The sequence below is a fragment of the Mesoplodon bidens genome, assembly GCF_964165515.1.
Source record: "Mesoplodon bidens genome assembly, chromosome: 9".
Lineage (NCBI taxonomy): Eukaryota > Metazoa > Chordata > Mammalia > Artiodactyla > Ziphiidae > Mesoplodon > Mesoplodon bidens.
Genome location: NC_138166.1, coordinates 80636210 through 80780388, shown reverse-complemented (window position 1 = coordinate 80780388; position 144179 = coordinate 80636210).

Genomic DNA, 144179 nt, shown 5'->3' with positions numbered 1-144179 from the left:
TATCCTGGTCGATCTAACTTTACCAGTTCAGTTTCCATCATTAAAACAAATAGTTCAAATCTGCATATGCTTTCCCAGGAAGATCTCAGAGAGGCAAAGACATTCAAATTCTAGAACTTTTTTTTTTTTTTAAGAAATCAGTTGATATTCAATAAAGTGTATGGAAATAGTTCTGCCAGACCCAGGAATCTGAGGTTTTAGCTCTAGCCCTGGTACTCACCAAATGTGTGGACATATTTTAAGTCACTTCACATCCTGGTCTCATTCTTATCTATAAAGCATTGAACAACATAAACACTAAGCACTCTTTTTTGCAAGTTATGACTCCAATAGGGTTCTCAAGTTTGCAAGACCAGGATGAAACCCCCATAAGGTTATGAAGTCTGTTCTGTTGCTGCAAAACAAACTACAGTTGACCCTTGAATAACGCAGGTTTGAACTGCACAGGTCCACTTATACATGAATTTTTTTCAATAGTAAACATTACAGTACTACACAATCTGTGGCTGGTTGAATCAGGGATGTAGAAGCACCGATTTGGAGGACCGACTATAAGTTATACAAAAATTTTCGACTACGTTAAGAGTCATTCAAGGGTCAATTCTACTAGTGGCTTTAAATAGTCACTTTGTTTTGCTAACAAATTATGGATCCAGAATTTGGGAGGAGCTTAGCTGGTAGTTCGATCACTGATCTATGTGGCACAAGCTGGAGTGGATGGGGCTGGAACATGCACTTCTGAGATGATTTCTTCTCTTAAATATCAGGCACTTTAAAGATCTTTCCCCTCCCCCATCTCTTTTTCTCCTTCTCTAGCATCACAGTCTCCATTGTCCCTTTCCACATGCCTTGGCTTCTCAAACAAAGTTTTCAGTCTTCTTACATGGTTGCTGGCTTTCTCCAGAACAAATGTTCCAAGAGACTCAGATATAAGGCTTTTTATGATGTAGCCTCAAAAGTCTCAGAACATCACATCATCATTAAGCAAACTAATGTGTGAAACAAAACAGAGACAGATTAACAGATATAGAAAACAAACTAGTGGTTACCAGTGGGGAGAGAGAAGATGGGAGGGGTAAGATATGGGTATGAGATTAAGAGACACAAACTGTTTGATACTATGTATAAAATAAATAAGCAACAAGGATATATTGTACAGCACAAGGAAACACAGCCATTATTTTGTAATAACTTAAATGAAGTATAATCTATAAAAATATTGAACCACTATGTTTAACACCTGAAACTAATATAATATTGTAAATCAAATATATATATATATATGTATATGAAAGAATATCATATCATCACATTGTCTGATTATATTGACCAAGGAAGTTACTAAGGCCAGTTCATAATTAAACTGCACCTCTTATAGGGAGGAATAACAAGGAATGTATGGTCATCATTAACATACTAACAAGGTCAAATTCCAACAGTGCCATTTTTCTACCTCTGTTATATTTTTCAGTACTCTACTTCTCTGAAGTCCGGAATTCCTGATTGGAAAATCACTTATTTTATACTCAAGTAACATGCAAAACAGTTAAAAACAAAACAAGACAAAAAAAAATAGTGGCAAAATAACATGAGATAGAGATGTTCAACAACCATATGAGCTGGGTAATGTGTATTTTGATTATAAATATGACCCTTTTGCTGCCTTCTATAATTTGTAGAGGTATGTGCACACCCACAGTGAGCTACTGATGGTCTCAGCATCAATGAACATCAACTTATCTGTTTATGCATAGTTGCTGAAATTGACAATATTTCAAAGTCACACTTCACTGCATCCCATTGGATTAGAAGCATTGTACATAGCTTTGTTTGGAAATATATGAGGAAAAGCTTACCAAATATTAAAAAGGGTATTCTTCAAAATGTTAATAATTCTTTTAGTCACTGCTTAAGCTTCAAAGATATAGCTGAATTTTCAATGAATTTTATTTTTCATGTACTTCTTCCATGATGACATAACACAATGCAAAATATGCAGTAGGTATTTTCCAGTCATTTGGGTTTGTTCAAGTAATTACAGTTTATGGTTATTAGTGCCCTAGAAGTAACTGCAGAGACTATTGGATACACTGACACCACACTAGGGTTGCAGTTTTGCAAAACCTGGCCGTCTTTTATTTACATTGTGATTATTTACTGCCTGAGTTTGGACACAGAGAAGAAATGGGAGGAGGGAGATGGGAATCTCTGGATGAAGTTGATCTGTTCATCCTCCTGGTAGAGTTTACAGAACTGATTCTACCAACGAAGATTTTAAAGGGATGCAAATACATGAACAGAGTTAAACCAAATAATGGAAAAACCTTGGGAACTTCAGATTGAAAACATTTTGTCATGATCAGCAATATGAATATACTTCATCTGCCACTTCTGTTATTTCATAAGAAAAGTTTGACCTTATAAAATTTATGTTGTTGGAAGGGAAACTGATATGCTGGAAGGGATCAATCATTAAGTTACTTCTGGAACCATCATGTTATTTTCCATTAAAATGGGTAATTGGTCATTGAGAACACAATCTGCGATTCTAATAAACATTTCTATAGAGTTTTCAAAGTCTTGATACTTAAAAAAATACTAGCCATTATAGCACCAGTAAAGGTTTTATGCCTGAAGTCAAGGGCAAGTGTAATCTGATGTAAAGAACACTGAACTTAAAGTAGTAGTGAAATCCAAAAAGAGTTAATAAACCAAGCAGAAATTTCCTTGTTTACAAAATGAGGATGAAAAGACTTCCTAAGACATTTGTGGAAAGAATTTCAAGTTAACAAAACAAAACAAAATATATATACAAAACAAATCAATATACATATTTAGATAGATAGGTGTGTGGGCATGTATAGATAGGTAGATGTTTATATAAAATGCTTATATATATGCATATAAAGGTGAACATATATTTATATTTGTAAATGTAAAAGAGAGAAAAACTAACATAGTATTGATTTATCTTAAGTTTATGGTTTATAGTTTGTGAGTTTATAGTTTGTGGTTCTTGCAACAGACATGAAGAATTATCATCACAGCTAAGGCTTACTATAATTCCATGAGAAATATAATTAAACTATTATGTATTAGGCTCTGATCAGTGGGAGAGATGGAAGAGAAAGATTAAATTGATATTTTATATGAATCCACTTGACAGTTATAAAACTACCAATCATGAAACTATAAACAAAGATTTATATTGTTGGACTTTGTTTTGGGAGCTATTTGATTCATACTTTCAAATGTATTAATTCTACTTCATTACCTCTATACTTCCATCCTGCTGCTTTGGCAATGAGCTACCTGCACAAATTAAAATCAGCTTCAGACAAAAGGGTGGCTTGTGTTTTACTTGTGTTTTCATCATAGACATTGTTTTTCTAAAAATTCCCAACAATTAGAGGAGCAGTCAGTGAAAGAAGGAAAGTGCACAGAATTGATGGAGGGAAGAAAATCCCATAGATATTGAACTTTAAAAGTTATAAAGGTCTCATATTTTGTCTTCATGTTACAGTTGTTTTTCTGCAATAGCTCTGTCTTCCTCTTCATGTTTCTGCTCTACTACTTTTCTGGTTTCCAAGTTTTGGTTTTTAAAAATACTATTTAAATTTGAGTTAAACTTGTCATCCTAGAAAGAGGAAGCCTCCTATGCTATCATTTTCTTCTCCAACTGTTTCCTAGAGAAATTTATTAAACTTATCCAGATCTTGGATTGTGCTTCTTTGAGGGACTTTTTCTGTATTTTATATATAAATAAGCTACATATGTACGTAGATATAAATATTTTATATGTATTTACATATTTATTTAAATTAAATGTAAATATAATTTATATTTTACTTCAAGGTATCTCAAAACCTATTTACAGTCAGAAGGAATTCTTCTTTTGGAAACAGAAAAACTGTAGGCTCACAGGTTTATGAGATACTGCTATCCTCGCATCACACTTTTGAAGCTTCCAATTGCTAAGTACAGTTTACTTTCTATACTGGATACGTGACAACCACCCATTATGATCAAATAACATGTGGCGGCACCCAGCCATGAAGGGCTCACACATGGAAGACTGAAAGCCCAGGCAAAGAGGCCACTTTGGCTCTCTCCAAACAGTTTAAGTATCAGTCTGTTAAAAAGTTTTCTCAAGTATTACATAAGACAATACTTTCCATCATGAAGCACAGCTGCTGCCTTTGGCAGATATTCCACCAATTACCTCCCACTTAAAATGGGTCCCAGTATATTCACAGACACATGGAATTGGGATGTGTGCATAATCTTTGACAGTACTGTAAGGTCTGAAATTGATAAAGTTAACGTTTCTTAGAATGAGAAGTAAAATAACAGCCTTGGTATCTTCTCAAACTATAAATATTCAACTTACTTTAAAAATTCAAACCATTAAAGACAAATTTAAAAACTTGATGTACTTCTCTTTTTGACTTACTTCACTCTGTATGATAGACTCTAGGTCCGTCCATCTCACTACAAATAACTCAATTTTGTTTCTTTTTATGGCTGAGTAATATTCCACTGTATATATATGCCACATCTTCTTTATCCATTTATCTGTCGATGGACACTTAGGTTGCTTCCATGTCCTGGCTATTGTAAATAGTGCTACAGTGAACGTTGTGGTACATGACTTTTTTTGAATTACAGTTTTCTCAGGGTATATGCCCAATAGTGGGATTGCTGGGTCATATGGTAGTTCTATTTTTAGTTTTTTAAGGACCCTCCATACTGTTCTCCATAGTGGCTATATCATAGCACTGACATATATATGCTACCAAATGTAAAATAGATAGCTAGTGGGAAGCAGCTGCATCACACAGGGAGATCAACTCCGTGCTTTGTGACCACTTAGAGAGGTGGGATAGGGAGGGTGGGAGACACAAGAGGGAGAGGATATGGGGATATATGTATACATATAGCTGATTCACTTTGTTGTACAAAGGAAGCTAACAGACATTGTAAAGCAATTATATTCCAATAAAGATGTTTAAAAAAAACCTGATGTATGTGTACAAATATATACAGAAATCCATAAAAAATATGATTTCTGGTCTATACAACTGGGAAGGTCAAAAAACACTCTTGAGTGACACAAGGCAGAAAAAAGTAGCAAGATCCCCATAATAATCAATTATTCAAGCAACTTTTTACAATTGCAACATTTCCCAGAAAAATTCTTTACAATGTGAAATCAAAAGTGCAAACATCAAAATATAAAGATAATGATATTTGTTAAGTGTGATACATTTTTTATGGGACATTCATCTGCATACAAACTAACTCTTAGAGCTTCATTCTAATTTTGATCCAAAACTAAATCTAACATGTTGAAGCTACAATTTGATCTACTAAGGCAATATTGAATAACTTAGGAAATTTGAAATCTCCATGAAATATCTATCACTTATTATAAAACTTTTAGTCTTGTAATCATTTAAAGAAAAAAATGACTTTACTGTTCTTTTTTCATGCTAATATATTTAGCTCTGTGAAAGAGAAGTTTACTAGTCTTTATCTCAACCACTGCTCCCAAGTTGTGCTGACTTAACTTGGCCATGGGCACTGCTATCCTCTAAGCCCTATATGCCTCTTGCCCACTAGTATTGATACTTCTTAGAAGAATTGTGTTGGAGCTGTGGCAGACAAGTTATTTGGAATGACTGATTAGAACTTTTGCTATAGGGACAGGTATAAGTGGAGGGAAAGACCATGTCACTAATAAATATTCAAATGCCTTTAGTCAAATCTGAATTAACATATAAACAGTATATATTTTTCATTATATCTTTTTTGTTCATTTAAGGTAGCTTTTAGTCTTATAGGAAATAGGTAATAAATATTTCTTAGTAATCTTTATAGACAAATGGAGGTCAGAGATAATCACGTTTAGAAAAAGTAATTAATTAAATAAGAAGAAAATTATTTTCTCATATGCTCTTCACACTATAAATGAAGAACATAAAAAAATACATGCTGAGCATTAAATTGATAGGAGTTTACCCAAAATCTAAAACCAAAAAGTTATTTCATAAACAGAATTACCTGAAAATTGGGTTATGTTTAATATTATTTAATTATTATTAATTAGAAAATAATTATTTTTGTGCTCATCTGTATTGGTAAGGATAAAGAATCAAGTTAATAAATATATATTGTTACCAACAATGTTCCCAGCTCTTTTAAGAAAGTTTGAAGACAATAAAAAAAGAAATGATATACTCTTGCCCTGCTTACAATATGTGATGATTTATTTTCAAAAAATTAAATCTAGAAAAATGATGTCAGCAAAATGGCACAGTAAACTGCTTCTTCAAACTACCATCCATCCACAGAAACATGGAAAACTATGCAGAAACTGCCAGAATCAAGTTTTTCAGACCTCTGGAAAGTAGTCGAAGATTTACATCATCCAAGCTAATGCTGAATCAAGAAAAGACAACTTTAAAAATGGCAGGAAAATTTTGTGGGGTTTTTACTTGCCTTTGCTCTGCCCCTTACATGGCTCAGCAGTGGTCTTGAAGACAATGGTCTGCATTCCCAGTGTAGAACCCTGGTCCCTGGTTCTGGAAGTAGCAGAGAAGACCTTATTACAAATTAATGTGTTTATTTGTTCTAACCTATTGGCAGGGATACCTGAAAGATTAATGCAAGGCACTCATCTCTGTCCCACCTAACTACGAATTTACTCACTTTTATAAAGTGGCAGACATTACTTAAAAAAAAGTTTAAGGTAAGTGAAAAACCCACAGCCCCCCCTGGGGCAAAAGATTATGCTTAAGACATACAACAGACCATCTAAAGTCTAGGAGAAAAATCTGGACAGAGAATTTCTTTGGAAAATAAGGACTTTCAAAATGACCCATATATTCTGAGGAATTTAGAAGAACTATGCATGCCCAGGGAAGTACACATGCTTAGAAAATACCTGAGAAGATTCTAAGCTTTCACTTCTGGCTGATCTATAGCCTCAGTGCAAGTATAAGTGAAGGCTAAGCAGAGTTCTAAACAGTCGACCTAAGTGTTAAAGGACTGTCCCAACACAAAGCCATTGTGCAAAGACTGAGAGAGTGTTTGAGTATTTTTTGTTTTTGTTTTTTTGTTTTTTGTGTGTTTGTTTGTTTATATCTCCTGGCATTCATGGAAATCTCTGTAAAAACACAAGCTTACACAAGCTAAAAACACATAGACTTCAGTGACCACACATGATAAAGAATACAGTCTTTTCTGGGGGTGGGGGGATGGGACAATTTGGAATAGTTACTAAATATACAAATGACTTCAGCCTTAAACAATCAAAAACAGCAAATCCTAGGAAAAGGGTAGACTATTATTTCCAGAGTTACCATATATCCACTTTGCAACAACAACAACAAAAACAACCATAGGGTATACACATGAAAAGAAAAGTATGACCTAGGTTCAGAGGAGAAAACAAATTGATAGAAACTATCCCTGAGGAAGCCTGAACACTGTAATTACTAAACAAAGTCTTAAATATACACAAAAAGCTAAAGGATACCATGTATAAAGAACAAAAGGTAACCAGGAAAATAATGTGAGAACATAATAAAGAGATAAAAATTATAAAAGAAGAACTAAATAGAAATTTTGAAGATGAAAATAATAACTGAAAGTTTCTCTTTAGAGGATTCAACAGTAGATTTTAGCAGGCAGAAGACAGAATCAGTAATTTAAAAAATGGGACAGGGCCTCCCTGGTGGCGCAGTGGTTGAGAGTCCGCCTGCCGATGCAGGGGACGCGGGTTCGTGCCCCGGTCTGGGAGGATCCCACATGCCGCGGAGCGGCTGGGCCCGTGAGCCATGGCCGCTGGGCCTGCGCGTCCGGAGCCTGTGCTCCGCAACGGGAGAGGCCACAGCAGTGAGAGGCCCACATACCGCAAAAAGAAAAAAAAAAAAAAAAGGGACAACTGAAATTATTGAATCTAAAGAGCAGAAAGAAAAAAGGATGAAGAAAAATGAACAAACCCAAGGGAACTGTGGGACATTATTAAACCAATCAACATATGCATTATGGAGTCCCAGAAGGAAAAGAGAGAAAATGGCAGAAAGAATATTTAAAGAAATAATGCCAGAAAACTTTCCGAATTTGATGCAATTCATGAATCTACACTTCCAAGAAGCTCAATAAACTCTGACTGGAACATATTCAAAGAGATTACCAGGAAGACACATTATAATTAAACTGTAGAAAGCCAAGGAAAAAAGTCTTGAAAGTAGCAAGTGAGAAGTAATACATCATGTAGAAGGGATCCTCAGTAAGGTTAACAGCTGATTTCTTGTTAGAAACCATGGAGAACGAAAGGCAGTGGGATGACATATTTTAAATGCTGAAAGAAAAAATAACTGACAACTAAGAATTCTATGTTTGGAAAGAATGTCCTACAAAAATCAAGAATAAATTAAGATATTTTCAGATAACTCTGGAAGAGTTTGAAAATAAAATGCTAAAAGGAGTATCTTAGGTTGAAATGAAAGAACACTAGACAGTAACTAGAAGCCAAATGAAGACATAAAAATCTCTAGTAAAGATAACTACACAGGTATATGCAAAATCCAGTATTATTGTATTTTGGTTGTTAACTCCAATTTATATTTCCTACATGATTTAAAAAACAAATGCATGAAAATAATGGTAAATATATGTTATTAGGCATACAGTCTATACAGATATAATCTGTGACAACAGCATAAGGAGGGTACATATCTGTGTAGGAGCAGAGTGGCTTTTACCCTAATATCAGGAACACGAGAATGATGCCCACTTTTACCACTGCTATTCAATATTATACTGGAAGTTCTATCTAGAATGCTTAGAAAATAAAGGCAAAGAAAAGACATCCAATTTGGAAAGGAATCAGTAAAACTGTCTCTAACCACAGAACACATGATTGTCTATATAGAAAGTCCCAAGGAATCCACAAAGATACTAGAGCTAATAAACAAATTCAGCAAAGTTGCAGGGTACAAGATCAACACACAAAAATCACTTGTGTTTCTATATATCAGCAATGGATAATCCAAAAGGAAATTAAAAAAACAATTCAATTTATAATACATCCAAAGAATAAAATATTTACAAATAAATTTACAAGTAGATGAAAGACTTGTACACTGAAAACCACAAAATTTTACTGAAAGAAATTAAAGAAAACCTAAATAAAAGGAAAGCCATTCTCTGTTCACGGACTGCAAGACTTAATATTGTTAAGATATCAATACTACCCAAAGTGATCTAAAATTAATTAAAAACTGATCAAAGACCTCAGTACAAGAATTGAATCCATAAAACTTTCAGAAGAAAATATTGGGGTAAATCTTCATGACCTTGGGTTTGACGATGGATTCTTAGATATGACACCAAAGGCATAAGCAACAAAAGACAAAATAGATACATTAGGCTTAATCAAAATTTAAAAACTTGTGGGCCAAATGACATTATCAAGAAAGCAAAAAGACAATCTACAGAATAGGAGAAAATATCATCAATTCATCTATCTGCTAAGGGACAAATATATTTGACAAAAAAACTCAGAGAATTTAGAACTCAACAAAAAGACAAACTACCTAATTAAAAAATGGGCAAAGTACATTAATAGCCATTTTTCCAAAGAAAATATACAAATGACCAACAATTACCTGAAAGGATCCTCAACATCATTAGTCATTAGGGAAATGCAAATCAAAACCACAATGAGGTATCACATCAGACTCACTAGCATGTGATAATTGTAAAAATAGAAAATGACAACTGTTGATGAGTATGTGGAGAAACTGGAGCCCTTGAACATTGCTGGTGGGAGTGTAAAATGGTTCAGCTGCTTTGGAAAACAGTTCTAAGTTATACATAGAACTACCACTTCACCCTGTAACTCCTAGATAAATAAACAAAATAACTGAAAACAGGTACTCAAAAAAGTAAATGTACATGCATGTTCATAGTAGTCCTGTTCCCAATAGCCAAAAGGTGGAAACAGCCCAGTGTCCATAAACAGCTGAATCGATAAACACTATGTGGTATACAAGTACAACTGAATATAATTCAGCCACGAAAAGACTAAAATTCTGATACATTCTACAATGTGGATGACTCTTGAAAACATTTTACAAAGTGAAGGAAGTTAGACACAAAAAGTCACATGTGGCATGATTCTATTTATATAACTATCCAGACTGGAAAAATCCACACAGATAGAACACATTTGGTGACTGGCAGTGGCTGGAGAGAGGGGAGAATTGGGAGAAATTACATAATGGTTAAGGGGTTTTCCTTTGGAGTGATGGAAATGTTTTGGAACCAGATAGAGGTGGTGGTTGCACAACATTGTGAATATACTAACTACCACTAATTGTCCATTTTAAAGGGGTTAATTTTACGTTATATGAATTTCAAGTCAACAAATTCTTTGAAAAATTAAACTGTAAGAGGGATTAAATAAATGTTGGCACTCATATAATATTTGTTTTCTTTTTTTTTTTGCGGTACGCGGGCCTCTCACTGCTGCGGCCTCTCCCGTTGTGGAGCACAGGCTCCGGACACACAGGCCCAGCGGCCATAGCTCACGGGCCTAGCTGCTCCGCGGCATGTGGGATCCCCCTGAACCGGGGCACGAACCTGTGTCCCCTGCATTGGCAGGCGGACTCTCAACCACTGCCCACCAGGGGAGCCCAACTCATATAATATTTTAATTCAGGAGTGGGAAAACTACAGCTCTTGTGCCAAATCAAGCTTACCAACTGTTTTTGTACAGCCTTTAAGCTAAAATGGTTTTCATATTTTTAAATGGTTGAAAAAAATAATACAAAATTTCATTAAAAATACTAGTCTGATTTCAACTTAATTAAACTTGGAGAACCTTTTCTACTGTCTATTCTTTGGATATTGAAAAAAGATGAAGACAACCTTCCCTTTTTATATGACTCTGTTGCTGCCATCTTCTGAAAAAAATGATGTATTAATTGGACCCAACTGAGGTAACACGGTCAAGTGCAAAGACTAAAGAAAGGCATTTGGAGACCTGGGTTCTAATTATAGCTCTAACACATATTAGGAGTGTGAAATTTGACAACATACCCTATTTAATCCTCAGTTTTTCATCTGTAAAAGGAAATATTAGCAATATTTCAAGGCTTCTGTGAAAGGTAAAAATAAGTTATGAAGAATTCATGTCACATAGTAGACATACAATAAAATGATAATTTTCAGTCATGAAGAGACAGATAACTTTTTCTCTTCTAGATTTTAAAAACAATTTCCTAAGTAGCTTCTCAGATTGATAGATATATTGGCATACTAATTATTACTTTTTTTGCAAAAATAGACTGTATTTTTAGAGCAGTTTTAGGTTCACAGCAAAATTGAAAGTACAGAGTTCCCATATGCCCCCTGCCCCTACATACAACAATTCCTCTTTCAATATAATCAAATATTTTAATAATTATAGAACAATTAATTATAGCTTTCTTTCATGATATAGGCCCCTGTTCTTTCTCTAGCACTCTTCATCTCAATATTGCTTTTCCACTAGTGATTCTAGAATGAGGGTGAGAATCCGTATCCTGTGAGTAAGACTTTAGGACTCAATAGTATTTCCTCTGCCTCTAAAGATCATTGTATTGTGGGAATTCATTGGCTCACTTGTTGGCTCCTTAATCAGCAACAAGGCAAACCAGCTGTGTTTTAATCCCCTTCTGCACAGGTTTGCAGAGGTTTGAGTGGGAAGGTAAAGAAAACTTGGATTCTTTTGTTTGGACTTTACCTGAGTCTCTTGCTTGTGAAATCTGTAGTTACTAATCACTGAGGTCTTAGTCCTTTGGTAAGTGATTAACAACCTTTCCTAGAAGACTACTGGACTTGTTAAAATTTTGATGTAATATTGATCTTGTCATAACCATCTATTTCTCTAGATTGATCCACTCTCTGTATGTTATATCATGCTTTGTTGGCAAGATTTGACTCATTCTTTCTCCTGGTCATCTCTACCCACCTAAGTGTCATAGGGAGACATCATCAACATCATCATCTAAACTTATAATGTCTAATATTTAATGAGTACAAAGAGTAAGATGGACATTATAATGAGTGCCTTTTATACATTATATAATTTAATCCTCAAAACCTTATGAAGTACATAATATTATTAGCATCATTTTACAGATGAGTAAAGTAAGAATTTGACGCACAAAAATAACAGCTAATACTCTTTAATGTTTACAGCCATGGTGAAAATAACTTGCTCTTGATCCAAAGATACATGTAAATCTTTGGATAAGTAATATTAATAGTAACTTAATAATAATAAACTCATACAAGAACCAAACTAGGAGATCCCTACTTTATTTGGAGGGCCAATGACTCTCATATTGCTTACCTCAATTGGTTAGTTTCTAATTTGTTTCTTTTTCCTTTCCATTTCTCCACATACATCCCTCCATATACAATTCAACTTATTTTTCTCATCTCGTCCTCCCACCACCATTTAATCATTGATCTCTCATGACAAAGTATGTATTGAAACCATGCTAAAAAATAGTTGATGGGCAGGGATGGTAGGAATATTTGTTAAATCCAGTTTGATTTAAAAATGAACAGGTGACCTAAATAATTTACATCAATCTAAGCAAAAAAAAAATTTTTTTTCTTGAATAATTGTAGCTGTTTTACCTGGTTGTACCTCTTGATTGACTTTATTACATTACATTGGGTAGAGAGGAAGTTCAACTGTTTTGGGTAGACTGTTTGTTTTACATTAATCTAGTTCATAATTTCTCAACCTTGGCACTATTGATATTTTGGGCTGTTTAATTCTTTACTTTTTGTCAGGGAGAGGCTCTCCTGTGCCCTGTAGAGTGTTTATTAGCAGTACTCCTGGCCTCCTAGATTCCACTAGAGGAATTAGATTCCATTAACATTCTCACTCTGTTATGACACCCCAAAATATCTCAAGGCATTGCTAAATGTCCTTGATGGGGGAAGTAGGGTTAGATAGCCCCAGTTGAGAGCCACTAGTCTAATCTATTGTTCAGTGTGTCTAGTTGATTCCCAGTAACCACCTTCAACAAATTTTGAATTTATGGTTGAATCTGGTAATATTTTTTTACAAAGTTTGCAGATAATTTGTGGCATGGTCATGATTTTTTTTTTTTTTTTTTTTTTTGGCTGTACACGGGCCTCTCACTGTTGTGGCCTCACCCATTGTGGAGCACAGGCTCCGGATGTGCAGGCTCAGCAGCCATGGCTCATGGGCCCAGCGGCTCCGTGGCATGTGGGATCTTCCTGGACCGGGGCACGAACCTGTGTCTCCTGCATCAGCAGGCGGACTCTCAACCACTGCGCCACCAGGGAAGCCAGGTCATGATATTTTTATTTTATTTTTTTCTGATTTTTATTTGTGAATCTTTTTTATTGTATTTTATTTTATTTTTAGTTTTGATTTCTAATATCTGGTAGTTATTTTCTGCTCCATCCTGAAAATAGACTTATTCTAGTTATATCAAATATGAGAAATGAAAGACTACTGCATTCTTCTGTTGCAAAAATAACTCATTCTACTGATGAGGATTTTGAAATCCAAAAAGATTAGTCAATTTGTTTAAGGATTGGTAACTAACTTGAAGCTAGTGCAACAAAAACCTCTCCATCCACATGCTATGAATGAATACATTTTATTCAATGTTGAGACTCTGGATTCCTGTTACCTTGAGTTGATACTTTAAAACATCCATTGCGGGCTTCCCTGGTGGCGCAGTGGTTGAGAGTCCACCTGCCGATGCAGGGGACACGGGTTCGTGCCCCGGTCCGGGAAGATCCCACATGCCGCGGAGCAGCTGGGCCCGTGAGCCATGGCCGCTGAGCCTGCGCATCCAGAGCCTGTGCTCTGCAACGGGAGAGGCCACAACAGTAAGAGGCCCGCGTACCACAAAAAAAAAAAAAAAATCCATTGCATTACTTACTTATAAACCTCTTTTACTTGATAACTTGACTTTGCAAAATCAGTAACCAATTCAAATATTTCCAATGTCTAACTAAGGCAAATCAAATATTTCTTATTTATCTGAAAAATCATGGTATCTGAAATAAACACAGTGTGATTCCATAGCCTATTTTCTGTTGTATAAATAACACAATGCAATTTCAAATTAAATCATGTATAAAACTATATTTTTATAATTTCTTCGTTTGGAAAGAGACTATAATAATTAAAACTAAATCACAAGTAATTGAACATGATGACTTGTTAATGACCTCATGTCATTAATCATTTTGTGTATAAAATACGAACCCCAAATCATTAAGTTATGCATGGAAGCTTTAACTTTTGTTTTAAGCTTTATTTTCAGGGTCACATCAAAACAGGTATCAGGGGGCTTCCCTGGTGGCGCAGTGGTTAAGAATCTGCCTGCCAATGCAGGGGACACGGGTTCGAGCCCTGGTCCGGGAAGATCCCACGTACCACGGAGCAACTGAGCCTGTGCACCACAAATACTGAAGCCTGTGTGCCTAGAGCCCGTGCTCCGCAAGAAGAGAAGCCATCACGATGAGAAGCCCACGCACTGCAACAAAGAGTAGTCCCCACTCACTGCAACTAGAGAAAACCTGCGCAGCAACAAAGACCCAACGCAGCCAAAAATAAATAAATAAATAATAAAATTAAAAAAACAAACAAACAGGTATCAGTACTTGCACTGCATTCATATATTTAGATTTCAGGCTTCCCTCAAAGTGAGTCACTTAAAATATAAGCCAGGTCACTGACACAGATAAAAATCTCTGATAAATGAAACAAAAAGATATGCCTTGAAAAATAGTATAATCTCCTAATCTCTATGCCACAGTAATCCCGTGTGGTCTGCAATCATTGGCTATTATTGCATTTTTACCTTTGTAGAAATGGGACTGAAAACATTTAATTTGAGACAATGTGAGCTGAATACCAAACAACTCCTGTATGCTATTTGAGCTTAACTGGTTTTGAAAGATATATAATTATTTAACATTTAAAACTGTCTTATGCTCTTTCTTTTCAATGGCAGAGATATATTTTCCTATATGTGTCTTCATGGAAGATGATAACTATATAAATCAATGCAGGTATTAATATCAGCATTTATAAAGGGCCTACCATGTGTCAAAACTGTATGAGCAACTCTAATCCTTCCTCAGTTATTCAACGGTGAGGAGCCTATAAATATGACCATTTTGCAGCAGAAGACACCGAGTCTTAGGGCCCAAAACGACTCATAAAAGGTCACAAAGACCAGTAAGGGGTAGAGCTGGAATTCAGGTTTCATTTCTTCTTTCTGGTACACTACACTGAAACACTTCCTTGTATATGTCAATAGTTAAACACAATAAAAAGCATTCACAGCAAGGGACATTTGAGAAAGGTCTTATAAGTATGCTTCTTCTCAGACTAAATCAGTTTAAGGTTATTTGAAGAAGGAATAACAAAGAGAAAAGTAACTTGGTGTACTTGATTAGGGCATATTTAAAGGATGACAAATTATCAAATAATTCAGGAAAGCAGGAGTGCAAAGAAATTGAGTACAAACCTTTGGAAAGTGAAGAAACAAAATCTTCCTTTCTCCCCGCAGAAGATAAAACTCTGTATGCAGGTTAGGTTAGATTGTTTCGAGACAGACGGGAGGCAGGGAAATAATTCTTTCCAGCAGCAGCATAAGTAATTTTCATGATTCCATCTGAGGAGCTATTCAGTTGAAAATCAGCATACTACTCGAAGAGCAACGACAGCAGGTTAGGTGCATCCATCATTAGCAGAGAAGTGACTGAATTCCCAAAGGGACTTTCAGGCTCTATTGCTAAATGAAACATGTGGCTAATTTAAATTAGAATTATTTATGCACCTCCAGTTTCTGACAGGTATTTTGACATAAAGTCTAAAGAAGAGACTTGAGGTGATGGCTTCAAAAACTAGGAGGGATAACGGAAGACTCTAATACAGTTTCCTGCAAGTAATGAACACATGGAACAAATTAATAGTATCTGGAGACATTACAGAAAGTATTGCAAATAAGTTATAAATGAACATCTGAAAATGGGAAGAGAGTTTTCGAATTGATAGTGCCATGTCAAATTTTGGCTCAGAAACAAGCAGAATGGGAACAGAGTTGGAAAATAACTGAGAAACTAATAACAATAATAACAAAATGTGGAACTCGGGGAAACTCAAGAGCGCATAAGACTTTACGATGGCACCCGTTACCCCTTTCTGACAAAGAAGAAAAGAAAAATCAATAGTGTATGCTTGGTTTCAGAGTAGTTTGAACTATCTGATTTAGTGTCTTGAAAATAATCCACAGAGGTCAGGACTGTCAAAGCATTAAAAAAAACAAAAACAAAAACAAAAACTAGAACTTTGAACACTCATACTTTCTATTTACTAGTTTCCTCTTCTTGACCAGAGAGGAAGAATGAAGGGGAGGAACAAAATTGTCAAAACTGGTAGTGATTGGAAGTATCATAAAAGTCAAAATTCACTTTTTAAAAACCTGTTTGTGGACTTCCTTGTGGTGCAGTGGTTAAGAATCCGCCTGCCATTGCAGGGCACACAGGTTCGAACCCTGGTCCGGGAAGATCCCACATGCTGCAGAGCAACTAACTGCTGAGTCCGCATGCCACAACTACCGAAGCCTGCGTGCCTAGAGCCCGTGCTCCGCAACAAGAGAAGCCACCGCAGTGAGAAGCCCCCGCACCACAACAAAGAGTAGCCCCTGATCGCTGCAACTACAGAAAGCCCACGCGCAGCAACGAAGACCCAACACAGCCAAAAATAAATAAAATAAAGTAAATATATTTTTTAAAAAGATTAAAAAATAAAATAAAATCCCACAAGCCATGTGGCACAGCCCAAATTTTTTTTTAAATTAAAAAATAAAATAAAATAAAAACTTGTTTATTCACCAAATATTCATATATAATTATGGCTTCTCACCTGGCAAATCACCCATTTTTGGCCAATAGGTATATTTTGATCTATTTCTATTATTTCTATTTTTTATTATTTCAACTAAACTACTCTTTTTGACTCCTTTTCACATAACTTTTATAAAAGTCATAATATTAAATAAAAGCAGCTAACCAAAAATATTTAAGAAGGGAAGAAACTTAACTTCTCCAACCTGGATGTTAAAAGCAAATGGGAGGGGCTTCCCTGGTGGCGCAGTGGTTGAGAGTCCGCCTGCCGATGCAGGGGACACGGGTTCGTGCCCCTATCCCGGAAGATCCCACATGCCGCGGAGCGGCTGGGCCCGTGAGCCATGGCCGCGGAGCCTGTGTGTCCGGAGCCTGTGCTCCGCAACGGGAGAGGCCACAGCAGTGAGAGGCCCGCGTACAGCAAAAAAAAAAAAAAAAAAAAAAAAAAGCAAATGGGAGGATAAATAGAGAGGTATTTTAAAATCAAAAGTTAAAATTTGTGAAGTTATTTGAACCATTAAATGCAGCCTTCCTTTAGACACATAGTTTAACTTCATAAGACTATGATGATATTATAAATAAAACATTAGTGCTACCACCCTAAGAATTGTAAATATGTCAAGTTGCATTTTCTGTGTCCATTTTTCAACAGAGGAATTACTCAGTTTGGGTACTTTTTCTCCTAGCTACTATTTTTGTGGAGTTCCTTCAAGGCAGCCTTTTCACAATATTATATCAAACACATGTTTTCATTTAAATAACACATATAGCATGAAGTTAAGAGTGATTAGCCACTGTCCAGGTTCTCTAAGTGATTTGCTCTATTCCCCAATCACTGTAGAAGGAAACACAGGACTCTGTGAAGCAAATATTAGAAATCAATAGGGATATAGCTGAAATGTGCCTTAGGCAACATATAATGAATAATAGGAAGGTTTTTGTTTGTTTAGTTCTATTCATTTTTTGCAAATATAATTTTTAAACATAAGAAAACCGGACTTTAATAGGAACTGAAGTAATCGTAGCTATCATGATACTTGATCCCTCACATGACTTATTTTGAAATATATCTAGAACAACATACAACCCTCCTGAGAAAAAGATGAGGCACAATATCAGTGCAAGCACACAAGAAAACATAAATTTTTACATCTTTGCTATTTTGAACTTATATTAACTTTACCATAAAATCAATTTTTTATGTTTTTCTTAAGATTCAACATCACTTAATGGAAAAGTGGTCAACATTTACCTAATATACGTACTATTTATATTCATTTGATCACTGTTAGAACAATTGTAATTGCCGAATTTTTGCAATTTTTGAAGTGTAATTTAATACTTTGTTGCTATTGCACATATGTACAGACATACATATATAGAAAACTTCCCTAGCTCAGTCTGCTTGAGGCTTGGAAATTGCAACACTGCAAAAGCAATACGTATACCTACCACTAGATTTTATTATTATCTCCACTTAAAGGAACCAGGGCTCCTCCATCCTGGGTTGGTACAGGAAAAGGACAAAATGTGCCTGGAGCTCTACTTGTTCCAAAAAGCAAGGAAGCACACATCAGTGAGAGAGACTTGCCCAAAATGTGCCAGGAGATGGCCTCCCCTTCTGGTTGAGATGTAGTAATGGGGGCTGGATTTACTCTCCCACCTGAAATAACTAATAAATGAACAATATAATATGTGAGACAATAGTTTTCAAGACGTTGGGCATCAGACAACAGAGGACAGTGATCCCTGAAACATGGAAAACAAATAAGGTGAACACTATGATTGCCCCTACTTAGAGCTTGGGCAGAGTTTCAGGGTCATGGTGCAGAGAGGGGGAACTCAGGCAGAGCCCCTGGAATCCTTCAGGTGATGAGATGGAGCTCTGCAACTTGGGAGATCCAAGTGTCTGTAGTTCACAGGACAGAGTACTAAAAGCCAAAGAGCTGTGGAAGAGAGAAATCTGGACATCTGGAGGTCCTGCCAATTATTTAGCTAAGTGCTGAGTGAGGAGACTACCTGGGGCTAGAACAGAACCACACACAAGGATTTGTAGTGGAAGAAAGGAGGGGGAGAAAAGGAACAATAAATAAATAAATAAAAGAGCCCCAGTGAGCTGGGGGACAACATGAAGCAGCCTGATACATAAGTAATTGCAATCCCGAAGACAGGGTGGCGGAGCAGCAGAGAAATATTTGAAGAAATAAAGTGCTGAATTTTTTTTTCTGATTTTGTGAAAACAATGAACTCACAGATCCTAGAAACTTATCAAAACCCAAGCACAATAAGCATAAAGAAAACACATCAAGGCACAGTATAACTGCTCAAAACCAGTGATGAAGATAAAATCTTAAAAGCAGTCAGAGGAAAAAAAGAGTCACATTGTTAGGGAGAGACAGAGATAAGGATAATACCAGGCTTCTCAGTGGAAGTAATATGTTAAGAAGATAATTAAACAATATACTTAAAGTAGATTCATTAAAACCTGTCAACCTAGAATTCCATACCAAGTTAAAAAAAATAAGCTCTCAAAAATGAAGACAAAATAAAGACTTGTTCAAAACTACAAAAGCTGAAAGAACGAATCCCCACAGATTCACATTCAGAAATGCTAAAGGAAGTCCTTCAGTCAGAAGGAAAATGATACCAGATAGAAATCTGGATATACACAAAGAAATAAAGACATTGGAAATGGCATTTCAATGGGATTTGTTATTTATTATTATTATTATTATTATTATTATACTAGACTACTGCTTCAGGGGGTCCCAGGAAACACCCTCAGGCTTGATGATTTGTTACAAGTATTCACAGGACTCTGGAGCGTTGCTATACTTATGGCTAGAATTACCTACAGCAAATGATACAGTTTAAAATCAGCAAAGAGGGACTTCCTTCGTGGCGCAGTGGTTAAGAATCCGCCTGCCAATGCAAGGGACACGGGTTCGAGCCCTGGTCCAGGAAGATCCCACATGTCACAAAGCAACTAAGCCCATACGCCACAACTACTGAAGCCCGCACGCCCTAGAGCCCATGCTCCGCAACAAGAGAAGCCACCGCAATGAGAAGTCCACGCACCACAACAAAGAGTAGCCCCCGCTTGCCACAACTAGAGAAAGCCTGCATGCAGCAATGAAGACCCAATGCAGCCAAAAATCAATCAATCAATCAATCAATCAATTAACTAAATCAGCAAAGGGAAAAGGTTAATGGGTGAGGTCCAGGAGAAACCAGGTATAAGCTTCCAGAGGAGTTGTATGGATAAGCTTAATTCTTCCAACAACAGTGTGTGTCAATATTTGTGAAATGTTATCATTCAGGGAAGGTCACCTGAGCCATGACGTCCAGGGTTTTAATTGGTGGTCAATCGTGTAAGGCATTGACTGAGCCACCACTTTTTACAATCAGACATAGCCTGCTGTTTCAGATTTCTATACCAATATGAACTTCTTTCAGGTAGGTTTATGACTGGGTAGCTAGTAATATGTCCATATGTAAAATACACATCTCCCAAAATCCAAACAACCCAGCCAAGTGCTTTGCCTCTTGCTTATTTTCAAGAGTAGGCAACAATAGCAGTTTATTTTTAGTGGCCTGTGGAATGTTACAGGTGGCCCTGCCCAGGAGCTGGCCTCTATTAGTCATGTGTGTCACCACTGCATTCAGTCAGCCTAGCTTACTCTTCAGTTTCTGATACTATCATGCTATCATCAACTTCGTGTAATTTCATACTCAGAATTCTGCATCAAGTTCAAAACCCTTCTACTCACATAATGACAGGAAGCTGGTGAATTCAAATAACCTGTGAATACAGTAAATGCAAATTGAGATCATTCACACCTGAAGGCAAACTGTTGTTGGCTCCTTTCTAAGATTGAGAAAAAAGCATTTGCAAATTCAATCACTGCATACCATTCTCCTTTAGCTTGATGTATATTTTGCACTGGTGAAACCATATCAAGGGCTGCTGATGTTATACATGGTGGTATTTTATTAAAGTCTTGGTGATCTACTGTTGGTCTCCATCAACCATTTTTGTCACGGGCCACTCAGGGCTTTTGTACATATATTGATATCAGCACTCCAACTTCTGACATGCCATTAATTAAAGTGATGTTTTAGTTTTCTAGAGCTGTCATAAAAACAGTACTACAAATTGGGTAGCTTAAGACAACGTTTTTGGTTTTTTTTCTCACTGTTCTGCAAGCTCCAAATCCAAATTTAAGGTATTGAATCTGAGTTTGCTTAAGCCTTCTGATCCAGCTGCCAATTTGCAGGACATACAGATGACAGAGGAACACACTGAACTGTACCATGAGAGTGCAGCCGGCAATATTCAGATTGTGGGGAACTCTACAAGGTAGTGGCTTGGATTAATTAACAGATAGAAGGTAATGAACAAGGTTGGATGGAGAGAGAGATGTACATTTGTGGATTTTTGTTGTTTTTGTTTTATTTTTTAATTCTTTTTAGTGTTTTTTTTTAAGATGTCTTCTATGATTTTTAAAAAGCTGAAAAATGCTGCTGGTGAATACAGAAGTTTTGGCGTATTCTCTGATTTTTCTTGATGTTTAAAATGTTGATAGTGAGTTAAAAAGTAAAACAGAGAAGTGACTACAGAAAGTGTGCAGACTAATAGGACTATGGGCTATCCATCACTACAGTTGGAGTAATCGTGAATATTCTGGAAAATTAGTGCCAATTAAGTACTTTATTCACCAAAAATGGCAGGAAAGAAGTATGCTTTTTAAGACAATAATGTTGATAAATACAATTTAGAGATAGAGGACTCTATAAATTGAGAAGATTGTTAAGAATTCCCTCTTTCTGATTATTGTCAAGGTAAGCCTGAAGAAAGTTAGCTATTTAATGCTAATGAATTATTTACTTGTCAGGTACAATACAAAGGGCAAATTTTGACTCCTGAACCATTCCATCTGTCCACTGATCCCTTTTTGTGTCTTGGAATGGTTGCCTGTTCTGGGTACCATATGCCCTCAGCCTTTCCTATAGCAACAAAGCCACATGATTGAGATTTGTAACTGATGTGAATCCCTATTACAACTTCATGGTAAGAAACATAACCTCAAACACAGGTGAAATAGTCATGTGATATATTCTTTCATTAGCTCATCAAGGGATTAGGTGTGAAAAGGATAATGCTTTGGAAAGAAAAAAGATATGTAAGTTCTTAAGTGAGAAATTAAAAAACAAATAAACAAACAAACAAAAAACCCAAGAAAGCTTCCCAACCGATATTAATGTCACTGCAGTAACTAATGTGATTCCTTTAGAGTCAAGTCACTCTCTACACCCAGGAGCTCTCTTTAGACAAACGGACCCCTGGATGCTGGTCGTACTTTGCATGTGGCTGTCCTCCATCAGTGCTCAGATAAAACAGGCTCTCTTTATAATGTCAGCATTAAGTTGGCTGTAACTGAAATAATTGGTTTTTACTGTTTTTCATCTTTGACCATTACTTTACAAGAATTAAATTCTTATTTTATACTGCTTGTGCCTTATTCTTTGGAACAAGAAATTTCCAGGTGAACTCATGAAATCTGATATTCTAAAGTTATCTTCCTGTTCTTCTTGACAATGATGAACAATGAAAAACTTGATGTTCATAAATGACATTGAACCTAAGATTTGGAGAGTTGCAGAGACATGTTTTGATTTAAAAATTGAGCAGAACATGTCAGATGAGAGAAAATGAGAATATACACATGCCAAAATGTCATTTTCATAAAATATCTGTTTGAAAGGTACTTCATATTAAGCAGAAGATTAAATAAGGCTATAAAGAAATAAGTAGGACCACTTTAAAACACTCAAGATTTGTCTTTCTGTGGATTTACATTGTAGATTCCAAAGGTTAATATCACTCCTGTGCCAGAAAAACTAGGTGTGTGTAAAGGCAGAAAATAGATCGATAAAATGCATCATCAAAAATATCACCATGTTTATCATATAGATTCAAACCTAAGTTAGAAACATGCCCACTTCATAAGCATATCAAGCAGTGGTCATATATTCAGACTGTATTCAAGTTCATATAAGCCTTTAGAACTTCCTAAAACAAAGTAGGGGAAGAGTTCTAAGAGGAAAATAAATATAAACTCTCTCCTAACTTAAGCTGAACTTAACAGAACAATGACCTTTTAGGTCTTTGTTTCATTTCTAATTATTGAGCTAAGTTTGGTAAAATGTTGCCTTTTGGTACATGATTGTTAGATTTAGCTAAAATTACAGGTAATTGACAAGTTACATTATTATCAATTCTCTTTAACACGTATTGGCAAGTTTTGTATCACTTCTAGTCAGCTAATTCTCATAATTTTGTTTCAAATCCGTTAACTTTTCTCCATCTACACTGACACTAATTTAGCACAAACTACCTTTATGTTGCATCTCTATTAATTTAAAAAAAATTATATTACTGCCCTTTCCATCTGCAGTCTTGCCTTTTCTGATCCATACTTTGCACTTAGGCCAAAATGATCTGCCTGGTGTACAAATTTTATCTGAGCAATTCCTGCTTAAAAGCATAATTACCAGTTGCTTTTGGGAGAATATACAGTCCTAAAATTGCCGTAAGCCCCTCATGACTTGGTTCCTTCCTTCTTTGCCTTTTGTAAACCTCATCGCTTACTACTCTCCAACTTTGCCTTTTGTATGACGCAGACATGCTGAACTGTTTGCAAACTGTCTCCTCTCTAGGCCTTTGCATAATCTGTTCATTTGGCCTGCCTGTAACAATCTACACCCAATCATATCTACTCTCCTTCACTAATTCAACAAATATTGACTGATCTCTTCCAGGCTCAGTAGGCAAGACTAACTCCAGCCCATTTAGGGTAAGATCATCCTCCTTTCACCTCTCCAAGGCTCAGTTGGCCAAAAAGACTTACCTTAAGAGATGTGTCTAAGTATGCAACCGTGGGCTTCAGGAATTGATTAGAACAGGACATCCAGGAATAAGAACAGGAGATTGTCTGAGGGAAGTTGAGGCTGTAATAGAATTTAAGCAATCATCAAGCAGAAAGGAATGTCAGGTCATATGGGAATCCTGGTAACAGTTAGTGGTGGAAATTCAGGCAGGCTCCTGTCCATAGGTAGCAGAATCCCTTGCTACCCTTGCTGACATGAGCAAGGCAGATGGTAGGGTCTCAGCCTTGGTTTAGTACAGGGTTCTTATTCTAGATGTGGTCTGGAAGTTTGAAGTGAGGGATGAGTTAGATCTAGGGAGTAGGCCCTTAGCAAAGGAAAAATGAAAAGGAAATTAACATTTTCAATAGTCTACCAAGTGTATACACATCTTTCAAGTGTATGATTTTCTTTGATCTTTATAAAATCACAGCGTGAGGAGCTGAAAAAATGGCCCAAAGCCACTTAAATAGCAAACTAGTAATGCAGGTTTTCATAACAAGGCTGATCCCAAAGGCCAGGCTTTTTCCACCACAAAAGATTGTCTCTCAACAGGAGCCCCATTAGAAGAAAAAAGAATGTCTTCAGACTTAGAAGTAATAGGCAATCTATAACTTGTCCCTAAAGTCAATAGTATTAGAAGCAGCAGATCAATTTTTAGAACAAACCAATGTGAGTAATTGTGTCCACCAGATCACTGTTCTGGTTTTCAATCCTATTCTCCACCAGAGAGCATAGCTGTTTCTTTTATATGCCTTTTGTATATGCCTCATCTCATAAGATAGGTTCAGTTACTGGGTAGGACTGAGCCTAAGGTGGTTAACGTATGTGTTATCAGTCACAGTGAAAAAGTAAAATCAGAAAAAAAAGGAGAACTTGAGTGAGTCTCATTCAGGGCATGTATGTGTGTGTATGTCATATGTATATATGTCTTTGCACGTGTGCTAAAGAAGGGTCTCAAAATGTCCTCTTCATTTATTTCATGTTCCTGTATTGTACAGCACAAGCTGGCCATCTCAGCTAAAAATACTTTTTAGACTTATATTGCTATACTTGAGTTGTTTTCCTCAGACTGTATTCACTGTTTATCTCTCCTTTCTCTCTCTTAGTGCTGTGCTGTATTTTTCTCTCTCTCTTGTGTTTATTTTTCTTATTATAACTATCTCTTTTCCTGTATTTCTTTTCAAGGCTTCCATTTCTCTTTAGTTATCTGGCCTATGACTAGGTTTCAAACTACCTTGTCTTTTAAAGAGAAGATACTCCTGTTTTCCTGGTTTAGACCCAGGGAGTTAATTGTTGTCATCTTCTACATTATGATGACCAGAAGCCTCATGGACCAGAGCATTTCTTGGAGTCGAGTTATTGTGTTAGGCAGAATTATGGCCCCTCAGAGATATCAAGTCTTAATTACTGGAATGTGTAAATATTACCTTATATGTCAAAAGAGTCTTTGTGGTTTTGATTAAATTAAGTATTTTGATATAGGGAGATTATAATGGATTATCCAGATCACAACTGTCATGACAAGAGAGAGGCAGGAAGACATATGACACACGGAGAAGGTGGTGTGAAGATGGAGCAGAGAGAAATTTGAAGATACTGGCCTTGAAAATGGGAATGATTGGACTACAAACCGAAGAATGCCAGCAGCCCCCAGAAACTGGCTGAATCAAGGAACAGATTCTTCCCTAGAGTTTCTGGATAAAGTACAGCCCTGATGACACCTTGATTTCAGCCCAGGGATAACAATTTTGGACTTCTGGCCTCCAGAACTGTGAGAAAATACATTTTTGTTGTTTTAAGCCACCAAGGTTATGGCAATTTGTTACAGCAGCCAAGAAATGCTAATGCATTTATGTAATTAGTTCATTCTTCGCATAACTAAATATGTTATTTAATCATCTGTCTGATTTAGCAAAAACAATACTGCTTAATAGGATTGCTCAACAGCTATTTTCTCTGTAGGAAAGCCTGTGTTCCCCCTGCCCATTTCCTGTAAATTATCCTTCTGCCGCATGTTTGGGTTAAGGCAGTATTCTCATCTCAACATTACAGTTTTTCTTTAAGAATGGACATACTTTCCATTCTTTCTTCAATGTAATATGTTAACATATGAAGTATATTATCCTAAGTTATTTTAAAGATACTATGGTTTTATAGCTAATCTAAAAAAAATCCTTAAGTTTCAAAGAACCCCCTTTCCTTTACATGAATTGTTTAATTTTTAAATCCTAAGCAATTTCATTTATACAATATCTTCACATTATTAAGTGCTCTGAAACAAAAACAGATATGTGAACGCTGAAAAGTAATCTTATATGTGTTTCATTTTTCTTGTTTTTGTTGTGCTGGAGACGGGGAAGTCCATCCTCTGAGAGCTAAAAATAATATAAATTTCCAATCACACCTCACTTTTTCTTTTTTTTTTTCTGTACGCGGGCCTCTCACTGTTGTGGCCTCTCCCATTGCGGAGCACAGGCTCCGAACGCGCAGGCTCAGTAGCCATGGCTCATGGGCCCAGCCGCTCCGCGGCATGTGGGATCTTCCTGGCCCGGGGCACGAACCCATGTTCCCTGCATCGGCAGGCAGACTCTCAACCACTGCGCCACCAGGGAAGCCCCACACCTCACTTTTTAAGTGAAACTCTGAGCTATATAATCCATCCCAGGATGTCATAAGGTCTTAAAGTTATTTTATTTCCCTTTGCATTAGAGCACATGGCAAAAACATTCTATATCTAAACTTGTAAAGCTGAGAATGGCTGATATTAACATGCATTAGAATTACCATTTTCCCCCCTCTCTCCATATTTTTCAATATTAAGCAAAATGGGTAAAATATAATAGGCAAATACTTTGTTCATGCCCTACTGTAGAGGTAAAGGAGATGCTGCTACAACTCAATCACTGTCAGTCACCATATAATAGCACAGAAGAGTCATTAGTACAAATATGATATAAAATAGCTATTCAAGGATATCATTTATTAAGGAATAAAGCGCAGACTATATGAAGCTAAGGATTTTCTCTTCTAAGTTCCAGGCCTCTCAGAATCATAGAATTTTAATCAATAGTTATCCCTTTATCCTACTGCCCTATTATCCTTTCCTATTTTCATATTTCCCCCCTCTGGAAGACTGAAACATTTTGTAAAAGATTCAAAGGCAAACTTGAATAATTTTAAGAATACCTGAAGGTTTATATAATTTATACTCAAAATTAAAATAAAACGTATAACATTCATTTTGTTTAGTCCTGGTTATTAGCTAGATTTTGGAGGTGTTCTTTTAGGTGTCTCTAATTTCCCTTTGACATGCTTTTATTTGGGAAAAAAATCAAATACTATTTCTAATCCTCCCCTCTAATTTTTTTTTCTCTTTTGTTAATTGAAGTATAGTTTAGATACAATAGTATATTAGTTTCAGGTGTACAACATAGTGACTAAACATTTATATACCCTCCCCCTAATTTTAACCAGAACACCCTATTTGAGGGAAGAGGAAAAAATATATACACTATCTGGATAATCACCTCAGGTGTCTGTTTCACTTTGCTTTGGCAAAACTAATTAATATTAACTGACAAGACATAATTTCTTTAAATAGTAGTATTCTAAGGCTTTCAACTGAGGCTTAAGCAGCAGTTACATTTATTAGTCCACATAAATTCTCTGAGTAGTCTGAAGGAAGCATTTGATGCTGTGTTTGATTTGCAGCCAAGCTATTCAGCAAAATTCTGTTTCAACATCCTCTACGGACATGTAAACCAAGTAAAGCAAATGTCTTTTAAGCTTATTATCAACGAAAGTGTCCTCATCCAATGCATTAGCAACAATAATAAAAACAAAGTACACTCAGACCAAAGGCGCAGAGCTGAGCCATGGGCCTCTAGAAGCTCCTGTCATAAATCCATTGATGATGTCTTTACTATGGAGTATCCAATTAACTGTAAATAAAACTTCAGACATGCTTAAAAATTGTTTCTTCCCCCAAGAAATGACAGTTAGAAATAGCTTCCTCATAGCAATCATTACTGGCTTTTATCATTTAGTACAAAAGGCCTGACCATGGTTAAAAGGTTTAATTTTTATGTTTCAGTGGTCACAAAGTCAAAAACATGGATTTATCTACAATAGCAAAGATAGCTATAAATTCTATTACTGGTGACAGCAATTTTCTTCAACTACCTTATGCTGACTGTAACTTTATTGTTACTTCCAGGAGGGACTTGCAGGCAATTTCCATTTTACAGTCACCGTGAGTTAAACTCACAATCCCAAGCAGCAGTCATTCCAGGCTGGTGCATAATTTAAAGGAAGAAGTGTAACATGTAGATTGTATTATCTACCCGCACTTGCCTTGGTGTCCTGGCTGCTTAATCTTCTGCCAGCACCAGCCAATCAATATGTCTGGCCTGTCAGGGTCAGATTGACAAGGTGCTTGCCATGCAATTTTTATATTGCTTTCACTATTATCTTCACAGAGCATTTTTACATCTCCCTGGTAGGGAGACTGTCAAAAGGCAGATGAGGGCTTCCCTGGTGGCGCAGTGGTTGAGAGTCCGCCTGCCGATGCAGGGGACATGGGTTCGTGCCCTGGTCCGGGAGGATCCCACATGCCGCGGAGCGGCTGGGCCCGTGAGCCATGGCCGCTGAGCCTGCGCGTCCGGAGCCTGTGCTCTGCAACGGGAGAGGCCACAACAGTGAGAGGCCCGCATACCACAAAAAAAAAAAAAAAAAAAAAAAAAAAAAAAAGGCAGATGAAGTCAGTAGTTTGCATGGAACTGTTTTGTAAATGAGAGGTCACTAATTAGAGACCCCTCTAGCATAGTTAGTGCACTAATGGCATAATATCCACTCGTTTCCCAGCAATTGTCAAGGTTTTAAAGAGAGTTGATAAGAATTGTTTTTAGATATCAAACTAATAATAGAACAGTGTATTTTGGTCATTTTTTAAAGAACAAAATGTCATCTATATGATAAAGGTTTATAATTTTGTTTATAAATTCACTCATTAGGGTATTAATGTAGAGAACAGAACTACATATTATTCTTTCATTTCAAGCTGGATATGTGACAATATCAGCAGAGTAAATATTCTGACTGGAAGGCTCTGGGGTTGCATGAACGCTTAAACAAGTTTGTTATGATAGTATTACTATTACCAAGAAAATCTCATCCATCCTTTAAAAAAGCATTTGTAGTTATTTCACGGCATAGGATCATCTCAGCATGGAAAAATTTGTAATATATGCCACATTACATAAAACTGTGCCAAAGTGCAGAATATTCAGTAATTTATTCAGGATTACACTCCTATTAAGAGTTTAACCAATAATGTCTTGTATGCTGGTAAATATCAGAACTGGGACCAGAACCCAGAAACAGGTGTCTGATGATACTGAGCCCTCAATAAACAACTGTTGTCTGAGTGAGTGAAGTTTGTTTTAAATACATAATTGAAGTTGCAAAAAAAATTTTCCACTCACAGGTAAACCTAGTTAATTAGTTTCCTTTGATTTTAGCCATTGCATAGTTATGTCAGACAGAAACATTTTGAAAAACACAGATCCCTATTTAAAAAACGACCTAAGGGCTTCCCTGGTGGCGCAGTGCTTGAGAGTCTGCCTGCTAGTGCGGGGGACACGGGTTCGAGCCCTGGTCTGGGAGGATCCCACATGCCGCGGAGCGACTGGGCCCGTGAGCCACAACTACTGAGCCTGCGTGCCTGGACCTGTGCTCTGCAGCGGGAGAGGCCGCGACAGTGAGAGGCCCGTGCACGGCGATGAAGAGTGGCCCCCGCTTGCCGCAACTGGAGAAAGCCCTCGCACAGAAACGAAGACCCGGCACAGCCAAAAATAAATAAATTAATTAATAAACTCCTACCCCCAACACCTAAAAAAAAAAAAAAATTTTTTTTAAAAAAATAAAAAACGACCTAAGATAGTTGGCTTGCCAATTAGGTAAAAGTTGTTTCCCACCCTTATTAATATTTTATTCTAACCAAATATAAAGTTGCAAGGCACATAATTTACTTAATCATTCTTTCACTTCATTTTCCCTGACATTTATTATAAATGACATTTATAAATGTATTATATGTGATCTGCTTCTGTAATTTAATTCAATATTTGTGTCATGTATGGTGTTAAAAGCAGATAAACAGATGTGCAAACATATGAATGATGGAAAAATACTGAGAAAAAGACATGCTCATAAAATCCAAAATTAAAAGCTTTAATTAAAAGTTCAAGATGCCCCAATCTGTTCACATAGTTTTGTTCCTTTCACTTCTCTCAGAATTTTTCAAAATAGTAAATCACTTTTAATCTACGTGAGATTTTTATTTGGGGATAGTTGTAAATTTTCTGTGTAGGTAAAATTTTACATGATGTATTTAGTTACTTCACTCACATTTTCAGATGTCTCCTCATTTTATTAGTTTTTAAGTCTCTAAATTTTGGTCCCAATTTGTTTTTCTAATTTATATTATATCACATCCTCCATGTATTACCCAGTAGATAGTATTCTGTGTTTTATCAACTAGATACTCAGTAAGTGTCTCTGGAATCTGCTAAAATCTCTTCCCACACACCTGAGGCTTTTGTGTCTCTGCATGTTACTTTGCTCCATAGTCTATAATGTTTTCTAAGAATTTCAGCATGCAGATGCTAGAGCCAGATTGCTCAGGTGCGAACCCCATCACCACATCATGTGACCTTAAGCAAATATTTAAATCCCCCTTTGCTAGCCTCTTCATCGAAAAAAACAAAAGGATCTAATGTTTGTAGTTTGCACTTATCTCATTCAATTGCAGAGGCAAGTGAGCTATCCTATGTCATCTGTTTGAAACAGTGCTTGACATTTAGTAGATGCTCCATACTGGTAGTTATTATTATCATCATTTTTATGAATCTGGAATTTACCTTTTATAAACTTTATCAATTTTAAAACATAGGTTTTCCCTCCTTCATTCAATTTCCTATTACAAACTAAACTGCAAATTTATTCTTCTTTTGAACTTCTTTAGAATTTAATTTTTCATTTATTCATTTAACATTTGTATAATGCCTAATGTGTACTAATTTTTCTGCTGGACATTAGCATAGAAATTAATGTTTTCTGTTTCAAGGGCTCACAATCCGGATGAATTAGGGAAATAAAATTATCAATTCTAGTTGAGTTTAGTGGAGACTAAATACAGGAGAAACCTGGAAGTATATAATTTCAAACAGTTTAAAAGGTGACTATGAGAATGTTTTAAATGTAGATTTTGTTAAATCTAAGGACATCTTATGAGCCAAATGCCTGCTATCTATAGTTTATAAAATCAAAATATCATACGTTTGGCACTTAGTATTTTATTCTTAATAACATATATTTCCCACCAGCAAAAATATACCTATGAAAAGCTTCTTTATAGCTATGATTTTATAAGCATCAAAGATTACTTTCTTTTTTTTTTTTTTACGTTACGCGGGCCTCTCACTGTTGTGGCCTCTCCCGTTGCGGAGCACAGGCTCCGGATGCACAGGCTCAGCGGCCATGGCTCCTGGGCCCAGCCGCTCCGCGGCATGTGGGATCCTCCCGGACCAGGGCACGAACCCGTGTCCCCTGCATCGGCAGGTGGACTCTTAACCACTGCGCCATCAGGGAAGCCCAAAGATTACTTTCTTTAGACAAATTTTAAGTGGTATTTCTAGGTACAAGGCTATATTAAGATTGTCGTTTTTTTTCATATCTATATGTAAAATACTTTGATATAACTTTAAATGCAGATTTTTAACAATAATATTTGTGATTATTTCTCTTCTTATATAACAATACTGAAATATTTAAAAATTGTTTTTCCCCTATGTTGGATGAAAAATGGCATATTTTTATTATCTTAATTTGTACTTTAAAACTGTTATTTTTGAATAGATAAAATTTTTACAAGGTTCAACATTTTAACGTTAAAAGAGTACTGTATCAGCTAACTACTACTATGTAATAAAACACCCCAGAATGGAGAGGCTTAAAATAGCAGCCATTTATTTATATTTCACAATTTCCATGATATCTGGGCAGTCTGCTTGGATAGTCACAGATGGACTCACTCATGCATCTGTACTCATTTGGTGGCATCAGCTAACAACTGTCTTGTTGACAATAGCCTTGGCTATGATAAATCAAATTTCTTCTACTTGTTTTTCACTCTAAAGACTTATTTGCGAATTGAATTTTAAAATTCATCGATCTCAGATTTTATCCTTATTAACATTTTCTGTTTCTCTGAACTTTATTGATTTATTCTTTAAATACTTTTGAGTTGGTGCTTTTATTAATGTAATGTATTTATTTGCATTCTTTTATATATATTTATATATTCATATATATACACATATATTTTTATCTCATTGTTGGATTTCATATGTATGTTTTATCATATACTGTCATTATTATTACTTTATAGATATTCTGAAATTAAAACTTGGATTTCATCTGTGCCTCAAATGCTTTTGAGAGCGAGATTTTCTTTTTACCTTACTTTTCCAGATGAGAGAAGCTGTTTATTTTCTGATTTTATAATCTTTTAGTACTTAGAGGTTTTCACTGTCATGTAATAGTTAACTTTGGTAAATGTTCCATGGGTTCTTAAAAATAAGTTGTATGTGTTTTATATATAATCTGCCTTATTCATTATGTATTTGAGTTATAAAACCTTATCTCTTACTCTATCGTGAAATGAGAGAAGAGAAATAAATCCTCCAGTCACCAATATACTTCCATATTTCCTTTAGAAGTCTATACTTATATTTTCTATAGATATTTATTAGAAAAGATTGATATTAACTGTCATATCTTCATTATGAATTACATCATATACAGGCACTTATATTTAATCACATTTCCTGAATTTAGTGTTTTTCTAGGACACAATAATTCATTCCACTATTTCTCATGTGTTGGGCAGGAAAAATTTTCCTTTCTTCCCGTCTAGATTCTTTGGCTGGTTTAAAAACTAAATGGACATTCAGACAGAAAAACAGGAGAAAAATAAATTTCATACGTACAGGAGCCCCTGTGACACTCAAAGGCCATCAGGCATTGAGACTTATATATCATCCTGAGCTAAGGAGAAGGGGCTAGGGATTGGGGCTTCAAAGGGGAGGAAGATAATTCACAGGAAGATGAGAAGAGCAAATGTTTGGTCAACAAGTGTTGGCCATGCAATGCAGGTAAGTCTCTCTGATATAAAAAGTTATCTCTGGTAACAGCTCCCTTCCTGGTTACAGGTCTCCTATCTAAACTCTTTTAGGCAGTTAAGGGAAAGGTAAAAAGCTTTTCCTGAGTCTGCTGGGTCTTCACTGCACAAAACAATACACATGCCAAAGTGGCACCATTTGGGGTAGCATATTCTTCTCCCCCTCACCTGCTGTTTTATCTAGATCTCTCTTTTATAGCACTGAGTTGGTTTTGGTTTATGGTCTACTCTGAAAACTAGCATTTTGTTCAATAAGTGAATTCAGCCCATTTATATATATTAAGTTGAAGGTTATAATTGATATTTTGTTCCATTATGCTAAGATTTTAAATAACACTCTACATATATTTAGTTAATGTTGGTTTTCCTGTCACTTCTCACTTACGGTAATTCCCTAAAACTCTAATATTTATGATAGTTTCTATTAATGTTCTCATATGAACAATAAAATGAGTACAGCTCTGCTTGCCCTCTACTCTCTGACTTCAGGTTTAATTTACGACATTAAATTTGTGTTTACCTCAGTGCTATTCAATAAACTTCTAATTTTGTCACTTAATTTGCCTTCCATAAATATCATTTCAATTCTAGCTGTTATGATAAGGAAATAGACATAATTTCCTTACCTTTAATATTTTCCCACTTTTTGCTGCAATATTTGTGGATATATAATTTAGATATATCAGGACTTATAAACCTTACATTCTTTCCAGGAAGCTTTTTAGTCTTTCCCCCACTGGAAATAAAAAATTATGCTTGCTGTTTATTGTTCATCTTTTTGAAAATTTTCCTCAGTATTTCTTGAGTTTGCTGAAGTTTGTCCTCTAGGTAAATAACCTTCCAGAAGAATTCTTGGGGAAGTTTTCTAAGTTTTTGCATATTCAAAATTGTTTACCTGCTACTGTCATACTTTGAAAAATGCTTTGACTGAGTATAAAACCCTTGGAGTACACTTTAGTTTCTTGTCAACTTTATGGATATTTCAGGGATTGTGTCTGGAGGAAATCTGATGTCAGCGTAATTATTCCACCATTACACCTTTATAATTGACATGACTTTTGGTACAACTCTTAAAAGTATTTTTTGTTTTTAATTTATCTGCAGTAATTTTTTTTGTGTGTGTGTTACGCGGGCCTCTCACTGTTGTGGCCTCTCCCGTTGCGGAGCACAGGCTCCAGACACGCAGGCTCAGCAGCCATGGCTCACGGGCCAGCTACTCCCTAAATGAGAGAGAAGAGCACAGCTTCTGAAAACGGTGGTCAACCTTTAAAACTTCACACTTCATTTTTAAAATATAAATCATCTCCCTTCTCTCTTCATGATGAACTTTTAGTTTATTGAGATAAATACAGAGAGAGAGAAAATTATCCTTTTCTGATGTTGGTAATGTGGACTAAATTCCTTGAAGAATTGCTATTATAAGAAATTATACAAAATAAATTCATCTCCCAACAAGATTCCTAGCACAAACAATAATCATACTAGCAATATCTGTTATAATCCCTTACATTTGCGAGGAACATAACTAATGAGTCAGTTGTGAGGCACATTGTTTTTTCCACATCAGCCATCAGATCATCCCTCATTTATTAAAAATTTCTGTCAGATTTAATAGCTCTCTTTTATTAATGAGTGTATTGCCCTGCTGTCTCATCAGGAGAGCATAGAATGGAGAAAAAATAAATTAAGGTTTATGTTTTTATATTTCTGCATTTTCCAAAATTGATCAACAGAAGCTTAAACAAAGGTGTCTTTGTTATATAACAAAGGTGTCTTCAATATCCATCTTCCTTACTTGCCTGCCCCTACCAATAACACACACATACACATACACACCCAACAAATATACATCCCATATGCACACGCACAACTCTGATCTTTCCATACCCTTACTTCAGTAATTATGTAGCTAATAAGGGATTGACCTAATCTGTCTAGTCCAAATTACAAAATATATTTAAAAACTCATGTGTTAAAATCTATTTTTAAATGCCATAGACACATCAAGACAGAAAAAAGAGAAAAAAATTAACAAAATAGTAGTATGCTGATCAATTTACTAATGTTATAAATCACAGTATGTATAGACAGTAACTTAATAACTAGATACTTTCCAACAAATACTCATCTGGCAAAACCTATAGCTAACAATATACTCTTTCCCTAAGATCAAGGTCAAATACAAGGATATCTTCTTTTATCAGTTTTATATAACATTTAACTTGATGTCCTAGCCAGCGAAATAAAGCAATAAAATAAGAATATATTTTGGAACGGAAATAGTAAAACTACTTATTCACAAATGACACAATTGTTTAATTAAAAAGTCTTAAGGGACATACAAAAGCTTCTAGAATTAATAAGTAAGATTGGCAAGGCACAGAATTTAGGGACAAAAATTAATCACATTCTTCCTATATTAGCATTAAATGATTAGAAAAATGAAAAAAGATACATTAAAATATCATTAAAATAAAATACTTACGACTAATCTTCACAAAGGATATGCAAAATATCTACAATGAAAACCAAAATCAAAATAGAAAAAGCATTCCTAAGGAAAAAATTAAAGTTTTAAATAAATGAAAAAATATATATTCATCATTAAAATAGTTAGCATTGTCAAAATGTCCATTCTTCCCAGTGTGATCTATAGATTCAAGGTAATCCAAATTATAATCCCAAGATGTTTTTGAATAGAAATGGACAAAGTAGCTCTAAAATTCATATAGAAATGCAAAGGATCTAAGATATTCTTTAAAAAGAAGAACAAAATTGGATATCAATTATATAGTAAAGTTACAGTAATCAACATAGTGTAATATGCAATAAGTAAACACATAGAGATAGGACAGGAATACACACACACATACAGTCAGCTGACGTTTTAAAAAAGTGTCAGAGCAATTCAATGGGGGAAATGAAACTTCCTTAGTTAATGGTGCTAGAAAACTCGGATATCCATTTGGAAAAAAAGACATGAGAAATAAACCATACCTTTACCTCATATTATATGTAAGTTAGTTTGAGATGGACCATTAACTTATATGTAAAAGCCAGATATATAAAGCTTCCAGAAGTGAACACACAAGAATAAAGTCATTAACTAGGAGCAGGCAAAGATTTGTTTGAAATAACCTAAAAGACATAATTGATAAGTTAAATTATATTAAATACTTCCTGTCATCAAAATACACTATTACAAAAATAATAAGGCAAGAACTCAGAGAAAAAAATAGTAAAATATATATCTGGTGGAGAACTTTTATCATATACAATCAAACCCTCTCAATTCAATACTTAAATGACAAAAAAAAATCCAATAAGGAAATGATCAAAAGACTTGAACATACACTTCCAAAGCAAGAAAAATGAAGGACCAGTAATCACACTGGTCCTTCTAAATATTCACCCAAGAGAAATAAATATAGATGATCACAAAAACACTTATGAATGAAAGTTCATAACTTTACCTATAATATTATAATATCCCTAAACTTAATATTACACAAATGCCCACCCACAGAAGAATGGATAGCTAATTGTGTTGTATTCATACAATGGACTATTACTCAATAATAAAAATGAGCAAACAACTGATACATAAAACAAAATGGATGATTCTAAAGGCTTTATGATGTGTGAAACAGCTGATAACAAAAGAGAACGTAATGTAGGTTTTCATTCAGATGAATTTATAGAATAGAAAAAATTAATCTGTGGTGAAGAAAAAAAATTAAATGGTCACCTCTAAGGAGATGTTTGGTAGGGACAGGAAACAAGGGAATTTTCTTTGGTGATCAAATACTCTATATTTGGATAGGCCTATTTATGAAAAAAATGAAATCACATGCCAGAGATATGTGTATTTTAATGTACTTAAATTTTATGTCATAGAATATCTGTAAGCAAACACTGAACTTAGTAAGGATGATTTTCACAGTTTTAGTTATGAATTCTGAAGCACTTTCTTTTTATTCTGAGATTGAGAAAATGTATAAATATATTGTGGGTAATGGAAGCCAGATTTACCATTACTCACAAAGAGAGTTATACACAGAGAAAGCCAGAAGACTAGATTGTAACTTGTGTTCTGTGTGCCATGGATCAGAACTGGCGGTACTATTTATGATAGGTTCATAAAAAGACAGATATAGAAATGAATATACATGTGTGAGCTATTTATTTTTTTTGTTCTTATTTTAAAATCCCTAGTTTTGTCTGCCGTATTTGACCAGAAACAATGACCCAGCAGAAACAATGACCACATCTAGCCAAGATCTTGGTTTCTAAATATTATTCTTTAATTACAAGGAATAGGCTCCTTGGAAAAACGGTTGGGACCAGGAACACAAGAGAAGCCTGGAACATCTTGTCATATCAGAAAATAAGTAAGTGCTCCAAGAGTGAGGAATACATTAAAAAAAGGACATAAGAATTACCTTGGTGTGACTCTCCCTGGCCCAAGCTAAGACATTTTGAGCATTAAGATAAATAATGATAATAGCAAATTATAACTCACTGCATAAAATTAGGATCTATGAGCTGAAGCTGTCATGAATAAATGAGTGAATAAACAATTGGAGTAAAAGAGAAAACTCACCAAGGCACTACTTAACATATATAGTTGGAATGATGAAATTATAACGTTGATTAAAGGAAGCTAAAAACTCTTGGATGAAAATTTAATGAAGACAAGATATTTAACATAGTCTTAAAGAATCTCTATAAAAATTATGATTAATTTCAAAGGGGAAAATAGACTTGATTATAAAGATAATTAATGGAAGCCACAGTAACCAGCCAAAGTTAATAAAACTAAATATTCAGAGAAACTTACATCATATGCCTCTTGATATGATGCACTGAGAGTGACATAAACTCAGGTATGTGCTTTCCCTGCCAAAAATGCATAGCTTGAGTTTAATACGAGAGAGAGAGAGAGAGAGAATGAATAAGCAATAAAACAAGGGTAAAATGTTAGCAAGTGGCTAATGTAGATAAAGATCATACAAGAGCTCATCGTTATGTTGCAATTTTTTTGTAAGTGTGAAATCTTATGAAAATAAGTTACAAGATGCATGTTAGCCTTTGTTTTTATGGAACTTAAGTTCTGGAGGGGTAAGACAAAAGAAAAGAGAAATAAGTGAATAAGCTATACAATTTTTTTTTAATTACTTAGTTATTTATTTTTGGCTGTGTTGGGTCTTCATTGCTGCACACGGGCTTTCACTAGTTGCAGTGAACGAGGGCTACTCTTCATTGCGGTGCCCGGGCTTCTCATTGCGGTGGTTTCTCTTGTTGCAAAGCACAGGCTCTAGGCGCGCGGGCTTCAGTAACTGTGGCATGTGGGCTCTAGAGCACAGACTCAGTAGTTGTGGTGCATGGGCTTCGTTGCCCCGCGGCATGTGGGATCTTCCCGGACCAGGGCTCAAACCCGTGTCCCCTTCATTGGCAGGCAGATTCTTAACAAAAGCGCCACGAGGGAAGCTGTCCCAAGCTACACAGTTTTAGATGAGGACACTTGCTATGAGAGGGAGGAAAATGAGAGCGATGTCCTAAAAGAATGATATTGTCCTGAGTTGATATATTTTGCTTTAAGGATAATTTGGTCTCTATACCTGAATGCCAATACATTATGCATAGTTGCTCTTTGATAAAACTTAATTGAATTTAATGACAAAAGCTAGTGTATCCTAATACTCTAGGAAAACATTGAGTTTCGATTGAGCCAGGAGAGCATGTCAGGGTAGCATTATTAAAAAATAAATAAATAAAAAAATTTTAAAAATCCACCTGCACTCAGAATGGGTGCTGTACCATAGGAAACCACTCTTTCCCACCTAATTGACTTCCCTGCATACTGACCTAGAAAAAGCACCTGAAGTTTTATAGAAATCATACATTTTGCATAATAATGAAAAATTATGCAGAAACTTTGAGAAAGAAGACCAGGCCATCCCTAGGTGGTATGGGACCCTACTTAAATCAGATTGCATTGTTTACTTTCACTTATTTTTCTAACTGAATAGTTAAAATAAAATGACCATATAAAAATCTGGTATTGGAAAATATATCATCATCCAGTTTAACTTGCCATCTGTTGGTTAAAATATAATAGAGGGAAATGGGAGCTGATGCTTAGAAAAGATTGCATATAATCACATATATAAATAGATATCTAGGTATGTAATAGAAATAAGTATAGAAATAAAATATGATAAAATCAGGGTCTTTTATGTGCACATGTATTGGATCAATTTTATCTTTCAAATTTCCTACAGTCTAAAAATATCAAAAACTATTGAAGAACTAAAAAGAACAATGTGAAAAGCAAAAACTCTCAAGTCCTATCTCTTGTATGTAAGTGGCATTCCTACTATTCCATTGATGAAATTATTGCCAATAATTTCTTCCCCCTCACTTTGTTTTCCTGCTAGGAAAACAAACAAACAAACCTGTGAAAATTGCAGGGGGTGAGAGAGGGTGTTCTTAGCAGATATTGTATTTTATTTTAATACTTTAAATGATATGGAGGTTAAATTGAGACCCAAGTGTATTAAATGATGAATAAAGTATCATTCGAAAGGTGAAAATGCAGTGTATCACATTTATCAAAACCAGTGACTAGGGTGCTTATTTACTTTATTTTCTACCTATTTAACATCATGAAATAGAAAGCTATGCCAATTTAACATTTTTTATTGATTCTAAATTCCATTGTCTTTCCCTCTATTATTTTTGAGTATTGAAGGATGCAAATATAAATACACATTATGTTATATAAAAAAAGGAAAAGAGGGGCTTCCCTGGTGGCGCAGTGGTTGAGAGTCTGCCTGACGATGCAGGGGACACGGGTTCGTGCCCTGGTCCGGGAAGATCCCACATGCCACGGAGCAGCTGGGCCTGTGAGCCATGGCCGCTGAGCCTGCGCGTCCGGAGCCTGTGCTCCGCAACGGGGGAGGCCACAACAGTGAGAGGCCCGCGTACTTCAAAAAAAAAAAAAAGAAAAAAAAAAAGGAAAAGAAAACTATAAAGGAAAAATCATTTAGTGTTTTGGTTTTAGGCCATTTATTTCTCCATGCATGAGAAGTTGAACAATGCTATCTGAAGAGAATATTATCCTGCAATAAAGCAATCAGATTTTTAAAAAAATCAAGGTATAAATAAATGATAACTGAACCACAGCTACTCTAAAATCCACTTTTTGTAATTCTTTTTTACGTGTATGCTGGTGGAATTATTACAAAGTTTCACCTAAAGTTTCACCTAAAGTATTTAAGATTTGGAAATTGTATTCAATATACAACAGCAAATGCAATTATAGAATATAATTCAGATACTATAAAACTAATGTTGCTTTATAAAACTAATGAAATCCATTGCATTGTTAACTTTAAGAACTTCATTTTTACCTAAAAAAATCTCCTTCTCTACTAAAGGACAGCAGAATGAAAGATTAATCTTAAATCCAGTTAGAGTACAAAAGAATAAATTGCAATATGTTACCAGCATTTCTCAACTTCTTGAGGCTGTTTCCTATAGCCCTTTGTTTACAATTTTTAATTAAAATTTTTTTATTTAATTGCAAATATTTTTACATGGTTTGAAATATAAACTAAACTTCATTTGGAAAAGTAAAATCCTTCTGGTTTTTACATATTAAATTTATTATCATCATAGTAAATGGGATCTGGATATAGATATTGCCAATTAGGGAGAACATTTTGTTAGGCTGGGGATGAGAAATGATGTGGGAACCTCTTCCAGCAAAGATAACTTCAGAGTTCTCCTGGACACAAACAGTGTGCCCAGGTGACCATGTCTTAATAAGTAAAGTGGATTCGATTTGCCGTGCCTGCTAGTTCCATCTTTGCTTTCCTTCAAGGAGCTGTGACAGACAGCACACGGCCTGTGGGGGATTGTTCGTACCTTCCCATTGGTGATATCTGTCATTGCATCTTGTTCGTGTTCCCTGGCTTGACAGGAATCCTGCTTCAGGGTTGAGAATGGTTGGGAACCCAGCCCATTTATGCCTGTCAGTCTTGTTGACAGGTAGACACTGGAGCTGCCCTCTTCAGTGTCATCTAGCTCAGCTTCTAGGCACACCAGAATAGGGGTGTTTTTTTCTCCTTAACAAAGAGGAGCCCATGACACAGAACTGTGACACCTTAACTACTGCCACTCAATTCTGGTTTTTTGCTTCAACAGGTTGTCCCTGCAACCAGTCCTGGCTTAGCTCAGCACTTAACCAGCATGTAAATCTAAATTAATCCTCTTGATTCAATACTGAGCATTTCATCGTACACCAGACAGATACATACCCACAGCTAAAAGAGTCCTCCCAAACTCAACCCACTATTAAACTCCTTTATTAGTCAGTTTGGACTTCTAAGACAAAATAGATTAGACTGGATGGCTTACACAAGAAACACATTTCTCAGGGCTCTGGAGCCTGGGAAGTCTAAGATCAAGGTGATCAAGCCAGCTGATTCGGCTCCTGTTAAGAGTTCTCTTCATGATTTGCAGGTGGCCACATTTTTGCTGTATCCTCACTTGATCAAGAGAGAAAGGCACTAATCTCTTCCTTTTCTTATAAAGACACGAATTCCATCCTCATGACCTCATCTAACCTTAATTACCTTCCAAATTATCATAGTGCAGATTTATGGTTCCAACATATGAATTTGGTGGGGGACATATAAACATTCAGTCCATAAAACCCCATGCCTTATCTTAAACTATTCATCTCTTAAATACTGACCTTAGTGTTTAACATATCTAATATTTTATTTAAGGATATTAATTGTTGGATCATAGCAATTCAATTCACTTCCTGTAAAATGAGCTATTATCTGAGTTCAGTAGCATAAGCAGCATTTTTTAAAAATCCTCAGATATAAATGTTGTGACAGATTTGATTATTCTCTAGTTTTTAATCACCTTTGCAATGTGTATATTATAATACAGCCTTTCTTATAATAAGTTTGCATGTTGTTTACATATCAATTTCCCTATTACACTGGGAGCTACTTGAAAGCAAAAAACAACTTACTAATCTTGGACCACTTCATTTATGATAATTTATGGAACATAGTAGACACCCAGTAAATGTTTTTAGAGTGTTGAATGAATGTACAGATTATCAAATATATAATGTGTGAAAAAGAAAAATATGGAACTTATAATACATTTATCATTTAATTATATAAATGATAATTATGGTTTTGTAAAATTTATATTAACATGTGGACAAAGACTGAAAGGACAGCAGGGAAAACGAGAACAGTGTGATTTGCTGGAGATGGTAAAAATGAGTTTTCCTATGTTTTTATTATTATATTATTTGGGGAATAAGCAATACATAAGAGAAGGGCTATGAGTATTACATGTGATGCAATGAGTTCCATGTCTATATTATATAGCTGTTTCTGTTTCCCCAAGTTCAGCTGGGTGTGATTTTCCCCATGTTTACTCCAGCCAATGAAATTATAACTACCTAAAGGACATATGAATATTCTGTTTATAATAAACATTTACAACGACAGACGGTGGCTTTTAAAACATTATGCTTTTCTGAGTATATACATAATTTTAAAATTAAATTTAGAAGTTCTACAACATTTACCTATAAATATATAGACATTGTATATTTTGCAATGTTGTGGCTTAAAGTTAAGTATCTTTGTGTTTAAAGATATATGTTTGATAGGATTTCACCTTAATGTAATACATGGAAGCATTTATTTTTAAAACTATATACATTTCTTAGAATTATTTTACATAATCATAATATGTAATATTGCATTGCACTGCACTATGTTACGGGTACAAATTCAATAAATCAAATAACTACAAAAAAGCTCTCATTATTGAAAGGTTTTACTTGGCCTACTGAAATTGTGACAACTATTCTATTTTGAGAGCTGCACTGAGGAAGGAGGAGGGTGGGACATAGGAAAAAACCAGGTAACAGATAACAAAATTATAATTCAGCAATGACACGCATACCCATGGTTCCTAACATTACATACATCCTGTGGCAAGCAAGTAAAATTTTTTCTTTCAAGGGTCCTATGTTTTAACTCAATTAGTATTATATTTAAGAAGAATGAAACTATTGATTTGCTTGTAGAGAAGCATATGATTGATAATATATGCTAATATTTTACTATTAAGATCTAGTATAATGACATATGTTATTCTAATCCCTTAGCTCTCCTGTAGGTAAATACAATCCTACATTTATTTTTGAGGTAAGAATTATGTGAACAGAATCTCCTCCAAATAATGTAATTCTGTGAATAAAAGTACAATAGAATGAAGTATTAGACTTTTTAATCCAAACACTCAGGTTTTATAGTAGTATCTTTCTTCCTCACATCTTTTTTTTTTTTTTTTTTTTTTGGCGGTACACGGGCCTCTCACTGTTGTGGCCTCTCCCGTTGCGGAGCACAGGCTCTGGACATGCAGGCTCAGCGGCCATGGCTCACGGGCCCTAGCCTCTCCGTGGCATGTGGGATCCTCCCAGACCTGGGCACGAACCCGTGTCCCCTGCATCAGCAGGTGGACTCTCAACCACTGCGCCACCAGGGAAGCCCCTCTTCCTCACATCTTATAATGACTTTTTATTTGCTATTGCAGGATATGTATTTTAGCATTAAAATTAAAATATGCATATTTTATATATGATATATAATTATATAACATATAACATAGTATCTATTAATATACTATGTACTATATAACAAATGTATATATAGCATTAAAGTTAAATATCTGAGCATTCAAAATTACAGCTAATTGATGTCCATTTATAAATTTTTAGTTCTTTAATAAACAGTGTTAAATAATAATAAATTGTGGCAAAAAAGAATATTGTCTTCTTTACCCTTTTTCAACACCATTGATAATTTCAAAATCCCACTAAGCCACTCTCAAGCTATTATTTCAACAATCAGAAGGGCAATTACAGTTTAATAATAATTTTGATCAATTGCCTGATAAAGTAATAAGGGATTACAATAAATGTGCATGCATGTTGATAAATTTTCTCAGGCTCCTCAGCTCCCACTTCACAGAGATTGGGAAGTATCAACTCTGGCACCACAAGATGTGCTTGGAGTGATTTCATGGCTCTGTCCCAATAGCAGCTATCATATTGCACAGGGATTACCACGTCAGTGAGACTAATAACAAACACTTAAAATGATTGGCGTGTTCAGCCCAGAAAGTAGTGGATGAACGTTCATGATTATTCACTGGAATCCAGAAACAACATAGTATAGAAATTTTAACTTCTTTGTGTGAGAAATATATATATGAGACAAAATAGTGCATAACACATATAAATCTGCTAAAACAAAAAGAAATATTGTCTTAATTTCCTTTTTCTTCTATGATCTTAGCATTGTTTGAATTTCATGTCAATTTCTTGAAATACATACTTATCAGTTAATCAATGACTAAGTAGATATTCAGTATTAGTTCATTCGATTATATTTTATTGAGTACCAAGCACTGTTTTAGCTACTGAACAGTCAGTTGGTAATGAAAATCAAGAAGCAGACAATCCTTTCTCTTATGAACCTTATAATAAACCATAAGTAAATAGAAATAAAAAGAATCCTATAATATATCAGGGTTTGATTAGCCTATGAAGACAATGAAACAACAAAAAAAGGGCAAAAAGAGTGACCCAATGGGGGTGTGCTGTTTTATAAAAGATAATCAGGAAAGACCTCTTTGGTAAGGTGATACAGAGCAGAAACCTGAAGAATATGACATTAGCCAAGTATATATAGAGGGGAAGAAAAATAGCAATAAATCCAGTGTGACTTGAGCAGGATGAGTGGGAATGAGGGAGAAGGGGTAGTAAGGGGCCAAATGACAGGGTTTTGTAGGTCAGGATAAGAACATTGAGTTTTACTTTAAATGAAATGAGAAATCATGGGAGGTTTTAAATTCAAAAACCGGCTTTCATTTTTAAAAGACTGTTCTGGCATTGGTGTGGGGAAATTACAACAGGTAAAATTGCAGCATGGAGACAAGTTAATATTCTATTCTAATAATTCAAGCAAAGTATGATAATGGTTTAATCCAGATTGGTAATAGTGTTTGGCATGCCTATTAGATAGCCCAAAGGGGAGGATGAATAGGCAGTTAGGTTTGTTGCTGGAAATTCTGGAGTTTGCCACAGAGGCCCATTCTGGAGATGTAAGTCTGGAAGATTTTAGAGTAGAGACCATGTCTTAATTTGAGTTGGGACAAAAGCAAATTATTTGCAGCAATTCATTTATGAGGGGTCCTCTGGAAGTAGAGGTAGCAGTAAGAACGCGGGCACAGCGAGACAGAGAAAGAGAAAACTCCAGAGTAAATGTGCATTATTGAGGTTTATGTTGCAAGTATTGGAAGATTGACTCCACAAGAATCTCTGGAGAAGAGATTTTCTTTTTCCTTTTGCCCTACCCAGGTACATGGGGTTTTCTTGCCTTGTGGGGGGTCTGAGGTCTTCTGCCAGCGTTCAGTAGGTGTTCTGTAGGAGTTGTTCCACGTGTAGATGTATTTCTGATGTATTTGTGGGGAGGAAGGTGATCTTCATGTCTTACTCCTCTGCCATCTTGAAGGTCTCCAATAAATCTTGCTAGGTCCTCTGATCTGTATATTCCCCTTTTCTCCAAAAACCTATCACCAACTGGACATTTGTGTAAAGGAACACTGTGCATTCAGTTCTGGAGGCGTGGATTTCACAGCTACCCCACAGGCAGCCCTTTGACCACAGCCGGCTGACCCCACATGCTGAGATGTATTCTACTTGTTGATTTTTTAAAGAGAATAAATTATTCTACACACTATCCCCCTGACTCATCAGGTCTTCACAAGAGGCAATACATCATGACTCTGAGCCACGAATTAATACCTCCACAACATAGATTGATGCACCATTGCAACTTCTCTGAAAGTATGCTAAGTCTCAGATCTGAACTGTCATCAGTCATAAAAATACTGACATGACGATTAAGTTTAACTAGGTAATTCTATCCCAATTTAAGTTTCTGGTAACAAGCCAAATGCAGAACCCATTTATTTATTTAGCTGCAATCATGAATACAAGAACCGTATTAAAAATTTTTATGCTATTGAAATTGTTTCTAACACTCAACTGGTGAGTTCATCAGCTCATGACAAATGATTATATCACTTATTTATATGTTTGTCAAAATCACACATCACCTTTCCCCGGGGAAGCTCACTGTACTTCCTAGTAAACCAAAATTATATTCTACTCTATTATACACACAAAAATTGAAAAGGAGAGAAGGAAAGGCAGATGCATTAGCAGACAATGAAATAGTAAATAGTCATTAAGTCAACTTCTGACCAGAGGACAAGTGACTAAAGAAATATGTCACAGTAGTAGTGTATGTAGCATGTGCTTTCAGAGAAATAAGATATTTATCTAGAAATTTCACAAATGCTTTGTCCTTTGATAGAATATTTTGTTGTGATTGTTTTGCTTTCTACTCAGCATATAGTTTCACAGGACTCTGTTGAATATTTGGTGGTGATGATGATTTCAAGTGAAGGTAGTTAACTTTCTCTCACCCTCAAGAATATTTAACAGGAGCTGTGCCCTAGTCCTCTGAGGAGGGATCTCTTTTTAAATCCTATGTTACTTTGGAGAAAAAGTTGGTGAGTAGGTGTGCTAAATTATGAAACTTTTATTGGCCAGACCCTAGTGAAATCACTTTTGGTTCTTAAAGTAGAATTGTTTTCATTTTTTTAAGGTAACAAAGCTGTTAGAACACTGAAAAAATATCCCTGGGTTCACAAGTACTATATCATAATCAGTGCAAACTATTACATTTAAAAACCTAAGCAAATTCCTAGATTGAATCTAGGCTAACAACCAGAGTAGAGTCAGGGATGAAAAGTGCAAGGATGACTGGACCACGGTGACATTGGCACAGTAAAATGATCATTTGAGGTATATTTTATTGGAGCAGTAACAGGGGCCATTATGTCCAGGATCTGTTAATTCCACTCTATAGATTCTAAAGCAAAGCGAGGGTTAGTACAGACTGGATCTGTGTTGTTCATCTGTGGTTCTGTCCTGATTAGCACAGTGTCTGGCATATCAAAGAATAAACAATTAAATGCATTTTTAGAAATGTCTTCCAAAATAAAATATGAAATGAATTTCTTCATGTCAATAATATGCTTAACTCTTTTATCCATCTGTTTCACTTTTTCTTAAAAGAAATTAGAGATGATATATAATATTTAGTTATTTCTTGAGTATCTCAAGCTAGTACTTCATATGAAAGATTTAAAAGTTTTAGCTCTTCAATAATTCTTTCATATCATCTCAAAGGATTTGAAATTATGAAGAGACTGTGATAAAATGTGTTAATCACCAGTTCTAAAAATTAGGTTTATGTGTTGACTTTATGACAATCCAGTTGAATGGCAATTATAGCTAGCTTTTGAGAACAGATGTGGATAATTATTTTATTATTTATTGTCTTTTTATTATTGGAGTATAGTTGCTTTATAATGTTGTGTTAGTTTCTGCCATACAACGAAGTGAATCAGCTATACGTATACATATATCCCCTCCCTCTTGGACCTCCCTCCCACCCCACCCCCCAGTCCCACCCATCTAAGGTCATCACAGAGCACCAAGCTGATCTCTCTGTGCTATACAGCAGGTTCCCACTAGTTATTTAATGCAATGTTATAAATGGGACAACCCATCAAACTCTTGAATTTTTTTGATTATGCAGAATTTCAGATGGTTGGGTCTGTTTGGTTCCACACATCACTGGGATTATTTTTTTATAATGATTCAGTATGGTCTGATTTACATTTAACTAAGCTTATCTTTTAATTTTAAGAGTCATTATTTTGTTTCTGCTCTTGTGAATCTTCTTTTGGTAGTATTTACAAACTTAGGACTGAAAAAAGAGAGGCAAGATTTTTAAAATATTAGAAAAGCCAGTCATTTAATTTTGTCTCAAAAATGCACTGTATCTTATAAAAATCTGTACAGGTACATAATACCTATTGAAGTGTATAAAATATTAGGTGAGCTTCAAAGTAAAGAAGTATTGTGTCTTATCCTTTAAGTTTAAGAATTTGAAATGTTCAACAATTCTGGTAATATTTCATTAAAATTTATGGTGAAAATATAAGACTAACTTTTATTCAGTAAATTAAAAATTTGTAGAAAGCGGTATCTGTTTACAAATGTACATATTTCCCCCTCATTCCCTATCAATGAATGGTTGTTAGCCTAATTTCTTTTTCTGTAACAACTTCCACTTTTTAAACGTCCTTGTATGCTATTAGAAAAATAATATACATACACACACAAAAAAGTAAAGAACTTATTACCAACTTCATTATGTCATATATAAGGTTCATGCTGAGTCATATACTTGTATGTTTATGACTGTTATGTATAAGTTAGGAAATATCTTTTGTAATTTACAGGATAAATTTTATATTTTTATGTATACTTTTAAAGCATAGATTGCACAACTAAAAACTGCTGAGTGATTATTTGGGCATACGTGTGATTATATTGCTCTTAATTTAAACAGCAACTTATTAAGCTTGTGTAGCATATTAATTAATGAGAATTCTTACTCTGCTTATTTACAGAGACATTGTAGCATATTTCTAATGCCCAATAATGACATTTTTAGCAGTTCCCAATAAAGCAGTCCAATTAAATTTGGCTTCTAGGAACTGAAGTAAGAATTAATTCATTTTATTGTTTACTTGACTCTAAAATCTAATATTACAAAGAAACAATTAGTAACTAAAATTAAAATTTTAAATTTTGTGCAATAGAATACAGAATTGCATTAATTGTATTTTAATACTTATAGGATTACAGTTTATTTATTCCCTGATCTTAAATCAGTTTAAAAAATATTTTCACAGTGTGCTTTCTTCAACATCATCAAAAAATTTAAGAATCAACCAATTATTATTTTAAGAGGGAAAATAAATAGAAGAAATAGAGAAAATGATAACAAGCCTATTAATAGTTTCTCATAGTGTTTAAAATGATCAAAATATCTTCAGTCTCAATTGTTGCCTGAGATAATTAGTTTGGTCAAAGACAAAGCATGAACCATATATAAGACTTAAAGTTTTCTACCATTCTAATTATCTCAATTATTAATACATACTTTTAAATCTCTTTGTGTTTTTATTGGTGATGCATTATAAAAGATGATGTATGTACTAATCACGTCCTATTCACTCCTGAGGAAGGGATCCCTCACCCTAAAATAATTTCTCCAAAGCCAAAGAAGCTTCTGTAAATGATGAGTCTGTAACATACAGTATAGACATAGGAAAAGACAATTATATCAGAAGCTTCCTGAGAGAATATCCATACATATCACTCAAGCATTTCTAATACTTACACACACACTTGAAATAAATAATTATAATCTTGCAAAGACTGGCTAATCGCCAAATAAATTACAAAACATGAGTGCACTACTAATAATGGAAGAGAATGAGAGAATTTGCATCTTCTTTAAAATTTTTCGCAATCATTACGTGCACAATATTCTTTATGGCTAAACTTGATTTGTAATTTATTTTATTCATTTGATAAAATCATTTAACATTGTTTCCAAAGTCTCACTTTATATTTTTTGACAATATACTTGGACATTTTCCTTCCTGTTGATGACCACAATCACTGGAGGCCTGACTGCTACAGAATATCATTTTTGATAGTACTAAGATATTATATAGAAAATGTGGGTGAAAGCAATATTTCTGACCGTGAACTCTGATTATCTGTGAATTGTCTGTTTGAGAGCATGAGATAGATTTTCTAAGCTTTTTCTATTACAGTACATAAGACTCAGACTTTCATCTCAGATACCTGAAGTAAAGAACTGCTATAGACCACATTACTCAAAAGGAAAAAAAAGGTATTTTCCTCACTGAGGTCAAAATATTATTAAAGACACCTACATGAGTACCTATGATTGCTTTTCTGCCTTCTCCCAAGAAACCAAGCAAGATAAATACTTTCTTAATGCCAATGTGTCAAACATCCAGATCTCAGGGTATTTGTTTGTTTGTTTTTGTTTAATACAACATAAGATGGATTTATATCAAATTACATATATGAAGAGTGCTTTGATTAAAGCCAGGATGCAAATTTTTATTGTAAAATAAAAATGTAGCTCTGAATATAATGTTTTGCTTAGAGATAGTAAAAAATTGACAAAATGGCAAATTTCATATTTCTAAAACCATTGCAAATTTATTTGCAGTTTAAAATTTTAGAATAGGTGTTTAATTTCAAAGTACAACTTCAATAATCTGCATTTATCAGATAGATGAATAAATGAATGCTTATTTGGAAATACTACAATCCTATATAAAATGATGTATCTTTAATCTAATTTCCCTGTCTGATCAGAATTTAAATTATATATTGAGTTTTCAACACATTTAAAATATATGTGTATACATTACTATATATGCTAATTTTATATTACTATATGCTAATTATACATATATATTAGTAATAATGATGCAATTCAACCAAGGATATAGAGAAAAATAGGAATAGTATGATATGAAACCATGCCCATGAAAGCATTGACTATACGAATCTTTTCAGTTTAACTTCACAAAATTATTGAAATTCACTATACTTGTTTAATTTTAAACAATATGAGATATTTTTAATACTGTATACTATATTCCCGAAATATGTATTTAATCATTCTGCAACATTTGCAATATTTATTTTCTTTACAAAGCCTGCCATTAAACATGGTTAAATAAGGAAGTCCTATTCTTAATGGATTTAGGATCTTTTGGGTGAGACTGAACACACAATTTAAGAGACTAAAACCTGCCTAAGGAACAGCATATAAACAAGGTACTTCTTTCAAATTAAATACCTTAATGGTGAGTCAATTCCATGGTAATGAGTTTCCTTATTATGGTTTAGTTAATCAGGGTAAATTTAGTTTTTAAATTTGTAATATAACTCCTAACTGCTTATGAAAAGAAATTGTTCATTTTCTACTTAAAACAGACTGTTTTGAAAGGCCATGTCTTAGTCAGCTATTGCCCCAATTATCAAATGTACCAAGCAACTCCAAATCTCAGTAATCTACAACAACCAGGTGGCTTCCAAGACCGCACGTGGCCCGAATGGCTCTGGTTAGGCTGAATTTCATCTTGTATGCAGACTTCTAGTTTGGGGTCCATGTTTCCACAATTTCCTTGGAGCAGCAGATAATAACAGCAGATTCTTCTCTTCACAGATCATAGCAGAACAAGTAGATAAGCAGAAGCACGCAGACACTTTTAATGCCTTGGCCAAACTGACAAAGTGTGCCTTCTGTCCAAATCCCACTGACAAAATGGAAATATGACAAAGTAGAGCCTGCTGCGCCCAGCAGACTGGGAGGGAGCACACTAGACATAGACAGCCTAGGAGTTCAGTTTGTTCCTCAACTTCGCTAGCATGTTGCCGGAATTTCTCGGAAATATTGTAAGGAACTTTTCTGAGGCTAGAGTTTCTGCAAAGAGATCAAGAATCTTGGTAATTAGGATGATGGAAGAAATTGATCGATTGGGAAGAGCCGTTTTATATTTACAGAATTCTACAGTTGCAGGAAAATGTTATGCTATACGTATAGAATTTCATAATTATGTTTTTTAACCTTCTTTTTATTCTGGAACTTTTTTCAGAGTTGAAGCCTCACACACTGTATATGTTCCATTCCAAGAAATGTGAAGGCAGTCACAGAACAAATTGTTAGAGGTTGGGAATTGTGATGGTTAATTTGATGTGTGGGCTTGACTGGCCATAGGATGCCTGGAATAAACATTATTTCTGGGTGTGTCTGTGCAGGTGCTTCTGGATGAGATTAGCATTTGAACCAGTGGATTTAGTAAAGCAGAGTGCCCGCCTCAACGCAGGTGGGCATCATGCAATCCATTGAAAGCCTGAATAGAATAAAAAGCAGAGGGAGGAGAAATTTGCTCCCTTTTTCCCCAAGTACTTGATTTGGGACATCTTCTCTGGCCTCAGACTGGGATTTACACCATTCTTCCCTGCTTCTCAGGCCTTCACACTTGGACTGGATTACATCACTGGCTGTCCTGGGTCTCCAGCTTGCGAACAGCAGATCATGGGACTTCTCAGCCTCTATAATCATATGAGCCTATTCCTAAAAATATATATGTATATTTACATCTACTTGTCAGTCTGTCTATCTATCTATCTATCTATCTACCTATCTTTTATTGGTTCTGTTTCTCTGGAGAACCCTGACTGAAACAGGAATGATTTAAAGTGTCTTCCCTATGACTATGCTAGAAATAATATGCTACTCCTTTACTAAGAGAGACAGTATTTAAGACAAATTCCAATATTTCTAACAGAGAATTTTAACTTTTTTTTTTGTCTCATGTATCAATAGCTGGACACACACAAACATACACCTACATGCACGAACACAAAAGCCTACAATTTTGATAGAAGTTCTAGAGTCAGTTAAATGAAATATTTTACAAGGAAATGACAGAAGACCCCTGCTAGATTAAGCCAAATTAATAATAATTAAAGGTTTGTAATAAAGTTGCCAAGTACTTTATCTAGGATTTAATAATCTCTACATTTTTCAGTATATTTTAATAATTTAAATATAATTACAAGAAAATGTCTTTTTAAACTTTTTTTAAAGCTAGTGTTTTAGTTCTTGATAGGGGAAAAATAATATATAAAGAAATGACTCTGTTTGATTAACCACATCAGTGAGAAATGGATTATTCAAGTTGTAAGCACAGTGTCTAACAGAAAATAGTTTCTGGAGCATTAAAGTGCCATCCATGGACATATATACACTACCAAGTGTAAAATAGACAGCTAGTGGGAAGCAGCCACATAGCACAGAGAGATCAGCTTGGTGCTTTGTGACCACCTAGAGGGGTGGTATAGGGAGGGTGGGAGGGAGGTGCAAGAGGGAGGGGATATGGGGATATATGTATACATGTATACGTATAGCTGATTCACTTGGTTATACAGCAGCAACTAAAACAACAATGTAAAGCAATTATACTCCAATAAAGATGTTAAAAATATAAAGTGCCATCCACTGGCCTTGGTTGTTTAATATTTGTTTCTCTGAAAAGTGGCTACAATATTAACATACATACCATCTACAGATAAGTAAAAGGATACAGAAAATGGAAAAATAACCAAATAGCAAAATTGTTATATGGGCTTTCCAGTGAACAGTCAAGAAATGTTTTGCATTACTTAGCATTATCTACAGACATCTCCTGATTTTGTCCATGCTTTTATCTGAAGAAGAAATTTCTTTACACTCAAGTGAAATGGTCTGATAATGGTCTGATAAATGGCAAACCCACTGTAACACTGTTACCCGCTGTAACTGAAACTTCAGAAAGATTTAATTGCTTGAAAATATCTGATGAAAAATTACAGGACACCAAAAGGTCCAAATGTGAAGTTAAATGGCAGTTACCTAACATTTGGGATTTGAGAGGGCCTCCCCTCTGGGATGTTTGTGCAGCCAAGAAGCTTAGGGATATTGCCATCCAGTAAAGTTTCTTGGTTGGTAGAAAGCTCCCTAGTGAGTTAACTAGAAGGATAAGTATGCATACTTATCACCTACATTAATGCTCTATTGCTGCTGACCTACATGCAGTCTGAACTAGCATACATGACAGGTCAGAAATGGAACCTTTCTGATACTCTAATTTTAAAAGAGAAGAAAGGAGAAGTAAAGTAAACTATTTGGTTTATGGTCAATCACAGGTTTCACAGATGTGGAAGTGATTTTTTTAAGTGAAAAACTCTACTCCCGGGCTTCCCTGGTGGCGCAGTGGTTGAGAGTCCGCCTGCCGATGCAGGGGACACGGGGTTCGTGTCCCGGTCTGGGAAGATCCCATATGCCGCAGAGCGGCTGGGTCCGTGAGCCATTGCCACTGAGCCTGCGCGTCCGGAGCCTGTGCTCTGCAATGGGAGAGGCCACAGCAGTGAGAGGCCTGCGTACCACAAAACAAAAACAAAAACAAAAACAACAACAACAACAAAAACTCTACTCCCTTGCATCAATTTTTATTTTTATTTTCTTCCAAGATCATTAGTCAACACACTGCCAAGGGTGAATTCTGATCTTTGAAGGTCCATTACAGAACCCTCATTTCTGTGAAAATGATTCTAGCTGTAGATCACAGACAATCAGATCATGCAAGTAAGACTGCACAAGGAGTTATAGGTGAGGATGCAATTTATATGTTGAAGAGAACATGTGTTTCAACTGAAGCCACAACATTAAATGTTTTCAAAAGCAGAATTACAAATGGCAGCATAAGTGACTGGTCATTTTGACCACTGGCTGGTAATGCCACATTTTTTCATGAAGAGGGAAAAAAAATCACTCTTCTCAAAATAAAAAATAAGTGTGATTGAAAAGATGCTCAACATCACTAATTACTAGAGAAATGCAAATCAAAACTACAATGGGGTACCACCTCATACTGGTCAAAATGGCCATCATTCAGTAGTCTACAAATAACAAATGCTGGAGAGGGCGTGGAGGAAAGGGAACCCTCCTACACTGTTGGTGGGAATGTAAGTTGGTGCAGCCACTATGGAAAACAGTATGGAGGTTCCTCAGAAAACTAAAAATAGAATTACCATGTGATCCAGCAATCCCACTCCTGGGAATATACCCAGACAAAACTATAATTCAGAAAGATACATGCAACCCTATGTTCATAGCAGCACTATTCACAATAGCCAAAACATGGAAACAACCTAAATGTCCATTGATAGATGAATGGATAAAGAAGATGTGGTACATATATACAATGGAATATTAGCCATAAAAAAAGAACTAATGGCATTTGCAGCAACATGGATGTAATTAGAGATTATCATACTAAATGAAGTAAGTCAGAAAGAGAAAGACAAACCATATGATTATCACTTATATGTGGAATCTAAAATATGGCACAAACGAACCTATCTACAAAACAGAAACAGACTCAGACATAGAAAACAGACTTTGGTTGCCAAGGCGGGTGGGAGGGAGGGGGATGGACTGGGAGTTTGGGGTTGGTAGATGCAAACTATTGTATTTAGAATGAATAAACAACAAGGTCCTACTGTATAGCACAGGGAACTATAGTCAATATCCTGTGATAAACCATAATGGAAAAGAATATAAAAAAATGAATGTCTATATGTGTATAACTGAGTCTCTGCTGTACAGCAGAGATTGGCACAGCACTGTAAATCAGCTATAGTTCAATAAAAAAAAATTGAAGTAAAAATAATAATGATAATAATATAACATGTATCTAGTAAAAAAAAAGTGCTAAAGATGAACAAGCAATGGAAGATGAGGACACAGGCGTAATAACTTGAAGTAATTCATTTAATTCTATAGTTGTTTAATACTGCATGCCTTACACTTTTTTAGGTAAAAAGACTTAAAAGAGAAGGCTAGTTTATAATAACTTGTGTACAGTTTAAATATAAAGAATATAAAATTTATTTGAAATTACATTTTTAATGAATTTGAGGTAGTTTCTAGTATCTGGCTACCCTGTCTCAAATACTGGTGATTTGATTAATTAATGGCACATAATAAATTATATATTGTGTTTATTATCTCTTTGGTCTGCTAATTTTTCTTGTAAACCATTTGCTCAGTTTTTAAAGTTCTCTATAAGCCTAATTAGCATTTTACTTTACCAATTAATGAGTATAGTCTAGAGGTAAAATTAATTAATACTAGCTATGAACATTAAAACATTAGTTTGGAGGAAGGGAGAAAATTATTTGGTAAAAACAACATGGAGAATTTCTCTTATTAGGAAAATCTCATCAAGTGAATTTTGTTTCAATCGGATCCTCATTTCAACTGCCTAGTGTTAAAGAGAAAATTCCCAATGTTGAAATATAACTGTTGGATTTTTACTAATTTGTAAATAGAACATCTAATGATGTTTTATAGTTAGCAACTGATCTGTGTCATATTTTGAAATGCACTGTTCTGGTATAAAAGTATATCACTTTGATAACTAAGTAAAAACATTTTTTTATTCAGGTATTAGAACAAGAAAGAAATCTCTTTCCTCATCCCTCAAGACATTTTCCTTTTTATAATGCTAAATCAGGATTTCACAGACTCAGCCCTATTGACATTTGGGATTGGATAATTATTTGTTATGAGGGCTGTCCTGTACATTATAGGATGTTTAGTAGCATGCCTGGATTTCATCTTCTACATGCCAGTAGCACCCATGCAAGCTCCACAGTGATGACAATCAAAAATGTCTCTGGACAAAACCAAATATTCCATGGTGAGACAAATTACCCAAAGTTGAGAACCACCTTGTTAAAATGATAACATTTTATTGAGGAGACATTCAATAAGGATATATTAGTAAGCCTTTTGCTAAGAAAATTTAACTGAATATTAAATGGCTATCAAGATAGATTCTACATTTAGTAACCAAATGAGAAACATTATTAAATCTACATATGGAATATGTTTGTGCCCTGTGTCTGACTTGTGAATTTTGAAAAACAGATCCAAGATCAGAATTAGCTTCATACTGACTGCATATTTTTAAAGGGTAAACATGACATGCAAAGCTCGAATATCAAAACATAAGACAAACTCACTAAACAAAATAATACCAGTTACATGTCTTTCAGTTCAACATGATAATTGGAGGAGAGTAAAATTAAGAGGAGGACTGTGAGAGCAGGATCATGATTTTTTTTTTCTTGAAGCATCTCCTTCTAAGTTGGATTTTGATTCTGATATTACACTCTTTCCAATCGTCCATATATTCTTCTAAAATTTGCCATATGATGATTATCATATTTAAATTACCCTGGGATTAATAAGTATTGGAAAAGGGATGCCTGGTAGCCATTAAAACTAATGCACTGGAAAGGAATATTATGTCATTATTGGGAGAGAACACCAAAATTTACATACATATATACAAGTGGTTACACACACACACACACACACACACACACATATATACACACACACATATATATTGTTTTAAGAAATAGTGAGCTCATCACTAAGCAAAATATAAAACATAACAGATAGTGAGAAACTATCTATATAGGTAGCATCTATCTATATATGTAGCATATAGCTATAAATAGAAAATAAAATTCAGGAAACTACATGATAATTAAATGTTCTTCCTTTTTAGTTATGAAAGATAAATTATCTTGTTGGCTTTCTACTTTGGTTTCGTTACTAAGATGATTATTTAACTAGTCACTTTATGTTCACTAAATACAACAGATCAAATCTATTTAGTTGGGAGTTATTAAAAATCATCTAGTCTGACCCCTCACTTTACAGATGGGAAAACCTTACCCAGAAAAGTTAATTAACTTAACAAAATCTCTGGTTAGCTAATGTCTTATTATAGGTTCATAGCTCTATAATAGCACAATTTAGGAATCTGAAATAGCAGCCAAAGGACAAGTCACTGAGTAAAGTTAAATTTAATTATCCTCAAATCAGACATTGAGAATTCATACACAAGTGAATGTACTGACCACCAGTCCATGCTAGGCACCATGAAGAAAAATAAAACTGACATAGTTTGTATGTGGGCAAGGGACATGTGAGACATCTCTTTACCTTCCTCTCGATTTTTCTATGAACCTAAAACTGCTTAAAAAAAAACTGTCTTAATAAAAAAAAGTGAAAGTCAATTACTTTAAAAAGTTACAATAAAGCAAGTAAGTGTAACTAGAATCACAGGCAAACATGTAGTAAATAGTCTAATAGAGCTTCGAAGCCCAAGCTATGTTCAGAGAAAGAAAATTCATGTCCTGTTGAGCTGAAAGGAACCAATGACCCAGCCTAAAATGTTAGGAAGGATTTCAAAAGTGGAGGGGTGGTTATGGAAGAGAGGAATTCAGTGCAGGAAAAACTACTGAAATACAGTTCTAATCCTTAATTATTCTATGATCATAGGAATTTACTAATTACAGTGAATAGATTATCAGGTGTCACAAACTCTGTAGAGGACTAGCACAGAAATGGAATCTACACATAGTATTTTAAAATAGCAATAGCTACAATTTTATGAGAACCTACCACGGGGCAGACGCTGTTCAAAGTTTACTGATGTGTAACAAACCAGCTGCCAACAAAAACAATCTATCATTTTAATGGTGCTGTGGGTTTACTGGGTCCAGCTGGGTGGTTCTTCTGCTCTATGCAGTATCAGCTGTGACTGCAGTCATCTGGATGCTCAACTTAGCTGCAACATCCAAGATGATTTCTCATATGGCTGAAACTAGTTGGTGTTGGCTGTAGGCTGGAAGCTCAGCTGCAGCCATGGAGCAGCGCACTGGGTTCTCCTTCATAGGGCCTCTCCTAGGGCTTGGGCTTCTGATAGCACAGGGACCACATACTAAGAAACAACCCGAGCATGTAAAAGTGGAAGATTGCTTAAAGCCCACATTCAGAAGTAACACAGCATCACTTCTGCCACATTCTGTGAGTCAAGGCAATTTTAGAACAGTGTAGAATCCAGAAGAGAGAAAATAGATTCTGCCTTTTGGTTTAAGGAGAGGCAGAAGATTTGTACCCATCTTTAAGCCAACAATCTTTTATGAATCCAGTCAGCCTTCACAACAATTCTGTTAAATACTCAAGAAACTTGAAGCACAGAGAGGTTAATAAATAAATTTTCCAATTATTGCAGCAAAGAATTGGCAGAATAGACTTTTAAATAGAGATAGTCTGACACAGAAGATAACAAACAGCATGGATATTATGCATATATATTATTAGGAAATAAAATAAAAAATACAAATTATTTTATTTCCTAATAAATCAATTTGGTGTTTTCGATATATTGTATTTATTCTATTCTGTATAATACTCTATTTAATTTGTATTCTAGCCAACAGGAGTCCCAACACTTGGTAATCTTCTTGTTTTATTTATTTTACTGTATGTTTTATTAGAGTATAGTTGACTTAAAATATTACAGTTGTTACAGGTGTACAACATAGTAATTTGATGTTTTTACAGATTATACTACATATAGTTATCATAAAATATTGGCAATATTCTCTGTGCTAAACATTACATCCTTGTAACTTATTTTATACTTAGTAGCTTGTACCTTTTAACCTCTTAAACCTATTTCGCCCCTCTCTCCAATGTTCTTGTCTTAGATATTGTGATGTTTACAGGTCCCAAAATTTAATATTGTCATACTGGTTAAGTGATTTTTCAATGATCAATTGAATACTTACAGTTTTAAATACTAAAATTCCATAATATGAGTAAACAAACAAGTATCCATTGCAAAATTTTGAAAAAATGTTTTTATTGTTTTGAAATGCTGTCACTTTTTTATTACACAAAACTGAAATATACAGGATTTGTGAAAAATGCTACAGCTTTTAGGAATTAAATCATGAATTTCAGGATGTTTTGAATTGCATCAACATAAAAAATTAAAACATATATATGATACCACTGTTTACCACTAAATGAGATTACCACTTTTTAAAATTTTTTAATTTAATTTAATTTTTTTATACAGCAGGTTATTAGTCATAAATTTTATACACATCAGTGTATACATGTCAATCCCAGTCGCCCAATTTATCACACCACCATGCCCACCCCCCCGCCGCTTTCCCCCCTTGGTGTCCATACGTTTGTTCTCTACATCTGTGTCTCAGTTTCTGCCCTAGAAACCAGTTCACCTGTACCATTTTTCTGGTTCCACATATATGCATTAATATACGATATTTGTTTTTCCCTTTCTGACTTACTTCACTCTGTATGACAGTCTCTAGATCCATCCACGTCTCAACAAATTAATCAATTTCATTCCTTTTTATGGCTGAGTAATATTCCATTGTATATATGTACCACAACTTCTTTATCCATTCGTCTGTCAGTGGGCATTTAGGTTGCTTCCATGACCTGGCTATTGTAAATGGTGCTGCAATGAACATTGGGATGCATATGTTTTTTGAATTGTGGTTTTCTTTGGGTATATTCCCAATAGTGGGATTGCTGGATCATATGGTAATTCTATTTTTAGTTTTTCAAGGAACCTCCATACTGTTCTCCATAGTGGCTGTATCTGTTTACATTCCCACCAACAGTGAAAGAGGGTTCCCTTTTCTCCACACCCTCTCCAGCATTTGTTGTTTGTAGATTTTCTGATGAAGCACTTTCTAACTGGTGTGACGTGATACCTCATTGTAGTTTTGATTTGCATTTCTCTAATAATTAGTGATGTTAAGCAGCTTTTAATGTGCTTCTTGGTCATCTGTATGTCTTCTTTGGAGAAATGTCTATTTAGGTCTTCTGCCCATTTTTGGATTGGGTTGTTTGTTTTTTTAATATTGACCTGCATGAGCTCTTTATATATTTTGGAGATTAATCCTTTGTCCGTTGAGTCATTTGCAAATATTTTCTCCCATTCTGAGGGTTGTCTTTTCGTCTTGTTTATGGTTTCCTTTGCTGTGCAAAAGCTTTTAAGTTTCATTAGGTCCCATTTGTTCATTTTTGTTTTTATTTCCATTACTCTAGGAGGTGGATCAAAAAAGATCTTGCTGTGATTTATGTCAAAGAGTGTTCTTCCTATGTTTTGCTCTAAGAGTTTTATACTGTCTGGTCTTACATTTAGGTCTCTAATCCATTTTGAGTTTATTTTTGTGTATGGTATTAGGGAGTGTTCTTATTTCATTCTTTTACATGTAGCTGTCAAGTTTTTCCAGGACCACTTGTTGAAGAGACTGTCTTTTTTCCATTGTATATCCTTGCCTCCTTTGTCATAGATTAGTTGACCATAGGTGTGTGGATTTACCTCTGGACTTTCTATGTTGTTCCATTGATCTATGTTTCTGTTTTTGTGCCATTACCATATTATCTTGATTACTGTAGCTTTGTGGTATACTCTGAAGTCAGGGAGTCTGATTCCTCCAGCTCCGTTTTTTTCCCTCAAGACAGCTTTGGCTATTCGCGTTTTTTTTGCCTCCATACAAATTTTAAGATTTTTTGTCTAGTTCTGTAAAAAAATGCCATTGGTAATTTGATAGGGATTGCATTGAATCTGTAGATTGCTTTGGGTAGTATAGTCATTTTCATAATACTGATTCTTCCAATCCAAGAACATGGTATATCTCTCCATCTGTTGGTATCATCTTTAATTTCTTTCATCAGTGTCATCGTTTTCTGCATACAGGTCTTTTGTCTCCCTAGGAAGGTTTATTCCTAGGTATTTTATTCTTTTTGTTGCAGAGGTAAATCGGAGTGTTTCCTTAATTTCTGTTTCAAATTTTACATCATTAGTGTATAGGAATGCAAGGGATTTCTGGGCATTAATTTTGTATCCTGCAACTTTACCAAATTCATTGATTAGCTCTAGTAGTTTTCTGGTGGCATCTTTAGTACTCTCTATGTATAGTATCATGTCATCTGCAAACAGTGACAGTTTACTTCTTCTTTTCCAATTTGGATTCCTTTTATTTCTTTTTCTTCTCTGATTGCCTTGGCTAGGACTTCCAAAACTATGTTGAATAATAGTGGTGAGAGTGCACATCCTTGTCTTGTTCCTGATGTTAGAGGAAATGCTTTCAGTTTTTCACCATTGAGAATGATGTTTGCTGTGGGTTTGTCATATATGGCCTTTATTATGTTGAGGTAGGTTCCCTCTATGCCCACTTTCTGGAGAGTTTTTATCATAAATGGGTGTTGAATTTTGTCAAAAGCTTTTTCTGCATCTATTGAGATGATCATATGGTTTTTAGTCTTCAATTTGTTAGTATGGTGTATCACACTGATTGATTTGTGAGTACTGAAGAATCCTAGCATCCCTGGGATAAATCCTACTTCATCATGGTGTATGATCCTTTTATGTGTTGTTGGATTCTGTTTGGTAGTATTTTGTTAAGGATTTTTGTATCTATATTTATCAGTGATATTGGTCTGTAACTTTCCTTTTTTGTAGTATCTTTGTCTGGTTTTGGTATCAGGGTGATGGTGGCCTCATAGAATGAGTTTGGGAGTGTTCCATCCTCTGCAATAGTTTGGCAGAGTTTGAGAAGGATGGGTGTTAGCTCTTCTCTAAATGTTTGATAGAATTCACCTGTGAAGCCATCTGGTCTTGGACTTTTGTTTGTTGGAAGATTTTAAATCACAGTTTCAATTTCATTACTTGTGATTGGTCTGTTCATATTTTCTGTTTCTTCATGGTTCAGTCTTGGAAGGTTATACCTCTCTAAGAATTGTCCATTTCTTCCAGGTTGTCCATTTTATTGGCATAGAGTTGCTGGTAGTAGTCTCTTAGGATGCTTTGTATTTCTGAGGTGTCTGTTGTAACTTCTCCTTTTTCATTTCTAATTTTATTGATTTGAGTCCTCTCCCTCTTTTTCTTGATGAGTCTGGCTACTGATTTATCAATTTTGTTTATCTTCTCAAAGAACCAGCTTTTAGTTTTATTGATCTTTGCTATTGTTTTCTTTGTTCCTATTTCATTTATTTTTGCTCTGATCTTTATGATTTCTTTCCTTCTGCTAACTTTGGGTTTTGTTTGTTCTTCTTTCTCTAGCTCCTTTAGGTGTAAGGTTAGATTGTTTATTTGAGATTTTTCTTATTTCTTGAGGTAGGCTCGTATAGCTATAAACTTCCCTCTTAGAACTGTTTTTGCTGCATCCCATAGGTTTTGGATTGTCGTGTTTTCATTGTCATTTGTCCCTAGGTATTTTTTTTATTTCCTCTTTGATTTCTTCAGTGATCTCTTGGTTATTTAGTGACGTAGTGTTTAGCCTCCATGTGTTTGTGTTTTTTATGTTTTTTCTCCTGTAATTCATTTCTAATCTCATAGTGTTGTGGTCAGAAAAGATGCTTGATGTGATTTCAAGTTTCTTAAATTTACTGAGGCTTGATTTGTGACCCAAGATGTGATGTACCCCGGAGAATATTCCGTGTACACTTGAGATGAAAGTGTAATTTGTTGTTTTTGGATGGAATGTCCTATAAATATCAATTAAATCTACCTGGTGTATTGCATCATTTAAAGCTTCTGTTTCCTTATTTATTTTCATTTTGGATGGTCTGTCCATTGGTGTAAGTGAGGTGTTAAAGTCCCCTACTATTACTGTGTTACTGTCGATTTCCTCTTTTAGAGCTGTTAGCAGTTGCCTTATGTATTCAGGTGCTCCTATGTTGGGTGCATATATATTTATAATTGTTATATCTCCTTCTTGGATTGATCCCTTGATCATTATGTAGTCTCCTTCCTTGTCTCTTGTAACGTTCTTTATTTTAAAGTCTATTTTATCTGATATGAGTATTGCTACTCCAACTTTCTTTTGATTTCCATTTGCATGGAATATCTTTTTCCATCCCCTCACTTTCAGTCTGTATGTGTCCCTAGGTCTGAAGTGGGTCTCTTGTAGACAGCATATATATGGGTCTCTTTTTTGTATCCATTCAGCGAACCTGTATCTTTTGGTTGGAGCATTTAATCCATTCACGTTTAAGGTAATTATCGATATGTATGTTCCTATGACCATTTTCTTAATTCTTTTGGGTTTGTTTTTGTAGGTCCTTTTCTTCTCTGTGTTTCCCACTTAGAGAAGTTCCTTTAGCATTTGTTGTAGAGCTGGCTTGGTGGTGCTGAATTCTCTTAGCTTTTGCTTGTCTGTAAATCTTTTGATTTCTCCATTGAATCTGAATGAGATCCTTGCCGGGTAGAGTAATCTTGGTTGTAGGTTCTTCCCTTTCATCACTTTAAGTATATCATGCCACTCCCTTCTGGTTTGTAGAGTTTCTGCTGAGAAATCAGCTGTTAACCTTATGGGAGTTCCCTTGTATGTTATTTGTCATTTTTCCCTTGCTGCTTTCAATAATTTTTCTTTTTCTTTAATTTTTGCCAATTTGATTACTATGTGTCTCGGTGTGTTTCTCCTTGGGTTTATCTTGTATGGGAATCTGCATTTCCTGGACTTGGGTGGCTATTTCCTTTCCTATGTTAGGGAAGTTTTCGACTATAATCTCTGGAAATATTTTCTTTGGTCCTTTCCCTCTCCTCCTTCTGGGACCCCTATTATGTGAATGTTGGTATGTTTAATGTTGTCACAGAGGTCTTTTAGGCTGTCTTCATTTCTTTTCATTCTTTTTTCTTTATTCTGTTCCGCAGCAGTGAATCCCACCATTCTGTCTTCCAGGTCACTTATCCGTTCTTCTGCCTCAGTTATTCTGCTATTGATTCCTTCTAGTGTAGTTTTCATTTCAGTTATTGTATTGTTCATCTCTCTTTGTTTGCTCTTTAATTCTTCTAGGTATTTGTTAAACATTTCTTGCATCTTCTTGATCTTTGCCTCCATTCTTTTTCTGAGGTCCTGGATCATCTTTGCTATCATTATTCTGAATTCTTTTTCTGGAAGGTTGCCTATCTCCACTTCATTTAGTTGTTTTTCTGGGGTTTTATCTTGTTCCTTCATGTGGAACATAGCCCTCTGTTTTTCAATCTTGTCTATCTTTCTGTGAATGTGTTTTTTGTTTCACAGGCTGCAGGACTGTAGTTCTTCTTGCTTCTGATGTCTGCCCTCTGGTGGATGAGGCTATCTAAGAGGCGTGTGCAGGTTTCCTGATGGGAAGGACTGGTCGAGATTATTATTCTTATAGTATTAAAACTTTATACATTCATTTTACCATCTCTATGTGAACCTTTCTCCAGTACTTTACATATTATCTCTGTGCAAAGTTTTATCCAGTTTTCATAATTACGGTTAAGGTGCCCATAACCTGTGCTCAGTAGGATCCTGGGTATGAGCCTATTAAAGCATGGGATGGTTTTTCACTGTGTGCCTATTTACACCACTAGCATGTGATGTAGGAACTGGATCTTCCTTACTGTTTTATCCCCAGAGAAGTTTTCTTCAGCTATGGGTTTATCAAGTATTTTTCTCGTGTTACATCTTTAGCAGACACATTCATTTTCTCTATGTTTATTCTGTTTTCTACTCTCAGTACTTGTAATATTTTATCTCATACTATCATCTCTCTTCATTTTATTGCATATTCCTAATGGACCTCTCAAGTTATCCTTTATATTACTGACTTGATTACTTGCTTTGTAGATTGTAAACAACGAAGTTAAGTTTAAAACTTCTCTAACGAAGTGCTTCTTTAATCCATAATTAATATTTTATTTTTCACAAGTTCACTTTAGAATTAGAATCTCCCTTCCTTATTTTCTAGTTTTCTCAAAATGAGTCTATTTTTCTTCTGTCTGTCATGTCTCATCATGTATAAATTCCATGGGCTCCATTTGGATTTTTAAGTTAGCATTGCAAGTTGAATCTTCCTAAAACTTTAGTTACTTGTATAACGTAAATTATTAAACTGCACCATTTTTTCTGTACTGGAGATACATTTGTGTGTAGTTTCTTGTGTTTGTCCCCAAATGAGATGAGGTTCAAATAGGATTGCTTTTTTTTGTTGTTAATAATTGAGAAGAGGAGGTATATTTTTCTTGGTCTTCCTTATACTACAAATGATTATTTTCTTGTGAATCCTTCTTTATTCTACTGGTCACCTCTTCATTTTAGCAATAGAGATATAATACTTGAGTTCTTTTTAGAAATAGTACATACATTCCAATTAATATTTACATTATGTAGATTCAGCTTAATATTTTAAAAAGTAGCAGATCAAACATACTCTTTTAAATGAGCATGTTACTCTAGCTTTCTTTTCTCCCTCCCCTCTCTCCCTTTCTATAATTTCTCTTCTCTTCATATCCCTTCTTCTTTTCTTCCTTTCTTACAAAAGAAAATAACGTAATTACAAATGCAGAGCTTGAGGATCAAAGTGGCACATAAGTATACTGTGAGTATTCAGTATATCCCATATTCATAAAGTATTAGGAAGATTCAACATCTCTGATTAACATTGATTTGTTGTAAAGGAAGCAGGTATTTGAGTGACTTATTGAGAAAATTTCTTAAAGCAAAATAACAGTTCAGGAAGTATAATTCATAGGTATGTATATGTTATTACCAAAGTATTCCATAGACTGAATGGCTTAAATAACAGAAACTTATTTTCTCACAATTCTGGAGGCTAGAAATCTGAGATCAAGTTGTTGGCATATTTGGTTTCTCCTGAGGTCTTTCTCCTTGTCTTGTAGATGGCTGTCTTCTCCTCCTTGTGTCTTCATATTTCATCCCTCTGTGTATATCTGCATACTCATTCTCTCTGATTATAAGGACACCAGTCACATTAATTAGGGCCCACCCTAATGATCCCATTTTAACTTAATTACCTATTTAAAGACCAAAGACAGTCACCTTCTGAGGTACTGGGGGTTAGAACTTCAACATATGAAATTTGGGGGAGGGGGCAGACACAATTCAGACACAAGTTACATTTGAAATCATTTTTTATTTTTTAAAAGTACTAAAATTTTCAACCTCAAATTACCATGAATTCTTACTGTCCTTTATTTATCCTTATTTTTAAGGAATAAGGAAAAATTATATACTCTATTATTTACCTAAAGAACGCATTTGATTTTATTCCAAACTTAACAAATAGGGGCAAAAGAATCAATGTGTATTCAAAGCTGAAATATATGAAAGTGAAAGACAAGGCTCAGAATGAATATTTAAGAGTTTTATTGTCACCCCACCTCCAAAAAAAAAAAATTGCCCTGCTACTGGCCTGGTTATGAACTAATATAGTGTCCCCTATGTGAATAGTTTCATCCTATAAGAATTCGCATATCTCCTTTAAGTGCTTATTAAAAAATACAAAAATCTGTAGAATAAACAACTCTGAAAACTCAACAAATTATTACAAATTGAGGTATATAGTAGTATTTAACTTTTAATAGTGTTAGTTATTATCCTTTAAAGATCATTAATAATTTGGGGAAAGTTATTTTTTTCTGAAGAAATCACACCATGCTAACAACAAATACCTCCTTAAAAATTCTTTTCTACAGTAAAGTTAAATTCCATATTATGTTGTGGAGAATGGGCTTCATTTTCAGAATAATTCAACTAAATTAGACTACAGCTGCCACATTCCACTAATATATGATCTTTTATAACATTTATTCCTTTCAAGCATTTCACAGAACTCGAAGACAGATGTGAAGCAAATATTCTTATCTGTATTTTGCAGATAGGTCAACTAGGCTATTGAGACTTGCAAGTCTAGCCTAAAGTAACAGAAGGAATCTTTGAAGTCCTCTATGCCTCTGGAATTGAAACCTTTTTCTTCTTTGTCCCTACTCCTCCCTCACACCAGCAAAACGTCATTTCTTTTGCCAAGTTACCTCAAGGTACACAACACTATGCAGCAATATCAAAGCAGCTCAACGCAACAGCTCTGGTTCTACAAGGAACTGAAAAATCACCATGGATTGTGTTTGAACACTATCTGCTAAGGGTTTGAGACATGGTTTTGCTATCTTCACACACCCCATGCCCATCCATTTCCATTCATAATTAACATTTTATAATGTTTTATAGAGACCCTTGGTGTTTGCATAAATACCATATCAACCAGCACTTGTCTAAACAGCATGCGGTCAGTTTAAGGAGATTAAGAAGGTATAAATACACTGCTGTATTGAAGTCAACTTTAAATCTCCCAAAATGGTTCAATGTACATGTATATGCCTGAAAATAAGTTTTTATGAATCTAGTCCATAGTAGTAAGCAAAATACTTGAGGAAATGATTTATGTGACCATGTCTTACAAATTCATTCCTCTTTGGTATGAATGTTAATGATGCACTAGCTGTCAGTTTCACTATGGTAAGTAATGGTTTTGTGAAGTAACATGATTAAGAAACTATTAAAATAATTGAAGTACTGGGCAATGAAGCAATGGCTGGATATTACTAATTATTAGAGTTGACCCAATAGGACCTTCATGATAGATGTCTTCATTAATTTCTGTCAAAATCTTTTGTAATTAAACGAGCAACCTTCATATAGGAATAGGAGTACTCCCAATTTTTCTCAGTAATGAGAGCCTAAAGATGGTGGCTCTAATGAAAGGATGTACATCTTGGAGCAATAACACATTCTATTCATTCTCGTCTTCAACTCATTTGGTTCACATTGCCCTACAAAATTTACTGATGAATACATCACTTTCCTTTTTTACTCGCAAGGTAGCTACTTGTTCATATTCAATCAACCTTGATAGAATTTTATTCCTTTTTGCGCTAACCTTTTACTAAATTAAGTTTGGGTAAAACAGGAACTATAAAACCTAAGTTACAAATATAGAGTCAGTGGTGAAAATAAAACACACAGGTAAAGTGTACACTGAAATGGAATAGGAGAAAATTTCCCCTTTATTTTTAGAAAGTAAAGATTAGAAAACTAAAATTTGTTAACCAGTAGAATTTAGTAGAGTTTATTTAAATGTTCCTTGTTTACTGTCAAGAAATAGTTAGAAGTTTTATATGTTAACTCTTAGGCTTGAAGGAATCATATATATCAATTTAATTCCCACCCCCATCCTCTGTCTTGTATTGTTGAGTTTAACCAGGTTGTCTCATTTGGTTGTTATGATGACTGATAGATGTATGTCTACAACAGACTAGCCTCATTAATACATGCATATATAAAGTCCAAATCATGATTTGTATTTTAATAAAAGCTATCTTATGGACTTCAAGCTTCTGCTTAAAGATATAGAAACTTAGAGAGAATGGCACAGACAAACTAATGACAATGAAAAGTCAGATAATCTGTATACGACAACTTTTCTTGAGCGCATCTGAGGTCATACTGAAAGTAACTACCTGTAATTTAAGGGAAGACAGGTGCCATCAAGGAGAGATGAGACAAAAGCACTGACTGACCTAGAGCAGAGCACAGCAAAAGGCAGGGCCAACTTACAGGTGAATGATACAAAATCAAGTATAACATTTAACAAATTGCTAAAATGTGAGAGCAGACTAACATGAAAATGTAGGACCCTTGGGAAAGGCAGACCCAAGTGGTGTCTTTGGAGTTGTCATATCTCCAGCACCAGGAGTGGGTAATAAACCTTAACAAAATTCAAAAGCTTTTTGCATGGATTCACATATCTCAATTCTTATGGTAGTCAAAGAATAACTGCTGTCTCTTAGGTTTCTTATCACCAAAAAAGAGACCTACACCTTATTGGACTTTTTGCATATTGGAGACTGTACAAACTCTGTGACCAGTGATTTTGCCAATTAGAACCTCCAGCGGAAGATAGCCTCCACTCCAGGGATTTGAACTTGCAGCTTCCCTGACATAACTACCAGCTATCCTCATTGCGAAAAGCAGCTATTAGTTTAATACTGAACATCTGTCCAAACTGTACACCTGACCCATGGAGGACTTGTGAAACTCTCTCATTCTTTGTATACTACAGATAATTCAACCAAAACACACCATAACAATCTGCTTCCTAACTGATTTATTAGGACTAAACTTCATAGATACAGAATATATCATCCAAATGTTGGTAGGCAAAAAAATTGCTGAATGTTTTACCACAATATAAATTGTCATTTCATTCTTTTTTTCCAGCCACTATTAAAAGATTCCTCTCCATTACACTTCTGCTCTCTAAACAAGTGCTTTTTAACATAATGTTTAACTTTTTATTGAGGTAAGTCCACTTGCATTTATATTTAGTCAGCTTCTGCTAGGTTATACTGCAGTAACAAGTCAAAATATTACAATACAAAGTCTTACAAAAGTTTATCATTTGCTCACAATATATGTCCTTTGTACATCAGTTTGTGGTTTGTTCCTACTGCCTATCGGTCTACTAAGGGCTCTGCTTTATATATTTACACCATTTCGGGACATGGGCTAAAAGAGTATTCCAGACCTGGGACATGACATCATCATGACAGAGGGAAAAGAGCACAGTGTGATAGGTCCTAATCTCACTCCTCAGAAGTGGCCTCAGTAATTTACACACATTGAATTGGTTAAAACGAGTGAAAGGGCCATGCTTAGTATCAGTCAACTGGAGAAGGAATCTATTAAAGGTCTTTGATCTCAACACTACTGTGAATATAATTAGTACTTCTCATTTTCATGCCATACCCCCACCTAAATGTATATGTTAAAGACTATAAATAAATATTTTAAGAAGTAAACATAGGAAGAGTATAATGTAATACAATCCTTGGCTATAAGCAAATAATAGATGGCTTCCATCATTTATCTTCAGCCAAAGACACACTACATGATATACAAGAGGTTTTAGAACCAGTTTGTCACACTCCTATGCAGGATGCTCAAATAAGACATTTTAAATAAGATAAATTACATTACACATTAAAGGTGTTGCTTGAACAAAAGAAACCCTTCACATCTTATAGATTACAATATAGCATGTAGCAGGACTTGCTAACAACCAATTAGTTTGCTTGCTGGAACCTGATGAGGAAGTACTAAAGTGACATTTCCAGAGACTGCACATATTTCTTCATGATCTCTGGTGTAAAGAACCTACTCTACAGAACAGAATGAAATTGGTGCATAAGCACTGAAAGCTAAGACACAGAGGAGAAATTTAAGTGATTTTTCTTTATCTTGAAAGCCAATTATACTGCCCCACGGCCACATTTCTACATTTAAGGTTTAAGGGTAAACTTTTTTTATTTGACTATATAAAGCAGCAAATACATGCAAAATTATTGGAAACAGAAATATAAATGAGAAAATGAGTCTCAAATCTACTTCTGAAAATATTTAGAAAGCATCTTGTTCATGCAGTACCAAAGTTTTGGTTTGTATGACTGCTTTGATTAAATCACCTTCAGCATTGTAATCATCTTCAGGGTTGTAATTTTCAAATCTAGTAAATAACTCTTTACTCAGGGACAAATTGGATCAACCTCACCATCATCAGAAACATATTCTTACACATCTGGCCAAAAGTATACTTTCTCCTACAGGTGACTTAGTTAAAAGTGAATGTTAAGTCTAGTTGTGCAAAGAAGGAGCAGAGTGAACACATCAGCAGTATCACAACCGACAGTATTGATAAATTACTCTGCCTGCAGTATAATGCTAAACCTTTATAAATAGCCTATGACATTTAAAATATATAATTGTTAAATTAAAATGTTGATAGGGCTTCCCTGGTGGCGCAGTGGTTGAGAGTCCGCCTGCCGATGCAGGGGACACGGGTTCGTGCCCCGGTCCGGGAAGATCCCGCATGCCGCGGAGCGGCTGGGCCCGTGAGCCATGGCCGCTGAGCCTGCGCGTCCGGAGCCTGTGCTCCGCAACGGGAGAGGCCACAACAGTGAGAGGCCCGTGTACAGCAAAAAAAAAAAAAAAAAAAAAAAAAAAAAAAAATGTTGATAAAATTCTAGGTTATTTCGTTATCTTCAGCCTATAATGGTGATACTTGTCGTTCAATAAATATTGATTTTAACACTTGCCATTCAGCATGTAGCTAAACTCTATACTTGATGAATCTCCATAAAATTCTAACACGATTCATTGCATGTTTATAATTGGTATACATGTACAACTAGTTTCGCTCTCAGTGTCTTTTTTTAACCGCTAACTTCTTATTTAATTAACAAGAGTACCCATAAGCAAGTCAGCCATATGCTACACCTGTCACTCCCTCACGTAATTTTGGTCTTCTTTTATCCCTTACCACGTTTCCCCTTCTTCTTCCTGCCCCATCACCCTGACCACCTTGCACTTGGTTTAATAGGCTGCATTCTTAGAACCTTTGTTCTAAATATTTCTTCTGGTTGGAATACAACCAACTTACCCAAATACTTGTGTGGCTTTGTGCCTCACTTCCCTTAATCAAATCTCATTTCTAAATGAGATTGACTGGGCGCCCTTTTTAAACAAAAGCTCTTGCCCCCAGCACTTGTGATGCCCCCAACCCTTATCTATGTGTCCTAATTTTACACTGTAGTATCACCTACTGAGATGCATATATTTCACATTTTGTATAATGTTTACTGTATATTGCCTGCAACCTTCTGCCACTCCAAAATAAGTTGTTCAAGGGCAGGGATCTTGGTCTGTTTTGTGCCTCATGCATAGTAATTTTTCAATAAGTACTTCACAAAAGAGTGAACGAGCCATAAAATAGGACTTTGAGTACCACCACATATGAAATGGCAATTATACTACCCATAATTCATCCATTCTAAAGAGCATCATTCCCTATAAACGTTTTAAAGCCGCACACAGAGCTCCTATATAGATGACAATAACAGAGTTTATATAAATATTGATGATTAAATAAGTTCTCCAACAAAAAGAAGAAGGTGAAAAGTTCCTAACTAGCCATATTTTCTCCCCTTGGGTAAATATGTACTAAAATGTTACAATTTAAATGAATTCATGACATGATGACAATGATTGAATTATTTTTTAACTATTTATTTATTTATTTATTTATGGCTGTGCTGGGTCTTTGTAGCTATGCACGGGCTTTCTCTAGTTGCCGTGAGCAAGGGTTACTCTTCGTAGTGGTGCACGGGCTTCTCATTGCGGTGGCTTCTCTTGTTGCAGAACAAAGGCTCTAGGCACACGGGCTTCAGTAGTTGTGGCACGTGGGCTCAGTAGTTGTGGCACATGGGCTTAGTTGCTCTGCAGCATGGGGGATGTTCTGGACCAGGGATGGAACCCGTGTCCCCGCATTGGCAGGCGGATTCTTAACCACTGGACCACCAGAGAAGTCCCCGAATTATTTTATAATTACCTTCTCCTAAGCCTTTGTGGTGGCAATAAGATTGTTGTATGAATTCAACTCTCCTCTTTCACATTGGGGGAACAAACATCAATATGAAAACAAAAAATAATTTTTTTTACATTGGCGTTAAATGATATGAAAACTTCCTCTATAGATAATAGGCATGGCACATTGATTTATGCTAATGATACTAATAAAGCAAAGCATGTTTTATGATATTATAAAATGAGTGATAGGGCTTAGTTACTTCTTCCTTGTATATCTATCATTATAACTTTTGAAATGAGACTTTTAGTTCATAGAAAAATGAGGGTGCATTTGCAAATCATCCACTTTCAATAATTTTAGCTGTTCCCACTAACGTCTATAAACTGTTTCTTTGTGACAGAGAAGTTAGAAATATAACATCTATATTTTTCTTATCACACATAATTTCTGTGTTTCCTACAACACTGAAATTCCATATGGACAGGCATCATGTCTGCTGTGTTCCTTTCTGAATCAAACGACCAACTGACAAAGGACTCTCATAGCTATTATATGTAAAATCAGAAATAATATTAATCTTATAAATTTTAGCATCACTTGTGTTTTAGCATAGAAACTTCAAATTAATATTGTTTTCTTGAAATGAATTGGCAGAGTTTTATTTAGGAAGTGATACAACATATACTTGTATATTTGCTTTTGGAACCCATGAGTTGCATTTTTATGCATATCCTTTAATTCCTCCTGCCCATAAAATTAGGATAATATTCACCTCACAGGACTGTCATGAGATTTAAATGGGATGAACCTGCTAAGGCAACATACGATAACTGTGCAATAAATATTAGTTGGTACTTAAAATTAATTTAGGCAACTGCATATAAAGTGTGAAGCAATCTTTGAGCCTCCATCATGCAGACCAGAGCATAAAACACTATGTAGGATAAACTAGAGCATCAGTAGGAACTGACACTAAGTCTAGGTCAGTGAATTTTTCTCTGAGTAAATATACCCATGTAAGCAGACTTAGACCACTGCATAGAATATTAGCAGGACCTCCAAACACTCTGTTATGACCCCTCTAGTGACTACCACTCTAATGATTATATCCTACATATTAGTTTTGCCTGTTTTAGAAATGGAACTATAATGTATGCACTTTTTGGTGTCTGACTCCTTTTGATAAACACCATTCATCATACAGGATTTTTATTGTAGTTGTGGTTCATTTTTGTTGTGATGTATTTCATTGTGTAATTATGTCATAATTTATTTTTCCATGATAATTTGATTGAAATTTGGATTATTTTTCAGTTTTGGCCTACTCTGCAGTTCTACTAGGAATGTATCTTTGATAAACATATTAATGCTGTTGTATATGATGCTCATAGATTCAGCTTTAATAGATACCTCTCTTTTCCAAAGAGATTTGACAGGAAAAACTCTCAAAGTAGTTCATGAGTGGTTCCTTTGTTTCATATCCTCACCAACTGTTGCCATTTGGTCTTTATTATGTAAGCTATTCTGTAGGTGGACAGTCATCTTGCATCATGGCATTAGTCTGCATTTTCCTAATGATTACTGAAGCTGAGCTTTTGTTATATTCATGTATGGTTCTGTATATTTTTAATATTTTTTATTCTAGAGCAGTTTTAAATTTACAAAATTATTGCAAAGATAATACAGGGAATTCCTGTATAACCAATTAATGAACTAACATAAATATATTATTATTAAATATAATCCAGGGACTTCCCTGGTGGGGCAGTGGTTAAGATTCCATGCTCCCAATGCAGGGGGCCCGGGTTTGATCTCTGGTCCCGGAACTAGATCCCACATGCATACCACAACTAAGAGTTCACATGCCACAACTAGGGAGCCAGTGAGCCACAACTAAAGAGCCCATCTGCTGCAACGAAGACCCAAAGAAACCAAATAAAGAAATAAATATTTTAAAAAAATAAATATAATCCATACTTTATTCAGATTTCTGCAGTTTTTTTCCCTAATGTCTTTTTGTGTTGCAGCATCCCACTCAATGTAGCATATTACATTTAGTTATTATGTCTCCCTAGGCTCTTCTTGGCTGTGTCAGTTCTGAGATTTCCCTTGTTTTTGATGACCTTACAGTTTTAAAGATTATGTCAGGTGGTTTATAGAATTCCTTTCATGTTTTTCTTATAATTATACTAGTATAATATATTTTGAGGAAGGCTGCAGAGGTAAAATGCATTCTCATCGCATCATATCGGGGCTACATATTATTAATACGAGTTACTACTCTCCATGTTAACACTGATCATCTGGCTTGAGGTAGTGTTTGCAACTTTCTGCAGTATAAAGTTACTTTCTTTTTTCTCCCTCTCCGTACTGTACTATTGGGAAGAAAGTCTCTATAAGCAGCACACAGTGAACAAGTATGGACTTAAGATTCATATCCTTGAGGATGGAACATCTGTTTCAATTATTTGTAACTCTTTTGCCTAGGAAATTTGTCTCTTCTCCCACATTTATTTATTCAATCATTTATTTATATTAGCATGAACTCATGGATATTTATTTTATCCTTTGGGTTATAATCCAATACTTGATTCCTCAAATTGTTCCAGCTTTAGCAAGTAACTCTTTCAGTTGGTACCAGTATCCCTTTAGCATACCACCATAATTTTGTGTGTAAGTGTGTGTGTGTGTGTTGAGTACCTTGTCACTTTCTGGAACTATAAGTATTCTAAGCTCATCTTGTATATTTTCTACCCCAGTCCCAGAAGTAGTCATATATCCAGGAGCACTATTTTTAAAATTGAAGAATATTAACAAACCAAGATCTGGGTATAAGTGTTCATTGATACTGGCCCTCTCAACTGAAGAGCAAGGAATTACACGTGTGTGTACTAATCCATGTATATACATATATACATAAATATTTTTATACTTAACTATATGTATCCATATTAAGCTAAATATGAGTTCAGTTTGACATCTGCAACTCTAACCATTACCACATGCATGGATCTAACCTCCTCCTCTAGCTTATCTGTAACATAACACTTGAGCAGTGATAAATCTAGCTCCCATCATCTCCATCCATTTACTTAATCATTAAATTTCAAACATGAAGTCATTAAATTTCAAAATGGTTGCAGAATTGTTAATCCATATCCCCACAAAGAACAACTTTATCATCTATATTACAGTGCTTATGTACAGTTCCTTTTGTCTTTCTTCTTACAAACTCCACTCATTTCTAAAGTAACTCAGGTCAACATCTTTTTTCTCCACCACCTTCATCAAGTTGTTTTTTACACTTCTAGAAGAGTTAGAAGGCTTTGGTCATATTTTGCATTCTATCCTGGGATCTCCCCTTCCTAAATTATTTTTTTTATGTTGATAAATCAAAGTTTACTCTTTGTGCTGTAAAGTCCATGGGTTTTGACAAACACCTACTTAATATCTTATATTCACCATTACAGTATCATATAGAACACTTTCGTTGCACTAACAAATCCCCTGTTCTCCCACAATGCAGTCATCCCCTCTCTGAATCTCTGGCAACCACTGATTTTTTAAATATTTATTTACTTTATTTTTAAAACCATTTTTAGGTTCAGAGAAAAATAGAGCAGGAAGTACAGAAGGTTTCCATATACTGCCTCACCACTCTCAATTTCCCTTATTAATTAACATCTTGCATTAGTGTGGTATATGGTAATATAGCCAACTAAAGTCCATAGTTCATATTAGAGCTCATTCTTTACATGTACATTCTACGGGTTTTGACAATTGTATGACATGTATCCACCACCCACAATACTTTCATTACCCTAAACATTCCCTGTATTCTACCTATTCATCTCTCCCTTCCCCCACTCCAAACCCCTGCAACCACCAATCTTTTTACTGTCTCCATTATTTTTCTTTGTCAGGAGTGTCCTGTCATTGGAATCATGCAGTATATAGTCTTTTCAGATTGGCTTCCTTTACTTAGCAATATGCATTTAACATTCCTCCATGTCTCTTCATGGCTTGATAGCTCATTTATCTTTATTGCTGAGTAATATTTCATTGATGGATGCATTACAGTTTGTTTTTTTTCCATTCACTTATTGAAAGCCATCTTGGTTGCTTCCAAGTTTTAGCAATTGTGAATAGAATTGCTATAAATGTTCGTGTGCACATTTTTGAATAGATGTAAGCTTTCAATTTATTTCAGTAAATTCCAAGGAGAACAGTTACCCAATGATACAGAAGTACGTTTAGTTTTCTAAGTAACGGCTAAACTGTCTTTCAAAGTGGCAATTCCTTCCTGAGGATAACTCTGCCTCACCACAGAAGGCAATAGGTATATGAACAGAAAATTCAAAGCAGGTGAGGAGTGCTACTACAGAAAGATGTTGCTTTAATTTTGCTTTGCTTTTGGCTCATATTCATTGGTAACTTTTTATTTTTTTATTTTTATTTTTTTTGTGGTACACGGGCCTCTCACTGTTGTGGCCTCTCCCGTTGTGGAGCACAGGCTCCGGACGCAAGGCTCAGTGGCCATGGCTCACGGGCGCAGCCGCTCCGTGGCATGTGGGATCTTCCCGGACCGGGGCACGAACCCGTGTCCCCTGCATCAGCAGGCGGACTCCCAACCACTGCGCCACCAGGGAAGCCCCATTGCTAACTTTTTAATGTTGGATATTTTTTCTATTTCTCTTTTTAGGTGTATAAATATTACACATCAAGCCATGACCTAAAAGAAACTCAGATGTGTATAGGCAAATGCTAGTTTAAATAAAACAAACTACTCTGAACATGAATTTATCTTTGTACTTTGTAAACATCTTTAGATTCAGTAACAATTCTTTATATACGCAATGCCCCCCTCTTTTTATGGTAAAATCTAATAGAATTTCCTTTCAAAGGCTGCTTGAAGTTCTCCAAAAGGTTTTTATTTTTCTGCTCCTTGACCCTATAGTAGATCTCAAAAGTAACCACAAAACTTTGTGGCTCCTCCCACCAAGAGATGGAGTCTATTTTCCTATTCCCCGAATCCATCAGTTTGACCAAAAGAATGCAGAAACATGACACTGTGCAAATTCTGACCAAGAAAGACTTGCAGTCTTCTCTCTTACTACTCCTGGAAATACCACAATTACTACTACGTGAGAAACAAAAGTAAAAAACAATTAGCCTGCTCAACACATAAACCAGCCAGCCTTACTGTCCCAGCTGACAGTCCATAGATCATCAGATATGTGAGTAAAACTGTTCTAGATCATCCATTCACCAACCAACCCACCACCTTCTGCTACCAGTGGACTGAAGGCTCATGATCAAATTAGCTGAGATCAGCCTTGGCTGAGACCAAAAGGACCACCCAAACTACACATGATATCATAAGCTAAATAAATTGTTGTCTTTTTATCATTAGACTTTGGGGTGACTGACTATGCAGATTTTGGGGTGACTGATACCTCCACAGTAAAATTAATTGACCATTTCTCTTGGGTGTCTTTCCAAAGTACTCTGCCTATAGTTCCATCCTAGTCTCAATAGCAATGTAATAAAATACTAGTATACTTATGCTACATTTTGTAGTCTGTTAGGGACAGAAACTTCAACTTCTGTTATCTTTGGGTTTTAATAAGCTTTATTATTATTTAGGTTTGGTAAGGCCAACAGATCAGGAGATGATGCCATTGAAAAGATAGTTTATTATACTAACAGATCTCAAGAGAGGAAGTATACCTAATGCCATGGTTGGGGGTGGGGGGAAGCACACAAGGAGTTGCAGGGGTTGGTCACAGGCAGAGGGAGGTAGGGGACCTGTGGGTAAGAGCCTTCATTGTGCTTTTCTCAAGAAGCAAGAGACAAGGCAGGGTAAACAGGCTTAGTATTAGCTGGTTTGAATAAATTTTCAGTGGGCTCTGAGGCATAGGGGCTGTCCCTGGTTGTCTGTTACCTGGCCCCAGAATGGTTAGGGCAGGTGTAGAGTGACCCTATGTGTGAAAGCCCAAGAAGGAAAGTGGTTGGGGATGGGAACTTAATCGGCTGCTCAAGAAGGAGAACGGAACAGCCTCTAGCCAGGGCCTCACAACTGGGTGAAGACGGCATTTAAAAAACCGTATTACCCTTTGTAATCCTAATTGTCTGTGCTATTCCTCTGTCTCCTCTCTGATTCTGGCATCTATATCCTGCCTTCTTGTTCCACCCAATAAAATGTATTCAAAGCAATCTTCGGACACATTGAATTAATGTGACTTGCTTCTCTAATAGGTCTTTGCATTGTATTCTTTGCCTCAAATTACATAATAGAAAGGCACTTATTTTCCACAGCTAAATTAATTAAAAGCAGATTTTAAAACATTTTCTTGGGTTTAAAGCCACTAGTGGCATGGAGAAAATCATAATATCCACACGCTTTTCCAAATCTGTATCCCATTGTCATAGTATATTAGATCTCATCATAAATATCAGATTGGCCCAACAAATAGTCAGAGAAGGAAATTAGAGCTGATAGCCATTGTTTTACCTTTTTATCTTTAGTGCTCAAGTCGATCTTCTAAGCAAACTCTTTTAAATCAAGTATATAAGGATTAATTATTTACTATGGACTTGAAATTGAAAGAAGTGGTAGAGACAGGGGAAAGAAGTTGAAGATATTTCCTCAAATTAGTTAACTGAATCAGTACCTCCAATTAATTGGTAAGAACATTATCTGTAAGTGAAACAATATAGGATAAATATAAAGCATTACATTATTGACTGCTCTATTGTTTGGTAATGACTGTGCTGTCATAATTCTAAGTGCAGATCATTGTGCTGAACAGTGACTCCACACCAGGTGTCTCATTTCTGGAATGGTGATGAGAGGCTCTTCATGGACCCTCTCCCCAGTGAAATGACCATAACTGGTGAAAATTATTAAAAATACCCAACCATTTGAAGTCTTTGAAAAATGTCATCAGCGCAAGAGGGAAGAGATATGGGAACATATGTATATGTATAACTGATTCACTTTGTTATAAAGCAGAAGCTAACACACCATTGTAAAGCAATTATACTCCAATAAAGATGTTAAAAAAAAAAGAAAAATGTCATCAGGTGCACAGTAAGTAGAGAAACATTTAAGAAAATCTATTAAATCCCTCTAAGAACTGAAAAGGGATACGGCATTTCAGCCATGACCCACCCACTTCCACCTGTGTTCACCATGATGGAACCTCTACTCCAAATTGATTCATCTTCCCTGAGTAGTTATGGATTTCAACTTCCATGACTCATTTTTGTATCTCATCAGACAAAATCTACATTTGACAGTGGTCCATTCATAGGCCTAAAGAAAGAAAAGCTGGAAGGGTCTGTCATTATCACTAGGTAAAAGGATATTACAGGTTGAAACTTATGTGTCATCTGGGATTATAGGCAATGACTATATTTATTATTTATTATTATATTATTATTATTTATTATTGATTCAAGTTGCATGATTGTTTTCCCATTAGAGATCTTGCTTGGAGGGAGGCTCCATTAGACTGGCACCTACTATGAGCCAAGGTAAAAGAATAATAATACCACAAGAAATCTTGTCCTCAAGAGGTTTGGAGATTGAGATAAAGAATATAAGAAGTACATAGTTACACAATTACATACATCCATTTACATGTGAGAAAAAAAATTACTGCAGTGTAAATCATAGGTTCCATTTGGGACCTTGACAATTCACATACATGTCTGGAAATTGTGGAAATATGACATATTGATGATGGAAGTTATAGTATAAAGATGTGATTTTCACTATAGATAATTGTGTGATCAAAGATTCTAGGATGAGAAAACAGTGTTTTGCAATAGTCCCAAGCAAACAGCATTGATTAAAAATGTTAATGAGCTCAAGGAAAACAGAGCACTCCTTTCCTCTCTACCCCTTTTCTTCTTCATGTTCCACACTGCTAGGTTTCCATGGTTTGCTTGATGAATCCATCCATCCATCCATCCAGCCAGCCAGCCATTCATCCATTCATCCATTCATCCATCAATAACTACAGAACTATAAGATCCATGAGGCTAAGAACATTTTCTGTTTTATTTGCCACTGAATACCCAACCTTAAACAAAATGTATGTTTTATAGGCTGTGCACAATTACTATTTAATGACTCTGTCTGCAAACTGTATTATCTAACCAAATTGTACACTTCCAAGAAGAAATACACATCAGTGTGACAATAAGACATTTGTTAAAGATACGACAAGATGATTTCTATTATACATGTAGTTCTAAATGCAGAATATTCTAGGTTCTTAATCTCAGTTTTCACTCATAAGAATACACCGTGAGTAGAGTCAGTCATCCCCAAATCAGGGGCAATTTTCTGTTACAGAAGAAATAATTAGTTGTATATTTTTTGGTCTTGAAAAAATTTAATTGGGGTCACTGATACCTCTGTATTCTATGTCCAAAGACTTCTTGTCAAAACAATCAAGTGGCAAAACAGATCACAGATAAATTAATATATTGATAACTATGAAGATAAAACATGGTCAAATTTCCATATGATGTCAATAAAACATAGTAGTACAAATATTTTAATATGAAACTCCATTACAGCTCTAACAACTGACGTTTTGTTTGCAAAGATTTCCTCTAATATATTCCATTACACAGTATTGGGTCCAGGAAATATTTTTTTAAGTCTCTGGGATTTAAGACTAATGATTAAAGTCATTTTAAATTGAGTTATTTCCTCAGTGCCTTGGAAAAGTGTGAGATTAGGGTGTCTTCTCACAAAAAATAAATCAGCAGGACAAATACTGTTGATTGCCTAATTATTGACTGAATAATCCCTAAATTTGGAATGAAATCAAGAGCTATAGTTGCAGGATCACAGGCACTGCAATGTAATAGATTCTAAAAACACATAATTTTGGAGATGACTTAAATGCAAAGTTAAGTAAATCACTGGATGAAAATGCCAGGATGAAGTATTTACATGGATTGAGTGTGAACTTACCAATAGCAAGGTTTATTTCCCTTATTCTTCTCCTAAATCACTATTGCTTTGTGCCAATGAACAATTAATTTCCCATTTGGTAGCCTTCTTATCTACAACATTAAAAACATTAAAGCCTATCTAATTCTCACTTATTTTATTATCCCGACAGTACCCATGTATAAAGGGAGCAAAGTCAATTTCTATTTAATCTGGGCTGTTGTAAATAAATACAAACCCTTGCTTGACAAGCAATCTAGACATCTCTGTCTCTGGCAGACTCTATAAAATCCTCATTCTCAGTGGCTCGAAGGAATTAGAAGTATCATATGACAAACTGCAGGTTTGCAGGAAGATAAGGTTCAATTACAATAAATGTAAAATCTACCACTTAAGAGACAGGATATAAGCAGAAAACATGACTCAAGGGAACACTGTCTAAGAATCAAAGTATAACAAGTCATAAAAGTAGTAAGTACTATTATCAAAAGAACAAAAAGTCATCTTTTGAATTAAGGTTTTTACAAGGCTATCAAATCAAGATACTCAGTTCTTGTTTTAATTCTAAAGTAAAAAAAAAAATCCCTTGCCCTGATTCTTTTTTTTTTTTTTTTTTTTGTGGTACGTGGGCCTCTCACTGTTGTGGCCTCTCCCATTGTGGAGCACAGGCTCCAGATGCGCAGGCTCAGCGGCCATGGCTCACGGGCCCAGCCGCTCCGCGGCATGTGGGATCCTCCTGGACCGGGGCACGAGCCCGTGCCCCCTGCATCGGCAGGCGGACTCTCAACCACTTGCGCCACCAGGGAAGCCCCCTTGCCTTGATTCTTATAAATATTTTTATGGATAATATTTAACACCAACTACTTAAAAACAAACAACAATCCTATTTTTTATGCAATTGAATGATGAATAGTCTTTCTGATGGGGGTAATAAATATGCCCAAATTGCAAAATGGTTGAAATTTGAAGTAGCACATACTTTCTTTTATGTTTATGCTTTGGTAACCAAGGCTAGCTCATTTTTGGTGAGTTGCTTTCCTTTCAATATGCCTTTCATTTCTAATAGTACTAATGAAACCAGTGGAGGAGAGTGTAGAGAGTGGGAAATAAAACTCTTGGTTTAAGAACAAAGGTCTCAATTAAGACACAAACTACTAAGATACTGGTTGCAACACACATGCAAAATAACCATTGTTCTCAGTAACTCCAAAGCATGGGTGTTAGAGGTTCTAGATAAAAATTCACTGTGCATCAAGGGATCTTGAAAAAGAAGTAAAGTATTTGTAAATACTTTATATAGTGTATAAAGGGTAAGTATATGTAAGTGTATAGTGTAAGTAAAGCACTATACTATTTGTTTCCTAAATGAATTTAAATTTTTCACAGCTTCTTTTTCAGATTAAGTTCTTATTACATTCATTATTAACATATCTAAAAACATATGGTAGTTGAGATCCTTGAGCTCATAAGTGACTTTTGAAAACAAATTAAAGTAGAAATGCCTTCTGCATACCTCTATAAAAGCTAGTGTAATTAATGTTAACTATAGAAGTACAATATAAATTGAAAATTTGAACTTCCCATTCTTCATGATCCTTTCACTGCTTTAGGAAAAAAAACACCTTAGAGCTAAACTGGGGACCTTGTCATAGACTGACTAATGTGTGGTATTTAATATGGCATATGGGTTCCTCTAGATGGAACTGGAAATCAGACTATTCCAACAATTTAAAGAGCATAAGTTTTCCCTAATATAATTTTTGAGGATTATGATTTCTCTTAAAATTAAATCTTATTTACAAAAGCAGTTCCACTTTGTTTTAAAGAAACATAAAAAATTAGTTATTTCCTGCACGTGTGTGTATGTGCATACATGTGTGTGGAAAGAGAGAGAGAGAGAGAGAGACAGAGGTTCAGCTCAGGTAACACTGGGCTACTGACCACCGGACCCGGTGATATTTCCTGATCTCAGCAGATGTGCTTCCTAGGAGCTCTTGAACTTGCTGGCCCCTCTTTTTGGACTGCTCTTCACCACCTTGTTCTTTTACTTTTATCTCTGGTGATTATCTCTGAAGAAATACCACCTTAGCAATGAGACCTTCCTTCCCTGACCACCATATTAAACATTTCAGCTGACCTTCTCCATGCCTCACTAACTCACCCACTTTCTCTGTTTTATCTTTCTCCAGAGCACTTCCATCACAGGGTTAATTTAATGTTTATTTTTTATTTATTTACTGTTACCTGTCTTCCTCTTATTGGAACACTACTGCGTAAACCCCATGAAAGTAACTTTTTTTGAACAAAATATCTTCAGAGCTAACACTACAGTTTGGCACATTCCCTAACTATATTTGAATGAACTGTGTCCATCTTATTTGATCAATGTTGTTATTGTAGAACCGAAGTTCATATGTGAAGAGCTCCTATAACTCTCCCCACATTTTCTGCATTTGACACAGATCTTTGCTTATGCTTTAGCATTTTTGGATCATTTGCTCCTTATCCAAACTACAGCCCCCTTCTTCATTGCCTTATTATATCAGCAGAGGCATTTTCCTTTGAGTTCTCTCCTATAATCCATGTGTTGTGATATTTCATCCGCGATCATCTGCAATTACTTCTATTATGTTTTCCTTGAAATGCTACCATTTTCAACATCAATAAATTCACACTCAATTGTTGCTACAGATCATTTGCTGCATTTCAGCAATGCATTTCAAACACTTCTTCATTTTCATTTCGCACCTCTTTTTGTGATCATACAGAGATGAGGTGTGAGAGGATAAAGTGATAAATACACAGCACAAGTGAAATCCTAGGGAAGTGGCAATTTGAATTGACATTACCGTTTGACCACGTCTGTCACCCTAGAGAACATTGGTTTCTCGAATTTTCACTCAATAACGCAATCAATTTGGTTTGTAAGGAGCCAGTCTAGAAAGTTCCAAATGTATTTCTTAATATTTAAATATATTGTGTGCAAGGCCCAGCTAAGCAAAACCCAATGAATGCATTGATCCTTTCCAATTCCCTTCTCTCCCATTACATTCTGATCAATAAACACTTTTCTCACTCTAACTTTGAAATCCTCTCTAAAGAGAAGCACATAATTTTTGGAGTAGTTTCAAGAAGGTCTTGTAATTAATTTCAGAATTCTTCAATTTTAGCTTCTGGAGTTTGGGTATAAGTTTGAATGACATTGAGAAAGACTGATAAGCTGGACCACATTTCATTGGATTACAGGACACTTAAGAAAGATAGTCATTTTGGTCCCAGGGTCTTTTTATTCTATTTTTTTCTTCTCATTCACATATATGTAATTATTTGTCAAATGTTATTAAGTGAGAATCATGAGTCTACAGATTTGCTGAAAAAGTATTATGCCAGTACCTCTCTCTCCTATACCATCAAACAGTGGCCTATAGCTTTGGGGATGCTAATTCCCAATGTTACCACATTTGCAAGATGTTTCTAAGCCAATTACTCTCTCACGTACAAAAAGCAACAACTTACTCTGTGCTGGGTTTGCTAAAATCTCTTCTTGTTCAATTTTCATTTTTAAATGTCCTCCAACAACTTTTGAATGATAACCACTCTGACTCTCAGGGATTTCTTTCATGACTAAATGAACTGCAACTATGGTTATGTGTTCACTTCACTTCCAAGTATTTCAAGGATCCCATGAATGTAGAGCAATATGCTTTCAGATGTAGGGATATAATTATTATACAACATGGGTGTTCACAAAGACCTTATGAAATAGCCAAGGAGATGAGATGTTTATAAAGAAAGAAAAAAAGGCAACAATTAAAGCTAGGATATGCAAATGTTCAATAAGGGATTCATTCTACTAGGTGCTTTAAGAGTTCACAGGGAGGAATCACTAACTGGACAATTTCAAAGAATTTTTGAGTTACACAAGGGGCCAAGCAAAGTGAGAAGAACATCCATATGTTCTTCTCATTGGAAGCCAAGGGGCTAGTCTGGCATAAGTGTAAGAGCCGAGGTAGATGAGTAGTTCTTGAAGAGCTGCAATTGAATAGAGAGAAAGGAATAACATGAACACTGCAGGAAGGTAGGGGAAAGCACAATAGGAATGTTATTTATGTTTTGTGCAGAAGGTAATAAACTAGTATATTCACATATGCAACCACTGCTCCTCAGTCTACTCTTGCATTTTTCTTAGAATGGCATTTATGACCTTCCTTCTATGAAACATACAAGGAGGATGTCTGTGTGAAAGAGCAGTCAGGCAATAACATCGAAGCCCAACAGGGTGAGGAAGGCATCCACACTGAGGGGTGACCAGACATTTGTTATAAGAGCTCAGGCAAGGTGAGGAGGGTGTCCATACAGGAGAGGCAGCTCAGCACAGGGTATTAGAGCCCATGTGGTAGGAGAGCAATTGGTAACAGTGATAGAAGATTGGTTATATGGAGAAGAATACAGGTAAATAAATATATTAAGACAAGTAGAAGGCAAGATTCTCACTGTTAGAGAAGCAAGTTACAACGGTTGAAATAGAGAAAACAGAAATGAAATATTTGTTGTTGGAATACTGATGGGAACTCATGGTCTATATACCTATCAATAAATGAATATGGACACATAATATATATGTAAAGGATAGGGGTGTATGTATAATGTATAAACATAAATATATTCTCTAGTTATGTCCACTAAGAGGGCCTGGGAGCTGTTACACCTAATATGTAGATATTGGTTATATTGATTTCTTTTTTTTTTTTATTGGGGTATAGTTGTTTACAATGTTGCGTTAGTTTCTACTGTGCAGCGAAGTGGAGTTCCCTGTGCTATACAGCAGGTTCTCATTAGTTATCTATTTTATACATATTAGAGTATATATGTCAATCCCAAGCTCCCAGTTCATCCCACCTCCCCTTTCCCCTCTTGGTGTCCATACGTTTGTTCTCTACATCTGTGTCTCTACTTCTGCTTTGCAAACTGGTTCATCTGTACCATTTTTCTAGATTCCACATATATGTGTTAATATACGATATTCGTTTTTCTCTTTCTGACTTACTTCACTCTGTATGACAGTCTCTAGGTCCATCCACTTCTCTGCATGGTTTCTAAATATTATTTTCCACTAAAACGAATCAACCTTTCTGAAGAAACGGCTGACTCCATAACCGGGACAACATAAGATGTATAAGCATAAGATGAGCTTGCATCTTGTTTTGTCAGAAAGCAAGGAAGTGCTTAAAAATGATGGCAACATGCCAAAAGATCATAGGAGCCAGCATAAAGGGGCTTCCACTGGCCAAATCTGGGACAATTTGATAACCAATATAAATAGTGGTAGGAACATATGATAATCCATTGAATAAAACAGGAAACAAAGTATCTATAGCATAATTAATTAATTAAAATATTGATGAGGAATATTTACATCGCTTCAAATACTGATTGATTCCAAAGGCAAAATTAGTAACTTGACAGTGGAGAAGCCTGATATATGAGACCTTAATCGAATGATCAAAACATACACCACCAATAATGGAACAAGTCAAAATTATGTACTACCAAAAAAAAAAAGAACAAAAAAATTTATATAAAAGTTTAAAAAAAGAACAAACAAAAGAAAAAATTATGTGCTACCCAATCAGAAGCAGTAAGAATCACATAGCATCCCTTCTGCGATATTCCTGCCAAGGATACATAACTTGAATCTAATTATGAGGAACACCAGATAAACCCAAACTGAGAGATATTTCACAAAATATTAGGCTTTAATCTTAAAAAGCATCAAAGTCATGAGAATCAAAGAAACACCAAATAACTGTTCAAGAGAGAAGAAATCTAAAAACACATGGCAAGTAAAGTAACACATGATTCCAAACTAGATCCTTTCCTTATAGGGGATGCTACTGGGAAATCTGGCAGAAGTTCAATGGGGTATGAGCCTCATAATGCAGGAGGTAGTAATATATCACTGTTAATTTCTTTATTCTGAAGTGTTCTATGCAGTATGTAGGAGAATGCCCTTGTGTGTGGAGGGCATACTAATGTGTTTGGGGGTGGCAGGGCATTATATAGGAAAATTACTCTCAGATGGTTTGGGTAAAATAAGTCTTTACTATATTTACAAATTTATTTGTAAATTTGATATCGTTTCAAAAATAATAATGTATTTTGAAGATTGTTACATTATAAAGGGAAGGGAAAGAAAGGAATACAGCTTTCAATAGGATCACTCTACAAATGAGAAATATGGTTTAAAAAACAAATATTTCAGGATTTTGGATGCAAATTAAATTGTTTTAAAGTCGAGTTAATTGTGAAAAAAATAACACATCTCCATTTTTATGGCTGAAGATTTTAATAGTTGGCTCAAGAAGCAAGGAGGAAGAGAGTAAAAGGCAGCAGCTGACTAAAGGCAGTGGGTATGAGATGGCGCACGTGAAAGTAGCAGGCTGAAGATACCTTCCCTCCTTCATATGTAGCCAGTGGTTAATCTTGAAAGTTCAGTCCCAGGACAACAGGCACTATTATATCTAGTGATGCAGCTAAGCAGAATCATTTAACCATAGGACTGAAGTAGTGTTTATGTTAGATTTTTTAATTTGTACATTTTTCACTTAAAAAAAAACTACACAGTATTTTTGTTCACACACCCATATAGTTTGGGGGATGCATAAATAGAATTTTTATTGTTGAATTAGGATTAGTTACTACTGATATTTGGGCTAGTTTTGAATTGTTTAAACTAGATAAACTGATCAATAATAAAGTTTAACCATTTCTGATTATTTTATAGAAGTCTGTAAGATGATTAGGTATATAGAACAGTTTACGTCCTATTTATTTCAGTGTATTGTGGAAGAAGAGAAAGGAGATTTTTAAAATCAGGACATTTATTATACACAAGTCATTATAACATAAATACTTTTCTTTGATAGAACTGAAAGAGCAGGGTTTTTTTTTTGTTTCACAAAATATATGAAACGGTCAAATAAAGTTATTTTGTTATTGGTTGTCACACATCTAAAGTTTACTAAATTATTGACTTACTACCCCTTCATAAGTCATTATTCTATTACAAATCATGTTTCAATGAGTCTCATCATTGTATTTACTGAGCTGTGTGAAGGAAAATACCATACACAGTAATGCATGGAGGAACTAAAGTTCAAGAAATTTAATGACACTTTGTTGTCTCAGCAGTCACAGCACCAACAGAGTTCAGTTGTCTGACTTTAGTAATTGATTCTCCAAAGCTTATGACATTTCTCTCTTTCCCCCATGAGTTTTTCTATTGATATATAAAAATTTGTTTCTTGTATTTACTGAGTACTTACAATAAGCAAAATACTTTGTGATGGAGTACGATGAATAAAATCCATAAGAGATAGATCATGCTCTAAATACCTTAAGAGAAAAACGTTACTGAACTCTAGCTAAGAATAGATTGTTTTCAGATGACAGAATTCACAATAGTCACATGGCACATAGGTTGGATCTTAAAGGATAGGATGTTAACATATAAAGTTGAGAGAGAATGTTATCCTAAGGGATGGAAATAATAAGATTAAGAAAATTAAATTGGAAAAAAAAATGGTCAGCCATAATGAGGGAAGAATTTGTACGTCAGTTTGGTTGGCAGGGTGCATGAGAGACCAGTAGGAACTATGTCCAGAAAGTTATATTCTGATCAGATTTAGAAGGCTGTTGAATGCTAAATTAGGAAGTTTGGATTTATTCTCAAGACTCTGGGAAGCATTGGAGTGACACAATCTGCCCTATTTCAGAAGAGTCAATTGAGCAGCTATAAAATACTTGAGAAGTTAATACACTAGATGAAGAGAACAGTTGGAAACTACTGCAATAGTCCAAGTGTGAGATACTAAGCTAAATTAAATTACAAACATTGTTTAATAAAGAGGATGCATCAACTGAAACATGTCACAAAGATAAGATAGACAGGATGCGGCAACTGCTTAGATGTGGAACACAAAAGTGACAGATATGTCAGTAATGTATAGACTGTACCTGAACGACCAGAAGAATGGCTTTAAGAAAATGGGTTTAAAGGAGAAAGGCATTGGAGAGAAGATTACCCAGGGGATACGAACCTGTGTCCCCTGCATCGGCAGGTGGACTCTCAACCACTGAGCCAGCAGGGAAGCCCAGTGTTTTTATTTAAAAATACAATTCTATATACTTTTGAAATTAAACTGTGGAATGAAAATCTCCACTGGATCAAAATCACAATATCAAAACCATCTAGGCAAATCACCATATTCCTATTTTATTTAATACACTAGACATGACCCCACTGGGCAAACTTCCGTTTATTCATCAAGATTCAACTTTAATATCACTTTCTCTGTAGGCCATTTCTGATAACCTTGTATTTGACTATGCCTGCCTTTTTGCCCCTGGCCCCAACTGACTGTAAATGTATTAAATGTTACATTACATTTGTAATTAAATTTTACATGTTTTTAAGTAGGGATAATAACTTGTTATTGTATTTTTTTCATTTTGAATATTTGGCACAGTGTAGATGCTTGATAAAATGAAAATTGAATCGATAAACTTATTAATTGTGGAAAAGATCTTTTCCCATAATGGAAGGATCAGGGAAGGCAGATTGTAAAGCCTCACAAATAGTTTATATTTATTAGGAAACTACTGAAACTCTAACTTACATAGAAATAGAACACAGAAATTAGAAACACAGAAATTAGAAAAAAAAATCCTATGTGTTCTAACTATGTTTCCATGAGAGATTCAGTTTATTTTCATTATTGTGGATTCCATATTTGTGAATAAGCTTATTCATTAAAATGTATTTGTAACCTTGATATCAACACTGCTAACACTTTCCTTGTCATTGATGGACATGTACACAAGCAGAGCAGCAAAAAATTTGAGGAACCCAATATTCAAGTTCTCAGAAGAGGTGGAACAAGACCCAGCTCTACCCTCATGTTTCAAGCCCATAATGTAAACCAGCATCCTTTTTGCAGTCTATTTAGTGACACATCTGTCACATTTTTGTGTTTGTTTGTGGTTTTGCTGTTTAAGATGGTCCCCATGCATCATGCTGAAGTGTGGTCTAGCCTTCCTAAATGCAAGAAGGTTGTGGTGTGCCTCACAGAGAAAATACATGTGTTGGATAAGCTCTGTTCAGGCATGAGTGCTATTGGCCATGAGGTCAATGCTAATGAATAATGAATATAAAGTAAGATGTCTCTAAATAGTAACACACAAAACAAGTTTATGTACAGATCCTTCCCTGAAAATGTTGTAATTAGAGGCTCACAGGAAACGAACTCAGTGTCTACTAATTCAATGTTCATGGTGACTTAGAATATAACTATTGCAAACAGTAATCATTGACTGTGAGTTGGTATGGAAGCCCCAGCTTTAAAGGAAGGGGAAGCAGAAAAAGCATTAACACAACTAAAGAACTCTCCATCTGCACCTTGGTGCTGCTGATTTTGATGGATAAGGAATGATGAGCTTCCACTGGTCAAAAAATCTGAAAACATAGCTTTAACTCAGGTGGAAGCAAAAGAATAAAGTCCTCTCCTTCCTTCCTTCCTTCCTCCCTCCCTCCTTTTTTCTTTCCTTTCTCTTTCTTTCCTTCCTTCCTTCCTTCTTTCCTTCCCTCTCTCTCCTTCCTCCCTTCCTTCCTTTCTTCCTTCCTCCTTCCTTGCTTTCTTCCTTCCTTTTTCTTTACTTTTTTCTTTCCTTCCTTCTTTCCCTCTCTCTCCTTCCTCCCTCCCTCCCTCTTTCATTTTTCTTTTCTTTCTTTCCTTCTTTCTTTCTTTCCTTCCTTCTTTCCCTCTCTCTCCTTCTTCCCTTCCTCCCTCTTTCTCTCCTTCTTTCTTTCCTTCCTTCCTTCTTTCCTTCCTCCCTTTCTTTCTTCTTTCCTTTCTTTCTTTCCTTCCTTCCTTTCTTCCTTCCTCTTTCCTTCCTCTATCTCTCTTTCTTTTTCAATTTTAGAGCCAATTTACATTCTTTGTAGGTCCACAGTGATGTGAACAATATTTGGTCTTTGCTATGAAAACAAATACAGTCATTTTTATCAAAAAGAGATGCTTGCAGACTGGCTTCACCTTTTCCTGTCTTCTCCTTGTGGAAAGAGGAAAAAATGTTGCAAATTATAATAGCTCTGCTGGATGGAAATGGCAGGTTTTGGCAGTGAGGAGATCTGTTGTCTCCTGGGAGAGCTCAAGTGTTTTTGTTCACCCTTGTGGACTAAGGTGCCTGTATGTGACACATGTAAGGGGAGGTATATGGAGAAAGAGGTGCATGAGGGGCTATGGGGGCAGAAAAAGGAAAATAAAGAAATGATACATGATTTTAATGATATGTACAAACTTAAAAAAATTACAGATATTCCTATCAGATAAATATCTCATTTCTGAATATATCAGGGAGTATATCTGATTTAAGGGAAATAATGACACCTTTTCTTTGTGCATGTATATACATGTTCATATATCTATATATGTTTATGTATGTATGTGTTTGAGGTAACATTAAACACAAAAAATGTACAGATCCTAAGTATTCATTTGGGTAAGTTTCATTGATTGCACACATCCAGGTAACCACTCTGTCCTAACAAGTAAAAAAGCTTAACAGACTGAAAAATCAACAACTTTCTTTAGAAAAGGGAAGACACAGGGCAAACCACTGCCCCTAAGAGTAAAGAGACATACAGAGTAATACAGGGAGTCACAGCTTACAAGAGCAGAGACCCATGAGCAGAAATTGCCTCAGGAACCAGTGCTGGGGTAGGAAAACCTGAACTGTAATTGACAAATTATGTGGACAATTCTGAGAGTTAAACTCCAAGGGGACCCTCAACAATACTGTGAGATTGACCTCTAGAAGCTCAGAGGTTTCCTTAGTAAATATGAGAGAAAAGTCCTCACATGCTTCTGGCAGGAAGAGGGGGAAAGGAACCATTTTGAAATACACAAGAGCACTCTGATTGTCTTAACGAGCCTGCCCTCAAGGGAAACTAGTTAACTAGTTAACCAGATCCTAACCTGCTGAGGTATTATCAGAGTCTAACTGACCTGAGGCAGGGAAATATGTAACTCCAGATGGCTCTAGCCTTCCATGTAGCAACTCCTTCCCACTCTAGCCATCATGCCCCACTGAAGGGGGGGAGGGAAAAAAAAAAAAAGAAAACTGAGAAACACTTGTGAAGTTCATAGTCCAGAGGCACAGGCTCACTAAAAGACTGAGAACTAATCATAGGACTATAGAATGCTTTCCCTCCCCCCACACCTTACCACATGTACCCACACCTTACCACCATATTTCTTTTCTTTTTTTTTTTTTTTCAGTACGCGGGCCTCTCACTCTTGTGGCCTCTCCTGTTGCGGAGCACAGGCTACGACGGACGCGCAGGCTCAGCGGCCATGGCTCACGGGCCCAGCCGCTCCGCGGCATGTGGGATCCTCCCGGACCAGGGCACGAACCCGCATCCCCTGCATCGGCAGGCGGACTCTCAACCACTGCGCCACCAGGGAAGCCCCTTACCACCATATTTCTAAAGGCCTATTTATAGCAGTTCCTTTTAGCAAGTACATTGTCTCTGGTTATCAAGAAAACATTACAAGGCATACCAAAAAGCAAAAAACACAATTTGAAATGATGGAGCAAGCATCAGAACAAGACATGGCAGAGCTGTTGGAATTATCAGACTGGACATTTAAAACAACTATGATTAACATGCTACGGGCTCTCATGGGTAAGTTAGCATGCAAGAATAGATGTGCAATGTAAGCAGAGAGTTGGAAATCCTAAAAATAACTCCCCCCACCCCCTCAAATGCTAGAAATCAAAAACACTGTAGCAGAATGAGGGATACCTTTGATGGGCTTATTAGTAGACTAGAAATGGCTGAGTAAAGAATCTGAGCTACAGGATATAGAAATAGAATCATCAAAAACTAAAAAGCGAAGGGAAAAACTACTGTAAAAGAAAACAGCAGAATATCCAAGGACTGGGACTACTACAAAAGGTGTCACATATATTTCAAGTAATGATGACTAATAATTTCCACAAATTAAAGCCAGATGCCAAACCATAAATTCAGGAAGTTCAGAGAACATCAAGTAGCATAAATGCCAAAAAACACCTAGGCATATCATGTTCAAACTATAAAAAATCAAAGATAAAGAAATAATCCTGAAAGAAGTCAGAGGGAAAAAAACAGCTTATCTATAGAGGAACAAAGATAAGGATTACACCTGACTTGTCCACAGAAACCATGGAAGCAAGAAGAGAGTGGAGTGAAATTTTTAGTGTTGAGACAAAACCACTAACCTAGAATTCTGTACCCTACAAAAATATCCTTCAACAGTGAAGGAGAAATAAAGACTTTCTCAGGAAAACAAAAATTGAGAAAATTTGTTGCCAGTAGACCTTGCAAGAAATGTTAAAAGTTCTTTATCGAGAAGGAAAATAATGCAGGTCAGAAACTTGGAGCTATATAAAGTAAGGAAGAGCACTGCAGATGAATAAGTAAAGGTAAAATAAAAACTTTTTTCTTAATTGATCTAAAAGATAATAGTTTGTTTAACTGGATATCCTTGCCTTGATTCTCTTTTATAATTTCCATGTGCTTGCTAAAATTTCTCATTTCCTTCTTCATATTTTTCACCTTTTTCATTTTTATCTTAGTAATTTGAATGTCTTTGACTAATAATTTGAACATCTAGGCCATCTCTGAATTTAACTGTTTTCTCTCTTGAGGACAGATCACATTTTCTTGCCTTTTCATGTGCTTCATAACCTTTTATTATATGCCTTAAGTTTTAATTAACAGAGCAGTAAATTCTGAAGTAAATAACATTTATCTCTGGAAAGTGGCCCTCCTCTTTTTCTGCCATGCTGCTACATTGGTTGCTGAATCCATCTCCATCGGGTCTCTGAACAGCTATAATTTGACTAACTTCACCACTAGCTTTACATTTTTTTGTGGGCTGGATCATTATTTCCCTCTCAGGGGAACCTGGAATCTGAGTGAGATTCCAGGAAACTCCCTTTGCTTCACAGCTTCACTCCCTTTCCAGCTGTGCACTGCACCTTGGGAAATTTCTTTCAGCTCTTACCCCTCCCACAACTTCCATAGCGACCACTCTGTGGAGTTTTAGAATGGCTTTGGAGTTGCTTATCTTAGCTTTCCTGCCCAGCCTTCAGTCTTTGGTAGGTGAAATTCCAAAGTGCCTGAAGGAAGGGTTTTCTCTCGGCTCTCTAGCCCTCCCTTCACCAGGAAAGACCTTAGAATGGAAAGAGCCTAGAATGTGTCTTATGGGTCTCTCATCTCTTTCACCCTGTTCCTTGTCTTGGGGAAAAGGAGGTGCTTGCACTTGGGTGAAGCCCCACACTCGTTACGGGAGACCTTTCTCATCTCCCTTTTTCTTACCTCTTTTGATAGACTTCTACCCAAATTATATACACACAGTTGGCCCTCTGTATCCCAAGAAACCAGCAGATACAGAGGAGGGCTGACTGTACTATACCATTTTATATAAGGCACTTGAGCATCCAGGGATTTAGGTTTGGGGTGAGGGTCCTAGAACCAATCATCCAGATACCAGGGGGCTACTATACTCACAAAGAAATGTCATTGAGTGACTGCAGAGTAGTTCTGTTGGAGGAGCTCCTCTGACATCTGGTCTGGCACACAAGCTCACAGGAGACTTAAATGTTTTTTAGATGTTAGCTGGTTTCTACTCCCCCTTCACCCCTCACTACACAAAACCTAACAGTGGATTCCTGTTCCTTTTGCAGTTCTAGGAGGGCTGGGAGCCCTGTCTTTTTTATGACAGGTTTACCACTTTCTGGAGTTTAGTTCATTTAGGACTGTTTGTGTCTTCAGCTCTGTGATGTATTTTTTAAAACTACGTATTATAGTTTATCAATCTTTTGTTGATAGTTAGGATGGGACAGATGGTCAATTATACGTTTCCATTTTCAAACTTAAAATGAAACTGGGTTTAAAAAAATTTTTAACATCAAAAGATTTCCTCTTGTAGGGTGCATTCATTATGAAATACCCTTCAAGCACTTTGAAAGGAGGTCTTGCAGGTACCATCTTCTTCCTTCACATCATTTCTTGAGGATCTACTCTAATAGTAGTTTTTACCTGGTGTTTATTTTTCCATTGGATTTCTGCATCTCAGTCCCAGCTCCCTCAGCTGCTACTTTGTTTGGATTGCTAACTTGAAACTGGAATCATGACAGATATAACCTCTAGGGTTTCCCTCAGCTTGCTCATTTGTAGTTTGTTTGTCACATACAAAACAAATATCTGTTACTTGAACATTAACTCCGGTTCAGAACCTTGTTATGAAAGCTTCCAATTGACTCTGCATCTTGTATCAGACAAAAATAATGTCCACAGGGCACTACAGGGCCAAGATCGGAGATCACAGTGACAGTTTCTTCCTCTTGCATATGAGTGGCCTCCAGCTGTAAGTAATGTGGTATAGATAGTGGAGAAATAATTGAATCTCATAACCCAGCATTCTCATTTACCAACAGCCAATAACACAGATGTTTCATCATTTGGGAGCATTTACCAGAGACTCTGAGGTACCAACCCTCTTTCTCCTACACATTTGGTTGTATGAGGGGACTAATTTCCAGGTTTCTAGTGGAGCCGGGAGAAAAAAAATGCATACTTCTCCCATTCATACATATTCTACTGCTAGATGACAACTTAGAATTTACAGCAGCCCTAAGTAATTTAATAAAATACCCACGCATGATATTCATTTAGAGAGCTTGATAGATACAGAGATGGCGACCTACTGTAGCACACACTGGCTCATTTACAAAGAGCTATTCTGGAAGTATGACACTTTGTAGACACCAATCTGTAAAGAACTCTGAGGAAACTACATAACTTCCTGGCCAAATCTTCTGAATATTCCAGTGTTCTGAATTGGTTGATCTTATATTTATGATACAGTTATGGTTGGTCTTTCATTCTCAACTTCTTGAGGCTACTGCTACGTGGTTTCCTAACTCACTCAGGATTATGCATATCTCTGGAGCTGATGGTACGTATGCATCACCCATTGATGGCTACAGGAGCAACTTTTCCTTCAATTTAATACAATTTACCATAGAATCCCATTCTATAATGATAATACTCTGCATAGATTGTCACTCTATAATGCTCACTCCACTGGGAACCTCATTGGTCCTTACCCTATGCTGCATCATAACCAGAGTCATAGAGGTACATACTATCTACAAGTTAAACTTCAGGGTCAGAGTACTCCCCCAAACCTAAGGCAGTGATTAACTTGGGGACAATATTCTGATGCTAGTTCTTGAGCTCACTCTAATCTACACGGATTCAAAGAGACCTTGCAGATAGAGGCCCTCTAATAAAGAGAGGAAGTGATCAATGAAACAAATTGTGAACTACATAGAAAGAAAAATATTAACTCAGTGATGCCTACTATCACATGCATGCACCTTTGCTTTAAAGTAAGATTTTTCTGGTTGCCAGCCCATAGCCAATAATCTCCTAAATACCCTCTACTTTACATTTCTATAATCATAATCTCTAAGGTTTCCTGATGCTGCCCATCTCACTGACCATGCCTATTCCAAGAATTCTGGGAAAATGTAATATACATGGGAAATAATTCAAGACCTGGAAGCAGAAGTATCATACAATGTTTCCACATGCTTTCAATGCTCTTAGTTCTTGTCAAATATTCCCTGCCTCCCTAAACATGAGGATGAGGCTGTCTGCAAGCCATCAATGGATCACCTCTCCTCCATCTTGCCATATTATCTACATTGTTCCCAATGTCCCAAATCAGCTCTGTGAGGCATACTTCTTTACAAAGTTAGGTCTCAACTGTAGCCTGAAATCTCACTATCATGAAGGAGTTTGATGACAAATACCCAGCAGTATTTAGTATCACTAATGTCTTCCAGCCTGATCTGTATGCCAAGTTGACATCATTGAGCCTGCTTCCATTGCAGTTGGAATGAGTTACTTTTCAGGAGGCTTCTCTGTCCCTCAAGTAAATATTTATTTCATGAGCCCAACCATATACTGATCCCAGCTTAGGCTTAAACTGTCTCTTACTACATATGTATTATAAACTGCTTCATATAATAATAATTAATGCAATTATTTCATCTTTCTCACTTGAGAGTAAGAGCCTTGAGGGACATCTTCCCTCATCTTTGCGTGTCAAGTTTAAAGGCAATTTGTTGCATGTGGTAAGTAGGAATGAAGAGAAAAAGTAGGAGAAAGAGAAAAATTGAGAGGGAAAGAGGGGGAATAGAAAGGATATAAAGCAGAAAATAAGGAAAGGTAAGTGGTGGGGTAGCAGAGAGAAGCAAAAGTTTTCAATAGTTTCAAAAAACTTCCAGCATGAGAATTAAGATTTATAAAACAAACTAATAATGCTTGAAACATAGCCAAGAAAATAATGGAACACTTATAACAAAGTAAAAACTTTCCACTTGTAAAACTAAATGTCATTGCAGGAAGAAAGCAATAGAGCTTAGGAATTAGGCGACAGAGAAATCTTTAAAGAGAGAATCAATGAAACCCCAAAATTGCCACGGTCTGTCAGATTCCTATCATCCGTTAAGAGGCAAGTGAACTAAATCCTGACTCCCAATTCCTTTATGTCATCATTCTGTTAACATTTAATAATTTAAACCAGAAAACAGAAAATAGTGTTTTATCTAACAGTTATTAAAGCTAAAAGTAAATCATATGGGAGCATTTATAGGGACATGTTATAAAACTAACACACAACTTTAACATTTCTTGATTTTTTAATATCGTTTATAAAACTCATCTCTTGAGCACATGGATATGAAGTGAAATCAACTGTTAAAACGTTCCACTCCTACCCAGGTCCAAAATTACATTTTCTTTGGATACAGAGACACCTGATCGCTTTAGCAGTATAAATGGTTAAGGGTTATTTATTGATGCCAACTAAAGTCCTATTCTCTTATATGGATGACTTACTTCACACAAATGTCTCCCAGCTCTCTAGACCAGTCATTGAATCTTTATTAAAATAAAGATTCTCTCTCCCTATCCCATACACAGTGAATAAAAAGCTCTGGTCCTGAGGACCATGAATCTTTATTAAAATGATTTCCAAGCAATTTGAATGCATCTACCCTGGCTCTTGTCCTCAGACTGACATTTAGAATCACTCTTCCGAGCTCCATATTGCCATGTTAGTCACTCTCCAAAAGGCCGATTACTTGGACTCCACTTCTAATGTGTTTAGACATCATCACTGATCACCCTTCTTCCAGTTCTCACTGTGTTCACATTTTGGCTGGGCTCACCAATGCCCAAACCCAGTACTCACTGAACTCCATTTCTAATGTGGTAAACAGAGAGTTCTTCTGATCATCTGCAATATGTGAGGATTTAGTTCCTCACTCCAAGCCAAGTGTCCTAAATGCATCAAATGGCAAATCTGAAATCTATTGCATGATATCTTTGGGAGGCTAATAGGAGTTGATTTGTCATCACTAATGCTCAAGAGAATGCACTTTCTACTGTAGGTAAGCCTCAGCAGATGGAGTTCAGGTCCAGCATACTGCCAATCCAGATGTTGCAAGACTTCCAGTGCTCCAAGACTACTGAAGTCCTATATAATGGAGTCAGTATGGTCAGAGAAGAAAAGTGAACCCAAACATGCCAGAGGATTACCCTTTCTGAAACTACTTGCAGCACTGTGTGAAATGCCTTTTCCCTTTATTAGAAACTATTCCTAGAATATGTGCTAACAGCCCACAAGAATAGAATAATTAGAAAAGGAGCAAAGTAGATGCTTCTATATCATTTTATAAGTACTATATGCCAAGACAATGAGAATTATCACAATGAATCATTACCAGGTTTGGTCTTCTGGCAGAAGATTTTAAAGAGCTCAGCACATTTTGAAGATGTCTGAAATTCTTAGGCTTTTGTCAATAAATTCAAAACCCAGAGTTTAGTGTCAGCTATTTTAAAGAGGAAAGATAGTACAAGTCCATAATAAAGTTTTAGTTGAAAACCAACATTGTTATTGTATTAAGGGCAAAATGTCATTAAAATCTTTATCAGTTGGAAAGGCCAAATGGAAGACATATTGAAATATATGAGATCAATAAAGAAAACAAATATATTTTGTTTCTTTTTTTAAACTAGAAGTTTCAAGACACTTAAAGAACTACCACAATTCTTTTGGAACCAGGAGTAATAAGTGAAGGAGCTGAGGAGTATATCAAGTATGGCATATTGTAAGATTAGAGAATGCAAGATACTATTAAAAAATACACTGAAGAGAAAAACACACAATCATGCTTTCAGGTAAAATCTAGATGATCTAAGAAATACATTTGTTTGGACAAGCAAGTGTTTTAAATAAATTGCACTTTATGTGGCAAAACTGGAGTTAATGTTCTGTCACTTGAATAAACAGATGAAAATTTAAGAACAAGATAGGCTGTGTCTAAAAGATGTCACAAAAAAGGAAAACTACAGGACAATATCTCTGATGAAAATAGATGCAAAAATCCTCAACAAAATACTAGCAAACAGAATCCAACAACACATTAAAATGATCATATACCATGATCAAGTGGGGTTTATCCCAGGAGTGCAAGGATTCTTAAATATACACAAATCAATCAATGTGATACACCATACTAACAAATTGGAGAAGAAAACCATATGATCATCTCAATAGATGCAGAAAAAGCTTCTGACAAAATTCAACACCCATTGTAGGCATAGAGGGAATCTACCTGAACATAATAAAGGCCATAAGTGACAAACCCACAGCCAACATCATTCTCAATGGTGAAAAACTGAAAACATTTCCTCTAAGATCAGGAACAAGACAAGAAGCCCACTCTCACCACTATTATTCAACACAGTTTTGGAAGTTTTTGCCACAGCAATCAGAGAAGGAAAAGAAATAAAAGGAATACAAATTGAAAAGAAGAAGTAAAACTGTCACTGTTTGCAGATGACAGGATACTATACCTAGAGAATCCTAAAGATGCTACCAGAAAACTAATAGAGTTAATCAATAATTTGGTAGGGTGGCAGGATACAAAAGTAATGCACAGAAATCTCTTGCATTCCTATCATTAATGATGAAAAATTTGAAAGAGAAATTAGGAAACACTCCCATTTACCATTGCAACAAAAAGGATAAAATACCTAGGAATAAACTTACCTAGGGAGACAAAAGACCTGTATGCAGAAAACTATAAGACACTGATGAAAGAAATTAAAGATGATACAAACAGATGGAGAGATATACCATGTTCTTGGATTGGAAGAATCAACATTGTGAAAATGACTGTATTACCCAAAGCAATTTACAGATTCATGCAATCCCTATCAAACTACCAATGGCATTTTCCACAGAAGTAGAACAAAAAATTGCACAATTTGTATGGAAATACAAAAGACCCTGAATACCCAAAGCAATCTTGAGAAAGAAAAACAGAACTGGGGGAATCAGGCTCCCGGATTTCAGACTATACTACAAAGCTACAGTAATCAAGACAGAATGGTACTGGCACAAAAACAGAAATATAGACCAATGGAACAGGATAGAAAGCCCAGAGATAAACCCACCCACGTATGGTCACCTTATCTTTGATAAAGGAGATAAGGATATACAGTGGAGAAAAGACAGCCTCTTTAATAAGTGTTGCTGGAAAAACTGGACAGCTACATGTAAAAGAATGAAATTAGAGCACTTCCTAACATCATACACAAAATAAACTCAAAATGGATTAAAGACCTGAATGTAAGGCCAGACAGTATAAAACTCTTAGAGGAACACACAGGCAGAACACTCTATGACATAAATCACAGCAAGATCCTTTTGGACCCACCTTCTAGAGAAATCGAACTAAAAACAAAAATAAAAAATTTGTCACCTAATGAAACGTAAAAGCTTTTGCACACCAAAGGAAAACATAAGCAAGAAGGAAATACAACCCTCAGAATGGGAGAAAATATTTGCAAATGAAGCAACTGACAAAGGATTAATCTCCAAAATATACAAGCAGCTCATGCAGCTCAATATCAAAAAAAAAACTCAATCCAAAAATGGGCAGAAGACCTAAACAGACATTTCTCCAAATAAGATATACAGATTGCCAACAAACACATGAGAAGATGCTCAACATCACTCATCATTAGAAAAATGAAAATCAAAACTAAAATGAGGTATCACCTCACACCGGTCAGAATGGCCATCATCAAAAAATCTACAAACAATAAATCCTGGAGAGGGTGTGGAGAAAAGGGAACCCTCTTGCACTGTTGGTGGGAATGTAAATTACTAGAGCCACTATGGAGAACAGTATGGAGGTTCCTTAAAAAACTAAAAATAGAACTACCATATGACCCAGCAATCCCACTACTGGGCATATACCCTGAGAAAACCATAATTCAAAAAGAGTCATGTACCATAATGTAACACAATGTTCATTGCAGCCCTATTTACAATAGCCAGGACATGGAAGCAACCTAAGTATCCATCAACAGATGAATGGATAAAGAAGATGTGGCACATATATACCATGGAATATTACTCAGCCATAAAAAGAAATGAAATTGAGTTATTTGTAGTGAGGTGGATGGACCTAGAGACTGTCATACAGAGTGAAGTAAGTCAGAAAGAGAAAAACAAATACTGTATGCTAACACATATATATGGAATCTAAAAAAAAAAAAATTGTTCTGAAGAACCTAGGGGCAGGACAGGAATAAAGATCCAGACGTAGAGAATAGACTTGAGGACATGGGGAGGGGGAAGGGTAAGCTGGGACAAAGTGAGAGAGTGGCATGGACATATATACACTACCAAATGTAAAATAGATAGCTAGTGGGAAGCAGCCGCATAGCACAGGGAGATCAGCTCAGTGCTCTGTGTCCACCTAGAGGGGTGGGATAGGGAGGGTGGGAGGGAGACGCAAGAGGGAGGGGATATGGGGATATATGTATACGTATAGCTGATTCAGTTTCTTGTAGGGCAGAAACTAACACACCACTGTAAAGCAATTATACTCCAATAAAGATGTTAAATAAATAAATTATATATATATATATATATATATATATGTATATATATATATATATATATATATAAAAGATAGGCTGTGTCTAGATAACTCTGTGAACTGCTTCCTTCTTTACTATAAAACATTCAGATGTTGTTATATAACCATTTGTAATAATGTTGAAAGGAATCATGGATTTTAAATTAGAAATAATTTTTTATGCAGCACAGGTAGAGAATAGAGGATAAAAATATGTAAACACAGTTGATATAGTCAAATACATATTTAACCCAGGTAATTGAAACTTTGGAAGTTTATTAGGAAGAATAACTGAACTGCCATAAACACACCCCAAAATTACAGAGGTGAATGTAGTGAAGTTTATTTCACACTCATCCACAATTTGATTCCTGTGATTGGCAGGTATCTTCATAGGATAGTTCAGAGACCCAAGCTCTTCCATCTTATGGTATCACCTTCCCCTAGGTCCTCAAAGCCCATTTTGTTCAGCCAACAAATGGGGAAAGATAATTTTAGAGGTAGTTTTTATGGAATAGTCCTAGAAGATGGGTATATCACTTTTGCCCACATTTTATGGACACCCATAACTAGTGAAAGCAGGAAAATGTTCCAGATCTATGATCAGGAAGAAAGGAAAACAACTGTACAGACCAATTGTTTGCAAAGAATACTATCAATTTTTTCCTTGAAAAATTTCACTGCCAGTAATTCTTAACTCTTCATGTGCATGAAAGGTTAACATATAATTCCAAGAAGTCAATAAAATACAGTGTCTTAATTGCATGCCAAAGTCCTGAAATGGATTTCGGGTTAGGGAAAAGTATTTATCTTTTTTATAGTTAGCATAATTCCTTTTATATATAAAAATATATTTAAGGGATGTAATGTGACTGAAGACCATGTTAAACAGAAATCTACAATATTTAGATTTCATAACAAGTTAACCTCTCAGTTCTCTGAAACTGGTTGGAGTAGAATATTTAGCATACTGGTAATAGTAGCTAACCATTGGTTACTGTGATAAAATTCAGAAGAAATCTTTTTTGGAAAATGTTTTAAAAATCCTCACTGTCAGATATTACTTTTTTCCTAATCCAAACACATAAAAAAGGACAAAGTACAGTGATATACATTACTTCATTAAATCTAAAGATGGATAGTTAGGTTACTATTTCTTGGAAGTTTTAAAGTTTAAAAGTCTCAAAAAAGGCCTAAGAGAGAAAACTATAAAATAGCAGGAATTGAGGGAAAATACAAAATGAATAATTATCTTAGGTATACTGTAATATTGCTTGTAATACCCATATTTTGTGGCTTTATTCTGGTTATCAGAGGAAAGGTGCTTTTGTTACTATTAGTAGTAGTTTGTGTGACATTGAAGAATAATAAAGAAGTCCTTGGGAGAAACAGGCCCATATGTGAACAGTCATTGCTCAGGCTTAGTGACTGGGAAAATGATCTTCCCTTTCTGAGCCTCAGTTTCCTTGCATATAAGATATTGTCTTTAGCATTAAGTTCACAGGAATGCTGAGAGGGTTAAGTATGAAACATGTAAATGGATAAACAAATACTGGGAATCAAGTAAGTGAAAGTCATGAAGTAAAGCAAGTCTATCTTACCTCATGGGAATAAGTTTGTGACTCACTTTCACTGTTTTCATTCAAATGGATGAAATAATCTTAGCCCCATCTATCTTACAAGTAAAAAATGTTTAAATGATTCTGAAGGGATTTTATGGAGATAAGAAGGCTAACAACTCTAGGATGTTACTAACTGCAAAGCATCATTGTATTTCCTCAGATGAAATCTAAGAAGACCTCGTGTGGGTTCCTGCATGACACGTTACAGAGTGAGGCTCTGGCTTTTTTTATGGAATCCTCTGTGCCTTGGTAGAATTCCTGTACCACATTATTAGCTACAGGAGTGCTTTTGAATCCCTCTGGTGCAGCAGAAGGTTAACCAGATTTCAATCCCTGCTTATTTCACAACATAAAGGAAGGTTGTTTTAGAGATCAGATGAGTTTTAGCTAGAGTAAGTACAGCAGCAAAGCAATGAATGTTGTTGCCTGGGAAATAAAGAAATGTGAGAGGTCATCAATTTCTTCTAATCTTGATTTTGCTCACCCAGTTGATTTGAAACCACATATTTTTTCTCCCAAAATCAACAGTTAAGGTGTCTTCTTGCAACTCAACAAGCTTACAATGTACACTCAATTTTGAATATATTGAAATGCTCATCATAAAAATTCTTCTGAGGCATCTATATTTAAAATAACAGCATTTTCTAGTTAAGCCAGCAAATTTAAACACATAGAAAATAAAGAAATTTCTGGCGAATTAGCTCTCTGGTATAAACTATGGTTAACTATGTGCATATCTATTCATTTATTTTACACGTTCTGCTCATTTGTTTCAAAAGTAGACAGTACAGTTTTGGTGTTCATTGTAAGCTCAATTTAGTTTTACTTCCTTTCTGTGCTTCCTTGGCATCTGCTTTTACAGAAATATAGATGGTCATTAACATAGATTTGCATGCCTTACAACTGTGTTGTTTTTCATGCAAAATAGACATTTGTAAAATAATTACAGATGGGAAAGTATGCCCCATGGAATTTTTTCTTCATTACAAAATTATCCTGTTCTGATCATTTTATATCCACTTCATTATAAGGGGAGAACACAGGGAAAACCAAATACTTCAGTTATGATAGCAATCTTCAGAGTACTTGTTCTTTCAAAGTGAGAAGTGATGGATTATATATTAATATAAAAGGAATCATTATGGAAAGATTTACTTAATAAATTATTTGCAATTCCCCTCCTTTTCACCACCCTCTCTATTCTGTAAGAACAGCCTATCTCAGGCACAAAGCAGGTCCTGCTAAAGCTCCCAGATGCTAAAGTCATGGTGGACTTGGCAGCTAAAACCCAGAAGAGGGGGATTTGCCATAAAGTATTGTTTAGTTATCACTGTATCCAGCTTGCCTTCCCACCTATCAGTAGCATAACCCTGAGCTGAATGTTCTTCATGTTACTCCACATCTACTCTCTACCCTTCTCTGCCCTGCTGTGTGCCTGGAAAACTGACTTGTATGGACTGCATCAACTGGAATCTCTTTTTTTCTAATTCCATGTTAGGTTTAGCCATTGGGAAACACCAGTAGGTGATTTCAGGGAAAGAGAAGAGAGAGGTCAGGGGTGTATTCTTCAAACTCTATCACTGCTAGGCCTCAGCTGGCAGTGTCTATACCCTTCTACTGATGTCCATAGCTCCCATTGGGCAGTCCTCTCCTATAACTTTCATTCTTCACAGTTGCTGGTAACTTCCTCTTCTCTTTACCAAGTCAAGCCTAACAATGGTAATGGCTTCAAATTGGAGTTAGTTCCAGGATACCTCATCATTTGCTCATATATTATATGTAGTCCCTTCATTAAATTGTTTCATTGAGAGTGCCATCTATTTCCTAAACAATCCAGGTTCTTACTCATTAGTGATGGGACACATAATCATCTTTTCTTGGTTTCCTTTGCTCACATATTGTAGGTAGTCCCTTCATTAAATTGTTTCATTATCTTTGTTGAGAGTGCCATCTATTTCCTGAACAATCCAGGTTCCTACTCACATTTTAAGTAGAGATATAACAGGATTGAGATTTCTTGTATTACAGAATGACGGACTGTTAGAATTGGAAAGGAGTCTCATACACATAACCATAATGGAAATGAAACCCCAAAATATGAAGTCTTCTGCCCAATCACATGGCTAATTCATTGAAGAGATGAGATCATAACCAAAGTCCTCTAATTGCCAGTCAAGGTTTTTTGTTTTTGTTTCTTTTACATTAACAACATCTGTATTGGATGATCCAGAATCCAAACATAAGATGAGTCACAGGGGTATGAGTTTTGCTTTACATATTTCTTTATCTTATTTTTGTTTGTTTTTAATGCATTTTTTTGAGGAAGATTCATATAAGCAATGGAAATGAAAGAGATGAATACAAGATAAACAGAAGGAAGACAATAGTTGAGGAATACATTGTAGGGACAATGATAGTTGAATTTTTAAATTTCAATCATTAGAAACACTCACTTTAGCACCCCCAGTTTATTTCTTCAGTTTATGCTGAGAATAAATAGACCCTGCATGCAGAGTGAATTCTGTGTCTAAATCATTTAATGCACAGCTGCCAACCTCACATTAAAAAGCCTCATTATTTCACAAAATGTGCTCAAGAGGAGCTTCAAGTCTATATTTCAGAGATGGGAAGAGAAAACATATTTTTATAAATGACTAGCCTTCCCAAAATAGACATAAAACTCCTCAAAACTAATACTAACGTAAAACATTCCACTTTTCTCATGTGTAACCTATTATTTTATGCCTTGTAGAAGTTTACACTCAGAAATAGTTTCTACGAAGAACCCTTAGCACCTTTTATTATCCCTTATATTAAGCTACTTCTAAAAAATATAATTAAAATGTATTTACTTTCTGCCTTCCTATGGGCAAGACAGTATGGGGAACATGAAAATAAGTTATTCCATAATCTGGTTGGAAAACAACTACCCTTTAATTTGCCACCATGATTGTGCATGTAGAATTTAGTAATTCAACAATAACAAAAACAACAAAAAAACCCAGAGAAGACAATTTATAATACCTATACACAAAAATTCATAAGCAGTCCTTGTTTCATTAGTTATATTTTACTTTTCAAAGGTTTACATAACTGACAAAAATAGAAACAACTAATATAAAACACTGATATGATTTTAATGGGATAATTCAATTGCTAAAATGTTTTGCCTGAATTCATCAAGCATCTGCCATACATAATCATTGTGAAATCCTAGATATTTGTGTATCACAAAAAACTTCTTAGCCCTAGAATATAAATCGGGGGATGATCCAAAGAAAGGTGTCAGTTGAGTTTATATTTAAAGAGGGTATACAGTAAAATAAACAACATTTATGGCAGTAATGAATATTAGACTGTAGCCTCATTACAGTTCCATAGCTTTGACTCTGGTTTTGGTAAAGTTTGAAACACAGCCTACGTGCACATATACATCAAAAAAGATTAAATGGCAAAAAATATACAAATCAGTCAATCCATCAATAATAAAACAGCTACCAGAGAAAACACATGAGACCTGGAGAAAAGACAATTAAGACTCATTAATGACCTGGCACATTTCCTCTGACAAAATAAGGTCCACTCTAACGGTGGTCATCAGGAGTCAGCTGAGTGTGTTGCAGCCCACACATGCATTAGGATCCAGGACACCCCTGGGCATCACACAGTGGTCCAGAGAAACCAGAGTGATGGCAACTGACCCAACTGGTATTTTCCCAAATCATTTGGTTTGATCATTACTACTCAGCACAAGGAGAAAAGCAACATGAAAATATGAAAAATAGTAGCTAAGATTACATGAGATTAGAGGGTCCATCTTATTTATCTCTATATTTCTATTACTTGGCATGGTGACAATAAAAGCTGATACTTATAGTCAGGTTGCTACATATTAGATTGTATTGAATAAATCAACTAGAGCTCCTTTACTGCTAGTAATCTTTTGTATTGAACTTGAACAAATTGTTTCAACTCTCTGAGCTTCAGTTTCAACATCTGAAAAATTGTAAATTATAATAGTACTACCTCCAGGAGGTTTTTATTCCTGGAGATAAATGAGATAGTGCATATGAACACACTCTTTGGACTTAACATACCGTTAAAAACTGAATGGGGCTTCCCTGCTGGCGCAATGAATGAAAATCTGCCTGCTAATGCAGGGGACACAGGTTTGAGCCCTGGTCCAGAAAGATCCCACATGCCACGGAGCAACTGGGCCCGTGAGCCACAACTACTGAGCCTGTGCATCTGGAGCCTGTGCTCCGCAAAAAGAAAGGCTGCGATAGTGAGAGGCCTGCGCACCGCAATGAAGAGAGGCCCCCGCTTGCCACAACTAGAGAAAGCCCTCGCACAGAAACGAAGACCCAACACAGCCATAAATAAATTAATTAATTAATAAAACTCTTACCCCCAATATCTTAAAACAAAACAAAACAAAAAAACCTGAATGCTTGTGTTTGTGTTACTATTTTAATATTTTAAGGGTTAAAAAAGAGTGCCAATTTTGTCACTGACATTCTGTTCAACACATGGTTAGATTTATCTAACAATTGTTAGGCTTTATTTTCTTGAAGAGATTCAATGATATTTTCAATTTCAATGAAGAATGACTTGCAAACACTTTTATTTTTAACACATTTGGCTTTGTTACAAAAAGATTGCTCATCATTTTTCCAATATAAATAAGTGATAGTTCTATAGTAATAACACAAATAACAAAGAGCTGTGAAATCTGTCATTTCAGGCCATGTCTACATAGCCAATGTTCCCCATGAAGGAGGTCCTAAGGGCATGAGAGACGGTTGAACTGTACCAGTGAGAAAACAACTGAATACATTCTTTCTTACAGCAAGCTCCCAGTGTCTGTGACAGACAATCTGGGACAGGGACAAAAAAGAACTTGTTTATATACTACACATCAGTGCAGTCTTGGCAGCTCAGGGGGCCCCCCAAATAGTTTAATAACTGAGAAATTTCTAGAAGTGTTGTAAGCAAGTTTATCCCTGGAAGAATATGAGGTCCTTCCTTCTCACCTCTGGAAAAAGTTATAGTGACTTGTGAAACAAGATCAGTATTAGCGATTACAGAAATAACTCTACCAATTGGAAAACAAAAGTAGCTACAGATGAGGAGTGAGGGAAGAGGTGATAGAAAATCAATAATTGAGTACCGCTGGTGAAAGTGGGAGAAAAGTCACCTTGAGGCAAGAAAGAGATGGTAGCGGTTACTTAAAATGCATGTGAATATTTCTACATTACCCAAAGATATTAATCTCTAGAACTTGGGGTCAAGAAATGAGAATTCCCTAAATTATAGGTTATTCATAAACTACTTCTACCATTCTTCATACTCATTACTCCTTATTATAGATAATAAAATGCTTATTACTTTGAAAATATTTTTAGTAGTATTTACAAAAACTTTAGCTTACAGCAAATATTCAAAAACTGGAAAATACCAGCAAACACTATTGGCTAGTTTTCAAATAATTACATTAGGATCTCCTATCAAGGTTAAAAGTACTATGTAATTTCCAAAATGTGTTACTTAAAACATCCTTATAAGATTTGTCTAATGTCTACTATGCATACAAACTTATTACTATCTATTAGTAGGAATGACTCACCGTTGGCAGACGACAGGACCACCACCAACACACACAATATAGATGCAACTATGAGCAAGACTTACTTACTAGGTTGTGACTGATTGTCTCCTAAGTGTTTCTGTGCTGATTCTCAGAAATGTCAACCTTACCCTTTGACTCTAAATGTCATCGTTTCCTGTTCTTGATTTCAACTTGATATCAGTGGTTTCCTTCAAACCAGGAACACCTCGATGTTAACTGTGTGGCTTTAATTCTTTCAAGAGAATTACAATACTTTTTCTCATGTTCCCAACTGATTTTTCTTGGGATTTTGTATTCAGAAAAACATAAGCTTCCTGAGTCTCACTGGGAAGAAATTTCTGCATGGAAATCCTATGCAAGACAAACTGTCTTTTTCATGTCGATAAATGGCATGACAGACAGGCAGTTTCTTGAGTCGTCATCTAAGCATGAGCCCTTGGTTTCTCTACATCCCTCCCTCACACCCGGTCTTCTCAATGCTACTTCAAACATATTCTGAACCATCATCATCTCTCCAGCCACAGGCCTACCACTACCACCTCTCCTGGTCATGACACAACAGTCCCTTAGGTGGCCTTCCTGCTTCCATTTCTGACCCACTAAAATCAATTCACCACACAGTAGTAGTCAGAGTTAAAAAAAAATAAACATATAATTTAGGTCTTGTTACTTCCATGGTTAAAATCCCCATCAGTTTCCTATCACATTTAAGTCCAAAATTTGTAGCTTTCCTTCCAAATTCCTAATAATCTAACTTTCCAAACCCATCCCATACTAGCCTCAGCCTGAGTTCTAGGCCCACTGGCATTCTTTCCATTTTTCAAACACTCTAAGCTAGTTCTTTGATCTTTTGCTCTATTTGGTTTCTTCCTAAATTGCTGTTACCCTACACATTGAGACGAGCTTAGGAGTCACCTGCAAGTGACTTCCACGACCACTGAATCTACAGTAGCCTGCTGCATACTCTCTATTACACCATCTTGTATAAATTCTCTGCATAGTATGTACCACCACGCTTTTTTTCCATTGCCCCTTCTCTTCTTTCCTTCTCTTCCCTCCCTTCTCTTCCCTTTTCCCCCCTTCTTCTCCTTTTACTAAAATATACACTGTAATAAAGAAAATGTCCATTTTGTTCACACTACATCCCAAGCACTTTAGAACAGTGCCTGGCACACAGTAGGTGCTCAACAAATGGTTATTATATGAATGACTAAATGAATGAAGGAATGAATGAATAAAAAAGGAATATTTTGGATCATACATTTAAACTGAACTTTAGTTTCCTCATCTCTAACATGGTAATAATGCTGCTTTCCTCAAAGAGTTGTTATAAAATTATATGTGATTAGTTCATGCAAATACTTGTAGAAACCAGTACAGAAATGGAAGATATTAAGATACTAAGGCTGTAAAAGAGAATTTTTTAGAAAAGCCATACACATCACATAGTTACATTTAAAATGTAAGCCAAAATCTAGCAAAAGTAATCACATGTATATTTTTTAATTAAGACATATTTTTAGGGGGTAAAATATTGGAGGTTGCCAATTAGGTTAAAGTTATTTAACCTAACTTAGAGATCTAGGCTTCGGTAAATAGAAGGAAAAGGAGGAAAATTACTTTGTGTTATTGAGTACTTAAAGTAGATCCAAGACCATGTTAAGATTTCCACATACTATATATCACTGCGGTGGTATTGTTATTTCAATTTATAAATAAAGAATTCAGCCCCAGAAACATCAGGTCTGTATGTCTTTTCCTATCACATCACCTTGCCCTCATTAATGGCTAGGAAAAAGGTCTAACACAGAAGACTCCAACAGTTTATTTGATGTAGTATCTTCAAATGCCAGTTCTACCTGTACATTTTTCAGGTAAATCCCACCTCCAGCCCCTGCTGAGAGGTCGTCAGGTCACAAAACTCCATTTCACTTTAGCAAGCCTCCTCAGGTGTGCACATCTGACCCAAAAGGAATCTCCTGTGGCCTGGCTTTAAAAAATGTGATGAGTCAACTGGATTGCTTGATTGGGTACTTGAATTAAAAACCAGAAGCAAGTGTCAGTTATCTGGGGATTTTGAAACAGGTAATTTATGAGGTTAAGTCGGAAAAAAAAGTAGAACATTTATGAAGCAAAGTCAGGAATGAGGTTGGTGCCCTAGCAAGCCAAAGCCACCCACAAGCTGAGGCTGTTAAAGGGTAGAACTAATAAATTAGGATAAAGGAGAGACAAGAGCAAGGAGCACACATGCTGAGATTAGGGCAACCATGTAGCTCCTAAGAAATGCAAGAGAATCTTTGATTTCCTACTTAGTTTCAATTCCTATAAGACTACATTTCCTATCTTTGGATATAATTGCTTGTATATCTTTATAAGAAAATATATTTCCCCTTCCTTTTTGCTGGAGCTTTCTGGAGAGGTCTCTCTTTCTTGAAACTAAAACGACCATAACTAGAACACATTACACTGTCTGAAAAAGCCCTCGCGCATGTATGTATGTTTATAGAAAGAGTCTGCTTTCACCTCAAGGTATGAGTTTCTAGTTTATTTTTAGATACACTTTTATCTGCTACCTCATTTGGATAAAGCAGAGTAAATCTCAGTCGTGATCTCTTGCTTTTTTGGAAAGGAAGCAGTTCAAACAGAAATTATCATTTATTTGTTACCTCCTCCCAATCTCAGCCATATAGCCTGAAAACTCAGCTTTATACAATGAGAGCTACATCTACCACATAGTTATGATTTCTGAAGAAACTGTTTTGCAGAAACAAGCAATTAATAAAAATAGGAGCAAAAGAGGATCCCTAAAATACATATGAAAGATTGTGTTTTACACCATGTCAATTAATGCAAAATTTTATTGCAACTATTAGTTTCATTGATTCACTGATTTGATCTAATCATTTTTATTCAAAATAAAAACTGCACAAACTAATGTTCATCGGTAACTTACAGTCAAGTAACTTATAGTTGAACTTAAGTTTGGGTAGAAGGCATCTTTATGCAATAGAAATGTACTATAAGACAAATATGAGCTATGGTTGACATTAAATACAATGATATCGTGAGTATCAGACTAATGCAGGAAAAGTCTGCTAATTATATGCCATGGCTCCAAAGGAATAAGATTAATATCCTTATGTGTCTTAACAGACCCACTTTAATTATTTTATAGTCACACTACTGTAACTTTAGACCAAATTGTAAAGTGCTGTTTGTCTAGTTAATAAGCAGAAACAGGTTCTCTGAATGTACGAGTGTCTTCAGACATGGATATAGAGATGGTAGTTGGGTTTCTGGATATGGACAGAGGGAATGAAGTATGCAATACTGGTTCAAGTGTTTAAGCAGCAGGTGACAAAGTTGTGAAACATTAGCTCAGCCCCCACAGAGGGGGGCTGTAAAGTCACATCAACAGGTTGTTCTTACAGACAATCAATAGTCACCCATTTGCCAAAGGCGGATCCTCAGTTCTCTTGTTAGGACTTTCTGTAAAAAATGGGACTTATGATAATTAAAGATGTTGCCTTTAGCAACAGAGTTGGTAATAACATGCAATTTAGTCTCAGTACCTAGCATATATATGCATATATATACTATATACTATATACTATATACTATATATACTATATGCATATATATATATGCATATATACTATAAAGTATATATTGAATATATTATAGTGCATATATATATATATATATTTTTGCACTTACTTCTTGATTTGGTTGCATTTAACTGATTCTCTGTAGATAGGAAAGGATATTTATTTTCCCAAGTAATAATGGCCTTCAAAGCTGACTGATTTCAATCAGCTGTGACAGAAAATGAAAAAATATATTGATATATTCAATATGTTAAGGTAAAAGTGTATATCTTATTTACAAATACCTACTGTTTTCTAAGAGAACAGAAATTGAGGTATATTTATTGAATAATATAATGTGTGTAAAGAATTAAATTTGAAAAGTATAGAGAAATCTATGAAGTAAGAGAGTTAAAAAGAAAGAAGAAATGGCTGAAAAGCACAGGTGGAGAACAAAAGGAAGAGTTTTGGAGTGAGATGCTAGGTGTTGTGTGTTGTAGTGTCCCTTCCTTCCCTAATCACCCCACAAAAACTTTAATAAATTAATCTTATAACTCATTGTATTTTGAAAATGCAATGAAAGTTACTGATGCAGTGGTTCAAGGTGAGCAAAAAGAAAAAAAGCATAGGGTCTTGGGCACATCTGTATTACTAAAATAATGCAATCATCAGTTACCTTTAACATTTTTAAAGTATTTGTCTTTTTAAAAACTGACAAAACCCTAGTTTAATAAAAATAAGATAATTTACAAAAGTTAAACATCTTAAAGCTATTTTATGGAATATACTATATATACACCAAAGATATGTTTCAATGATTAAAGATAATTTCTCATTTAGCTAAAAATTGGAATAAAATTGACAAATTGTCTGAATAAAAATGAACTAGTAAAATTTTAAAATAAAAACTTTGACTTTACCGAAGTGTTTTCATAGATTTTTGACAAGTCATCAGATGGCACATTAGTTGATGAGCACAATTTAGATGTAGCAGAAACATTTGAAAATGCTAATTATAGATGGAAATCTTTGGCTTAGTCATTTGCAATATATTCCTTACCTAATAGGTACAAAATATAAAAGTACCTACTGATTCCAAATTTTTGCTTGATTAGTGATTAATATAGTTTTGTGTAGCTCATATATAATTGGAACTAAATGAAAACCCTTGGCATGATCTACGTACCAGAAATGTTTGCAGAAATATTTTCTCCAGGATGTCATACATTTACCCTTTAAACTTATTAATGCTTATAATCTCAGATAAACCAATGCCATAAAATGTTCTGTTTTGTGAAATTTTCTCTTAATTCAATTAATTATTTGGAAAAATTAAGCTCTTCTAAGTTTGGATTTTGTTTAAAATTGGAGTAATTTTAGTAAGTGTGCAAAACTAGTGTATTAGTTTTTAATTGATGCTTTAACCAATTACCATAAATTTAGTGGTTTAAAACAACTTAAATTTGTTACCTTAAAGTTTTAGAGGTCAGATATCCAAAATGGGTCTTGCTAGACTAAAATCAAGGTGTCAAAAGGACAGAGATCCTTTGTAGGCTCTATGGAGAAGCTTTTCCTTGTTCCTTCCAGCTTCTAGAGACTGCCTGCATTCCTTGACTTGTGGTCTCATCATCATTTTCAAAGCTAGGAGCACAACACCTTCAAATCTTTCTCTGACTGACTCTTCTGCCTCCTTCTTCCACTTAAAAGTAAACTTGTGTTTATACTGAACCCATTAAAATAACCCATGATAATCTCATCTCAAGATCAGTTGATTAGCAGCTTCCATCTGCAACTTTAATCCCCCTTTGCCATGCAGCCTAACATATATATAGCTCCCAAGGACTAAGACATGGATATTTTGGGGGGGCCACCTCCAGCCACTAAGAAAATTGAAGTTGCTTCCTTTTATGATTTCTATATTTTTGATTTCCAAGCATTTATAGTTCATTTTTAGATTGATATCGTACCATAAAAATCTATCCCTAGAGGCTTATAGGACAAATTTTATGTTTGAATAGAATCGATCAGTTTTTGTGTTAAAAATTCCCCAGTATCTTTCCAAATTGTGGAGATATTATGTGATGCCCCAAATCTTAGATTTATATGCATTGCCCACTTTATGAAGAAGATTAGCTAGGGCCTTACTATAAAATTCCATGGCAGACAAATGCCCAAGAGAGAGAGATTTTCCCTACCATCACTCTTTAGGCTACATAAATTATGCTGTAAACATCAGAATCTGCTTTCCACAATTCAGTTTGAAAAGATTCCCTTCCATAGTACTGAAATTTAACAACCAGTGAGCCAAACAGTAAACCAAACATTTCAGGCAAAAGTAGCTTTCAAAACAATGGAATTTTAGTATTGACTTAGTAAAATACCACTATATTGTAGAAAGTTTTTATAATATTTGTTATAATATTGTATTTCACATTGGCATTTACAGCTTTAAATGAGAAGAACAAGTTTAAGATTCAGTCCACATTGAATTTATATAGTTCAATTATGCTTAAGATCAGACATTCCTCTCTAAGCACATATCTTTATAAGATCTAGAAGGAATGCAGTATGGAGTGAATCATTGTTATGGAATAATTTTGAAATAAAGGTCTTTTAGTCTAACATTTTGAATGTACCATAAATGGCTATTTGAGGAAGATTAAGGTTAAAAATATTTTTGTGAGCACTGATTTACTTGAGGTGGGTGTACTGTTCTCAGGAAATCAAAAATATCTCCCTGTGGTATTGTGATATAATTACTTCAGTCCTATAGTTAGATAACAATTATTTTACCTAACTAAAATTTAGGATTTCCATCCAGTGGGTAAAGATACCTAAATAAGAGGATACTGTAATAAGAGTAATAGTAGTTAACTATTTCTTGCACTTTATAAACCAGAAAATATATGGATTTAGACTCAGGCAGGTCTGGATTCACAGCCCAGACCTGTCATTAATTACATGTGTGGCTACATACCTCAGTTTTCTCATCTGTAACTATCAAGAATAATGTGATCCTTCTAAGATTCATGGAGGACTAACTATAAGTAAAATATGGGTGTTTAGCATATGCACATGTACTTTACTTGACTCAATGAATGATAGCAATTTTTGAAATCAAAAGTTCTGCCTCTATATTCTGTCAGTCAGTGGAAAGCTGGTAACAAATATTAACAAGTGTGGATAAAGAATATGTTTGAACGTTCATATCTGTGTATGATAGAGAAACTAGTCCTGAACTAGTCTTCCCATCATAAACAAACATAAAATGGAAAAAAGAATATACAGCCGTGCTCTGAATTTATTAATCAGTGAATAGGTTTATTAAATAACACATGAAAAAATTTTATCTTTTTCAAACTGTTTTCCCCCTTCTCTATATCCTTTCTTCTGGGTCTTCAATTACTCATTTGATATTAGGCCACGAAACATTGAGAATAAGTATATTTTATTTCAATCTTTATTTTCTGATGATTCACTTTAGGTATTAATGTTAGTGAATTTTATCATAACATTTTAATATTTTATTTCAGTTGAGGCTCAGTGAATTCGATTTCATTTTTCTGTGACTTCAGTTTGTATAATTTCTATAGATTTCTACTGTGCTCTCTGTCTAGCACATCAAGTGATTTATTTTTATTTTAAATATATTTCATTTATCAGTTCCCATTTCATTCTTCTATAGGTTTTATATCTCCTCCAATATTTTGTATATTTTCCTCATTATATACATCTTTAACTATAGAACATATTTTACATACTCAATATTTTAGAGCCTTTCTCTGCTAATTCCAACATCTGTGTCATCTTGTTTGTCCTTTCTGTGTCCCATGGAGCCATGTCCCACTTTGCTCCCCTTTTATTCAAATCTTGCATCACCACCAGTATCTACTATAAGCAAATGTTTATGGCTTGGTGGTCACCAATAGATGAATGGATAAATGCACTGATATATCACACAATGGAATATTACTCAGTAAAGAAATGAGCTATCAAGCTATGAAAATACAGGGATGAATCTTAAGTTAATACTGTTATGTGAAAGAAATCAGTGTGTAAAGGCTGACCGTTGTATGATTCCAATTACACAGAATTCTAGAAAAGGCAAAACTCAAGTAATGATAAAAACATCAGTGATTTACATGAGTTTTTCAGGAGAAGAGGGAGAAGATTTACTAGGTGAGACATAGGAGATTAATGCAGGGTGGTGAAGCTATTCTGTATGAGTGTGTAATGACGCATGAATGACACAATGCATGTGCCAAAATCCATAGAACTTTAATGCAAGAAGAGTGAATCTTAGTATGTGCACATTTAAAACATCATTTTGGAGGTCAGGGGATCCCAGGACAGAATGCAGAATGTCACAAAATCATCTAACTGTATTACAAACATGAAAAGAATTTACTAAAGAGGATGGGAAAAATGGGCTGACCTAACTAACTTTGGAAATGGAGTATATGAGCATTAAGCACCATATGCTACTTGATAAAGTTGTTTCCCACAGGAGTATGGATGAGCAATTGATACTGCTATACAGGTGTACTGGAACTGAACAATTAAGTAAATGTGCAGTAGATTGTGGGAGCCAGGTTTCTCACGGTTGGAGAGGGAGGTTACAGATAAGCAAGGAAGAAGAGTTTACAATGATCATGTTAATGAATCAGAGCTGGAGACATCATATGAACTCATGTTTGGCCTAATATAAAGATGATTACATACATAATTGTAGATATTTATATATACATGTGTTAGTACATACATATATTTACTTGCTTTGTCAGCTAAGAGAACCTAGAAACAACTACTTCCCTAACAATGAGCACACCTAACTTGGTTTCCAATACTATTCTCAAATTTTAAAGTGAGAGTTCTTTGGAAAAATCCATAATATACAAGATGAGCTTGGAGCATTTCATAGTTCCAGAAAATAAGGAAGTGTTAAAACAAAGCAAAATACAAACAGGAGAGAGAGAGGGGAGGAAAAAAAAACATTATGAGGGTATATCAAAGGAACACAGAAGCCAACTGAAAAAGCCCCCGATGGTTAAAGCTGAAATCATTTGAGAATGAATGAATAAATAAAGTAATAGTGGATTATATGCCAAAAAATAAAATTAATATCAATGAGTTCATAACAATATAACAATATAATGATTGAGTAAAGATGGAGAGAATAGACAAATCTCCTATGTGGAAAAATTCCAAATAACTTATATCTAGTACTCTATCTTCAGAGCGGCAAAGCATAGCTCCTGACTCCTCAAGTATTGGTTGCATATGCTTCCTTCCAAAGAGTACAGTATGGAAAGGAGGGAAAAGGTAAGTTTATAGTGGACAAACCTGATGAACACTCCCTCAAGCAAGGTCAGAGTGAATCCTCGATATGATGTGATAAGAATGGCACTTTATCTCAGAGGTCTTCCTCCCCAAAATCCATAACATCAGTATAATCATGAAAAAAAATCAGAAAAACCAAAATGAAGAACATTTACAAAATACCTGACCAGTAAACCTCAAAACTGTCAAGGTCATAAAAAACAAGGAAAATCTTAGACACTGTCATAGCCCAGAGATACCTAAGGAGATATGATGACTAAACGTAAAGTGGTTCTCTTGATGGGATCCTAGAAACAAAAAAATAAATTAGGGAAAAACTAAAGAATTCTGAATATCATTGGGACTTTAGTTAATAATATATCAGTATCAGTTTACTAAATACAACAAATATCCATATTAACTAAGATATTAATAATTGGGGAAACTGGGTATGGGGTATATAGGAGATCTCTGTATTATCTTCATAATAAAATAAAAAGTATTCTAAAATAAAAATTTTCTTTAAAAAACATATCAGAGTATTTATAAAGATGACATTGTAATTTGTCTTTTTAAAATGTAGTTAGATTTTAGCATTAAATATCCATCTAGTTGCCAAAGTATAGAATTGGCTTAATACTTTACCCCTCTTATGTATGTAACTGACATGTACACGTGTGTGAATATGTAAATTTATTTAAGAGGAATATTGTTCAATTTTGTTAAATGGTCTCATCTGCTCTGTACAACAATAACACATCTCTGGGAATCCTATTGGAACAAAAGGAAAAACAAGGAAATTGATGTTTGGCATTACTTGGAAACAATGCTTTATTATGTATGAATCTATTACAGTCATGCTAACAGAGGAACTATTTGCAAGTTAATGTTTTTCTCTTATGCAAATGTTTCCTCTGCTCACATCCTCCCCATGCGCTAAAGCAGGTTGTCTTCAAAACTGGCAGCAGCATAAAGCACAAGCCTCTGTGGCATTTAGGTGCACTCACCTCCCCTCTTCCTGGGACTTGAGTCCATAGGGGAGAAGCATGAATGATATTAATCATATGAGTGGATGATTAGAGTTATGATTGTACTGTGCCTGCACTGAGCACCAGACCTGATGACAGAGGTGTTGATATATTCTTTGTTTTTTGTTTGGTATATGTAGAGCCCTCTTAAGCAGTGCTATTCAAAATATGAACCTATGCCATGATGCCAGTACATAAACTTTTGGCAACTGGATGTCAAAAGATAATATGGAATACTTACTTGAGGATAAACATTTAGAAACTTATTGTACTCTGAAACTGCCATAATATTTTTATTACATTTTATGGAAATATCTGCAAAAGATTGAATATATAAATTTCATCCTTGATCACAAATGGTGAGGAATACTGCTCTCAAGCATAGGACCTAAGGCTGGGGTCCCCCTTGCCTAAGTTTCGATGTGATATTTATCATGGGAGAAAGGGAAGAGTACCACAGATGAAGAAAGATCGCCTCTGCCTTGTCCACAGTCTTGCTCAAGATGGAGTCTATCTTCAGCTCTTTGATAGCAGAGGTTATTTGTTGAGATTCTTTTTTATTCTCCCATGGGCTTTTAGTTACTAATCTTATAATCACCTTCATACAACTATAACAATTAACTGTGGGAAATATACAGGGGACTAGTCACATGAACTTTAAGGAACAGAAAAAAAAAAAACCTTTAAGGAAGTAAAAATAAGAAAACACAAGGTTGAACTGTATGACTGCAAGATTAGTCAGGCTTATTTTTCATGGACTGATCTTTGGATTATTGCATAGGGATAACGATGATGCCTGAAGAAATGTACTGATGTCTTTACATACACTGTGAATTGGAACTATAAGGAAAAACATTGGGTTTTTTTAGCCAGTGTATTAGGAATTTAATCATTATATTTCTTACTTTGGAGAATTTATCTAACTCAGCTTTTTGTCTCCTTAAGGCAAACTTCTACTGTCCTCCAACACTACTAACACCTGTTTCATTTTTGAAATGTGTACTATGGTATATGTTCATTTTCTTTTTTTAACTCATAATTTATTGCCTCGTCATATAAATTATTAATTGAATTTATGTATTACAGTTATACACAAAGTCCCAGTTACACTGTGATGCCATATTACTGCCTTGCAAGTGTGAAGGTAGTTACTCAGCTCTTCTGCCACCATGGATTACCACTTCTGTGGTGATGGATTTGCACTCCTCCATCCCAGGCTTTCACATTTGCATCTCATGAGTCATTACGTCCAGGATTAAAGGCTTAGTCTGTGTCTTAGTCAGTTCAGTTCGCTATAACAAATATACCATAGACTGAGTGGTTTAAACAGAGTGGCTTAAATAGAAAGCATTTATAATATTTCTCATAGTCCTGAAGGCTGGGAAATCCAAGATCAAAGTGCCAGCAGATCCAGTGTCTGGCAAAAGCCCACTTCCTACTTTGGAGATCATTCTTGCTGTGTCCTCACAAGGTGAAGAACAGAGAGAGGGAAGCAAGCACTCTTGTGTCTTTTCTTATAAGGGCACTAATCCCATCTGTGAGGGCTCCATCCTCATGACCTAATTACTTCCCACAGGCCCCACTTCAAATACTATCACACTGGAGATTAAGCTTCAACATATGAAGTTTGGAGGGACACACTCAACCCATAGCACTCCTCCCCTGGCCCACAAAAATTCATGTCTTTCTCACAGGCAAAATACATTCATTTTCTCCCAATAGCCCCAGAAGTCTTAACTTGTTCCAGTATCAATTCTAAAGTCTTAAGTCCAAAGTCTCATCTAAATATCTAAATCAGATATGGGTGAAACACAATGTATGGCTCATCACAAGGCAAAAATCTTCTCCAAAAAATAAAATCTTCTGCAGCTGTGAACCTATGAAACCAAATTCTCATTCCAAAAGGGAGAAATAGGAAGGAAGGGGTGACAGGTCCCAAGCGAGTTTCAAACCTGGCAAAGCAAATTCCGTGAGATCTTGAGGCTCGAGAATAATCTTCTTTGGCTCAGTGCTCTCCCTTTTGGACCTTGTGGGGTAGCAATGTCACCCACATGGCTCAGCAACGTACTACTCAAGCCTTGACTCTCTTCAGAGACACTGCCCAGGTCAAGACAGGGGTTGTGCCCCCAGAGCTGCCCCACCCCCATGGTTTCTGTTGGAAGCCTTGGCAGTGGCCCCAATGATCTCTGAGTCACCTTTGGGGCCCTTCCTCCCTTTTCTTGAAGAAGAGCACACATTTACAGCCTTCCTTCATCCTATCCCATTTCCTGTTTCCTTTAGTCACAGCTGACAGAATTTCTGCTGGTATAATCCCATCTCTATTCCTGGTTTCTACTGAGATGCTGAATAAGTCTGTGATTAAGTCTCTATAGCTTGCCTCTTTTCTTTCTAATACCTTACCAGAGTCGCCTTTAAAATTCCCTTACTGGCTTTTTCTAGCCTGCATCTCAGAACTCTTCCAGCTTCTACTCATTACCCAGTTCCAAATCCACTTCGACATTTTTAGGTATTTGTTTAGTTATTTGTTAGCACTCCACTTCTAGGTACCAATTCCTGTCTTAGTCAGTATGGGCTGCTATAAAACAAATATACTATAGACTATGTGGCTTAAATAATATTTATTTCTCACAGTTCTGAAGGCTGGGAAGTCCAAGATCGAGCTGTCAGCAGATCCAGCATCTGGTGAGAGTCTACTTCTGGTTTTCAGTGGTTGTCTTATTGTATCCTCTCACGGTGAAGAACAAAGAGAGAGGAAGCAAGCACTCTTGTGTCTGTTCTCATAAGGGCCCTAATCCCATTATAAGGGGTCCACCCTTATAATTTAATTACCTTCCACAGGCATCACCTCCAAATACCATCACACTGGAGATTAGGTTTTAACATATGCATTTTTGGGGGACCACAAACATTCAATTCATGGTAGTCAAGATACAAAATACTTTGGGCTAACTCTGTGTTAAAAGCAGCTGGACTATATGACTACATCTGGGGATGAAGCAATAAAATATAAAAGTGAAATCTTGCAATAACGTGAATATTATTACACATGCATATTTTAAGATTATTTGGCACATTTTCCTATGCATTTTTTTAATAGTCTGCCTTATGTTATTGGTGGTAAAGATCTGACCATAGAGATTTTATCAAATAGAGATGATTGTAGCTTTAAGTCTAACTGTTCATAGCATCACTTAGTGTGATGATCATCTTCAGGGCTGACAGAAATCAAATTCAAGGGGAATATATGATATATGTGATGTTTCATTGGGATTCTTAGCCATTTTGTAAAGGAACTAGGGACAATGTCAATCAAGAAATAGCTCTACATAAAACTGTTCACAGTTTCCATATCAATTCTTTCTGGGACGAATTTTTGATCTTCGGCTAAAACACTTCAGACTGCTATACTCCCCACCCCTGCACCCCTTTTTTCCTCCTCATAGAAAAGTCTTCTCTTAGAATGAGTAAAGGACCTAAGGCAAGAGTGATGGACAAAACCAAAGCAGAGAAGTTTTTTTTAATTTGAGCAGGACTTATGCTCTAATACACTCATGCTCTCACCTGCTGTCTCTTTTCACGTATAAGACTGGAAATGAGGAGAAGTAAATTGTCAAGGGTCAACTTTTATTCAACTACAAAATGAATTTCCTCCTGAAACAAAGTTAAATATGCCATATTGTATTTCCTCCTATGCTATTGGACCCATTCAACATTTCAGCCAAGAATATAGGATTTTTTGGGCTTCCCTGGTGGCGCAGTGGTTGAGAGTCCGCCTGCCGATGCAGGGGACACGGGTTCGTGCCCCGGTCAGGGAAGATCCCGCATGCCGCGGAGTGGCTGGGCCCGTGAGCCATGGCTGCTGAGCCTGCGCGTCCGGAGCCTGTGCTCCGCAACGGGAGAGGCCACAACAGTGAGAGGCCCGTGTACCACAAAAAATAAATAAATAAAATAAATAAATAAATATATATATATATATATATATATATATATATATATATATATATATATGGGATTTTTAAAGGATGAAGCAGTCACCCCACATGTGTTGCCAATAGTGACCATCAAGTAAGCCGTGTAGAGGTGAACATGTTAAAGAATTTTTAGTGGAGGGGTGAGAACGTACATCTGATTGGAAAATACTGAGGAAAGAGTGGAATTAGAGCTACAGACAACTTTTTCAAGTGGTTTTGTTGTCAAATGGGGCAATACCAGTAAAGGGATATGGGATTAATAGAGGTTTGTTATGTTGTTCTGACAAATGATACTTGAGCATATATTTGGTCTCATATACTAAGGCTGAAGTACCTCCTGGCCATGTTTTAAAAAAATGTTTAATTATAGCAGATTAGCAATTAACTAAAAACACTTCAACTAGAATTACTGTGGATACATAATGTCCCATGTAAATTGTTTAACTTATTCATACACTCCTTGATTTCTTCATTGAAGGGACAGGGATGAAGTTTGCTTTCACTCCACACTTCATTTCTAGTCTCCAGTCTAGTGGTTATCACAAAGTATAGTATCGAAATCATCATTTGCTCTTTCTCTTAACTGCAGGTCTAGAAGAAGCCTGAGCTAAGAGAACTTCTACTGACAGATATCTGAAAAGCCTGAAGTATTTGTAAGACACAAGAGACATAAGCTTGGTAGCCAAGAAATGGAAAGAAGCAACTAAATGGGCCTGGAGCTAAGCTTACATGTAGGCTCTTGGAGGAATACTACAATGAAAAGTGAGCGGAGACCTCAACAAAAGAGATCTTTCTTTGCTTGTACCTCCATCCTGTGGTAACAGAGAACTCAGCAACATTAGTATTTTATGAGAGAGGGTTTCAATCAAAGGAAGGGGTACTTCCCAGAGTATTTTAATTCTTTCACCTAAGCAGAAGCCTGATTCTAATTTAATCTTCACTGTTAGGGATGTTAGTGATAAAGCGTTTCATAAAACATAGAAGACAGAGTCTCTGCTCTCCCTGAGGGTATAATTTAGTCAGGACTAACAAACAATGAAGAGATATTTCTTTCATTTCTTGTTTTAGTCATAAAAATAAAAGGCCAACCTCAGCTGTTCAGAAATACCCAAGTGCTGAAGGGAACTGTTTGGGGGATGGCGGCAGCTGAGATGGGCTTAGTCTGGGAAGGCTCTGTGATGCTAATTCCCCTAGTGATTTATCCTCTCCTTGCAACAACCTTGAGTTTCTTGCCTCCTGTTTGAAATTTAGTCTTAGTGTCTCTATTCCCCCTGGTTCTTTAAAATACACATTTGTAAATTTTGAAAAAAAAATGTATCCACAGTTGACAGAAAAACTTTGGAACAATTTCTAAACAATGTTAAAAAAAAACAATCTAGGGCTTCCCTGGTGGCGCAGTGGTTGAGAGCCCGCCTGCCGATGCAGGGGACACGGGTTCGTGCCCCGGTCTGGGAAGATCCCACATGCCGCGAAGCAGCTGGGCCCGTGAGCCATGGCCACTGAGCCTGCGCATCCGGAGCCTGTGCTCCGCAACGGGAGAGGCCGCAACAGTGAGAGGCCCATGTACCGCAAAAAAACCAATCTATCTAAATTTGTTTGAGATTTCAATTATATTGTCTTATTTTCCTGATTCACTGGGGTTAGTCCAATTCACTGATTACCCTTTCCACACAATATTTCTCTTTAAAATGGGAGTAGGGCCTATTTGAATGTCAGTGATATAGGGTAAAATGAAAGTACATTCTAAAGAGAGGAAATAAAGTAGGGAAGATTGAGTAGACATTGGCATGGCAACGCCAATGGCTGGCTCTGAGGGTGCCTGTGAGAGAAAACCCAAGGGCGTCAGAAAGAGTGGAGAATAAAAACTGCTAAGAGAGAAAAGACGAATGGGAAATACAATGTACGGGTTTACAGTGAGATGGTAAGGAGTTTTGCCAAGTCTGACCCTAATGACTAGGATACACCATCCATTAGTATACTGATTCAACAAAAACATTAAGTCTTTCATGCTAAAAATTGAGAATACAAATCGATTTTAAAGTAATTTTTTCTTTCAAAGTAGGAATAACTTAGCCAAGAAATATAATATTCATAACTAATGTCAAATTATGATTTGTTATCACTGCTACTTTTGTCTTAGAAGCATCTTTCTCTTAAGTTGCTTATTGCGTATTTTCCACTAATTGTTCCTTTATTGGTATTAGTTTACCCAACCTGCTTTATTAGCACATCCATTCATTTATTCACAAATTTAATTTCTATTCCTTTATTTATTGATGTCATCTATGAACCAGCTAGTGAAGATTCAACAGTGAACAAAACAAACATAGTCTCTACATTATTTTTCATAGTCGCTACATAGTTGCATCATTAGTTTACAATAAGCTAGAAAAGACAGATACTTTAAAAAATGGTCAGATAAGTAGAATAAACACCACCTAGTGATCAAGTCTACTGTAAGTCTCTCCTTTCTGTTCTTTTTGTGACTATCACTCTTTACCCCTGAGATGGTGGTGCTGGCAGGGGTGAGTGTGTCGGGGGTGCGGGTATTTTGTGTGTGTGTGTGTGTGTGTGCGTGACAGATGGGACTTGGAGATTCAAGGTCTTTAAGCTTGAGGACTATAGCATCTACGAGACACAGGGGGAGGGGGAGAGAGAGAGAGAGAGAGAGAGAGAGAGAGAGAGAGAGAGAGAGAGACATTCCTCTCAAGAACCCTTAGTGGAAAATTGGTAGGTGTTCAGTGCCAACCCAGTATTTCCCGAGTGTCTTGAAATCTGCCTTAGGCATTTTCTTCTTACTATCCCCAAATGATATCAGACAAAACTTCACCTCCAAGTCAAATTTACTTTAAGTCATTCACTTCTATATTCACTCTTTCATTCAATCAATATGCATTGAGTGCCTGCTCTACACAATTATATAACATATGATAAGTGTTTGGAGAGAGGACAGTAATCAGTGCAGATCGAAACTTCTCATTCTGGAATTTGCATTCTTACTGAAGGGGTAGGGGTGAAACAGGCATTACTAATAACACTATTAATTATTTATATAAATTATGATAAATGACACAAAGGAAAATACAGAGAGCCAATACAGATTATAATGAGGGAAACTGGCCTAGTCTGGAAAGAGGAGTAACAAAAGTATTTCTTAAGAAAGTGACATTTAATATCATAAAGTAGCTAGATGAAGAGATCAGAACCAGAGAGACAATGACCTAAGCTTCAAGGTAGAAAAGAAGCGAGTGGCATGAATAGAAACCTTACACTATAAAATCAGACAGAGATGAAATATCACTTTTTTATTTCCCTTTAAAGCCAATTAAAAATGACTCCAACCCTGCAAGACGATGGGGAATTCAATCTATGTCATAATTCTGGCTTCCTGCCAAATTTATCATAGTCACATCATAGCCCACATCTTATCCTGGACAGACTAGTTGGGAAAGCCTCTCCAGCTATCAGTTCTCTATCATTACAAAAGACTTGTGGGTAGTCTGGTTTTGTGACACTTGAAAGCCCAGCTGCTCTGTGTTTCTGTGCAAACCTGGGCATGGAAAACAGTTTGTGGAAAGGGCCTCTAGCCCCTAGGTTACAATATCCCTAGATGTATCACCTGGGTCCTTAAGAGGAAACCAACCAAGAATTACTTCTATTAGTACAGCTAACAGCCATCAACTTCCCACTCTTAAAGGTGACTGCTCTTCACACCTTGCATAAACCTCCCAAAGAACTCAGGCTACTGAAAAAGAGTAAGTGGCTTGTAACTTTTGTTTCAGTACTCCCAACACAAGGGAACATGAAATTTTGAGTATTTGGTGAATTCGATGCAAAATTAAAGAAGCAAAAGCCAAGATTTAACATCTCAATAAATTATGATGCTGCACAAAGCATGTTTAAAAAGTTAAAAATAGGGGACTTCCCTGGCGGTCCAGTGATTAAGACTCTATGCTTCCAATGCAGGGGGTGTGGGTTCGATCCCTGGTTGGGGAACTAAGATCCCATATGCTTTGCAGCATGGCCAAAATTTTTTTTAAAAAATTAAAACAAAAACAAAAACAAAAAACAATCTGTTTAAAAAGAAGAAAGTTCAAAATATGCCACAGTGACCAGTCAGCAAAGACTTGGGAGACTTTCATTATTTAGAGAAAAATAAAATCATACGGGGTCTGGAGTGCCACCTACAATAGTATCTACTGTCATAACAAATATTTTGTTGACAATAATGTTAGCATCTGTTAATTGTTGATGTTAATAATAATGTAATGGTGAAGTTTTACAAAAATGTGTGTATTATGTATAACACACATAAATATATAGATATATTTAACTCTTCATTTTCTGAAGTTAGAGTATCAGATTGTTATACTAATTAATAATAGAGGTATATATTATAATTAAAGTTACTATGAATCAGAAAAAACTATTAAGGCCATCTACCCTTTAGAACTATAAAATAACCACAAGAAGACATACAACGTTAAACCTACTGTTGTGAGAGATGCCTCACCCTCTTCACTTCCACAGTGTACTTTTAGGTCTCTCATCAGTTAACCATCATGGAGGAAAGGAAGTAAGAAAGATCTAATCTGTTACTGTTATCATTTTTCTGGATATTATAATTCAAAATTCTGAGTGTTTTATAGGCAATTGAGAATTATAAGGCTTTGTTCTTTTTTCTTCTTGTTTCTAAGGCTATAAAAAATACTTATTTTCATCATGACAAAGGGACATGAGAAGGAAGTGGCATAGAGAATATGGTATATCAAACCCAGGACTTGACTAAAAAAACCTGAGCTGGAATGATAGGTCTTGCTCTAAAATATGTTCATCTTACACAGATATACACCAGGGCTTATCTGATGGAGAAAGAAGAGGATGCTCTGAGAAAGGGAAGGAAAAGATTTGAGGGAACCAACAACAGAGAAGTAGATCATTTAAATTTGAAGTTACGTGGCTTGGCTCTGATGCATATGAATCAGAGACTGAGTCACTGAACAATGAAGGCGTTGTGAGTTGTTTGGATATGAGGAGAATTATGCTAATGTTAGTGAGGCAGAGACTAGCCAGGCAGACAGCATCACAAAGCACAGGAGGCTTAGTCACCTAGCCAATGTCTGCCTGCCTACTTCTAAAGGTTGGCGGAGTGACAAATTGATGTTCATTCATTATTTACACAACAGGTATTTACGTCGTGCCCATCCTGAACCAGACATAGAACAAAGTCCTGAGGTCAGGACAGTGGACAAATAACAGATTAACAGTAACATTTTGACTATTCTCAGTCAAGAAACTAATGTGATAGCTTTGCTTATAATACATTGAATTTCTACTAGAATACTTTTGGATGCTATCTTTATGATGATAAAAGTGTCCCTAAATTATATTATTTTCATTGAAGATATTAAATGTATTTTCAACCATGTACTGATGAATCCTTTAGGAAATATTATTCAGAGTTAATGATGAGTTCATGGACAGTTCTATTTTCCAATACTTCCTTTAACAGAAAGTTGAATGTATATTTATAATGATATTTAAGCCCCCAAATAAGGAAAGATTACTTTACATGATAATCATAGGGAATATACTTTTTGAAAGTTATGGTGACAAAGCTATGCTAACATGAGGCATGTCTTTAAATGAAATGACATTCCTTTGTCTCTGATATGAATTAGTGCCCCTTTTGAAAGAGTGTCTTTGCACTAGCCTGAAAGAGGGGCTTGAAAGAGGAGGGAGTGAGGAAAAAATATCTAGGCATGAAGAAGACATGAAAGAAGAGAAACACTCTCCTTTCAAAGCACTGCCTCTTAAGCCGTCCCCTCGTGTAGTACAAAAGAATGACTCCGAAAAGACAGGACCTCTCCATTCAATTCTCAGCTCTTCTCAGTTCTTAGTCCTCCCTTGAGATCTTATTGTCACTAGAATGAAGACTCTCATACATCTCCAATGTATTATGGCACATGTTTATGAATGGCAGAGAAGTACTTCAGGAAATTATAATCATCTTCCCATGTTATCTTACAGAGGCTAAGAAAGAATGAGACAAAGCTGGAAAAGCACATGGCCACTCGGATTGCTCTGCAGATTCCAGACTGGGCATCCACCATATTAGAAAGATCCATGAACCAGAAGCAGCTGCAGCAGCCACTACAGCCCAGAAAATATCCCCATACATACATCCCTGTTGCAAGATACTAAGACTGATTCTTGAGTCAGGCAATATAGAAAATAAGAACAGAAATAAGCAATGAGTGCCAACTAACAGAGTTATCTAAAAGTACCATATCACAGTAGTCTCTTCCCCTCAATTTTTTCTGCCATTATTTTTCACTTTATGCAAAAAAATTAAAATTGTTGAATATCTCAAAATGAACATTTTGATGAAAAGTCAAACTCAACATTTAAAAAGCTGATTAGACAAAGAGTTTCCATCATACAAACTTTGGAAATATCTTGACTATCCGGATATGATCAATGACCAGGGACTGACTTTTTGCTGGAATTAGAGGAGCATTATTTAAACCAAACATCATACCATGCAGGTTTTGTATTTAGTAAAAGAGATGTGATTTGCCCTATGATTAAACAGGCCCTAATTATGAGTAAAAGCCATTCCAAAATGGAAATTTACATGTCAATGATTTGGCACAGACAATACATTTTATCATAGAAAAAAAAGTGTATAAAAGGGTAGCCTTCCTAAGTGGCACCATGAAACTAAACCAACTCAAAAAATAACTGAGTAGATGTAATCAACTCCTGATGTTAGGCCTCCTGTAATTCACCTCAGTAGTGTACTTATGTATTCCTTTTGTTACCATCACCACACCTACAATTAGAATGGAAACTGGCTATAACAAAATAATCAATGTTCAAACGTTGTCATATAAGATTTGTGGTTGTATTTGCTGAGATAAGTGAAATGAATAAGGTAATGGGGCCATTTAAGCGTACATCCTAGGGGTCCAGCTTTGTGATATATACTGCTGTTTAAATACTAAGGGGGTGATTCTAGATCTTGTGGCTGGTTAAGACTGAGACAGCAGCACTGATTTCAGCAATCCTCTGGTTAATTAGCACCACTTTTGTTGACCATATATGGTATAGAAACTGGACTGAGGGAATAATAGGAGATCAAGATACCTGCTATCAGCTTTCTTCCCTTTTTAAGTTGGGGTTGCTATTATTTCTCCACATAGCTTTATCTTGCCACAAAATCCTCTCTTATCTCTTCCCATTGCCTCTGAAAAGCAGATCACTATCAGTACTTTTTGTGAGGACATGAGCGGATCACTTTTAATATTTCTTTCCACCTTTTAATTAAAAATCTTAAATATAAGCTTACTTAAGTGATTACAGTTCACTACATACTTCATTTACTTGGGGACGAAAATGATCATGCACTTCTGTTCTACAGTAGGTCATGTTGGTGAGGATTCACTGCAAAAAGCAAAAGTGATAACATGTAAAGGTGGAACTTAAATAGCACCCCCAGGATTCAGAGGAATAGGAGGTAACCAAGGAACTGCCTTGCAGTGGAAAAGAAAATGCTTTGGAAAAATGGAGAGTGAACAACTTCTGATGGTTCCTCACTTCTCCAAAGTTTCATTGCTGCCCACTGTGTCCCTACTCTGCTCTGTTACTTATTCCAGGCCTGGATGTCACTACACACAACTTAGGGCTGTGATGATTTTCCCTTATGTTTGAGACAGATGCAGAGGAAGGGAGAGAAAAATACTCCTAAGCAAGTGGTAGCTGTGCTATCAACATGTATGCCTGTAGGTAGATAGGGGAAACTTATCCATACTTCAAAAAACGTCTAGAATCAGATTCCTCCTGATTCTGAAATTTTCATATCAGAAACTAGAGCCATAGGAGAGATCTGAGATGAGAAACATGATCATTAGGGAGTATAAGAAATAGAATCAGGCCAGAGACATCTGAGATGACCAGACATAAGAGCCTTCCTGAGGAAGGCGAGGGGAGCAAAGTTACATGTATTTAACTTTTACATCCTAATTTTCAATCTGCCCATTCTCCTGCCTCAACTGTTCATTCCTGTCTCTGTGGATACCAGAGTCCCCTCTATCCAGATCAGATCTTAAGCACACAAGACCAGAAGGACTGAATAGACAGCCCTGGCAACAGCCAGCGAAGGAAAATAAGGGGGAGACTAGAGAGGACTCCCTAGTTCTAAGCAGCACCAGTGGGAGCCCTGGGATATTCTGGGTAAGCACTGGTTTATAAAAATTGCCCTTTATAAGAACTGTTATATATTTTTTTAAATTTAAGATCCTACAATGGTTCATTTTGCTCTAAGGAATTTTTGGAGCAATATTAATGTTCTACCCCGTGAAAAACAAATGTTTTAAATATTACAAAACTCTCACATGTATACTATAAATTTATTTTTTCCAAGTCTGAGCTGTTTTACATTAATTAAAACTAGGATATAAATAATATTCTCCCCCCCAAAACTGATAAACTGATAAAGTGTTATTATTTATTTTTTCCCTTCCTTAACTAGTGAAATTTTCTTAGAATGTGTGAAGGAGGTTGAGACTAATATAAGATGTTAATAATACCTTGAGGACTTGAAAGAACTCAGCAAATGTTAACTCATTAATTCTCAATATCCATGGGTAACGCTAGAAAAGAAGTATTAGCCATAATTCATGGAGGAGGAAAGTAACGCACACTCTGGTTAACCAGCTTTTCTAAGGTCAATAACACAAATGTGCATATAACCATGGAGATCAGGGAGCAGGTGATTTCCTCAATGTGATTCCAACCTCAAGCTATTCTTCCAATCTATCATGTTTGAAGCAAAAGAAGAATTTGTCTCTCTCTCTCTCTCTCTCTCTCTCTCTCTCTCTATATATATATATATATATATATATATATATTTTACTTATTTAATTCTGTTCCTGAACTAATTTTGCTAAAATATGCAGATGATTATTAAACTTAATTGTTGCCCAAACCTTAGCATGATATGGTTAATTAAATGGACATAGAAATAATTTTAGTACAAAAATTAAAGTGAATAATATCACAAGGATTGTATGTATGCAAGACATCTGCAGTTGATGACTAAAGTCTATTAGAGAAGTTACACACACACAAACACTTGTACAGGTTGCTGTCCTAAAGAGAGACTTTAGCTTAATAAAATCATTAATTCTGCAATTCTTTATTCATGTCTTCAGTAGACATTTTATATACCACCATTAGAGCATGATGACTCCCTAAAGAGAGAAATGGAGGAATAAAATAAGCAAAAAAAAAAAAAATGTTAACATAGTCCAATGAGTTTGACTTTAGATATTAAATCATACCCGAGGTCAAAAAAGGTATTAACAATGTATAATTTGTTCTATGACTTTGAAAACTGGTCTCAACAGAATAACCAATGGAATAACTATATCAAAGCCCACTAACACAGAAGTTTAAAGGGAAATAATAATCATGCATTTTATGTCACTGAAAAAAAAGAAATAGTAATCATAGGTAATGATGAATATAGTATTCAACAACAACAAAAATGCCTCAGAAGAAGTTCCACTCCTGGTAATTGCAGGAAACTCCTATAATGGATTATCCTCCTATAGACATTAACTATAAACTCTGGCCACATAGACATATGTAATTTTATATTTAAATATGTATAAATTCATATAAATATAAAAATATATATTTATCATATTTTAGAGAGTAACTAAGGCTGTCAGAGATTGGCAGGAGGTATTCCACCCTTGACAGAAATGGCAATGCTTACATGTCTTTTCCCCCCCGAGGACTTTTACTAAGATGATCCTCAATGATCTCTGCTTCCTGGTATTCATGCCTCTGTCTAATCCCTTCCCCTTGAATATGGGCTTGATCCAGTGAAAAATGTCTTCTAAAACTGAATATGGCAAAAATAACAGTCTCAATTCTGAGATTAGATTACAAAAGACTGGCTTCCATCTTGTTCACCCTCGCTTGCAGCCCTCATGCTGGAGGAAGCACGCTGTCATGTTGTAAGGAACCTTAAGACAAGGCCATGTGGCAAGGCACTGATATCTCTGGCCAAATCCAGTGAGAACTGAAGGTTGCCAACAGCCAGGTGCATGAGCTTGGGAGCAGATTTCACCCTAGTGGAGCCTTGAGATGACTCCAGACCTGCTCCTTCCCTCGATGGCAGCTTTGTGAGAGACCCTGAGCCAGAGGACCTGGCTAACTTTCACCTGAATTTCTGTTAAAATATATGTTTTTAATAAGAAATCCTTATTAAATACTTATTAGAGCAATCAAAGTATGCAGGGACTGGCAGATATTTGATCCTTGAAGGAAAGGAACCCTTCAAATAAGGATGAGATATATGTTTACATGCTTCTTCCACTGAGAGCCCTCTACAGGCCACATGGAAGATTCTGCCTAGAACTCAGCCAGAGGTGTTGATCTTATTAGCATCAAGTGACAGAGGATGGAGATTAAGGCTGTCAGAATAACTGTAAATTGAGAGGAAACTCCAGATTGAAGGTGGGGGTGGGGTCACAGGAGTAAGTCTCCAAATATGTATATAAACTCTCCTCAAACTACCGGCTGATCTGTGAGCAGCATATGTCTGGGACAGGAGACTGAAAATTGAACACCGATTTCAGCTGCTGTGTACAGCAAGGAACATAGTCTTTAGTGTTTGATTCCTACTAACTTAGAGGGTATGGGAAACAACTTGCACTTTACATTGAAACCCCAGCAGGTCCATGCTTTCTGAGTAAATATTATATGTCAGGAATAAGGATTCAGTCTAGGATTAGGGGAAAATGAGACATGTTTGCAATAACCAAATTTTAAACCAGCACTCCACTAGTTCAGGTAATTTTTTCAAGGTGATCAAACACCTAGTAGAAAAAACTCACTCTTCAGGGAGTTTGGGAGAAATAATAGACACCAGATTCTATACAAAGGCATCGCAGAAAATTCTTAGTACACAATACTAAATTACTACTATGGGAAAATACTAAGCAGCCTAACATACATGAAACTGGAATAACAAAAGAGGAGGAGAGCCAGAAGGAGCAGAATAAATCAATAAAACAGTAATGACCAAATATAACAAATCATGTAAAAGAGATTTACTTACTGACTTAAACTTATTAAACCTCAAGAAGGTAAATATAAAGAAAACCACATAAAGGTGATCAAACTGATGAAAAATAAAAATGAAGAAAAACAAAAAAAGCCAGAGGAGGGGAAAAAATGATATAAGCTGTCAACCCAGAATTTTATGTGCTGAAACATATTCAGAGAAGACAAAATACAAACATTCTTCAGTTAGTTTTCAAGACTTACAAAGCTAGAGTAATTAAGGCAATCTAGAACACATGTAAGGTTAAATACATAAATAAAATATAATAATGAGCCTAGAAATAGACCAACACATATATGGTCCGTTGATTTTCCACAACATTGCCAAGGTAAGTTACTGAGGAAACAATAGTTTTTTTGTAACTTAATGAATATTTCTGGAATATTTGGATATCCATATGTACAAAATGAACAAACAACTCTTACTTAGCACCATATGGAAAAATTAAGTTAAAATGGATCAGAAACCTAAGTGTTAAAACTAAATTTCCAGAAGAAAACAGATATTTCAATCTTATTTTAGGCAAAAATGTATTCATTGGAAACATAGGCACTAACCCTAAATGAAAAAAATATTAATTTGACTTCAACAAAATTTAGCATCCCTAGTCTTCAAAAGACAATATTACAAAAGGAAAAGATAAGCCAGAAAATAGAAGAAAATATTTGCAACACATATCTGTTAAGTGACTTTTACCTAGAATATATAAATATTTTTATTACTCAATAGTAAGAGAGAACTCAATTTAAAAAGACACAAAAATTTGAAAAGACACTTCATCAAAATTAAATAGATGGGTATGTTAATTTTTTAAAATTATGAGAATAATTTCATAATAATGTCATCTACTTGTGAAAAAATTCATGTTTGGATACCTTAAATGACATGTTGCTTCAGAAACAGTGATCAAGAAGCTTGGGTTGACAGCAAAGAATGAAAAGATATATTTGAGCTACAAAAAGAAGGGGCAGGAAAACAAAGTTCGTAAGACAGAAAATCAAAATACAGCACACTTTTTTTTTTTTTTTTTTTTTGCGGTACACGGGCCTCTCACTGTTGTGGCCTCTCCCGTTGCGGAGCACAGGCTCCGGACGCGCAGGCTCAGCGGCCATGGTTCACGGGCCCAGCCGCTTCGCGGCATGTGGGATCCTCCCAGACTGGGGCACGAACCCATGTCCTCTGCATCGGCAGGCGGACTCTCAACCACTGCGCCACCAGGGAAGCCCTATAGCACACTTTTAAGACTCAGAAAGTTAAAGTGGCAATTGGTCATTTCTGAAAAAGAAATGAACTAATGAAGACCAATGGACTGAAGATGAAGAAAGGGCTGCTTGTTCTTAAGATAAATAGGCTCGGAGGGGAGATAAGAGGAGACAGGGTAAAGGGCATAGAATGAATGATAATGCCTGCATAGGTAGCATGTTTATCACTGAAGTAGTTCACAGCACTGTAGATTAAAAACCAAAAGTGTATTAAATCATTTAATAGCTTGCTATGAATTATGTAAGAAGGCCCATTACTGTGGTATGTTGTTGTATAAAACTACATGTTCCAGAAAAAATATCCAAGCCATATGCAACCTTCCTCAGGGATTTCTTTATCAACTTAGAATTCTTTCATGTGAACTAGATCAAGTATTAAGTGACCGTCAGAGGAGTAACAAATCTTGTGTTCTCCAGAATGGTGCAATAAAATTTAGCCACTCACAGTCATATGAATTCATCACTGGATCTATTAAATGTAAAAAAAAAAAAAATCAAACTTGTGAGATGTCATCAAAATTTAGACAACATATACTTTTTTCCTCAATAAAGGAATGGCCTTAAAGAATTAAAGGTAATTGCTGAATCTTAAGAAAGTAAGTTTTTGAAACATTTTTCTTTTAAAATCTAAAATAAGACATGTAACAGGAATATCTTTGTTTTTGAAATAAGTATCCATATATGAGTATGATAGCAGTAATAAATGGCAACTAAATTTATTCAAAGGAAATGGAAACTAGTTACCTATTGATTATATATTAGTATCATTAGAAATGGTGATTTAGCTGAAATAATACCGTATCATAGATTTAGGGTTTGGAATTTAGATTTTGGGCTTTCAAATTAAAAAAAATACAAAGTCATATGCTTTATGCATTCAAGACCAAGAATAGCAAATTAACTTTTGATGAACATAGATATTATTTATGTACTAGAAACTAATTAGTGTGAATTTTTAAATGGGAAATAGTTTTGTGCTGATTCACATAGAAAGGATTAATCACTAGGATTAAAAACAGACATTGGGGCTTCCCTGGTGGCGCAGTGGTTGAGAGTCCGCTTGCCAATGCAGGGGACGTGGGTTCGTGCCCCGGTCCGGGAGGATCCCACATGCCGCAAAGCGGCTAGGCTCGTGAGCCATAGCCGCTGAGCCTGTGCGTCCGGAGCCTGTGCTTAGCAACGGGAGAGGCCATGGCAGTGAGAGGCCCTCATACCACAAAAAAAAAACCCCAAAAAACAGACATTGGATCACTTGCTACTTTATTTTATAAATTAATCAGTAAATCAACAAATGTTGATTAAGCAGTAATGATTTTCTAGTAATGTACTGGACAATGCAAGAGATACAAAGGAAGAAAAATATGCAATTCATATAATCAAAACCTCAGTTGCTGGGTGACCACCATGACTTATTTATGATTTTTTAATTTTATAACACAGATAAGAATTCAAAGTGTATTGTAATTGAATTCTTCTAAACAAAGCAAAATAGCTGGTATATATTTATGAAAGTAAAGTTTTCTTTAATAGATTGTGAACTTTAATATCAATGTGGGCTAAAAATTTGCACTAAAAGGTGCCTGTTCTACTATTTGAGATTTTGTAGGAAAAATCAACTGATTTGGTAGACTGAGTTTTTCACTGAATTGGTTAACTTTTGCATAACAGCATTTACATTTATAAAACCAGATGAAGGTTTTCAAGCTAAATCTAGCCATTAATTTATTATACTTCAACATGTGTTAAGTAAAGCCTAAGGAAAGAAATGGGACTCTGATAATTGTATTTCTGATAGAATTTTTAAATGTCTGCATAGACTGAAAAGGAGTAATATAATTTTGATTATGTTTCTTTTCCATGTGTACACTATTTAATGCACACATACACTCATACATACTTTTTAAAATACATATTATGGGTTTTAAAGAAACCCATAAATGGAAAGTTTGGCATTCCAACTAAGCTATTTTTAGATATTTGGCTAATACTATTTTAAAAATATTCTAGAGCAATGTTTATTCTTATAATTTACTCTTCCCTCAAGTTTGAGGTCAATCTCAAAAACAGGTATAATAAAAGACATGATATCGTGCAAATTTTAATTTTTGTCACATTAGATTTGTTTGAAGTAAAATATCACCAATATATTTAAGTCCTTTGTTAAAATTTCCCCTGTACGATTTTTCTTCCTTTCTCTTCATCTCAGGGTTAACCATCATCATGGTTTTAGATGTATCTTTCAATAATGTTCTCCTCTAGATGTATATTTATAAGCTGTAAATAATTTTATATTCTTATAACAGTACATCTTTACAAGTCTAGGAACAATTTTAGATTCCATCTTCTGTTTGGGAAATTATAATCAGTAAGAAATTATCAAAAATGTTTTTTGTCAAAATTTCTAAAGTTCGAAATAATTTTCCAGATGTATATAGATGTCAAGAAATTTATCTCTGATTTTTCAGGCTTCAGGACTTGATATCTAAATTTACTTTGAGGTAAAGATAAATGATTTTTCTAAACATGCAAAATATCATTTATTTCAGTGGTGGTATCCTACTATAATATGAGAAAGGAGAATTCCATTCTTACTATAATTTTAAATACTTAATTAAAAAATGCACAGGCTATTACATCAATCTAACCTTTTGTGTTTTATTTTTTCCCTTAGATAAGTACAGGAGGAAACTTATGTATGGTATTTCCCTGCATAGGGTAGGCATGCTATTAAACAATATCCACTAGAGGTGTTTAAATGGAAAGAGGATTTTGCTACCCCTTACGGTGAAGTAACAGAAATGAACTCACAGTAACATTTACCCTCCCACCTGAAACAACAACAAGAATATAAGTTCATTCAAAAAGAAATAGATCACATGAAGACTTGTGTATCTGTTAATGACACTGCATTTATCGTTAACCTTTCCATAAAGAAAACCCCAGGCCCATATGATTTTAATGGTAAATTCTACATATATTTAAAGAACTAATAATAATACTAATTCTAAGCAAACTGTTCCAGATATCTGAAGAGGAGGAAAGATTCTTTAGTTCATTCCAAGATACTAGAATTACTCTAGACATTATAAGAAAACTATAGATAAATTTCTTCATGGACTAGATGCAAAAATTCTAAGCAAATTATTAGCAAATCAAATCCACAGCATATATAATAATATCTCATGACCCTATGGGGTTTATCCTAGGAACGTAAGTTTGGTCTACTGTCTGAAAATTTCTCAGTCTAATTCACCTTATAACAATTTTAAAAAGAAAAACCATATGATACTCTCACTGCATACAGAAAAACATCCATTCCTCATTATAAGACCATAAAAAGTCAACAAAAACAATAATAATAAATTTCTCTGCAAAGAAAAAAACAAGGATACTTCCTGAACCTGGTAGAGGACAGTTAAGAAAAACCTGTGCTAACCTCACACTTAATTATGAAAATTGAATGCTCTCTCCCCAAATCAGGAACAAGACAAGGAAATCTACCATCACCATTTACACTCAACATTGTACTGGAGTTCTAGCCAGTACAAAAGACAATAAAAAGAAAAGACCAAGACTGAAAAGGAAGTAAAACTGTCTTTATTCACAGAGAACCTGATCACATGTGCAGAAAATCTGGTGGTATCTACCAAACAGCTACCAGAATTAATGTGAGTTTACCAAGATTGCAGTATACAAGATTCATATAAAAATTAATTATATTCCTGCAGGCACAGATAAAAGAGCCCCAAGAAAAGCCTGCTCAGTCTAGCCAAAGTCTCAGGAAAAGACACACCTGGAAGGAAACCTTTCTGACAACTACACACCCTACTCCAGCCAAAAATCAAAAACTGCTCCTTCCTCGGCTGCAAAGTCGGTTATGAATCTGAACCTCCACCACCAGCCAGCAGCTACCTCGGGGTTCCCAAGTGAAATTCGAAACTGGCCCCCCATACACCGGGGGCAAAGAGACCGAGAAAGAGAGATTACTCCAATTGGTAGGTGGCAGGTTTAATAAGCAAAAGAACTTACCAGGCTTGTCTCTGGCAGCCGCAAAACCAAGTAGATCTCCGTACCCTTTCGCCAGGGTCTTGAGTTTATGTAGAGGCCTTAACTGGGTTCAGCTACATTTACAGTCTCGATGGTCGCAATAACACAACTCTCTCAAGGCTCCGTCCTTGAAGTGGCTCCTATTTATTACAGAGCAGTGGGTGGAACATACATTCCAGGGAGTTGGGGGGTAAGAAGCTTCCAATTGCCTGAGTCTTGCCTGGGTCAACCCATAGTCACCTCCTCTCCATGAACTCCTCCAACAGGCCCTTTCTGTGAGTCTGTAATCATTTCAAAATTAAAAATAAAAAAAATTAATGTAAATCCACAGTGATTGCCGAGGGCCAGGGGTGGGAGGGGGAAGAGGTTGTAAAAGCGGATGAAAACTTCCAGGTGAGGGTGATGGAATGCTCTTTCTCTGGATTGTGGCAGTGATTACACAGATGTATGTATTTGTCTAATTCATCAATAGGTATATTTAAAAGGGGTGCATTTTACACTCCAATAAAATTGATTTATTGTAAATTCACTTAAATGTAGAAAAACATTTTGTCGTAAAGAGTTGGGATAATGTTGATTAAAATATTCACACTTCTAGTCAGTATGGAGTTTCAGTTTGCATTTAACAAACTACAATATTTTTTGGTAAAATTTAAAATCAGGTGTTGATTTTGCATATATTTTTGACAAAATGATACCACGTTATAATATAGTATTCTTCATTTCATTGGATTTGAACATTAAAAAAATTTTGCCACAATATGAAGTGTTTCATCAGTTTCCCTATGAAGCTCTTAGAATAACTGGAAATTAATTCTCTTTAATATGTTCTTTCATGTTATAGATTTTTCTCTTCTGCAGGTATTAACTGATCTTGCAGATCAGATCTTGATAATGGTTTTGTTTTAAAATATGATACCCTAACACGTTCCTGACCAAATCTTCCAATTTTCCCCCAAATTTGAAGTAATGTTTTAAAAAACTAATTGCATTGTACTGTAAACGGATTAAGAGGTAGACAATGAAGTTGACATGGTTAGAAGGAACAACGTTTTAAGTAGAATTTGAGTGGTCATTTTATTAGTGAGTACTTCCACATTTGATGACCTTCTCTTTCCTAGGCAACATCAAAGCTACAGGGATATGAATTTTGGGAAAATAAGAACTCTATATATATGAGAGCCCAGTGTTGAGGGACCACTTTTTAGTATGAGTCAGAGCACAGGTTCTATCTAATGATGCTTACTACTTGGCCTCAAAATAACCACAACAGGGCTTCCCTGGTGGCGCAGTGGTTGAGAGTCCACCTGCCGATGCAGAGGACATGGGTTCGTGCCCTGGTCTGGGAAGATCCCACATGCCGCGGAGCAGCTGGGCCTGTAAGCCATGGCCCCTGAGCCTGCGCGTCCGGAGCCTGTGCTCCGCAGCGGGAGAGGCCACAACAGTGAGAGGCCCGCGTACCGCAAAAATACATAAATAAATAATAACCACAACAAACCTGGGTCTCACTCTGTGCTTTTCTTATACAGGTATATTAGAAGTTTCTTTCCAGTGTTAAACAACAACAATAGCAACCAACTATATGATAAGGAGGCATTATGAATATGAACTCTTCCCCCATTTAAATTAAACAATGTGTTTTCTTAGCGCTACTTTTTAAAATCTCCATTATATTGATACAATAAAAAAGTATGACTTGGACTCACCTCTACTGGCCTTCTTTATACTATAGCCTTTCCTTAGTACTTACAAAATATTTGAATTGTGAATCACTTGATAAGGTAATATTTATAAGGCCTGCACTAATGCAGTACTAAATGTACTAATCTGTACACATTAGCAATATTGACTGTAAACATGAATTAAAGAACCACTATAGAGACACTAGCCAATGCCTCATACAGTGCATATTTTCAAGCTCAATTCATAGACACAAATCTATCTTTCAAAAAATAACAATTTACAGTTCCATTTGAATTGTGATGAATATAAACAAATACATAAATAAACAAAGCAAATTCATAAATAAAGAGATATTCAACTGGGACATCTGCTCAACAGATAATAAAATGCAACTTTGCTAAGAATTTACTCATCACATTATTACATATAGACCCTGGACACAAACTCACATAATAATGAGAAAAGAAGCTTGTTAGAGTTTTATATAAAAAGCTTGGAATTTGGAGAGGTTTTGCCAGCTATGTAACTTAAAATTAGGGTAAAAAACTGAGAAACGAGGAAAATGAATAAAGCTGATACTCAGACTTGATGTCAGTCCCTAATTTAAATACATATTTTTAAAATAGTTTTCTCACTATGTTACAAAAAAAAAAAAAAGATAGGTAGAGACCAGAGAGTTAAGTAACATGTTCATTCAAAAGACCAAACAAAAATTCTTCTTTCACTAGGGGAGCATTCAACATTCCCCATTCTGATGAATGCTCTAGTTCCTATTGAGTAAAGAAGCTCAATTAAAAGATGAAACACAATTTAATTTAATATATACCGTAAGTATCTTATTCAAGAAAGCAGTTATACATTTTACTTCAAGTAAGAAGGGCTTCTAGGTTTGCTAGCCAGAGGCAAAAAATAGAAGCAGAATCGTGGTTGTGCTACCTTATGACAAATTTCATTAGTATGCTAAGAATTATTCTGTCAGCCTTTTTTTAGGTAGACATTTAATTAGATTTGTCTTTAAAAACCTTAAGTGAGGAGAAGACAGCTGCATACTTACCTTGAAAATGACATGCTACGTTTTCCCTGTAAGCTGAACTGCTACAGCTGTCTGATAATTTTTGCTCTTTTTAGGAAATGGTTTGTAACAACTAGACAAGTGATCGGGTTTCAGCTGTCTGATAATTTTTGCTCTTTTTAGGAAATGGTTTGTAAGAACTAGACAAGTGATCGGGTTTCAGCTGTCTGATAATTTTTGCTCTTTTTAGGAAATGGTTTGTAAGAACTAGACAAGTGATCGGGTTTGGGGCCATACTGACTTTTACAGGATTTGGGGAAAGCTGGGCAAAAGAACAAAGGGAAATTTATATCAGTGCTAAAAATTGGTCACGCACTTGTGATTTCTGCTGGTCTGCTCTGGCCTATTCATTATGATATTAATATGTCTTTTTCAAAAACAGAAAAAAATGACATAAATTTTGAAATGCAAATATTACAAAGGAATAGATTCAGTCCTGCCTATGTGATAATTTAAAATCAGTGCATTATATATATGACATTTCATTCCTTTCCAGTAATGTTTTCTCCTCATTCAAGTCTATGAATTACTCTGGAGGCACTGGAATGTTCATTTATTCTTGGTTACTTTTGCACAGTCTGTTATTATAGACGAAATACACTGATGCTAATGGGAAATATATTGCTAGCGAGACAGTGACAGTGAAATGAAGAATTTCCAAAAATTACAGTGCCAAAAGTTCCAATGTTGAGCCTGGGAGTTTTATTCAAAACATTTAAATCACATGTTTGATATTTGTATAAGTCATGGGCTCTGGTAGACTCAGGGAGGGATAGGCAA